General features: G+C 49.4%; 3 protein-coding genes across 9 annotated transcripts; 1 reads left to right on the plus strand and 2 right to left on the minus strand.

Moving 5' to 3' along the window:
• The first annotated feature begins 10,121 nt into the window (after nucleotides 1-10,121).
• On the plus strand, nucleotides 10,122-40,253 carry NCOA5 (nuclear receptor coactivator 5). 5 transcript variants are annotated; one of them, XM_042930793.1, is made up of 8 exons: nucleotides 10,122-10,217; nucleotides 23,065-23,131; nucleotides 31,825-32,151; nucleotides 33,522-33,658; nucleotides 34,642-34,768; nucleotides 36,599-36,798; nucleotides 38,147-38,467; nucleotides 38,929-40,253. In XM_042930793.1, the coding sequence occupies exons 2-8, from the start codon at nucleotides 23,094-23,096 to the stop codon at nucleotides 39,516-39,518; spliced, it is 1,740 nt and encodes a 579-aa protein (XP_042786727.1). In that variant the 5' UTR covers nucleotides 10,122-10,217; nucleotides 23,065-23,093; the 3' UTR covers nucleotides 39,519-40,253. The 5 variants fall into 5 exon arrangements, with proteins under 5 accessions (XP_042786727.1, XP_042786730.1, XP_042786728.1 ...); XM_042930796.1 differs by having other exon boundaries at nucleotides 38,147-38,490; nucleotides 38,929-39,074; XM_042930794.1 differs by lacking the exon at nucleotides 31,825-32,151.
• Nucleotides 40,254-44,142: 3,889 nt separating this feature from the next.
• Nucleotides 44,143-78,219, minus strand: SLC12A5 (solute carrier family 12 member 5). 3 transcript variants are annotated; one of them, XM_042930109.1, is made up of 26 exons: nucleotides 78,099-78,219; nucleotides 64,929-65,023; nucleotides 64,492-64,623; nucleotides 64,034-64,180; nucleotides 62,555-62,609; nucleotides 61,928-62,058; nucleotides 60,579-60,820; nucleotides 59,630-59,841; nucleotides 57,837-58,007; nucleotides 57,444-57,542; nucleotides 57,245-57,302; nucleotides 55,209-55,383; nucleotides 54,478-54,596; nucleotides 54,069-54,167; nucleotides 53,011-53,130; nucleotides 52,644-52,748; nucleotides 51,332-51,500; nucleotides 49,317-49,512; nucleotides 48,303-48,472; nucleotides 47,743-47,874; nucleotides 46,704-46,811; nucleotides 45,474-45,596; nucleotides 45,176-45,375; nucleotides 44,820-44,834; nucleotides 44,445-44,578; nucleotides 44,143-44,234 (listed from the first exon to the last, which is right to left on the minus strand). In XM_042930109.1, the coding sequence occupies exons 1-26, from the start codon at nucleotides 78,217-78,219 to the stop codon at nucleotides 44,143-44,145; spliced, it is 3,420 nt and encodes a 1,139-aa protein (XP_042786043.1). The 3 variants fall into 3 exon arrangements, with proteins under 3 accessions (XP_042786043.1, XP_042786044.1, XP_042786045.1); XM_042930110.1 differs by lacking the exon at nucleotides 78,099-78,219 and adding an exon at nucleotides 70,656-70,722; XM_042930111.1 differs by lacking the exons at nucleotides 44,820-44,834; nucleotides 45,474-45,596; nucleotides 78,099-78,219 and having other exon boundaries at nucleotides 64,929-65,018.
• Nucleotides 78,220-83,051: 4,832 nt separating this feature from the next.
• MMP9 (matrix metallopeptidase 9) lies at nucleotides 83,052-91,099 on the minus strand. The gene is made up of 13 exons (XM_042930800.1): nucleotides 90,176-91,099; nucleotides 89,459-89,691; nucleotides 88,954-89,102; nucleotides 88,541-88,669; nucleotides 88,279-88,452; nucleotides 87,843-88,016; nucleotides 87,015-87,191; nucleotides 86,758-86,913; nucleotides 85,662-85,935; nucleotides 85,399-85,538; nucleotides 84,931-85,081; nucleotides 84,735-84,838; nucleotides 83,052-83,328 (listed from the first exon to the last, which is right to left on the minus strand). Exons 1-13 carry the CDS (start codon nucleotides 90,311-90,313, stop codon nucleotides 83,210-83,212), a joined length of 2,118 nt encoding a protein of 705 aa, XP_042786734.1. The 5' UTR covers nucleotides 90,314-91,099; the 3' UTR covers nucleotides 83,052-83,209.
• Between the last annotated feature and the right edge of the window lie 24,877 nt (nucleotides 91,100-115,976).

Consider the following 115,976-nt stretch of genomic DNA (forward strand, 5'->3'; position numbering starts at 1 on the left):
ACATTCAGGCTGCATCCAGGTTTTTACCGCTGCAAAGCATGCTGTAACCACATGTACTTGTACCCATACGCTTAGGCATTTGTGCTTCTATTTCTATAGATTTCCAGAAGTGGAATTTGCAGATATGTATATTGTAAATGGGAACAGTATTTACAAAACACTTGGGAAATGTACAAGTGTGAAGGGACCTTTGCTTTGTATGCTCTCTATCACTAGATGTTGTCATTCATTTTAATATTTGACAGTTAATGGGTGAAGAGAGAGGTCTCATTGCTTTGATTTACATTTTCTCAGTTATAATTGAAATTGAGCATCCTATCAAATGCTTATTAACCATTTGGGTTTCCTCTTTCATGAACTAACTGAATATATCCTTTGCCCATTGTTTTACTGAATGTCTTTTTCTTAACAATTTCATTCATTCACGTGTTCATTCAACAAATATTCATTGAGCATTTGCTATATGTCACTTTTGAGGTTATAGCATTGAATTAGATAAGTCCCAGCCCTAATGAAGAGCTGTTTGTATGATTTCAATGTTAACCCTTTACTATGTCACCCATATTTTTAATTTTTTTAATGCTCATTTATTTTTGAGAGAGACAGAGCGTGAGCAGGGGAGGGGCAGAGAGAGAGGGAGACACAGAATCCGAAGCAGTCTCCAGGCTCTGAGCTGTCAGCACAGAGCCCAGTGTGGGCCTTGAACTCACAAACCGTGAGATCATGACCTGAGCCGAAGTCTGATGCTTAACCGACTGAGCTACCCAGGCACCCCATACTGTGTCACCCATCTTGAAAATCAGCTCAGATGTCTGATTGTACCTCGAAGTTCTCCCCATAGCCATGCTCTGGAAGACTGCTAATCTTTATAGTTTCAGATTTTATGATGTAAAATACCTAATATCAAGCACCACTAGCCGCTAGTTTGTTAGAGCGGAAAGACCACTTATACAATCCCCTAGGTAGCACCTTGCTGCTACCCCACTTTTATGTCCTCCATAGTCACTCTTCCTGTCCCTCCTTCAAGCACCTGTGACCTTCTCCTGAAGGGCCTTTTAAGGCTGCCTGAGCATATTTAGCCCTTGAAGGGGGCAGGACAGAAGTGCCTGGGGGAATGCCCCTGGGAGCGGCCTTCTACCAATGACAGACAAAGAGTCAGCGAGTGAGTATCCCAGTTCCCTCGTCCCTCGTCCCTCGAGTGGGATAACTCAGTGGTGTGTGTTCTACACTACCGCCCCGTGAAGATTAACCCCCAGTTGTCCACGGCACAATCAGCACATGAACCCAGCCCGTAATGGCTTCCTTCCCTCCCTGTTTCACTTCCCCACACCCCCACTGATGCTTCGTGGGGTCACCTTCCAAATTACTTGCACTCAAATCCTTATCTCAGTTTCTGTTTCTGCGAGACTTCCAACTACGTAAGACCTCTTGGTTTGCAGATGAGAAACTAGCAGGAGGAGACTGTGTAGACTGATGAACAGAAATGCGGCCTCTGAAGTCAGAGGCCTGGGTGCAAAGCCTTCTTCTGCTCCTGACTGTGGCCTTGAGTACACTCTTTCCTTTTTCTTTTTTATTTATTTATTTTTGAGAGAGAGAGAGAGACCACGAGCGGAGGGGCAGAGAGAGAGGGGGGAGAGACAATCCCGAGCAGGCTCCACACTGTCAGCACAGAGCCTGACGCAGGGTTCAATCTCGTGAACCCGGGAGATCGTGACCCGAACCGAAATCAAGACTCAGATGCTTAACCAACTGAGCCACCCAGGCGCCCCCTTGAGTACATCTTTATTTTTTTATTATGAAATTTATTGTCAAACTGGTTTCCATACAACACCCAGTGCTCATCCCAACAGGTGCCCTCCTCAATACCCATCACCCACCCACCCCTCCCTCCGAGTACATCTTTAATCTCTGGTTTCTCCTTTGTAAAATGGACCTAATAGCTCACACGGTTGTTATGAGGATTAATTAATTATGTAATTTTCTTGTAATATCCAGTAAAAAATGTTATTAATCATTAATATTAGAAATAGGACAAAACTGCATCCTAGAGAGTACAGGTAGCTCAGCTAAGGTTATACGGAATGTGGGACGCGTGTGCCATTTCAGAAGACTCTAATCCTCTACCTTCCCGTTGGCCAGGGATGTTACAGCCATCGGGTTCCACTCATCCTGGACTTTGAATACTCCTAGACTCATGGGAGGAATTGGGTATTTATCAACACTGTCCAACAGAACCTTCTGTGCTGATGCCAACACTCCAGATCTGTATCGAATGTGAGAGCGGCTAGCTAAGCTCTATGCGCCTATTAACTTGGAATATACTTAACGCAGCTAAGGCCGTGGGCATTTAACTCCATTTACTCTTAATAAATGTAAATCGTCACACATCGCTAGTTAGACAGCTCAGGTCTAGAGAATGGGGGTTGGGCAATGACAGGAAGAGTCCTCTAAGTTCTTTTCTTCTCCCCTCCTCTTCTCTCTGCTCTTCTGCTTCTCCCGCAGCACCAGCCATTCAGCAACCCCCTCAAGGCACCCTCTGCCTTTCCCTCCTTGGTACAGGCTGGGCTCTATGAGAGGAAGCAGAAGGGACTGTGACAAGCCTTGTGCTTTCATACACCCAGCAAGGTGAGACAAGCCCCTTTGTGGTCCCCGTATTGAAAGACCAGATGAATACCTGCTATAAATAAAGCTGAATAAAGATCCTTTTCTAGATGGCTTCCATTGTTCCCTGTTCCCTTATGGTATTCACGCCGAGATAATTTCCAGCTTCTCAGACCCTCAATAGTTATAAAACATACCATTACCTCATTTTCATTTCATTAGATTTACAGGTCACAAGACCACTCTGATCCTCACCAACTTCATCTTTAATGGTTTCAAAATCATGGTTCTTTCTGTTTCAGTGTGAGGCCGACACAGAACTCCCTACTTGTGTATTCTTACATCTCCGGCTTCCCACTTTTAACTCTCTGTCTAGACAATAGTGGCTAATGGAGTTTCCCAAATGCCAGTGTGTATTTCACATCCATGAAGACGCGCCCCGCGTTGCTCTGTAACCCCACAGCATGAGCAGTAAAGGCAGTCATTTCTTTCCAAACCGTCTAATCCTGATGGATGGCAGAGAAAGGTCTACCTGAGTCATATATCTGATAAACTGTCAGCTCTCCCAGGCTACATTTGCACGGCACCTTGAATTCGCTCTGCAGAGCACAGTGGAGCACGTGCGCTTTGGAGCCTGACAGATGTGGGTTTGAATCCTGTGTTGCTTAACTGCGAGGAAAAATAACTTATTCTCTTTGAGACTCAGTTTCCCCATCTGCAAAATGGAAGAATGGGAGAATTGCTTTGCAGGATAGTGGGAGGACTAGATTTATATGGAAAGCAGGATGTTGGAGGCATTAAAAGCATGAACTCAACCACTGGTGCACTGCTCTGTGACCGTAGGTAATTTACCCAATTACCCAAGCTTCAATTTTCTTCCCTACATCCCAGGGATAGTAATAATGCCTACCTCTTAAAATGCTGGGAGGATTAAATAAGGATATATATATATATATATATATATATATATATATATATATAGAGAGAGAGAGAGAGAGAGAGAGAGAGAGAGTCCTCAGAGAGTGCTGACTCAAAGAAAGTGCTCACCTCTTAGAATGCCCTAAGGAGAGCTTCTCATCCCAGGTATTAACTACTTTCTTTAGAGCAGGATTCTCGTGTGTGTGTGTGTGTGTGTGTGTGTGTGTGTGTGTGTTGTGAAGTCCTCTGACCATACGGAGAAGCCTTTGGACCCTTTTTAGAAAAACATTTCTAAATGCATAAAATATAATAAATAGAGGTACAAAGAAAACCAATTATGTATATTGAAATACAGTCATCAAAATAGTAAAAAGACAAATCTGTGATGTAGCACTGAGCATCTTCATTAATGCATTACATAATAAGATCTAGTGGCAAGTCTAAAATTTCCATAATTTCAAAGCAGTGATGAGTGCAAACAATAATTCAAGACATCTGCAATAATTGTAATGTGATATGAAATATCTGTGATTTCTACTGGAGACAGTGTAGCAGGCTCTGACAGTATCACGGTTTGTTGCTTGCATTCATAAGTGAAAGAAACGCTTTGGGGCACCTGGGTGGCTCAGCTGGTTGAGCATCCGATTCTTGATTTTGGCTTAGGTCATGATCCCAGGGTTGTGGGATTGAGCTCCCATTGGGCCCCGTGCTGAGCATGGAAACTGCTTAAGATTCCTTCTCTCTCTCCCTCTCTCTCCTTCTTCCCCTCTCCCCTGTTTATGCTCTTGAAAGAAAAAAGAAATAAGAAAGAAAGAAAGAAAGAAAGAAAGAAAGAAAGAAAGAAAGGAAGATAGAAAGGCTTCATTTTAGTCAGAGGTAAATGAAAGTAAAGAAGCAGGTTTTTCCCATCCAAGTTCATGAACCCCGGGTTAAAGCCTCTGCTTTATAAAATATCTAGCACCCCTTTATCCTCAGCTGTGGGTCCAAAGTCACAGATTAGGAGGTACTCCCCAAATTCTCCTCACATCCCATTAAATGGCCTCTGGTTGGAAGAGTAATTTCAAGACAGAAGTGCACAGTTCTACACGAGTGGGCAACAGGCTGACAAACCACGACCAGCTTAATGCTTATTGTGCAGTCCATGACAAGCACTAAGTGTGCTAAGTGTTTTTCGTGGGTTTTTTTTTTTTTTTAAATAGGCTTCACGCCCAACATGGAGCCCAATGCAGGACTGGAACTCAGGACTCTGAGATCAAGACTTGAGCTGAGATCAAGAGTTGGACGCTTAACTGACTGACCCACCCGGGCAGGTTCCCCCTAAGTGTTCTAAGTGTTTTGCAGATGTTGACTTACATATGTGGGTTTGAACATTCACAATAATCCTTTTAGATAGATAGATCCTACTACTATCTCTGTTTTACAAAGGAGAAAACTGAGGCACAGAGAGGTTAGGCAACATGCCCTAAGTCACACAGTGAGTAGATGGTAGAGCCAGAATTCGTACTCAAGTGGTCTGAATCCATGGTCCGTGATCCTAGCTACCAGGCTATACTGTCTCTCTATTCTAGTGGAGAGGGGGAGGACGATTTAAAGAAAATTTTATTAACCTTAAAAATAAAATAGCCAGTTATTTTACCAAAAAAAAAAAAATGAGTTTATTTGGGAATTGCAGAGGAATTTATTTGGGACACGCTAGCTATGGTAAACCGAGGGCGAGTCCGGAGAACAAACTGGGGGAACATTACTCCGTGCAGCGAAAGGAGGAAGTTGGAGGGGGCTGCTCTGAACAAAATTCCCTTGGAGCAAAGCAGGAGTTCAGGGTAGTAACGGTTTCTCATTGGCTGAGTGGTGGCAGTTTCTCATTGGCTGGGCTGTTGCTGGGCAAGGAGGAAATCTTTCTTCTTCCTGTTGGGGTAGTCCAGTGAATTTCTTCCTGCCCAGGAAAGCAAAAGGATCTGCGCTGGAAAGTTTGTGAGTGAGAGCTTCCCCTTGAGAGCTTCCCAACTCCACTCTAAGTGAGGTTTCCCTTTAATTACTTTCACAACCTTAAGGATGAATAGAATTAATTAAAGAGGTGGCAGAGAAGGGAGGAGGGAGGATGGTGATGCAGGAAAAGGGTTGGGAGAGTATTTAAGCGGAGGCAACAGGAGGTACAAAGGCCCTGAGGTGGAAAGAATGTGGTGAATGTAGAGCCTGAAATGATACCAATGGGGTTGCAGGCTGGAAAACAAGGGAGACAGTGGCAGAATGTGAGTCTGAATGGCAAAGTTCCAGATCATCGGGACCAGCTTTATCACTATCCCAAGGACAGTGGGGAGTGACAATAGATTTGTTGTATAAAAATATTCTAGCTATAGAAGAGAAAGAACTGGAGAGAAGAAAAGGTGAAAGCAAGGAGCCTAGTTTGGAGATAAGCAAAGAGGTGCAAGCTAGGAGTGCTGACAGCTTGAACTAGGTGGTGGTCAGGGCGGACCCATTCGAGAAACGTTAGGGGGAAGGATCTGGTGCACTGGATATGGGGACGAGGGATAACTCTGTGGCCGACTGTATTCCCTAAAGGTGGCCATAACTTCATCTTCCACCCACAGGCTCTGCTCCCAGCGAGTCCTTGCTATTCCTCCCATTGAGTGGAGGGCCTTGAATATGACAAGCATTATGAGGCTATATGACTTCTGAGGCTCTGTCACAGAAGGCAATACAGCTCCTGCCTGGTTCTTTCAGCCACTCTCCCAGGGCCCCGAGCACCATGTAAGCAGCATAACTGCTCTGAGATCACCATGCTATGAGGAAGCCCAAAGTAGCCCATGCAGAGACTACATGGAAAGAGCCAGAGACTATGTGGGGAGAGAAAGACGTCCAGCCAGCCTCCAGCTCCTCCAGCCCCCCCTGCTCTTCCAGCTGCAACTACTGTCTAACTCAGAGCCACAACCACTCAACCAAGCCCTTCCCGAATTCCTGGGCCCCAGAAACTATGAACAAGAATAAAATGCTTTTGCTTTACATCATTAAGTTTTGAATCTGGAACATTCATCCTTCAGATTCTGCCTCTACTGACTCAGCCAGTTATCCAGTTCCAACTCTCATTCTCAGTGTGAGTAATTTGTGAGAGACCCTGAAACATGGTAAATGCCTTTAAGGTATGTTATCTCTGTAATCACCAAGCCCCATGGTGTGTACACCTGGGAGGAGAGTTTTGTTGTTGTTGCTGTTGTTATTGTTAACTATTCTACCCTAGACTCACTGAACCAGAATCTCCAGGAAACAATGAGCCAGGACTTGACCGAACTGTCCTACTCTCTGACATCATCCTTAACCATTTTTATAATTATTATACTTATATTGTATTTCTATACCCCAACATATGAAGGCAAATTTAGAGATGGATCCTTTGGGAATTTCATGTGAAGGGAGGGATTAATCAGATTGCCCTGGCAATCTGAGTAGCATAAAAGATTTATTTACCTGCTCTTTAAACATTTTCTCTCTTTAAACATTACCTGCTCTTTAAACACTTTCGTAAGTATATTTCACTTGCTCTGGAAACAAAACAACTAAATATGTGCTATCTAGAGTAATAATAATTGAAACTCTGAATTGTCTCCAAAAGAAAGAGATATTACAGAATCAATGAGGAGCCCTGAATTTAATCCTCCTATAAAAAGTGCTATATGATAGAGAAGAGATACAAAAATGGTTTGGAGCTGTTATTTGGTGTTGAAATAGCTTGGGGAAAGAAGGAATCTAATTTGGAATCAAAAATAACACATAATGTATGATGTGACAGCATACATCAAAATCAATGTTAATCAGATTAGATTATTAAAAGGGGAAAGATAAACCATGGTAACATTAGAAAAGGAAAATATATATTTATTACGTTTTCTGAAGGGAGGAAAGTCAAAAGTTAAAAATGAGTCAGCAAGGCTGTGTTCCTTCTAGAGTTTCTAGGGATAAATCTGTTTTCTTGCCTTTTCCAGCTTCTAGAGGCCTCCTGCATTCCTTGTCTCAAGGCCCCATCCTCCACCTTCAAAGCCAGTAGTGTAGTAACATCTTCCTCTCTCTCTCTCTCTCTCTCTCTCCCTCCCTCTCTCTTTCCCCCTCACTACCCCCTACTTCCATTATCACATCTCTGACTCTGACCGCCTACTCCCCTCTTATAAGGACCCTGGTGATGATATTGGGCCCACCTGGGTAATTCAGAATCATCTTCCAATCTCAAGATCCTTAACCTAATGACATCTGCAAAACACCTGTTGTCACGTAAGGGGCTACATTCACAGGCTCCAGAGATTAGGACATGGACACCCTTCAGAGGTCATTACTCTTGACTTCCACAGCTGTACAAAACGGTACTGACATTGATGGCTGTGTCATAGACACTGGTCTCCCTGATGGCTGAGAGGAGTCTTAGAGCGGCTATTCCATAGTTCCCTGAGCCACTCCTTTCAACATACAACAGAACTTGTTGAGTGGGGACAGTCCCATTCTGATCCACTTTGTTGACAGAATCTTGCTCTGAGGAGCTATTAGCTCTTGTTGGGGTTCACCAGGAACTTAATATCACAACAAAGTCCCCTCCACTCCCACCCCAGTGTCCTGGGGAACAAGGACTCGTTGATCAACTCCCAGTGACATTTATTCTATTTATTCCACCTGTGAACAGAGTAGCCGATGAAAACCCAAGGGCCACTGTTTTGTAGGGATGTCTCACAAACTGTGAACACAAACAAATCTATAGAAAGACACAAACCGTGGGATCATAAGAAATCTATGAGCTGATGAGCCTGCACGATGAGCTAAGCATGAATCTAAGAGCTTTGTGTATGATACTTACTACCTAATTTAACTTCACACTGACTTTATGAGGCACGTGCTATTCTTTTTTAATTTTTTTGTTTATTTATTTATTTATTTATTTATTTTTTAAATTTTTTTTTTCAACGTTTTTTTATTTATTTTTGGGACAGAGAGAGACAGAGCATGAACGGGGGAGGGGCAGAGAGAGAGGGAGACACAGAATCGGAAACAGGCTCCAGGCTCCGAGCTGTCAGCACAGAGCCTGACGCGGGGCTCGAACTCACGGACCGCGAGATCGTGACCTGGCTGAAGTCGGACGCTTAACCGACTGCGCCACCCAGGCGCCCCTGTTTATTTATTTTTGAGAGAGACAGAGTGTGAGTGGAGGAGGAGCAGAGACACCAGGAGACGCAGATTCCTTAGCAGGCTCCAGGCTCTGAGCTGTCAGCACAGAGCTCGATACGGGGCTCGAACTCACCGACCGCAAGATCACCACCCTGGGTGAAGTTGGACGCTTAACCGAGTAAGCCATCCAGGCGCCCCAGAGGCACGTGCTATTCTTATCCTTATTTTACAGATGAAGAAAATGAGCCATGATGAATTTTGAATTATTAAAGATCTAAAGACCAAGTGTATTTGTCCATAGGCATCAGGCACACCCTGCATTTGTCACAGGTGAGAAAAACTAGACAATACAATGCATCCCTGTTTCTTTCCTTCAAGCATTTACCTGTAATTACACACTCAAGTGTGATAATTCACCTATTTTCTCTTTCCACTAGGCAATAATCTCCAAGATAGCAGACATGGGTCTGCATTTGCTCATGATAGTGCTTTGAAAGTAGGTGTCTAATAAAGCATAGGGCCACCTAGTAAGTGTATAGTAAACATTCAATGAGCAAATGAGTGAAGGGATGAGCAAATGAGTGGTTGTCAGAGAAATCTGACTTCCCATAGCGTTCAAATTCCACAGCCACCGTGTTTGCTTGGCATGCACTGTTCACAAGGAGAAAAACTAGACCCCCACAGGGTGTGAAGCATTTCCTAACTAATAAAAAAGCCTACCTGATTCATATAGCAATAGCTGTGATTATAATATTTACAATCATGTGAGCAAACTCCATTCCCTCCGACAAATTATTCTGGGAGTTAAATGAACGATACATTTTACATGCTTCACAGTCAGCACCTACATTCCGTGAAATTTTTTTTGACGTTGAATAAATATTCCAGGAAGAAAGAACTCAAAAAGAACCTGTGACTCTATCACCAGAAGCTGCCTCTTGCCAGCGAAACTAATAGGGTACACTGCCTATTTAAATGTGAATTTAAATAAAACATTTTCTCTACCTCTCTGCTGTCTTTGTTCCTTGAGATCCGGAGGTTGCAGGAGTCTGTACGCTACTCTCCAATACACATATCTAAAGGTGTTTCGGGTTTTGTTTCGTTTCATGAAAAACTAAATAAAGTATTTCAGGATTTAAGTGAGCCGTTTCCACAGTTAGAATGGAAGGAAGACGCTCCGAAGACTAGAAGAAAGGCGCAGCCTCTTGGGATCAGGGAACCAGGCCTGGGACCCATCCTTAGCGGGGGACGCCGTTACTAGGCAACCCCTAGCGTTCTCAACCGCCGCCGCATAGCTACTTCCTCTCTCTCATTGCTAAGGAGATCGACGCCCAACTCAGCCCTGCCGTAAACCCGCGCGCTCTTGCGACATTGCCGCGCCTGCCGCTGCGTGCGCGCCCTCTGCCCCCACTCTCCGCCCCGGCCGCCATTGCCTCGTGCCCGCGCCGGTCGGTTGGTGGCGCCTTTGTCCTACGGCGGGCAGGTGGGCTGAGGTGGAGGCGGCAGGGGCGGGCCTGAGGCGAAGGAGCGGCCGAGAGCCCGCCGCGCTGGTAGCGGTGAGTGCCGGGAAGCGGTGGCCGTCTGCCGAGGCGTGGGGCTTGCGGCCGACGGTTGAGGGGCCCGGGGCCGGATGGGGAGGCTGAGGCGGGAGGGCCCGCTCGACGCGCGGCCGCGGCCGCGGCCTCGGCTTCTCTCCGGGTGCGCGCGGAGCTGCGCATGCCCGGTGCGGGGCGCGGCCTCTGGCTCCCGTCAAGCCCAGGCCCGGCCGGCCCGGGCGGCCCGTGGGGGGGCTCCGGTCCGGGCGGCGCCGCACCGCGGCCGCCTCTCTGTGCGCGAACCGCCGACCGTAGTCCTCCGAGCTTCTCTGTAGGGTAGGGCTGCACACCCCGCGCCCCTTTCTCGAAACGGTGAAATCGCTCGCCTGCGGGTCCTCAGCGAGTCGGTGGCGCAGGCGGGATTCGAACTCGGAGCGAGGCGGCCCGCCTCTCCGGGCGTTCTACGGGGCGTGCAGCGCCGTGCGGCGAACCGAGCGCTGGTCCCTGTCGCCGCCTCCTCGCCGCCCCTTGACAGCATCCTCGAGGCTCCTCCGTGTCGTGTGACGCCCCCACCCGTTTTGTAACGCGGACCCCGGCCCCAAAGGACGGGGAAAGAATCTGTGCCCGAGGTTCTCGCGGAAATTAGCGACAGAGCCAGCGCCCCAAGTGTGACCCAGGGCACTCCGCTCCCGACTACCCGCCAGGGGCTTTTTTTTTTTTTTTTTTTTTTTTTTTTTTTTTTAAGACGGCGCTTCCCAGATTTCAGTCTCTCGCGTTGCACCTCTACGTCCGTGTACCATCTGTACTGCTGTTTATTTCCCAAATGTTAATTTTTTCCTTTGCACTGCCTCTATTTTCCTCCTCCTTAAATACATTTGTTTAAGGTGGAAACGTAAATCCCAAACCGTATGATGGAAAGCCAGTTATTTTTCCAATGCTCATAAAAAAAAATAATAATAAATACCTGTCTATTAAAATAAACAGCGCGTCCTTGTTCCTGCTGAAATTATTGTGCGTTCCACGCTTTGGGAAACGCTGCCCTACGAGTGTGGGGTTCATTGCGGTCCTGGCTTTCGCTCTGTGCACGGGATTTCTCTCTGAAGCATAGCGGATTCCGTGAAACGCCCCCCAGGATCTTCGGGGGTGGTAACATGAGAAGCTTTCTCGTTGCGAACTGTTGTCGGTGTTGACCTACGAGTGGCAGTCCCACGGAACCGCACGAAGCGTCGGCTCGAGCGCGCGGGGTGTGCCGCCTCCGTTTTCTCGTTGCGTTGTGGTGTCGTAGCCTCCTGACCCTTTCTGCACCCGACGACGGAGCCGTTTGGGCGTTTGACGACTGTAGACGTAATGTTTTCTGTGTGAGTCGGTCTGGGTGTGAAAACTAACTTTCGTGTTGCCTTTTTCCAACCCGTAAAACCCAGGCTTTTGCACTGTGGGTATTGGAGATCCCGTGGCTATTTAACATGTTTCTTCCTGTATTCTGGTTTCTTTGTGTTTCTTTCAGCTCCTCTTGTCACCTTCCAGATGCTCTTTGAAACCTCTGGCACGATCTTTTAACCTGAAACGTAGAAACAGTAATTTTCCTTGTAGAACGTGCCGGAGAAACCGTATTTCAAGGCCCCGTGGAAAAATGTTTCCTAGGTGCAGGTTGTGCAATGTTACAGGGCAGGTAAACACCATACGTTTAAGGAAGGCATTAGGCTGGGGCGCCTGGGTGGCCCAGTGGGTGAGCGTCCGACTTCGGCTCAGGTCACGACCTCGCAGTCTGTGAGTTCAAGCCCCGCATCGGGCTCTCCCTCCGCCCCTCCCCCACTCACGCGCTCTCTCAAAAATGAATACACTTTAGGGGCGCCTGGGTGGCTCAGTCGGTTGAGCGTCCGGCTTCGGCTCAGGTCATGATCTCACGGTCCGTGGGTTCGAGCCCGGGGCTCTGTGCTGACCACTCAGAGCCTGGAACCTGCTTCGGATTCTGGGTCCCCCTCTCTCTCTGCCCCTAACCCACTCGCATTCTGTCTCTGTATCTCTCAAAAATAAATAAAACATTAAAAAAAAAAAAAAAAAAAGGAAGGCATTAGGAGCTCCTTTTGATTTGCTAGGTCATATTGGTGAATTGCTGAATAAAGCTAATTACGTTCTCCAAAGAAAGGGAGGCATTGACCGGTTAACTTATGTAAACAGCCTGTTCTGTTTGTAGTCTGTTCATAAACTTAATGTGTGAGAGAGCAGATTTACTCTAATTCATTGAAAGGAAACTCAAAAAAGTCTGTTCGGATCATTAAAGTGTTTCCTCAAGGGCTGTGTAAAAAAAAAAAAAAAAAATCCATACTCCTTGGGGTTACTTTGGTATGAGCACAACGTAGTACTTACAGAAGGCCAGAGTGATTTTCTTCAACATTTCTCAGCGTTGGTCCTGTGTAGAGAAGACATGAGAACTTCTTACTCAAGTCAGTTTGAGAACTCAGTCTCCCTGTGCTCAAAAGCTAAGTCCGTTGCAGAGGCTACAGGCGTGTGCTGAACAGGAGTGCCTGGTGGCTTGAAACTTCATTCTTAAGAACCGTTGCAAGCATTCCATCCCTCTGGCCTGCAGATGGCAGTGCTTTTGTATGGCTTGTTACTGCTGTGAGCATTACTGGAATTCAGTTGTGCTTTTAAGAATGAGAAAGCTTTGGAGGAAATGTATGTAATATTCCCTTCAACTACCGTGGCTTCTTTGTTTTTGACTCCCCACGTAGAGAATGAGAGGTCTGTTCCTAAACTCACTATTACTCTTAATGGTAATGATGGCATACAACCAGCAGCACGTGTGATTTACAAAGCAGGTTTACAATACCAACTCGTTTGTTCCCACCAATCTTGTGAGATGGGTAGGCTGATGTTGTATCTTCTTTGCGTATGAGGAAATAATGACTCAGGTTAGACTTCTTGCCCGAATCCCATACTTAGTAGAACATATTGAAGGTATTGTTGAAGATAAAAGATTTTGTGGTCAAGCAAAATTGGGAAATTTTGAGATAAAGAGGTGTCCTTACTCTAGAACTTCTCAGAGGCTTTAATATGCTAAACATGTGCACTATAGATGTCCAAGAGAGGAGAATATCATTGGTGCCTTTCTCTTGCTATCCTCCTACAAACATCTCGGGTCCTAGTGCTCTCCCAAACCTGACTACTCTTTCTGCCACACTGTTTCTTCTCTATACCTTGTGGTTTACTAATGATTACCGTGTGTCTTTGAGACAAGTGCTTCTAAAGCTCAGTCAGCTTTTTTTGTGCCAAAAGATTTGTCCTGTCAACAGCGTAGGCATTTGTGTAGACTATTTGGCTTAAGCAGAGTTAAACTCTCAAGAAGTTAAAAGGGCAGTGACCAACAGAAAATTACCCTCTATTCCACTTTCATTAATGAGAAGTGTTAATGAAAGGATCAGGGTAAGGCCACTGTCTGAAGCAGCAGCACATTAGGGAAATATGAAGTATACTGACAGCTAAATATATAATACCAGCATGCCTGCTGCTTTTTAAATGGTGGTTTTATTACCACCAGATATGAATATTTATAGGGATGGTCATTTTCATTCTTTATGCTATCACTAAAAAAATAAGAGATAATAGGTCAGCTGGACGAATTACTTTTTTGTTAAGAAAATAATTCTCTTCAAAGAATCAGCACTTTTGCACACCATAAGACTCTTTTCCCTTTATTTCAATTCAAAACAACATTACTGACCTGCCTAAAGACCAACAACTTTAGGGAAAGATCAGGAAAACTTAGGTTGCATTGGAGAACATTTATAAAGCAGTCTTATACCTTTATCTCTATAAAATATCTTGAGTGGTTCCCTGGTTTGGATCTAGAATGATTGAATTACTGAAGATTAGGTTGATCCTACAGTTAGTGGGCAAGCTTTGGAGAACTTTGAATTATGAGTAATTTGGCCTTAAGTGGATATACTTAATTATGCAGTTGGAGATTGAGATAATAATAACATGTATTTAGTTAGCATCAGAGATGATACAAGAAATTTATTTTTAAATCTCTTTGGAAATTATTCTTGATATCAAAAAGAAAAACTAAGAAAAACATGATTCCGTTCAGTACAAAAACTTAAGATTATGAACTGAACCTTTTTTTGGAAAAGTTATAGTAGGACAGCATCAGAGTCACTAGAACAGCTAGTTGGAAATGCATATCCGTGGATGCAGCTCACCACCCCCTCCCCCGCTAACTGAACAGTCTCTGGAGGGGCTCTGGGGGCTACAGAATCTGCCTTTCAGAACCCACCCCTGCGGTTGTTACGTACATTAAAGGTTTGAGGACCTCTGATTTAGGCTTTAGAAAATGAGTTTTCCCTGGAAATAGAAGTTGGAAGTAGATTCTAGTACTAATCTGTTCGTATCTCAGATTACTAATAGGAGTTAACAACTCTGGTTTATGGTTGGTTATACATTTTAAGCAAAACTGTAATTTAAAATGTTTTTTGGCTTGATAGTCTGGACTAGAGGTAATAGCAATAGTTAGAATATCTGTGCAGTTTTCAATATTATAATTCCTTCCATTCACATCAGTAGGATGATTTCACTTTCATGTGAACAAAGACAGCACACTTACCAAGATTCCATGGTCTGCTTATTAAATTTAGGTTTGCTCCACTTTGCTTTTAGCGGTGTGGATATGAAATTCTGTGTGTGACCATTTTTCTCTTCTTGCAGAGAGATGCATTTAGATATGAAAACCAATTGCCTCAGAAGAAGCAGGAGTTTCAGCCCCTGCCAGCAAACCAATACCAACAAGTCTAGTTGGCAGAATTTAGAGAAAACTTTAGTTGCTAGTTTGCCATTTATTAGCCAAAGAAGTGGATAATATGCTATCAAAAAGTGGCAAGCTCAGTGGTTAATATTTTTCTTGCTATTTCATAACTAGGTAATAGGGAAAAGACGCGTAAGTTTTCAGGGTACTTTTTAAAATGGTCAGATGAAATCGAAGAGAAGGTGTTGGTGCACACTCCTCCTTGGGGAGCAGGGGCACAGACCTTATAATTGGATACTATCTTTAGTACTATGGAAACTTGGGTTGATGATTCCATTTCCTTTGGGGATAGCTATGTGATTATGTTTACTGTTTTCAGCGGTTGTACTTTGACAGATTTTAACCATTGTCATGACATTTTCTTTGTAACAGATTATGTTCATGGGTTATTACCCCTTGAATACAGGAGTTTGAAGAGGTTTCTAAATGGAGGGTCTAAGTATATGTTGTACATAAGCTAAAGGGATAAACAGAATATAGTTCTCAAATACCTGCCAAGAATCACCTGAGAAGCTTGTTCAAATACAGATTCCTAGGCTTCATCCTCAGATTCTAAAAGTTTGCGATGGGCCTGAAAATGTGTTTAACTATCTTCTCAGGTGGTGCTGATACATCTTCAGTAAAGGAGTGCAGGGTGAAGAGTGAAAAAATGTGTATGTATATAAATGCGCAGAGGGGAGATGGGGAATTGTTTACTGGATATAAGGAGTTGCAGTTTTATGAGATGAAAAAGTTCTGGAGATCTGTTGTACAACAGTGTGAATAAACTTAATATGCTCACTTAAAAATAGTTAATATGAGGGGGGCCTAGCTGGCTCAGTCAGTAGAACCTGCTACTTTTGATCCTTAGTTCAACCTTCATGTTGGGTGTAGAGCTTGCTTTTTAAGAAAATAATAGTTAATATGATAAATTGTATATTGTGTGTTTTTTACCACATTAAATTTTTTAAAAGATATTAGAAGAAAACTAAGGAAGGGTGCTTGGTTGTCCGTTTCTTCCTGAACGGTGGGTTTAACTCATTTTTGTTGGCTATTAACTACTGACTCTGGCCCTCAGTTTATTTTATATCCCTTTACTGAAGATAACCTTTTAAATATTTGTCTCGTACCTGAATAGGCAATATTTTTAAGGTCTGAGGTTTAAATACTCTTGACCGCCCGCCCCCCCCCCCCCCTTTTAGATAACATACATACAGTAAGCCTTCATTAGTTTGGCTTCATTGAGACTCTTTTATGGTAGCTCAATTTATATAGGCCCTCTTGCCACCAATCTCTTGCTTTTCAGTAACAAAGTTTTTTGTGACCTTTTTCCGATTCTGGCTTGCATCTGTAATTCCTCTTTTCTTCCTCTTATCCCCCTATTCCCTACACTAAACTTCCTATAGTATTTCTAATTATGTTCTTCACTCCATTCCTTCACTTTTGCATGTGCCAAATGACTTCTCTCTTTCTGGTAAACTCCTATTCATCTTCCAGGACTCAGTTTAAATGTTACTTTTAGGCCATCCCTGCCCCTTACTCTTTCCAGTCTCCTCTCTGTCCTGTTCCTCTCCCCTGCGACACCCATGTACACAGAGTTAGGCCTTTATTATCTCTGCTATAAACCCATTTTAGATAATATTATGATTATCTGTATGTGTCCTGCTCTCCTTTATTAAGCAGCGAACTCCTTTAAAGCAGAGACTTTACCCTTTTTATTTCCATATGTCTAAGGCATGGTACATAGTACATAGTAGGCCTAGATGCATTTGGTGTGCTGGTGATGAACTATCCAGTTTATTAATTTAGTTCTATAAGGATCTCTACTTGTACAGTTTAGTTGAAATTCTACCTGTGTTAAATAAACCTATACTTGAAATTTTTTGTAGCTCAGACTATTTTACTAGTTTAGATTAGCTCAATCTTTGTGAATCCAAATTAGTGAGTTTTTTTCTCTTAGCTGATGTTCTCCTTGAAGCAACATAACCAACACAGGTGGAATATCCACTTCATCAGATTCAGAGAAATCAAATGACTTGACTAACCACATCCCACACACACGCCAAGTAGAACTAGAACTCTGATATGCTGATCCCAGGCAAGTGTTCTTTCCTGAAAAGAAGTAAAAAGGGTAGGAGATTAAATGTTGATAGAGAATGTTTGTCTGAAGTGTTGAAGTGAATAGAATATCAGTAGCAAAGCCAGAAACATTGTACAGTTGACCCTTGAACAACATGGGTTTGAACTGTGTGGCTTCTTATGTGCAAAATTTTTTTGGGTACTGTAAATGATTTCTTTCGTAACATCTTCTCTTCTCTAGCATACTTTATGGTAAGAATACATTATATAATACATATAACATACAAAAATATGTGTTCATCAACTGTTCATATTATCGGTAAGGCTTCTGGTTACCAATAGGCTATTGTTAAGTTTTTGGGGTCCTTGGGGCTCAGTGCCCCTAACCCCTGCATTGTTCAAGGACCAACACTGGTTTGAGGTGATAGGTGGGTGTCTGGGGTACTTAAACATTGGAGCGACTGGCATAGACTGGGCCTTTTCCAGGTTCTATCAGTTTGATCCGGGAGTCTTAGCAAGTGTTCATAATGGAAACCCTGTCTTTCCACTCCCTGTTGGGGCAGCATAGCATAATGTTTAAGCACTTTGGTGTCCGACAGACCTACATTTGATGAATCCTAGCTCTGTCTCCTGATGATCATGTGACCTAAGATAAGTCATTTAATTTCTCTAAACTTCAAATTTTCTCATTCACAAAATAGAGATCATAATAGTAGTTAACTCCAAGAGTTGTAGAAAGGATTGAATGAGGTAATGCACATAATGTTCTTAGTTCAGACTCTGGGACAGAGTCAGGGTTCTGTAAATATAAGTTATCATTGTTTCCCCCGTTCCTATACTGAGGAATAATAATCTAATACAGTTAAAGGTAGAATAATTATTTTAATTAGAGAATGAAGGAGATAATCAAATAAGAGGGAATGCATAGTTTTTAAAGTGAGCTTAAGGGGTTGATTTAGAAACCACAAGCAGAGCATTCTCTTATCCTTAACTCATTATAGTATAACTGGTTATAATATTCCTGATGTTACACCGTCAACGTCATCTTCACAAGTATAGTTTAAAGAAGAAGCGCTGTCCTTTCCTCTCCCGATTCGGGGCGTTTAATGTGTGGTAACCACTTTATTGTCAGTGTGATTTTCCAAGTGGCATTATCTTTATAATCACATATTTTCAATTTAGTAGTAACTGATTTTTAGGTGGTTTCAGCTAAGGCTTTGGAGGATTTTATTTCGTTTGTAATCACTTGACAAAATTGTATAGGCTTCTGGATTCTTTCAACAGCCAAGGGTGGTAGTGTCACTAAGTGCAGCGATTCATACTGCACTTATTCAGCATAGTCTTTGTGGTTTTTCCATTGTGATAGCTTGTGATAAAAATTGATTGTAAGGGGCACCTGGGTGATTCAGTCAGTTAAGCGTCCGACTTTGGCTCAGGTCATGATCTCACAGTTCATGGGTTCAAGCCCCACGTTGGGCTCTGTGCGGACAGCTCAGAGCCTGGAGCCTGTCTTTGGATTCTGTGTCTCCCTCTCTCTGTCCCTCCCCTGCTCTCTCTGTCTGTCTGTCTGTCTGTCTCTCTCTCTCTCTCTGTCTCAGAAATTAAAAAAAAAAAAATTAATTGGTTTTAAATTGAAAGGAATTGATTTTATGATAGTACAATTAAAGGGGCACGTGGGTGGCTCAGTCGGTTGAGCGTCTGACTTCGGCTCAGGTCATGATCTTGCGCTTCATAGGTTTGAGCCCTGCGTTGGTCTCTGTGCTGACAACTCAGAGCCTACAGCCCGCCTTGGATTCTGTGTCTCCCTCTTTCTCTGCCCCTCCTTACATTCCTTCTCTCTCTCTCTCTCTCTCTCTCTCTCAAAAAAAAAAAAATTAAAAAAATTTTTAATAAAAAGAGCAGAGCAGCTCTTGGTGCTGTGAATGAAACATGCATTTTTATTTATAGCATTATACAAAAACCATTGTGTGAACCTTGTCTAGCATATTAGTCTAAAATAAAATTGTACATTAGGCATTGTGTTGTTCTTTGAAAGTTCTTTAACCCAGTCTTTTGTGACTTAAAACAGCTCTGCCACTTCCTCTGTGACATCATGTTTTCTAGATTATTTTCTAATTTTTTCCTTTTATGTAGATCCCTTCAGTTGGTGTTATTTTTCTTATCTAAAAATCCTTACCTGAAAAGTGCTTTTAACCATTTTCAGAAAACCACTTAAAAAATATTCAGGCCGTGGCGCCTGGGTGGCTCGGTCGGTTAAGCGTCCGACTTCGGCTCAGGTCACGATCTCGCGGTCTGTGAGTTCGAGCCCCGCGTCGGGCTCTGTGCTGACAGCTCAGAGCCTGGAGCCTGTTTCAATTCTGTGTCTCCCTCTCTCTCTGACCCTCCCCTGTTCATGCTCTGTCTCTCTCTGTCTCAAAAATAAATAAACGTTAAAAAAAAAAATTAAAAAAAAAATATTCAGGCCAAGGTACCTCAGAAAATATTCAGGCCAACGTACCTCGTAGTGATGGTGATTTCCAGTGGTGCTCACATTGCTAGTCTAGTTAACAAAGTATAGAGGTACCAACCAGGCCAAGGTGAAAGAGGCGCTAAGAGACTGACTTTTGATCTTACAGGCATTTGGCCAGAATGAGATAGAGCAGGAGGAGAAAGAAGCCTTAAAGTTTCCACTACCCTCTTGTTGGTTACATTTTCTCCCATTATTGTTCCCTACCTAATGTCCAGAAAGGTGCCCAAATTGTCTTTCCTTCTTTTTTTTCTTTTCCTTTACATTAATGTCATTTCTATTTCCTTGGCATAGGACTATATGTCTCTGAAAGGATGTAGGAAGAAAATAATCTGATTCAACTAATTAATACAAAAGCCCTCTTTCCCAGTCCCAGTATTTGCATTTTCAAAGAGAAACTTGTTCAAATGAACCTCCAGCCTCCCAGTTGATGGGTTATTAAGTTGTATAACAAAAAATTGTAAAAAAAAAAAAAAATGGGGCAAGGGTTTTTTTCCCTTGACTTTTTAAATCTTTGCTATACTGTCTGATCAGCTCCCTGAAGTTATTTGTACTTTTGTAGCTTCTCTATTCTTCCTGTATTTCTGAACTCATAGGTTTTCCAAAAGTTCTGGGTGACCATGTGTTAGGATGTTTTGTGTATTGGGATTGGTGGTGACGATAGTTTTGTTTTCATAACTCTCACTGAAACCTGCCCCCCAGCTCTCCTGTAACCTGAGCAGCCCTCTTGGGTGGCACTGAAACTATCAGAAATTTCCAGGTCTCATTTTCTCTATAACTCATCCAAGATGGAAGTATAAAGAACTCTTAAATAGCTGTGAATAAACAAACACTTGGCGTAAGGGAAAAAAGAAAATGGTCTGAGAGTTCTCTTTTTTGCAGAAGAAACATAAGTCACACCATCAAAGTATAATTGCTTTAGACTATTCGATGAGGAGGCAAATTGCAGTCAAAATCATTTAAAGATACAATAATCTTGGGATGCCTGGGTGGCTCAGTAGGTTGAGCGTCTGTCCAACTCTTGATGTCAGCTCAGGTCATGATCCTGGGGTTGTGGGATTGAGCCCTGCGTCAGGCTCCACACTGAGCATGGAGCCTACTTAAGATTCTCTCTCTCCCCATGCGCTTCTCCCCCGCTTGTGCATGTGCTCTCTCTAAAAAATAAAAATAAGTAAAAAACAAAAAGATAAATTAATCTTGAATTTTAAATAATATTTCAAATAATTACAAAAACTTTTCACTAACTTCAAAGTAAAATATTTACCTCCTTCAGTCTAACTGGAACCAGTTTTGCCCCAGAGGTATGTCATACATGACTGCTTTGGTCTCCGCAGTCCTATATGTAGGTGCTCACAGAACAGGATATAATTACACAATGTAATAGTCCTTTTCATATCATATGGGCAAATTATATGGCATTGATAGAAACTTCCCTACTAAAATAGTACCCTGTGTTCTGTACTCTAACATAATCAGTGTTCAAGTCAATCAATGTTTAGGTGAGCTTTCTTTATTCACAACCAATTAATAATATATAGAATCCTACTGGGAGTTACAGTGTTTATTTAGAAGAAATCTTTACAACACCACCACCACCCTCAGTGTATTCCAGAGATACTCTGAAAACTACCTCAACAATCGAAGAGATTACATTTCTCTCTGAATCATAGTCACTCCATATTAAAGAGCAGACTAGGTCAGTAGGCCCTTCTAAACCTGAACTGATATTCTTCACAATTACATAGAAGAGAGTTAGGTGTTCCCTGTAAGGCCTATCATTATATAATGTGTAATTCAGATGTTCGTTAACTTTGAGGGTTGTAAATTGTGAAAGTGCCACTTGCCATACCAAAGCCATGATCAGAGATTATAGACCAAGTCCTATATAGATATTATTTTCTGATTTTTTTATTAGTAGTTCATTTATTTCTGTTGTTGAGTAGTATTCCATTTTATAGATATAACACATTTTGATTATCCATTCACCAGTTGACCGACATTTGAAATGTTTCCAGTTTTGAATATGTTATTATGTATAATGCTACTATGAAAGTTTGCATATAAGTCTTTGTGTGGACACATGTTTTCATTTCTCTTGGATATATAGCTGGATGATAGCTTGGGTCTGCTTAATTGAAAATGTGAGAGGCAGTTTAGGGTGGACTGTGCTTCTCTTACTGTTTAAATTTATGTTACCTTCAATTTATCAAAAGTCATTCTTCTAGACATAATAGAAACTCTGACTTAAAATGGAAGTGAAGATCGTTCTCACTTGAACAGGAACTCAGAAGTTGACAACATAGCGGGGTAAAGTCTGTGCCAGACCTCTTAAACTTTTGGTTATTACTATAGTCTCTCACACCATAGGACTCTGGTTGGAATTTTTTAAATACATAATTACAATTTTAAAGCACTCTAATTATGTGAGTGCTTAATACCACTTAATGTCATTAGATACACTACTAATCACTTAACATGGAACAAGGGGAACAAAACTACACCATAGCAGGACACAGTTTTATTTCTTCATTCAACTAAAGAATGAAATTATGAATGAATTTATTCATTTTTAAGTCATATAAAAATTGGTCTGTGTTATCTTTGGACATAGATGGGTACATTTCTTTAGATACTTCATCAATTCTTTCTTATACATGGTGTTTGTATTATTCACTTCATTTTTGCAAAGCAGATTTGTATTTAGCAAGCAGGCTTTAACTGCACAAATTGGCTTTTCTAAGTAAGTTTGTACGATTCTACTGTTCTCCCTTACCTAGTTGTAAATGCCAGTCTTCTCTAATGAAAACTTCTTATGTGAAGTGTTTTGTTATCTAACCCTATTATACCAAATGCCAATTCTTATTCTTAGCTACTTATCTGTGAGGGCTATAGATGTTAACATATAATATACTTTGTTTAGGAAGAAAATTAATTTCCTACATGTCATTCTGGAATTCTATCTAATGGAATGCAACACAAGGCACATTAAAAGTAGGCCTGCTTCATGGGATATTGGAAGTTTTAAGACAGCAGGGTCCAGTTGTTACTTCTTTGTCACATAAAGTGGAATTATTTGCCTTTGTTCTTTTTTTTTTTTTTTTTTTTTTTTTTTTTTAACTCTCGCCTTCTCTTTCTCCCACTCTCCTTCCCTCAAAAAAGAATCTTAGAGCTGGCTCTCCAAGAGTTTAGAAGACAACCGTTTCCCCTTTTGGAAGGGGCAGTTGTTAAGTTTGTGACTTGGCAGAGTGTTAAAGCATTGACATAACCCGTTTTATGCAAACTGTGTTAGCTAGAAAACTGAGGGACGTTCCTTACGAAACCGTGACAATGTACTGCCGTGACTTAATAAAAATTGCCCAAGTGACAGTGTGTCTGCTGAATGGATTTTCTTACACCATCTGGTTGTCATTGTAGTTTTTTTGTTGTTGCTTTCATTTGAAATGTGCTGATGATTTTGTTTTTATTCCGTAGCATTGAACAGATGGGTTGATTATTCTTTTCAGATATTAATAAGGCAGCGGAAAGAAGAAATATGAATACGGCTCCATCAAGACCCAGCCCCACACGAAGGTAAAGTACCCTGAAGCAGTGAGTTACCTTGGGAGAGTTGGGCTCTGGGGAGTTAAGCCCAACTTCGTACATCAAGGGTCTTTTCTTCCCCCCAACAAATCAGAAACGCTCAAGCAAACAATAAGAACATGAACCTTGTGTGAAAGGCCTTGCTGCTTTTTTTAAACATACATCAGGAGATGCAGAGAAGCTTTGTGTTTTCGGTGACAAACCCAGCAAGTTCAGCCTGCAACATGAGTTGCAGGCAATTGGAAGAGGATAAACCTCTCTGTCCCCAGCTCACGTGTCAATGGGAGCCTCCACAGCAGGAGGAGTGCCCCGGGGTCGTTGGTGTGTGCTTTGCTGCGCTGCAGCGGGCATCAGAGATTCGACTCTTCATTCCACATGGCTGCCGGTCCAGATGTTAACCCAGGTTTACGGAAAGTGCTGCTTGAGAGATTGCTGCTGTGCCTGTGCTGCAGATCCCCTGTTTGCTCGCATGCTTGGGTTACTGTTCGAGGGGAAATAAAAAAGGGCAAAAAACACTCCAGCTCTCAAAAGTCTCCCTTTTTCTTAGCTTTTCTGGAAATAAAAGGCATTTCCCTAATATATTCTTTCTGCTAATATATACAAAAGAGGTTGTCCTGATGTATACCCTTGAGATATGCATTAAATTGGCCCCTTCTCTCAAAGAAGGGTTTTATTAATGTTGCCATTTACATCAAAGATACAGTCTCCAAACTAGCAGATGCAGCGTGTGCACTTTTGTGTGGATTGCAGGCAGATACGCTGTATTTCATATCTGGCGTCTCTTCATGGCCCAAATGCATACTCAGTATGGATTTTGCTTTTTCCTCTAAGTAAAAGTACCGATTTCCCACAATAAACTATACACCTAAACTATATACCATGATAGACTACGTTTCCTATAATGAACTGAACACTGCTGAGTACAATGAATCCTAGTCTGCAATGTACTAGGAGCTCCACAGGTCACCCGGGACATACCCAACTCACTTACACATAACATACAGCTGTCCTTTGAGACACCTATATTTTGTTGCCCACTTATAGGAAAGAATGGCTGCTGTATGTTTGGTGTATATCGTCCCACTTAGATGTGAAGGATGGGTATTTTCTAAACTAGCAGGAATAGATTATACACGACTGCTCGGCAGAGTTCAAGCAGATTGTAGCAGCAAGGTGGTGATTTCAGTTGGATTCTTTGAGCACTCTGCCGGTGCAGAGGAGTTGAATCTGACACCACAACTATAGCTACACTATAGCTGCCACGTGGGTGCCCTGGCCCTCCATTAGTCTCACCGCACAAGTGAGCATATACGTTGGCATTATGTCTGTTGTCTTTAACACCATAAGGGATGCCTGCAGCTTGCAGGTAAATACTGTGTTGGTTGATTTTGTGGGTATGTGTGAGCATCCTGAAGAACTTAAATGAACCCTGTAGAACTGCAGCAGTTCCGTATGATGTCTGCTTCCATTATGCTGCATCAGACCATACTGGAGATGTTGGGCAGTCCCATCTGTGCTCCTCATTGCCCCAGTAAACATGGACTACAGAGGGCTGAGAGTTTGCATCTAACTAACAGTCAGAAATATGGGGCTTCCGTTGGAAGCTGTGGTTGCCAAGTGGCTTAAAAGGAGATAACAGTGTGTATCCACTTTCCGAGGAGCTCTGATGTGTGTGTTTCTGGACTAGGTAGCTTACCAGAAGGAGTATGAAATTGGTAACTATGTAGACCCTGACTCCACTAGTAAAATCCTCTCCACTCTTTCTTTTCCCCACAATACTTACAATCTCTAGATAATATCTGTGTGTTTTTTCAGGCAAAAAAAGAAAACAAAAAACAGACCAAAATAACAACAAAAAACCAAGGCACATTGCAAAATACAGAGTAGTAGATTTATGTCATCCTGTTAATGACACTTAACCAACTGCTTTTGATATTTCCAATTGATTATAGGTATTCAACAAACATTGGTAGTGTTGGGGAAATAACCATCTCCTCTGCTTGGAATCCAGTATAGCTATTGCCAGGACATTAAGTTAAAAAGATTAATTTCATCCCAACTTAAAATGCCACTCTGTAATTTCATCTGTAATGGAAAAAACAGCTGTATGCTTTTCTTCTTTTTTTAATAACATACAAACAACGTTAGAGGGGGCCTTTTAAAACGTTCTCCCTACTAGATACATACATATGATCCTTTTAAAATCCCCCCTTCCTCAGTAACAGTTTCTAAAATGAGATTATTTGGGATACAGATAGGACAATAGCTTCCTGCTTTTTTTTTACAATCATTAGGAGGCACAGCTAGACTAATTCAATTTCCATCAAAAGTCAGTCTTCCCCCTTGGTGCTGTGTCCCTGACTGGGTTCCTCAGCATGTTATTTAACGTGATGAAGTATCATACTGTCATGCTTATTAATAAAGTTCAAGGAAGAAAGATGTTCGCATTTAATAAAATCTATTCTGAGCCCCATCTCAAACCTGAGCAGAGAGTCCCAGTTTTTTACCTTTAAGAATAAAAATGTAAAAACTCTAAAGCCAGGGGTGCCCGGGCGGCTCAGTCCGTTAAGCGTCTGACCTTGGCTCAGGTCATGATCTCGCAGTTGGTGATTTCGAGCCCTGTGTCGGACTCTGTGCTAACAGCTCAGAGCCTGGAGCCTGCTTCAGATTCTGTGTCTGCCCCTCTCTCTGCCCCTCCCATGCTCATGCTGTCTCTCTCAATAATAAATACACATTAAAAAACATTTTTTTAATAAAAAAAGAAACTCTAAAGCCAGAAAAATTGAATATTCAAAACAGAATACTAACATTTTGATCATCGTACTGATCATGTATTGTCTCTTAAGGTGTACCAAGAGGGCAGAAATAAAATGGAATAAGTAGGCAAGATGGATGACTAGTGAACCTGGAAGAATCTAATCATTTCTTCAAGGGTGAACACTAGATACCACTCTTTGGGTGCATACTTCCAGTCAAAGCCTTGAAGTAATTCCAGTCTCTTGACAACAGCCAAACTACCTTCATTTGGCAACCCTAATCATTTGTGTGTCCCCTGCCGTAGGGAATGCAATGTTTCCGGGGGGGGGGGGGGGGGGGGGGGGCGTGTATTTGTGGCAAATATTTCCCTTAAGTTGTACTTTTATGTCTTCGGTGTTGCTACTTTTGATAAAATAGTTTCTAAGCATGCTGGCAAGACCTTCGTAACACCTTGTTTTGCTGGACGTTAACCTTGAGTGTCAAAACACCTCCGTATCTTTGGGAGTTTTCACAGGATTGTCACCTCTTCAAACGTCTCCGTGAGCCACAGTTCTGCTGGCATTGCTCTCTGTTCAGTAATGTGCCTCCCTAATGACTCCAGCTGTCAGTGTGTAGTTCTAACAGTATTGGTCCGGCCAAGCACAGAATGGCTGCATCAGGGATCCCTGCTCCGGATCCAATTTCGGCCTGAATTCGCATCATTTAGCCCTTGGACCGCCTCATTGGACTCTTGAGCGCATTGCTTAGTTACCACGTAAGTTGTCTAGCTTTGGTACTAGGCGCTGGCCTTTACCTTCTTTAAAGACTGGACCGTGATTCTGACTGTACCTCAGATGTTCTCCGTTTCCATCTTCAGCTCAACTCCCTGGCAATCCAGGTCTTGGGAGCATACCCCGACACAGATGTGACCTCCAAATGAGATGCCGTATTTCCTAAATCTTCCTGCCTGGCATAAAAAAGAGCAAATAGAACTAATTTGTGTACATCAAAAGCTCTGCAGAGAATTTTTCCCACGTATTTGTTGAGGATGTTAGGCCTGGTGCCTCTTTGGTGAAGGTGGTCCAAGATCGGTTCCTCAGAAATACCCTAGCCGTAGACAGTTTTCTTACGTGGCCCAAGGTGATTTCTGCATATCCACGGCGCTGATTCCTCTGATGACCACTTGCTCTTGGGTATGAGACAGCGCTAGCTCTAGGTGAGCCTCACAAGTTAAGATACCGGGCACTAACACTTAACGAACAGCCGTCGATTCTCAGAGCAAGTGCCACCTCTACCGGCAGAAAAGTCATATTTGTGCTTGAGAAAATCACCAGTGTGCTTCCTAGGGAGAAGCGTGGACACTTAACAAAATTCAGATCTGTGAGGTGTGATACCTCATTGCACCCCATATCCTGCTGTCACCTAATGGCAAAATTCCACACAAGTCTGTTGTCTCCGTTTCTCAGTAGCACGGAGCCATCATGGTGGGGGATCAACATCACACAGCAGCCAGCCATTTAGATCATGATATTTGTGGACAGTATCTGTGACAGAACAGAAGTACCAAGAGCTATTGGAGAATTTTTTTTCAGGAGTAAACAAAAAACTGGCCCTCCCAAGGAAAATATTCCATTGAACAGAAAGGCGGAACGGAGATGCCAACAAAAAAGGACAGAGGTCTTTCTCCGGAATGTTCTGTGGAGCCAAGGACAAAGAACACCATCCTGGGCTTGAGGTTTCATTCTCTGGAGGAAGAAAAGCTCACAGTCCGTCGTGCTCTTCCAAGGTGGTCATTTGTCGTTCTTACTCTGTAGGCTCTCAAACGCCTAGTGCTCTGCGCACCTCTTTAGTCCCCAGGAAGAGAAGCACTTCTTCCGGAAGCACATCACTTGCCACCTGAGCCATGGCTTTTCCCTTCACCCATCCTTCCCTTCCCCGTCACGTGTTTCCAAATGATATGACGATATTTCTCTCAAGGCAAAGAGCACTTGGCTTTTTTTCCCAGCTGAATAGATGAGAAATTTATAACAGTTTTAGTAGTGTTTGTCATCTGCCTTCAGTTTGTGGACTCCAGTGCTGAAATTTCTCTAACTGGTTCAGTTTAAAGGTTCGGTTTCATTTTAGCCTCTAGTGACCTGGTACCTAAGGGTACACTGCATTTGGTCTAAGTAAAACACCTCTGGTGCCATGGGATGAGATTGAGCCTTATTGGGCTCCAGAAACTTGCTTTTAACCCACTTGTTATCTAAGGTCACGCATCTTGTTCAGGGGCTTCGTCCTTGCGGCACTCTGAATCCTGCACACTGTACCTCCCTTTTGTTAGCTGGTTCTTGTTTTGAGAAAGATGTTGGGGCCAGCAGCAGAAGCCCTTTTGTTCTGGGGAATTCTTGATTTGGGTCCTACAGTGACCCTAAAAGGTTTTTTGTTTTTGTCTCCAGAAGAACAGCTTCTGCCATACTGCTCATCTTTTGGAGAAAGGAGAAAAGCTTTGCCTTTTCATTTTAGAGAATTGTTGTCTTCTGTGTTCCTACTTCCACCATTCTTTTGGTTCTTTCCACCTTGTGAATATCGTCTTTTCTACATTTTACCCAGAAGGCAATTGAGGGGGAATTAGTAGTTTTGTTGCACATGGACTTTAGATTCATTGAGGGGAAGGGAGTGCTTGCCTTCTCACACTGGAAGCGTGAGCCGAGACTTTGGGAATCTCGGGTTATGGTCAGCCTCCAGGGATGGACTCTGACAGGTAAGTAAGGCACTTCAGTGGATTCAAAAGAATGAGAGTGATACGGCCTTTATACTTATCCTAAGGCTGTGATCATGTGCTGTGACTCGGTGTTCTTATCCATATCCCCACCCCTCATTTCCAACACCCAAAGGCTGTGTGTGTGGTCTGTGGTCTGTCAGGTTCATGATCTCTCTCATCCCTGATTGCCAACAACACTTGAAATCTGATTCTACCTCTAATGGCTGCTTCCAACTGCTCCCCAAGGCAGGTTTATCTACCGATCATTAATCCAAAAATACTTAATGGTTGTCCCTTCCCATAGAATCTTGAGTGTTTGCCCACATTATATACTCTAGCAGATGTTATACATGTGAGGAAGATTATATGACCTAATAAGAAAAACCAGAGTAAGAATCTTGGTCAGTCTGCACTTGAATAGGAAAACTGGTTAGTACCTCATTTAAATTCCCTGGTCTCCCACAAATCAGGAGTACTTGTGAGCCTTAAAATATATGACAAGGACTTTTCATAGATGCAAAATGGGCATTTAAATTGGTTTCGCTGTGCCCTTGTGGATGAAGTGGAACTGAGGCTCTCTACCAAGCTGATGGCAAGGCATCATGATGGCTGCCTAGTAATGTGTAATCATGATAGATGACGGAAGTATAAACGAAACAGGATGCCTGCTCATGAGAGGCTTATAGTTCAGTTGGAAAATTCAGTTCATTAAACACTGAGCTCCGTGCTGTCGTCCTAGGGATCCAAAGACTTCAAAAGAGCTTAGTCTTTAATAGAAAAGCCATGTAAACATAATTACAGAACAGTGTGATAAGTGCAGCGACAGAAACACGTACAGGAGCAAGGTTCATTGCGCATAGTCATGGAGCGTTCGCTGCATATGCCAGACATTATAAACCTACATAGTGGGTTTATGGTGGAGAGTCACACTGACAGTCCTTGTCCTCATGGACTCACAGTCTGACAGCAGACATTAAACAAGTAAATAGATGTGTCAAATTGTGATAAGTGACAAAAACAGTGCTATGAGAAAACGTGGCCAGGATTTAAGGGCAGAAAGTAAACTTTTAGACTGTTAGAATCAGGGGTAAGAAACATTCATTGTGCTGAGACATAGAGAATGAGTGTGGATCTGTTTTTGCCGCTCAAGTAGAGGCATCAGGAAAAGCCTTGGCTAGTTCTAGCTGAAAGGCCAGTGTGGCAAGATAATGGTGAACTTGGGAGGGGAGGGGACAAGATTGGAGAAAACAGCCAAGACCATGCAGCACCTGCCCAGCCTTAGTAGAGATTTTGGATTGAATTCTGAACACTGTGGGAAACCAGTAAAAGGTTTTATGTATTTGAAAGATCACCCTAGAATAATCTGGAAAAAAGATTAGAAAAAGAGGCAAGAGCAGAAATGGGGAAATCTTTCCCCACTTTAGAAGTCTCTTGCTGTGTTAGGGAAAGATCATTATGAGTTGGCCTTTAGTGGTATTAATGAAGGTAAAGAAATGGGCAGAATTGATAATCAATTTCAGAAAAAGAATGGACAGAATTTGAAAATATGATTGGAAGAGCAGTTGGGACTTTGGAAGAGATGACATTCAGTTTCCTAGCTTGAGCAACAGTGTAGGTAGATGTGGCATTTATCGAGATGGAAAGGACTGGAGGAGGAACATATTTGTTGGGGAAGTTCAAGAGTTTAGGGCAGATTTTATGGAGGAGGTAATCCTTAAAGTAGGTCAAACAAGAAGACATTGTTGTAAAAACGTAACTATATCAAGATGAGTAATAGGAATAGTAAGTGTTCTAAGCATTGAGCAGCCAGAAAGATCAGCAGTTACTAGGGAGATTAGAGAAGATTTCTTGGACGATTTGAGACATGAATTTGCCTGTGAGGATTGGATGATACTTGCATTAAGTGCAAGAAAAATATTCCAAGTTGAAAAATCATATGAACAGAAATCCTGAAGCAGATAAGAGTCATATGAGTTAAGTCATATAAGAACAGACCTGAGGGGGTTGAATCAGGAAATGGGGGAGGGATAATAGTTGGAAAGTCCAGATTTGTTATGGAGGGGTACACAGAAATGTGATCGTCAAGCTGTGATTGGCAACAGGTGGAAATTTGGATGGTTAATCTGATATTTATGTGTAGAATGAATTGAAATCTGGAAGATTGGTTTTTGGTTTGTGTTTTGGAAACTTGTTGGTACCGAGCATAAAAATAAGGGTTTGGATTGATGAATCCAGGGGGAATGAAAAGGAAAAATGAACAAGATTCAGGTGACTTAATGGGGATAGGAAAGAAAGAATCAACGTTAATTTTCAAAAACTTAAACCTTGGTAACTAGGAAGAATGAATCTCGGCAGAAGTGAAAAAGTCGGGAATGGGACTGAGTAAGAAATGGGTTGAATAAGAAGTTTAATTTTAGATAGGTTGAGTTTCCAGTGGAGTGGAATGTCTCATGAAGAATATTGAATGAGATCAGCACAAATACGTCTGTGACTTCAAACACTGTTTTAAAAGAGGGGAGGGAACTGGGTTCTGCATTAAACTCAGATTAAGAGAGACCACTCACTACTCAATGACTATGTTGAAAAGACAAAGAAGCTGAGTGTTCTTCTACTTTACTGTGTGTGTATCATATTGTACTTTTTCTTTTTTCCCTTAATTTGATTATCATACTATATATTTTAAGTGAAGTTTTCTGTACTTCAGGGACAACTACTTTGATCACTGTTCCTTTGTATGAGATTGTGCATTTGCTCCTTTTTTCTTCATGAGTCTTGCCCCTTACTGTGTCCCTCCAACTTTTCCCCCCTTTTAAAATCTCTTTCAAACGAGTCTGGTTGGAAAAAACAGGTTCTAGGGGAAAGATGCTTTCACTCTGAAAACCTGTGGAAGTGATAACATGGTGTAAGGAATACCGAATTACTCCCTGAAACCTGACAAATACTATGACCGCAGTCAAGACATTTGGCTTTGGGTCATACATTCTTCCTCTGATGTCCTAATCTTTTGAGATCCTGGAACCTACTAGTCTTTATTTGCTGATGAGATGGGTGACTGTCTTTAAAGTTGTAGTCATGTTCTCACTGTTTGGCTGCTGTGTTTTAGAGAAAAATGCTTGGAAAGGGTGGGGGCTTCCTCCATTAAAGAGCTGAAGGGTTGGCTACCTTCAATTTCTTTGTCTTAGCTTCTTCTTGCTACCTCCCACAGAGATCCATATGGCTTTGGAGATGGTCGAGATACAAGACGTGATCGATCCCCAATTCGAGGAAGTCCAAGGAGAGAGCCCAGGGATGGCAGAAATGGCCGGGATGCCCGGGATAGCAGAGCCATTCGAGACCCCCGAGACTTGCGGGACCACAGAGATAGCAGAGACATTCGGGATCACAGAGACAGCAGAAGTATGCGTGATGCTCGGGACATGAGGGACCTTAGAGACTTTCGTGATCTAAGAGACTCTAGGGATTTTCGGGATCACCGGGACCCCATGTATGACAGATACAGAGATATGAGAGACTCCCGAGAGCCCATGTACAGGTACATATTCAGCCATCCGCGTAGATCTTTGTTGGGGTTTTTTTGTAACAGTCTTTTTTTATGGGTGTTCTGCTGAACTAATTGGAAACTCTGTAAGGACAGTGACTTTATCAGCCTTAGGTTTCCAGTGCCTAGCGAGTGGCGATGTGCTCCTCAATAAATATTTGCTGAATGTGTGGATGTTCAATGAATTATACTTAGTGAATGAATCTGGATCTCTCCCTGTAGCCTATGAAAGGTAGTATTGTGCCAATGGACAAAAAAGATGGAGTGCAAATTGTTTTGGCAGTGCGAAAACACAGGGAAGATACACACGTAGCCAGTAAGTCTGTGAAAAGACTCCGCATCATTAGTCAACAGGGAAATGCAAATTAAAGCCACGATGAGATACCACCTCAAACCCACTAGGACGGCTGTGATAATTTACTAAGGAAAACAACAAAAGAAAAGAACAAGCACTGGCGAGGTGTAGAGACTGGAAGCCTCAAACATTGTTGGTCAGAATGTAAAGTAGTATGGCCGCTGTAGAGAGCAGTTGGCAGGCGGTTCCTTAAAAAATTAAATGCAGTAGAATTGCTCTGACCCATCAATTTCACTCCACGTGTGTACCCAGAAGACTTGAAAAGAGGGACTCAAACAGATAACTTGCATGTAAATGTGCAGAGCAGCACTCTCCACAGTGGCTGGGAGATGGACAAAACCCGAAAGTCTGTCAGAAGGTGAATGAATTAAAAAATGTGATCTGTCCATACAGTGGAATATCATTCAGCCATAAAATGGAAGGTAATTCTGACACCTGCTGCAACAGGGATGGACCTTGAAAACATGCTAAACGAAGTAATCCAGACAAACACAAAAGAACAAATAATGTGTGATTCCACTTACATGAAATATCTAGAGAAGACAAATTCACAGAGACAGAAAATAGATTAGAGGTTATAGGGATGGGAAGTGAAGAGTTACTGCTTAATGAGTGTTCTGCTCAGGGTGATGAGAAATTTATGTATAGATTTATATGAAATATTTGTATTTCTGTATGTATTTTAAACAACAATTTTTTAAAAAGCACAGGCAGGGGGGATGGGAGTCCTCAAAATTAATATCAGTCATTACTATTAGTTATTTTGCATTTACTTTAAGCCAGAAACTATTCTGAGAGCTTTCTGTACATCCTCCAGTCATTTTGCAAGGCAGGTTAAGAGTCACAGCCACCGAACTGATACGCGGTGAATTTCGTTTGTCTAATCCCAGAGTCCACTGCCTTACTGTGCTGCTTCCTCACAGGGGACTGGGCCTTGAAGAATTCTCTATATCTGAGTTTTGCAGGATAGGTGAGTTTTAACTTTGTGCAAATTTCTCCCACTTTTCAGGAGAGAAAGCTCTTATGACCGATACCTGCGAATGGATGACTATTGCAGGAGGAAGGACGACCCTTACTTTGACCGTTACAGAGAAAGCTTTGATGGACGAGGCCCTCCAGGCCCAGAAAGTCAGTCTCGTGCAAAAGGTAAAGTAGCAGTTTATTTGTTACTGATAGAACACTTTACAAATAACCAACTGGAAAGGGACTAGCAACTTGGCTAAGCAATCCACAAAAAGAAGAAATACAGATAGTCTATTAGTATGTAGGGAACATTTAGCTTGAAAATAATTTGTAAAATGCAAGATTACTATCATCTGCTTTAGTCCTGTAACAAGAAGTAAACACAAAATTGTAGCAATAAGAAATGAACAAAAGATTACAGCTGGAGAGGATTAATAAGTGCTTGCTTTTTGCCTGTTAACCAAATAACTACAACTGTCTGCACTCTCTGTGCGGCATGTGATGTGGGTTTTTTTTGTTTTATATGTAATTTTTACCTAATAGTGTCTCTTTTTTAGATAAAGACAAAATGTTTTTTCAAAGCCTGATTATTCTCAATACATCCTTAAAGATTTCTTAATTGTTTTGTAGTTGAAATAAGAGCCTCATTTTTAATTTGTAATAAAACTTTACCACATGATTTTTTTTTTTTTTTTCCGGAACAAATTAACAAATATCTGTCAATGAGAGTCTTAAATAATTGTCCCCAAAATGCAAATTAGAATAGTAATGGAATACTATCTTTTACCTGTCAAGTTAGCAGGAATGTTTAAAAATGACAACACCCAATGTTGACCAAGATGCAGAGAACTAGCACTAGGTAATCTACCCCTGTGAAGGGATAAGTTAGTAACAGCCTTTAGAGGGCAGTTTGGCAGTATGCAGCAGATGATGCATTTAAGTGACCATGCCCTCTAATCCAGCCATTCCATTTCAATGAATTTATAGTAATAAAAAATAATAATACTGGCTATTTTTAGGAGGTAGTCCAGAAGAGTAACTCAGACAGAGTATATGTATATTACGACCTTGGCCTACATACTTGTAGGATTTAAAGTAAGGTCTGTGGCTTATTTTTATAGAAAGGCACAGTCCATATTTCAGTTTTCCTTGTCGGTGTCTTACAGAACGTTTGAAACGTGAGGAACGGCGTAGAGAAGAGCTTTATCGTCAGTATTTTGAGGAAATCCAGAGACGCTTTGATGCTGAGAGGCCTGTTGATTGTTCTGTGATTGTGGTCAACAAGCAGACTAAGTAAGAATCCTTCGGTTATTTCTCCTGAGTAAGGAGAAGGGTCAGAAGAGAAATGAAGACTTCCTTTGGCGGCCGTACCCACTGAACTTGGGCTGTGGGTTCTAGCATTGCTCTCCTACATTGAGCCAGAGTTCTGTCAGTTGTGGCTTGACAGAAAACCCATTGCAAACTGGCTTACGCCCCAAAGGGAAATTTTTAGTTTGCTTGACTGGGAATATCAGGTATGGCCACATCCAGTGTCAAACCACGTCATCAAGACTTGGTCTCTGTATTACCCTCATTCTCACGCAAGCTTTCTACTGGAAAAGGCAGAATGGCACTAACCCTATACATCTGTCTCAGCAAAAGCCTCTGTTTCCCAGTGCTTCCATTTAAAGGCCTGGAATTGTTTCTCATTGGACTGACCTGGCTCACTGTCCCATCCTTGAACCAGCGGTGCTAAGATTCCCGATTAGCCAGGGCTGGGTCATGTGCCCCATTCCTAGAGCCACAGGTGGGATTAGGCCTGTGGAATCATGTGGACTGAGTAGGAGAAGGGTGCTTTCCCAAAGGAAAACTGAAGAGGGAATATATGTTGGTCATGCAAAGCAATAGATGCCCCCTTCATGGAGCCACCCCGAACCCCCACCACTTCGGGAGGCACGTGTCTCTGCATTTGCCTGCCAGGCCTTCTTTATGAAGTGCCGTGATCTTGCAGAACTGTCAGGAAACCGTTCTAGCCAATCCAGAGTTCACAGTACCTCTTCGCTTGCCGCTTTTTCACATTGTTTCCTGAAGAGACCGAGCAGAGAGGCACAAGGGAGCATAGCAGCTTGCAGGCTTGGCACTGGCTATGTTCCCTTTCCCCAGGTGGTTAGTAAATAACTTCATGTGTTTTCTAGCAGTTTGAGGTTAAAGAGCTAATTTCAAGGCAGAGACTAGGGAAATAGGTGTCGAGACACCAAGCAGCAGGCAGAGTTCCCAGGCTCTGGGCTGCCTTGTTTAGAGATGGATGCCAGTTTTAACCGTGGATAGCTTTTTTTTTTTTTTTTCTTGACACCGGATAATAGCTGTTATTTTCTAAGCACCTACTCTGCTATCCCTTGCTAGGCGATTTACTTAAATTATTTTTAATCTTCGCAGTCATCACGTTACATGTGTGTTCATTCAGCTCATCTCTTACATGTATGGCGAAGCTAGGTACTGGGATGCAAGTATATAGGGCCCCTTCCTGTGGTGGAGCTTACACCCTAGTTGGGCAGATGACAACAAAAATGGGGGTATTGGTGATGAGCCCTTTGAGAAGAAATATATCAAGGATCTAATTTAGATTGGAGAGAAGGTCAGGGGAATGACATGAGTGGAGCCATATTCCTGTTTTGTTGGTAAAGAAACAAGTTTGTAAGAGGTTGAAGGATGTGCTTAAATCCTCACAATTTTGTAAGTAAATGATAAGGTTGGGATCCAGACTCCTCCTAGCGTTAAAGCCCATGCTTTTTCCACTCTATTGTGCAGCACCCCAGAGACAGGTACATGCCTCAAGTCTTGGGCAGCAGGATGGTTTTTAAGGATCTTGCTCTGCAGGATCAAGAAAAAGACCTGGGTACTAAGGACTGTGCTGTTGGTAGCTTAATATGTGACCATTCTGAGCTAGGCATAACCATTCTGAACTCTGGTGTAAGGGATGGAATTGGTCTAGATTCTTGGAGCCTGAAGAGGGCACTAGGGAGACACGGGATGCGCTAAGATTTGAACTCTCCATAGAAGCACACACTGCTGGCTGAGGTGCAACAGTATACAGATTGGGAGCTGGTCAGGGAGTGCTCACTTGGATCCTGTTTGTTCCTGCAGAGATTATGCTGAATCTGTGGGGCGGAAGGTACGAGACCTAGGCATGGTAGTGGACTTGATCTTCCTCAACACAGAGGTGTCACTGTCACAAGCCTTGGAGGATGTTAGCAGGGGAGGGTCTCCTTTTGCTATCGTCATCACCCAGCAACACCAGATTCACCGCTCGTGCACAGTCAACATCATGTTCGGAACCCCACAAGGTACGGAGGCCCAAGTGGGTTAGAATTCCAGAGATAGTCACTAGTCCATTAATTCTTTGATGCCCTACTGAGAAGAAGCAGGTTTGGGGCAAATGACTCGTATGTCAGCTCAAAGATGGTGGGGCCCTTTTATAAGCACACTGGAGGAGACTTGCATAGTCACTTACTCGTCTGATATTCTTTCAGTGGATGCAGTTCTGGGTCTGCTATATGGAAAACATTATATTTAGCTCTCAGGTATACATAGCGGGATGCTGGTAAACGTGTAACCACTAGTTCTGGGAAGGGGGCAGGAGGCATTGTGGTTCACAGCATTTGCTGATGGTGTAAATGCTCCCCCTGTGTGTCTTGTTTCAAGCCACCAACATGCAGTCACTTCAGGGACGGTTGGGAAGAGACGTGCACTATCAGCTCTCACCATTGAGAGCAGGTGCCGGCACACCTCTGGCAGACGTGCACCGCATGGAGTGTGCTAGAACCCTTGCTTTCATTAGACTTTGTAATAAGGGACTGAGGACACGACAGGCGATGGGATAGTCTGCAAGTGTGCTAGAGAAGTAGAGGGGGCAGGAGAGCAGGGAGGAGGCCCAGGAAGTCCTTGAAGCCCTTCCCTGAAGATGCTTTTAGTACATCACACTCAGGATGTTAGGACTCAGCCAACCGATGGCCCTGGCCATTGCTCTTCCAGCCCGGACTGGACTTTGCCCTTTTTCCACCACGTCGGAATCTCTTTGCCTGACTTGTTACCCATAACCATAAAATACATAGGGCTCTCACTAGGTCATTTGTGTCTCTGAGCAGTAGTCCTCAAGATGTGTGAGGGCATTTCTGTGACGTTCTGAGGCTTCTCACCACCCTGTAGGTCACGTTGCCCATGGGTAAGGAGAGGAGGTTATTTAGGGTCACATTTGATCTTAATGCATGACCTTTGAACTGATGAATTCAGAAACAGTAGGCCAGCTCTATCCTGAGTGTCACAGTAGAGAGCCAGACTTTACAGAAGAGCTTTTTGGCCCCCTGCAGCCTGCCTCCCATGGTTATTCCCCATGTGGTCTTTTTGAATCTGTGGGAGACTGTCATGTTTCTTTGGTTTTTACTACAAGTCTGTGATCTAGGAATTCCCCCGAAGAACCAGCTCTGTGAAAGGTGTGTGTGTTCCCCACCAAAGAAATCTATTCACCTGTCTTTCCAGCCTTCGTCTCCCCCGCTCTGCTCCGCATCGTAAGGCTTTTTGTCACCAGAATGGTTTTCTTGCCGGTTTGAGGTTAGAAAAGGCTTGGTAGAGTCCAGAAGTTGGGCGCTCACAACTGTCATGGGAGAAAATAACTCCTGTCATTCTCTCCTACAGAGCATCGCAACATGCCCCAGGCAGACGCCATGGTGCTGGTAGCCAGAAATTATGAGCGCTATAAGAATGAGTGCCGGGAGAAGGAGCGAGAGGAGATTGCCAGACAGGCAGCCAAGATGGCAGATGAAGCCATCCTGCAGGAAAGGGAGCGCGGAGGCCCCGAGGAAGGAGTGCGCGGGGGGCACCCTCCAGCCATCCAAAGCCTCATCAACCTACTGGCAGACAACAGGTACCTCACTGCCGAGGAGACTGACAAGATCATCAACTATCTGCGAGAGCGGAAGGAGCGCCTTATGAGGAGCAGCACCGACTCTCTGCCTGGTGAGCTACGTGGCAGGGCCGAGGTGAAGTTCTGACTCTGCATTTCTCTAACCCCCAGGCTCTGTTGGGAGGGTGGCAGGCCCAAGCTCTTTGGGGTGGGTAAGGGCAATGAGCCCGTCCCCTGGGTTCTCCCACGGGCCATCCTTGCTGATGTAATGATAACGTAACATTTGGGTACTGAATTCCAGTCCCTGTAGTTAATGTGGCGATGGGTGGGCTAAGATTGCCAGCTACCTGGTAACCGAGATGGATGCCTTTGTTCCTTTAAGTAGTCCTCTGGGGCACCTAGGCTGTTTTCTGGAGACAGCATATACCATGAAGTAGCTCCTTTGGGAAATTGATGTTATAGTCTGTGTACTATGTGATTGATGTGATCAGTGATTGTTGTTCTTCCCTGGCTGTTAAGCCTCCTGCCCGCGGAGGGTACTTTCAACTAGATACCTCCTCCTTCTGTCTTTTAGGCCCGATTTCCCGCCAACCACTCGGGGCGACCTCGGGTGCCTCGCTGAAGACACAGCCAAGCTCCCAACCGCTCCAGAGCGGCCAAGTGCTCCCCTCTGCTACACCCACTCCAGCTGCACCCCCCACCTCCCAGCAAGAGCTTCAGGCCAAAATCCTCAGCCTCTTCAATAGTGGCACGGTTGTGGCCAATAGCAGCTCTGCATCCCCTTCAGTCGCTGCCGGAAACACCCAGAACCAGAATTTTTCCACGGCAGCGAACAGCCAGCCTCAGCAAAGATCACAGGCCTCTGGCAATCAGCCTCCAAACATTTTGGGACAGGCGGGATCTGCTCGGAACATGGGCCCCAGGCCTGGGGCTCCTTCCCAAGGGCTCTTTGGCCAGCCTTCCAGTCGCCTGGCACCTGCTAGCAACATGGCTAGCCAGAGGCCCGTGTCTTCCACAGGTATCAACTTTGACAATCCAAGTGTACAGAAGGCTCTGGACACCCTGATCCAGAGTGGCCCTGCTCTCTCCCACCTGGTTAGCCAAACTACAGCACAGGTGGGGCGGCCCCCGGCCCCGTTGGGATCCTACCAGAGGCATTACTGAGGCTAAGTCTCTCAACTGTCCCCAGTCCCCTCATCCCCTGGCCTCCTCCCACCTACTGCGTTCAAATAGAGTTACTTGGAGGATGTTCTCTGCGCCTCTCCAGGTCTACATCGAATGTTTCTACCACCTGCTCTCTTCTGCCCAAGGCTTTGTTGCTTATTCCTTCCAGAGTCAGAGTTTATACTGCATTTGGGGGTGTATCTTTTTTTGTCGTTTTTGGGTTTTGTTTTGTAGAAAATAAATATCTCTGGGGTCACTTGGGCAGTATAGGTGTCCGGGCTCAGTTTATATTTCATGGGTTTCTCTGGTCTCTGTCAGCTGGATTTGGGGGTTGAGGAGAAGGAAGAAGCCACGCCCCGATCGACTGAGTTTGGAACAGCATTTTCATGTCCGTCGCCACCGCCTTTGTTCATTTTGAACCTATCGAGGTTTTTTTCAGCTTCACACAGGCCGACCAGAGCTCAAGCTCCTGTCTGCAGCTGCTTCCTAGGGTTGCAGAAAGCCAGCCTGGGCTGGGCAGGCACGGTGTCCTCGTGCCCCGCTCCATGTGTATGGGGTCTGCCGGAGGGTTCATAAAGCAGCTGCTCTGGAGTTTGTCTAGGAGAGTGCGTGGCGGCCACGGAAGCAGGCGCTTTTCTGCCTAATCCAGGGTTGTTAGTTTGGGGTTTTCTTTCTTTCTTCTTTTCTTTCTTTTTTCTTCCTTTCTCTTTCTTTCTTTTCCTTCCTCCCCTTTCCTTTTTTTTCTTCTTTCTTTCCCTTTCTTTCTTTCTTCCTTTCTTTTTTTCTCTTTCTTTTCATTTCATTGGAGGATCTCCAATGGATTGAACAGCTCCAGTCACCAGCAGTTCAACAAGAACTGTAATCTGGGCCCTGACCACTCTCACCCCCTTAACGTTTTTGTCAGCTTCTCCCTCTCCAGTGCTGGTTTCATGGAGGTTCTGAGAAAGCAACTCTAGACTCTGGCAGGGAATACCCTTTTTTTTTTCAGTGATTGTTTTGAGCTTTTGGCTCAGAAATCAGGCTCTTATTTTCATTTGGACTCTTCTGTTTCTGAGCAGCAGGAGGTAGGGACCATTTTGATGTCAGACTTTTGGTAGCTGGGCATGTCCTTGATACAGGTGGTTGTTCATAACTTTTGAGCCAGAGTGAAATTATTAGAGAGAGGACTTCTGGCTGCTGCTCTCTATGGAGCCAAAGGAAGCTGCCCTCTCCCTAGGGATGGTGCTCATCAGAGCCCTGTGGGTCACAGTCTCAAGGGTCCCCTGCAGGGATGAGGGAGGGCAGGGACCTCAGCTGAGTCCTTGCCAGTGGCTGAGCGAACAATGCTTTCAAAAACTCAAGGTCCCCGATGGCAGCGTTTTATGTTCTGACCTGTTTGTGTTCTATAGTGTTTTTTTCCTCTTTGGAATTCTGTGTTGTTAATAAGATGAGATGATTACTTTTTATTAAAATGAAAAAGTAAAAGCTGTGTTGTCTTTTTGGGGTGTGAATAACTGCAGGGGCATTCCCTCCCCAGTCAGAAGGTGAGGGCCCCTGACGGAACATTGACTGGTTTCCGTCTGCCATGACGCCTGCCCCCTCTTGTCCTCATCTGTGGTTGCGGTCAGCCCCGAAAACCTCCTCTAACCCTAGTCCTCTTCTGCCACACCTCCCCCGGTCAGAAGCTTTAACATCAGGTCAGAGCAAAAGCCTGCTGGCTAATTATGATGCTGTGTTAAACGTGCTTGTTTGTGGTGGACTCTCAGTGTGGCGGCAGGCTTGTCCGCTCACTCTGGGAAAGGGACGTTTCTGAGGAGGCCGTTTCTGGCCGCTGGCCAGTGGAGCAGGGTGCTCTCCTGCTTCGATTTGGCCTCAGCTGCCACCCTGTGTTCTACCCACTATGTGGGCAGTTGGCAGAACCGTAGAGTCATAGAAAGTGGGAGCCTGGAAGAGCATTTAAGGGCCAGGAGCCTGGGGAAGGGGGCGAGGTCGACCAGCACGGGCCTGACCTGGTTGTCCCCGGCAACCAGACCCTGAGGCGCAGCCCAGCCAGGGACCGTGGGTCGGGGTGTGATGAGGCAGGGCCCCTTCCGAAGAGCCACCTTGAGTTCCGCTCCTTCCCCCTCAAGGGTCCATACAGCACACCTCAGGCTGTGAAGGGTATAATAAAATTATTTTTATTGCATTTTGTGCAGACGGGAGTCTAAAAAATACAGTAAAAGCTGTAAAGCATTAAATGGGAGCGGAGGAGCATTCAACAAGAAAGGAAAGAACCAACGCGCTCCTTTCCGTGTTGGCACAAAGAACACAAGATCAGTACTGAGGCGGAATGCGGAATACTGAAACACACTGAAAATTAAAGGCAGGCCTAATAATAGTAATAAATAATCTTGATTTGGTTTGCAACCTCTCCTATTTACAAGGGTTTTCAACTTCATTGCATTGCCCTGCACATAGATCGGCTAAAACAAAAGCAACACTATCACTACGAGGCTATTGAAATATTGCACTCAGAATAAAAGTCACTTGAATGGACATGAAACATCTAGCTACAATGATTATAAAGATAATTTGATGAATGACCTGTGATAACATTCATAACAAATATTGCACATGTAGCACAGAAAACTTGGGTTTTGTTATGGGATGTTTGTCTTCTTCAACAGAAACTTTGCTCTTGCCAACCAGACATTCTGGGCCCAGATAGTGCAACTTTGGTTCCCTAATTGGTGGTGTTGATACAGCCCCTTCCCCTTCTGCCCAGGCTGCCACTTAGCCTGGGGATGCTCAGGCCCCCAGAAGGCTAGACCCAGCTGTGGTTCTCGGAGGTCTTTTGAAAGATGCAGGGGGGTCAGGTGGGGGGGGCCTGGTGTCTTAATATTTCCAACCTTCCGGAGAGTCCATCTTGCCCCCTTATCAAATCTCAGAGGGCCTTGGCCTACAGGCAGATACTGAGACCTACCTCCAGCCACACCTGACCCAGTCTATGGACGGCAACAGCTCCAGCTCTCCGCCTTGGGCTCAAAGGGAAGGAGGTGGTGAGGTCAGGAGTACTCAGTAGCCCCAGCTCCGGGAGGTGGGCAGGATGTCTAACTAGGTGCAAATGTCAGGGACCTGGAGCTGGAGGTACTGAACCCGGTCCCAGAGGGCGCTGGAACGAGCATGCAGTGCCTGTCCCCCTTAGTGACGTGCCCTGGGGGAAGGGAGCCCGCCCAATGCGCCTTCTCTAGGGATAGACGGCGCCTCTGACCGGGCTGCGTGGAGCAGAAGCGCCAAGGACTGGAGTTGGAGAAGCCAAAGAAAGGCTTTGGGTCCTGGTTGGAGGAGGGCAGAGAGGCGCTTAGAACAAAGCACATGGCGACTCCAGCCCTCCCCCAGGCCCGGGTGCCTGGGAGACGCAGCTAGAGGCCGCTGCTGGGCAGCAAGTCCCGGCCCCGGCACGCGGGAGAAGGCGGCTGGGTCCCCGAGGCCGGAGCTGCCAGCTGCCGGGTGGGGACAGGGGAGGGAACATCAGGAGCAGAGCTGGGGCCTCCCCGGTGGGTCTGGCCCCTAAACCCAAATCGCTTCCCCTCCTCCCTCGCCTGTCCCAGGGACGCAACTCCGGGGAGGGGACGCCCTCCAGCTCCCCGGTTTCAGTCTTTGGCGAGGAGCCATGGGATAGGGGGAGCAGGCCACCGGCCGACGAGGAGAGACGCCCGCTCCCCGATGAAGGCACGGGGGCGGGGCTTCCTCGGTCTCTCCGCCCCCCATCCCCTCACCACCCCCGCCCCCAGCAGCCCCTCCCCGGTCCTGGCTCCGGCTCGCGGGGAGCCGAGAGGCGGCTGCGCGCGTCTCCGCAGCCGCTGGGAGGCGGATCCAGGAAAAGCCGGGCGCTGGTCTCACCCCATCTCCAAAACGAACTTGCGGGAAGGGTCGGAAGCCGGGGGCGCGCGGGAAGGGCGAGGAGGCGAGAGCGGAGCGGGGGTGTCGAGGGGCCAGGACCACGACTCCCGCCTGGGCCGAAAGCACTTTTGCTCCCAAACTCGCGGACGTCCAGGAAAACCCAGCCTCCCGAGGCCGCCGCCTCCCGCGCGTGCCCCCAGCGGGAGAGCTCGAAGGCGGCGAGCAGAGAAGTCCGTTGCGCTTCTAGTCACAGAAATATGGGGACGTTAAAAATACACGCGATGTCTCCTGTACACTATGTATAGGCGCGGCCCCGCGCGGAGGGGCGGCGGGTCCGGCCGGGCGCGGCCTCCCCACCGCGCGCCCTCGGGCCGCCCGGGTGCCGGGCCCGCGCCGGGGCGCCGAGGAGGACCGGGCGGGGCTGGGGAGGGGACGCGGCCGCGCGGCCCGCGGGCGCTCCTCACGGCCCCGCGCCTCCGCCCTCCGCGCCTCCCCGGCCTTATTGCAGCGTCTCCTCCGGCGGGGCGAGGCCGGGCCCGCAGAGCGACGAGCCAACGGGGCGCTCGGGCTCCGGCCTCCGCGCGGGGCGGTCCCCTCCGAGTCAGCCCCGAGCGGCGTGGCCTCCGGGCTTCAGGCAGCGGGGAAAGGGGCCAGGGCGCGGGCACAGGGTCTGTATGTAAACGGTGACAGCGGCGGGGGGCGCGGCGAGGGCTCCGGGGCCGCCGGCCGGGCGCGCTCGGGCCCGGGTGGCAGGTCCTGGCTCTCAGGAGTAGATGGTGATGACCTCGCGGCCGCCGCCGCGGACCAGCATCACCCGGTCCAGGTGCTCGGTGAGGACCTCGAGGAACTCCATGTCTGAGCGCCAGTCAAGGAGAAAAGCCGCGTCCCCTTCGCCAAGACGGAGTGGAGGGAGGGTCGCGATCGGGCGCCGGGGACCCCTGGGCCCGCCTCCCGGTCTGAGGTTCCTGACGCGGGAACGCCTCGGCTCTTCCCTCCCAGGACGAGGACCCCGTTGCCCCTGACGTCCGCCTCCCTCCCGCACGCCCCACTTTAGGTCCTGGATACAATTTTCGTCACCGTTGCGGTTGCGGGGAGGTCCAGGCATGTTGAGCAACACCAGCTTGGCATCCCGGGATTTCTTCACGATGACCTCGTTCAGCCGCACGGCAGTGTGCATGCGCCGCACGTTGGACTGGTTCCTGGGGGAGGCAGGAGGGGAGGCGGGCGCGTGAGCCCGAAGCCGGAGGGCAGGACCCAGTGCCCTTCCAGCCCCAGGCGCACTGGGCCGCTGGCACCGGTCAACCCCAGACCTCTCCAAGTTGGGCTATTCAAGAGACCCCAAACGGCCAGGGGCCCGCGCTGAGGGTTCGTGATAGACTGAGGAGAGCGGGGACCCTGGCCAACCCAGAAGAGAGAATTAAAAAATCCTGAAGCACTTACAAATTCTCCCACTCCCTTCAGGAAACACAAGAGAAGCAAAGAGAGGAAGAACGAGAGAGGGGTCAGAAGAAGGAGGGGCTGAGCACTTGGGCCACCATCCTCCCCCTCCCCCACCCAGCGCTCGCGGGTCCCGCTCTCCCGGCCACACCCCCTTCGCTTCTTCACGGCGCACGTGGGAGCGCCGACCCTCGGCCATCGGCCCGACCCCAGGTCCTCGGATGGGGACGCCCAGACAAGGTCTGGGCGGGGTCTTCCCACCAGGACCTCCTCTGCTCATCTGCTCTGCCACGGGGAGCAAAGACCCTGCAGGCTCACCCCAGCCCCCAGCCCCCAGCCCGCAGCCCCCAGGCCCCTACGGCTTCATGCTGAAGAAGTCCTTGATGCCCTCCGAGGAGACGGGACTGGGGCCCTTATTCTTCTCTGCCACCGACTTGTCCTTGGTCCAGGTGAGATGCACCTTCTCAGGATCGGCCTCGCCCTCCCCCTCAGGCTCCTCCCCCGGGGACGGAGAGCTGCTGGGGCAGCTGGGAGCGCTCTGGTCGTGGATGAGCTGCACCTGGGAGATGAAGGAAGGGGCGGGCAGCACGTGACTCCCTTGGCCGAGGCCAGAGGCGCGGCTCCCACCGGCTGGGGCCAAACCACCCAGGCGCACACCTCCTCTTCTGGCTTCTCCTCACTGTCACCAGCGGTCTCTTCTGGGACGTTGAGGCGGAGCCGAGTGTTGGCTGGATTCTTTCTCCGGATTGAGCCGCGAGACTCATCTGTGATACTCTGGATCTACGGAGTGACACAGGTTAGCGCCAGCTCGGCTAGGAGTCACCACCCGTGCCCTGCAAACAGCTACCTCCAGAGCTGATGTTCAGCCACGAGGCACACTTCTGGGAGCCGTACCAGCTGTTAAAACATTGCAAGGCTTCCATACCAAATAGCTTTTGCCCCGCTGGCCTGGCCGCTCCAACTCATCCGCAGAACCCCTGACCTCCCCACCGTGCAGCAAGCAAAGGGTTAACACTTGGCCCAGCAGGGCTCTATCTTAGCACCTCGGTCCAGTGTCGGTTCCAACTGGTCAGTGCACATGCCTTTTTTTTTTTTTTTATAGTGTTCACTATCACCCTGGACAACATCCTTGAAGTGCTCACCTTTCCCAGCTCAAAAAGGTACCCACCACTCATTCCCCTGAAGATCCATTAACCAAATCTGAGAAATATATTATCCACACCTGGGAGACCCCCTCAACCATGGTCTGTCGCTCTCACCTACAGGATCGATTCCACAGGCAACCTGTCACCTGCCCCCCAGAGCTCTTCAGTCCCCGGCCACAGTTACCATCACTCATTTCACCAAGGGGTGGGCTTTCATCCCAACTCGGGGCGCTAGTGGTCCACATTACTCACACCTGGGAGATCTTACACCCATACCCCGTGGGGGGCTCATCATCATTACCCCCTGAGAACTCATCAACCGTACCCTAGGAGGTATGCCCCCAACTCCCACCATCAGCTATATCCCTAAATAACCATCTGTTACCCACTCTCGCAGGGTCTATCACATGATCCCCCACACTCGGAGCCCACGCCCATGAGGAATCATCATCCATACATATTTAGCTTCCACGATTCTCCCTTGGGCCCCAGAAGTCACATACAGAGGAAAATCTGTCACCCGTGCCAAAGCCCTCTGCATCCTGGCTGGCAGGCTTGGTAGGTGCAATGTACCCCTGCTGCTAGGGAGGTGGGGTTGAAGGGAATAAGGGTGATGAGTAATACGCTAGGGTGAAGGCCGTGCCAATGGCCAGGAGTGTGAGCCCCGGGCCATCCCTAACCTGTGCAGACCCAGAACTGGCAGCAGCTTGAGGCTCTCAGAGGCCAGCCAGGGCAACCTCACCTCGCGCTCTCGCTCATTCTTGGTTAAATGCATCTGTTTGAGGATCTGAGAACGCTGCTCCATCACCAATGTCTTCTCGTAGGTGTACGCCGAGATATCGCTTTCATGCTGTGGGCGGACAGGGACGGGGGAGGGGGGGCGGGGGGGCAGGGTAGAGTGACAGGGGCAAGGGAGGAAAGCATGAGCTCAGGTGCAAGGCCAAGGGAAGGGAGGCGGACCCCCTTCCTTCTGCCAGCCTAGGGCTTCTCTCTCTAATGACCTAGTTTAACCAATAGCTGTGGGAGGCAAGGACGAAGCAGAGGACAATGCTCTTTGAAGACAATGCCGCTCATTCCCTCCTCAGCCCAGCACAGGACCAGGGTGTGAATGGGTGAATTAATGAATGAGCAGATTAATTAATTACCCGGGTGAATGGAGAAGGGGAAGAAATTTTAAAGGAACAAAGTGATGAATGAATACATATATGGATGAATGGGTAGTTGAGTGAATGACTACATTAATGAATACACAGAGGGATGGGTGGATGCGTAAATAAACCGAGGGGGACGGATGGATGAGAGGCCATGCGGTGTAATCGCCAGGGGCCTGGACTCTGAAGTCAGCCTGCCAGGGTTTGCATCGTGGCTCTGCCATTTGGTTGTCCTGTTGAGCAAATTACTTAACCTTTCCGTGCTTCAACTTCCTAATCTGTAAAATGAAAATGCTGATAATTGTATCTGTTTCACTGGTTGTTGTAAGAATATATATATATATATATATATATATATATATATATACACATATATATAAAATGTGGCGTAAGACAGTACCTTACATATAATGACTTGGCTATTCTTGTAAAGAAGAGAGGGACGGATGGATGGATACATGGGCAGACTCTTGGGTTACTCGAAGAGAGGCTAAGAGGTAGGTAAGATGGGGAAGGGATCCAGCATCATAAGCTGATCGATTTGGGGGTCGCCCTATTTGGTGCTAGGGCCAAGAGGAAAGAGGGCCGGCTAGGACTCCAGAACTTCAGGGGTGGCTGGTAGGGACTCACCATCTCCACGACCTCGACCTCCGCGGTGATACGTAAATGGTACAGAAAGGTGGTCAGGTCCTTCTTCATCTGGATGCTGTTGTCGTCCATCTGGGCCACGGTGAAGATGCGCATCTTGCACTTCCGCCAGACCTGGAGGGGTGAAGGGGACCCAGAAAAGCCCAGCCCAGACGCAGTGAGAAAATTCAAGGTCAGAACCTAGAGAGGACCCTGTCCCTCACCCTTCCCACCCACCTTCCCCCGCCCCCGCCACACACACACACACACACACACACACACACACGCAGACCCAAAATCCTCTACCTTGGAGGCCACTCCCTACAAACCACCCCCCTCCCCGGCTTAGGTAAGAGTCCCCATTAAAGTATCGCTTGCAAGGGTGAAGCAGCGCTCTCCTTTACAAGGCAAGGACACCCGCCAGAGGAGACACACTCAGGTCCTAACATCTCAGGGGAAGGGAGGCGATCAGCCCCCCTCTTCCAGGAGCTCCCGAGGAGGGGCTCACGTGGAGGCTGGCCCTGGCCAGAGCCCACGAGCCACGCAGAGCCACGCTCGCTCACCTTGTGGTGTCGCAGCAGGAAAGGCAGCAACATGAGCATGCCGCCGTCGTGCACAATCCACCAGACGTCGATGCTGCCCTCGGAGAAGCGCTCGGGGTTCCCAGGGAACATGGAAACGTTCTTGGTGACCAGTAGGGCCAGGTGACCAGCTGTGGTTTCCCGGACCAGCTCTGGGGAAGGCCAAGGAGAGGGCCAGAGGGGAGAAGAGCGACCCCGGTCCCTTCCTGCACCAAGGCTCCTGGCACCCAGCACCCCCCCCCACCCCACCCGGCCCCGGCCTTGGCCTGAGTAGTCAGAAAACCAGCATCTACGTAGGTCTCATCACTGAATTGTTGTTTGGATTGGGGAAAGCCTCTCGACCTCGCTGGGCCTCAGTTTCCCCACCTGTCGAGTGGCAACGAGACCACCTGCCCTTCCTATCAGGAGCTCTTCTGTGCACCGCCTGGTTTATCCTCTCAACTGCCTTTATGATCCACCCGGAAAGGAGCCAGAATAGCCTGGAGTCAACAGGGCGATCTGGAGCAAACTCCTCCATCTCCCCGGGCCTGGGCCTGCGTTTCACACCAGCAAAGGGGAGCTGACACTGCCTCGCCAGCCCACACGGGACCGCTGAGAGGATAAGAGGCTTAGAGAGAGGCTCAACTTGTCTGGCACACAGAACACAGTCTATACATGTCCGATATTATATTACTACCAAGGCGTCTAGTGCTCAGAGAGGGTGAGTCACTTGTGAACGATCACACAGCTAGGAAGGGCCAGAGGTGAGACTGAGACCCAGGCCTCTCTGACTTGGCAGCTGTAGCTCTTTCCGCTGCCTTCCACTGACTCTGTCTCTCGGGGCTGAGTCAGCTCTGCAGGGCCCAAGACTATCTCCCTCACACCTGAGTCCTCAGCGCCTGGCACAGGGCCAGCTCTGAGCACCGACCCCCGCATGTGCAACACCCGGGAAAGAGCCCCCGGGCCCAAGAGGGGGAGCCCACCGCCCACCGCCATCCCCGGCCCACCCAGTGTTACCAATGAAGTTCCTCCATGTCTGATGATCTTCCTTCTGCCGCCAGTTGCGGGGCCAGCCAACCAGCACGGTGTTGTGCTGCAGCCCCCCGAGGCCCCCGGACTGGATCAGATGCGACACGCCGTCACGCAGGTTGGAGGAAATCACTACCTGGCAGAAGCCTTTCACTTTCTCTGCCTCCATCAGGCGCCGGATGGACTGGGAGATGGGGGGAGGGGCGTGTCAGACAAGGACGAGCCTCAGGCCTCCATTCCGGCTGTCTCTCCCCTTCACTGTCCCCATCTTCTCGAAGCTCAGCTCCGATCACGTCAGTCTCTGGCACCAGAATCGCGCATGGCTCCCCATCACCTATTAGCCCCATTCCTTGTGGATCCGGCGAAGCCGTCTGTGACCTTAGCCCACACTTCCCGCACCCTGCCTTCGCTGGCAAGCCCTCCACCCCCACCGGGACCCTCCCCCCATTGCAGGTCGCTGGCCCAACTCAAATGTCACCTTCTCAGAAACCACCCCCCCCCCAGACCAGAACGGAACTGGGCTGCTGTGCGTGCCCCGACGATTTGTTTTTAACAACTTTTAAAAGTTAGCATAATGATGAGCATTTTCAATGCACACTCAACCTGCACCATGAAGGTAGGATTCTTATTAGTCTTATGTTATAGATGAGGCAATTGAGGTTCAGAGAAATTAAGCCTTCCTTAAGGCCACCCAGCTAATGGGTATGTTATTGTAGGGGTTCAACTCCAGGGCTCTGACACCATCCCCCACGCTCTAAACCCCTACCCTGATGTCAAGCAGAGAGGGCTTCAACGCCTACCTCGGGCACCTCCTGGCTGTGTGACCTCAGGCAAATCGCTTAACCTCTGTGAGCCTCAGTTTGCCCATCCGTCAAATGGGGATGGCAGCTACCTCATTGAAGAACAGGCAGAATTACAGGACATGATGTGGGTAAGGCAGCATGCTGCTTGACAGATTGGAAGCACGCAACACATTCTATTATTCTGATGATATGAACCCTAGTGAAGCATCTACCAACAGCAGGAAGGCTTGAGAGCCTTCTGGGTACGTTCTATCTTCCCACTAGCCTGTGAGCACCTTGAGGCCTGGGATCTGGTCTTATCCACCCCCCATCTCCCCAGGCCCAGCCCTCTGTCTGGTTCGCAGCACCTTCTCACCCACTCCATATTGAAGGAAGTTGACCAGTGGAGGCCTCCAGCCCTGGGCCCTGACAGATTGGTGTGAACGGCCCAGTGAGGCAGAAACAGCAACTGTCACAAGCCATTAGGGGTACTCCTCCCCATCTCTCCTCTCCCCCCTCCGGCCCCCTTTCCTTTCTCCACAACTAGTCACAGCCCCAAGGGGAGAGAAGCCTGGATCGAAGACAGAACCCACCTGCTCAGCTACCCACCAGGTTCCAGACACGTGTTAGTGCCCCATAACACAGAAGCCAGCCGCCCCTGCCCACGCTGGCCCTGTACACTAAGAGTACAGACCGGTGCTCTTAGAAGCAGGTGACCCAGAGCCAGGGACGCAGGCTCAAATTCTGACTATGCTCCCAGCCAGCTCTGTGACTTTCAGCAAGCTGTCTTCCCTCTCTGGGCCTGTTTCCCCTTGTACTAAATGTGGATACTCACACTGCCAACTTCACGCGGCGTGAGGGTCGAAAGAATCATAGATGTGAAAACACTTTGAAAGATTTATACGTTGGCAGGGAGAAGCCTGGAGTAGGAGTCAAGCAGTCCTAAGTTGAGTCTGTTTTCTGTCCTTAGACAAATGACCTGACTTCTCTAAGCCTCAGTCTCCCTATCCATAAAATGGGGCCCTTTTGGCTCTGATGGTCTTTGGTTCTGACAATTGGATTCTAAGGAACTCACTCGCTGAGTCCTTAGATTCCTCTTCTAAGAAAGAAGAAAGAAAAGCATGAGCCACCTTTGACCCCAAAGGAGGTAAGAAGGCAAAGTGTAAAGGGTCAAGTCAAGGGACTTGTCCTTGCCCCCTTCCCACCAGGGACTCCTCTCACCTCCTCTGCCCGCTGGGCCTGGGGATGGTTGTCCAGAAAGGTGCCCTCAAGGACAGAGCCCACAATGGTCAGGCCCTTCCCTGCCTTGAGCTGGGAGGTCAGTGAGAGCAGCTGTGGATGTACCACATTCTGGTCTTGGTCCACGCGCACCAGCACCAGCAGCTGTGGCCTGAAAAGGATTCAAGGTCCATTCAACACCCACCCAACTTCTACCCACCATACGCCACGCCCCCACACACCAAAACACTGGTGAGCTTACTAGCCATCCATCCTCTATACCCCCACCCACTTACCCATCTCGCTGTCCACCTCACTCATCCATCCACCCAGTCACCCACCCATCCATTTTATCCTTCCGCCACCCACTCACATCCATATTAACTTACCTACATATGCATTATTCACCTAGTTATCTAACATCCACCTGCCACCAACCATTCACACGTTCATCTATTCACCAATCACCCTCCCATACATATGTACACTTAGCCATCTACTCATCTGTTTATCCATTCACTTCCTTTTTCATTTGGCCATCCCATCCATCCAACCAACCATCAGTTTAAGAGCATTCTCTGAGCACTCTGGGCTAGACCCTGTGCCAAGCATTTAAGAATTCACAAACAATGCAAAGCCCGGGTCTCTGGAAGACCCAGTTTAGTAGACATCAGCAAGTGCAAGCCAACAGTGTCCTAGTCAGAGCTCAGAGTTCAGGCCTTCCTCTCGGCAAAGTGACCTGAGGGAGATGAGCGAGGGCTGGGCTTGCAGAGCAATCAGCTAGAAAGCAGGCAGGGCTGAGAGGTGGAGGTAAAGATTCTGCTTCCGGTTCTGCCTTCCGTGGCCTCTGAGACCTTCTCTGGTCCCCGATGTTCACACGAATAAAGTGGAGGGATCGTTCTTAATCTAGAAATTTCTAGAAGCCCCCTATAACTCTCACAGTGAATGGGTCCACCTTTCCCAGAGCAAATGTTACACGATATTACATTTATCTGTCTCCGTGTGTGCCTGCTCCGTGGAACTATTCACTCACTAGGTCCCCAGAGACTGGAAAGGGGCCCGGCACAGATCATGCATTCACACATGTTTTTAAACACATGATAGGTAATTGGGGGATCAATGGATGGTACCTCAGCCTGACCCCAGGTACCGCAGGTGGGAAAGGTTCAGACTAGGCTGAGCAGAGGAGGAGACATTAAGGACACACCATCGTGGCGGGAACACCACCCAGCAAACAAAACAGGTGAGGGAGAGTCAGGCCCTGCTCCCTTCCTGTCCTTCCTCTGGGCCCTCCCACGTGCACCTGGCCACTTACCTCCAGTTCTTGGTATGTGGGGGCCCTTCCTCCAGGCGTAAGAGGGCGTAGCGTGCAGCGCTGAGGGACAGGCCTCGGATCCCATCACCCCACTCTTTCTCTGCCCTGGGGACCCAAGGGGATCAACCAGAGTAGAAAGCCAGGGGTGTCAGGAAGAACCACGCACACAGAAGTGGCTGCCCCAGCAGACAATGTGCAGCCATTCTGCCACCTCCTTTTCTCGAAGCTTCAGCCCCTCCCTCAACTCCTGTCCTCTATCTCCCAATCCCACCCCCATCACCCTTCCCCCTCCCCTCCATCCCCAGCCTCTCCCCACTCTTACCCCATCCCTACCCCCTTCCGGCCCTCCCCACTTCCCCACACTTACCCGCGGTACTCGATATATTTGTAGATGAGCCCAGCAATGAGCATGGCCACCAGGGCGTAATACCAGGAGCAGATAAACATGAGGGCCAGGCAGAGGCTCATGCCCAGGAAGGAGAGTGTCCTGAACAATGGGAGGAAGACCCAGCCTCTGAGTCCCAGCAGGACTGTCACTGGTTCCCGGGGCTCAGACAACAAGGCAAGAACTGGGAGGTCTAGGGCAGCTCAGGTCTGGGGGAACTCACACCATCATCTCCAAGAGCACCATGGGAATCTGGGAGCTTCTGGGTGAATGAGCAGCCACAGACAGCACCACTCCATGACACCCCCCCCCCCACTCCTGAGAACACACTGCCTTGTCCCAGTGCCTTAGACCCTGCCGCACCACCCTGCCAGATGGTTTCTGAGGCACAGGTGTCTGGAGAGAGTTGTAGGCAAGATCTCCTGGGAAGAGTGTGTCCCCAGGAGGAGGTAACTGGCAAAGCAGGAGCACTGAGATGGGAGTCAGGCAGCTGGGTTCAAGTCCAGGTCTGTCGGAGACTTTCTGAGTAACCTTGGGCTACTCCCTTCCCCTGTTTGAGCCTGTTCCCTCTCCGTAGACCAAGCATGGTCATTCCTGCCCTGTCTGCCCCACAGGCCTATTGTGAGGATGAAGGACCATAAAGTAAAATGATCAGAAGAGCCCCAGGCTCCACATAATAAGAATCTTCCATGCACTAAACCCTGTAACACTCACGAGGGCCCCTGAGGTCAGTGCAGTTGTCATCCCCATCTCACAGCTGAGGACACTGAGGTTTCCTCTTCTAGACTGAAAGACGTTGGGCATTGTGGGGAGGGAGGGACTATAGCCGAGACTGTTCACGACTGTGTTATATTATTATTTGTGGTTATAAGGTTCTCCAGAACCTTTTTCATGCTACTTGGGCTACAAAAGCTGGAGAAATGGACTCCTTTTTTTAAATTTTGGGACCCCTAGACCTAGGGGATGGGCTAGGGTGAAGTGGGGTGGGGGTGGAGATAGGAGAGTGTTCTGTTAGGCAGGGAAGGGCACAGGGCACCCACCAGTGGTAATATCGAAAGCGTGGCCTCCAGTTGGGGGTCCTCAGCAGTGTCTGTACGGCACAGGCCAGGTTCACAAACATGTAGCACATCAGGAAGAACCTAGAACACAGAAAGGCCCCAGGAGAGGCAGAGATGCAAAGGGAGGCAGAAACAGAAAGAGAAACATAGGGAAAGAAAGGGGGGGAAAGAGGATAAGAAACTGAGGAGGTGGCCAGATCACATTCTGGAATGGGATTCAAGGGCCAGATCCCCTTTCGGCACACCCTGATGTGTGTGGGAGTGAATCTTCATATAACAAAAGACAGGTTGTTACACTATCGGGTGGGCTATCCAGGGTCACAACTGAGGATCCAGGTAGAGAGACCCCCCCCCCCAGAGCTGATGGGGAGGGCAAGAGGCCAGCACGCACATAGAGAGGATGGGGGCAACTTCGTCGAGGGATGCAATGAGGATGCCAATCTCACAGATGCAGGCCGTCAGGAGCAAGGCCCATGTTGGCTCTCCGTTGGCTTTGCCGTGGCCAAAGACCTGGGGACAGAGCAACCATCATAAAGGTCTGAGATCTTAGGCACTTCTTGTCTCTCTTGTCCAGTCTTGGGGACCGGTGCAATGGAGGCAGGAATCCCCTAACCAGTGAGGAAGTAGGGAGAGGATGCTGTATTCCTCACCCTTACCCAAGGGGATGCCAGTCTTTGGCTGTGTCTCTCCCACTCTGACATTGGTACTTCAGTTAATGAAGTTCAAATGACCCCTTAAGGGGAAGAGAAGGACCTGTAGGACAGATGGAGAGGAGCTACAGGGACCAGCAAGTGGCCATGACTGTGTGCTCCATAAATCTTTTTTTTTTTTTTTTTAAGCACCATGGAGAGAGCCACACTTACCCTTTGGCTACCTCCCTGCCTGATCACTCAGCCAAAGGAGGGCTAAAGGTTTCTCCCCTAAGAGCAGACAACTCTGCCCAAAGAGATAGCACTGACCATGGGCCAAATCCCAAATAAGGCACACCCATTCTTCTTATTGGTAGTGCAGAGCAGCAGGGCCCTAGGGGGCCTTGGCTCACCCGGTGGCCTCTCCGGGCAGTGGCTTGGCTGACCGGTATAATGGATGGGCTTTTCTTCCCACACTCCACCCCTCACTGACCTGCAGGAAGGGCACTATGCCGTCCCGGGAGATGGCCTGCAGCAGGCGTGGGGCCCCCGTGAGGCTCTGCAGCCCAGCCCCACAGGTGGAGAAGAAGGATCCGATGACAATGACCCAAGGGGATGGCCAGGCCAGTGTTCCCACCACCAGGTTGCCATTCACGGCTTCGCCAAACCTGGAATGAAGCAGCAAGGGGACAGGAGATGCTGGGTGAGCAATGCCACCTGGATCTCCAGGGCGTGTCTCCCACACCAACCCCAGGACCAGTTGTACACCAATCACAGGACTAGGCTCTCTAGGAGCAAGGGGGGAGACAAAGCTCCTAATGTCCTGGGCATTTCTGTCTGTGTGACCTTGGGTAAGTTGCCTCAGCTATAAAATGAGAATCACTATAAACCTATCTCGTATGATTGGTGACAAGATAAAAGGAACCAACACAGGTAAAATGCTTTGCACTATGCCTGGAACAAGACACTAATAGTGATTCTAGTAAATGGTCAATATTGTAATATGTTAAGCTGGAAAAAAATCTCTTGGCTTATTAGAACCTGTGTCTCCATCTGAAAAATGGGGTTCTGGCCTCATTTATGGTAATGATATCTAATGTGAGAAGCATAGGAAAGCATTTTCTAACAGTGACACTATCTTAAATTGAATGATGTTGCCTCAGTAGGTAGAGAGAGCCCTGTGGCTGGAGTGTGCAAGCAGAGGTGTGCTCAAATGGGCTGTTGCTGAAGGACTCCAAAATCAGATGAAGGGTTTTACCGGATGGCCTGCTGAATCCCTTGCAGTTCTGTGGGAGGCCTCTGATTAATTTTTTTAATGTTGATTTATTTTTTGAGGAGGGGAGGGGCAAAGGGAGAGACAGGGAGACACAGAATCCGAAGCAGGCTCCAGGCTCTGAGCTGTCAGCACAGAGCCCAACGTGGGGCTCGAACCCACAAACTGTGAGAACATGACCTGAGCCAAAGTCAGATGCTCAACCAACTAAACCACACAGGCGCCCCAAGGGGGGGGGGGGTGTCTCTGATTAAATGAAATAAGTGGAGATTAAGTTCCCCTAAAAGCTAATAAGTGTAATATATGCAAATTGTCCGCTTGGCCAGGTCACTCCCCTGCTTAAAACCCTTCAGGGTTTCCTCTATTTTTTTTTTTAAATAAAATAAAGCTCTAATTTCCTGGTACCAAAAACTAGGCTTCCAGGACTGGCTCCAGACGCATGTCCCCATTCCCCACCTTACAGAAGCCAGGATGGAGCCATGGAAACTGACTTCCATGACAAGACCTCCTACTTTACCCTCCTAGTGGTGCGTGCCCATACCCTTCAAATGTGTAGGCTCCAGAAGCTTGAATTTCTTACAGCTATAGGCACCTATGTGTGTGTGTGCGCACACACACACACACACACACGCACACACTACTGTTTCTCTCCTCCACCTTTGTTCATGCTGTTCCCACCACTTAGAATGCCCTTCCCACTCCTAGTTACCTAACTGATCTCTACTCAACATTTAAAGTGAGAAAGATAAGTGGGAAAATGTGTGTAAGGCACTTCCAGCATCACCTCCTCTTCCCCAACCCTCTGAAGACTGGATTTCGGCCTCCTGTGCATTACCAGGGCCCACTCCTACTGCTCTACATTTCAAGTCTGTTGTTGAGCGTGGTTATCAGCCCCCAAAGAGCTCCTTCAGGACAAAAAGCATGTGTTATTTATTTTTATTCTCTCCTAGAACACTGGACAGCGACCAACATATAGATATCTAAGAAATGTTAAATGGGTTAATAGATTTTAAAGCAAAAAAAAAAAGGGAAGTAGCATTATTCTAAAAACAATGAGACACCATCCAAGTTTCTTGAGCTGGAGTGACAGGAGAAAGATAAAATATAAGAAGGTGAGCTTGCAAGCAATCGCCTGTGATCTCCCTCCCACAAGTCCCCTTGCACAGACTCAACACTCGCTGCGGGGTCTGTTTCCCAAAACCTGGCCCCATACACCCACTACCCAGAACAGGATCAGCCCCAATTCCCTTACTTACTTGTCCCGCAGGACGACCCCCTCAATGCAGGCCCCAAACAGAACAACAGAACTGATGTCTGTAGCAGAGGATGAAGGAGAATCCCCAGGATGACATTCCCCTTTCTGCTCCCAGGCCAGCTGGGTGAGGCAGCAGCTTCAGCTGCCCTCCTCCCAGCCCTCCCTATCCACGGTGGTCCCAGCCCAGCAATGCAGGATACAGACAGCAGAGGTGGTGGCAATGGCCAGGATGGTGCCAGTGGGAATTGACTTCTGGGCATCCCGTAGGTCTCCAGAACGGTTAGAACCAGCCATGATCCCTGTGAATAGAGGAGCAGCTAGTACAGGGGCCACAGGAGACAAGACAGAACAAGAAGAAAGGACACCAGCCTCGGAGCCAGGAAGTCTGGGATCTAGTCCTGGCATACCGACTGGTGTGAGAACTTGGGCATGGCTTCTCCTGGCCTTAATTCCCTCATCTGTGCAATGGGAACTGGATTTTGGCTCCTGCCTATGTGATGAGATTGCTGGACTAAGAAATTCCCCACATCATCATTGACTCTCTCCACCCATCACTCTCAGGCAGAGTCCTCCCTCTCTGAGCTCCCCTTCACCTGTGACTGAGGGGAAGTAGATGCCAACCAGCAGGGTGAAGTAGGAGGTCATATCGCTGAAGACATAAGGATGGTCCATGTCGACAGGGGTGCCATCTGCCAGGCCCACCGAGGGCATCCCACGTCTCTCCACAATCACCCCCTTGGTCAGGTAGGAGCTCCAGAGGTTCTCTGTGGGGAGGAGATATGATGCTTAGGAGGAAAACCAGAAGTCAGGGTACCAGAGCTCCAGGGCCAGGAGGTGGGGTGGGCAGAAAAAGAAGGGTCAAGGTCAACCACTTCTCACTCCCTCAAGGCCTTGGCTCTATTTTATTTCCACTGACATTCCCTAAGCTCCTGCTTTGGGCCAGGCCATGTGCAGAGGCTTTGCACATGAATCACATCTAGTCCTTGCCCTCAAATAGTCCAGTCTAGTAGGGTAAAAAAGACACAGAAAGACCTATCTCAGACTGATTCAATATGTCCCAAACTGGTCTCACTGGCCAGCCACCTCACAACCAGCTCCTTTTTCATATCTCTTATCTAAGTAAATGGCACCGTCATTAATTCAGACAGCTTTACATTGCCCTCAACTGTTCCCCTTCCCCATATCTGTTTCAAAACCATCTCCAATTTCTGTCTATTATCCCTTCTAAATATTTCTCAAATATGCCCCTCCTCTCCTTTTCAGGATTTCCTCACTTCAGCCTTATTGACATTTGGGGCCAGATAATTCTTTGTTGTGGAGGGCTGTCCTATAGCACTGTAGAATGTTTAGCAAAATACTGGTTTCTATGCATTAGATGTCAGTAACAACCATCTAGTTGCGATGGCCAAAAATGTCTCCAGACATTGCTATATGCCTCCTGGGGGGCAAAACAGCCCTGGGGGAGAACCACTGCTCCACTCCACTCCCATGGACATCACTTGATTACTCTTGATCAGAAAACTATCATCTGTCACCTGAACTCAGCATCAGCCTCCTCCTGGACTCCCTGTTCTCTCTCCCTTTACCTTATCCATATTAACAGCCAAAAAGAACCTTTAGAAATAACACTGACCATGTCCATCCCTTATTTGAAACCCTTTCATGGCCCCCATTGCCCTCAGGACATGGTTCAAACATTCCAATATGGCTTCCAAGGCCTGCCACAATCTGGCTTATGCCACCCTCTCCAACATCATTTCTTGCCCCTCCTTCCTTTGTACTTTATGCCCCAGTCATACCAAATTATCTGTGGTTGGAAGGACACAATATGCTCTTCTCTGTCTGCATGCTTTCAGGCAAGCTGTTCTTCTGCCTTAATTCCTTTATCCCCCTAGTATAACTCAAAATCTCTTATTTTTCCTTCAAAACCCTCCTCAGATGAGTCTAGGAAGCCTTGTCTTGCCCCTTTATACACATGACCACTCCCTCCCCCGAGAGGTCTCTGTTCATTGAAGGCACATCAACTCATATTGTAATTTATTTGCTTATACATCTGTGTCCACCATTGGACTCCTTGGAGCCAAGGACTGTGACTTATTTATATCATGTTCCTGGTGCTTAGCACAGTGCTAGACACCACGGAGATAATTAGTGGTGAATACTTGTTTAAACTGATGACTTTCTTTCCTACTAGGTAGTAAGATATTGAAGGCTCCCTTTCATCTCTATTCCTCCAAGACGCCAAGGAAAGATGGCCCAGAGTAGGTGCTCAATTAAAACTGATTGAGTTTAAGTGAATCCCAAGTAGAGTTCCTTAATCCTGACTGTTTAACCCACAATCCCTGTAGTGTTCCCTGGACACCAGCCTTCTTCCCTCCCCCCAGACCTTTGATGAGGCCACTGGCAGCGCCAGGGATGCCCTGGATCTCCGTGACATTGTTTCGGGTGAAGTACTCATCACAGGTGGCGTTGAGGAAACGGGAGGAACAGAAAAGGCCCCAGAGCCGTGTGGTCACCGTCTCATTTCCTTCCCAAGCCAGCTTGGCACAGACATCAAAGCCATGGCGAGATAGTGTGCGGTTCCCCAGGAGGCAGATCCTAGGGAGAGCAACAAGGGAGGAAGATGGGGGAGGGACATAACCTTGCCTTGGCTTCACAATAGAACCACCAGGGGAGCTCTAAAAAACACAGATCTCAGGGCCCCGTATCCAGAGATCCTGATTTAATTGGGATGGAGCCCAGAATCGGTGTTTTTTTTTTTCAAAGCTCCCCCAAGTGATTTTAATATGCAGCCACAGCAAAGAACCACGACTTTAGTACAATGCTATGTTTCAGAACCATGGACAGCAGTCTCTGTGTGCAGTCCTGGGCGGTGGGATTTAAGGGAATCTGTCCTCAAGAAAGAGGCAGGACCCACAAAGATTTGAGACTCTAGACCCTCTCTTCTGTGACCTTTCCCCCAACAGAGAAGGTATCCAACACTAATAAGGTGCCCTATTCCAGGAAGTTGTCTCCTGCCAGGAAATGCTTCTCTAACACAGAATCATCCCTTCAGAAATAATCCCACTCGGTTCTTCCCAAGTCTGCTCCACCAGCAAGCAATTGACCCTCACAAGGGAAACTCTGCCCACCTCCAGAAACATTATCGCACCCTGTAGAGATTTCCCCCAAACAAGGAGAGATTTTACTTCCCAAGGGAGGTTGCTCTAAATCCACAAGGACTCAGATTCTGAGAGATGAGGAGAGGGAGGTTGGCAGAGACTGGCGTCGCAGACCCTGAAACCTAACCAGGGAGGAGGAGGGCGATGCCTTAGACTCAGAGCAACAGCACTTACGGGAAGTTGGGTGGGTCGAAGGCAGATTTGATGACCCCAGCATAGATGGCCAGGATGGAGAGGATGACACAACCCAGGAAGACAAGGGCAAACTTGTTGACATACTTGACGCCCACAAATACCACAGTGGCCATGCAAGTGAGCACACAGGTGCCATACACACGCATATTGTTCAACATGGCTGCTGCCTCCCCACTGGCATCTTCTGCCTTAAAAATGGCCATAGCTGGGAAGAGGTAAGCCTGTGGAAAGGGGGCAAGGAGGTCAGGTGAGTGACACAGCAAGAACCAACTAAGAATCACCCCCAAGGATATAACCTGACGTGCAGGAAGAGCTTTGGAAAATACTTGCTCATCACGGTATATTTACAGTAGTATGAGACTGGAAATGACATCCAATGATAGGATAGGAGTAAATGTGATCATTTTTATTCCTACGGCATATTTGTATTTTCTAAAATTTTTAGACTGAATGTTAATATGTTTATATTCTTAAAAAAGTTATTTTCGCTTATAAATGATATTACAAAGGGAGTTTCTAGTTACTTAGGGAAATCTATGGAGTCTATTTTACAAGGACAGAATACAATTTCACATGGTAAAAAAAAAAAAAAAAGAAGGAAATACACCAAAATGTTAATGGTGATTTTCTTCAGGCAGTTGTTATTTCCTTTTTTACATCCTTTGATATTTTTCCAATTTTGTGCATTGAGCAGAATTGCTTTGAGCCGAGACCCACATCACTAGCCTCTCCTTCAAACACTGCCCAGCACCCTGATTTCTTCTCATCAGTCACTACTCCTAACATGTCTCTTACTCGGCTCCCTCACATCCTTCTTCTCTTTTGCAACCCATTGGTCATCAGTCCTGCACAATTAACATTCACAGAGAAATCAGCACAGTCCCAGGCACATGGTAGGCAATCACCAGATACAGCTATTGTGTGACATTACTTTAATTATTTCTACCACTATTAACTCTTATCGACCCACCTCTGCCACTTGGTAGCTGAGTGACCTTGAGCAAGTCATGTCACCTCTCTGAGCTTCTCATTTGTAAAATGGGCATAATAATACTTAATCCTTGTGAGGATTCAAGATAATGACTGTAAAGCAATTGGAACTCTGCTGAGAGCACAGTGGGTGCCTGATGAACGACAGCTGTTCACGTTACGTAATTACTGTATCTTGTCTCCCCAACTAGACTGTGAATTTTTTAAAGACAGAACCACATCTGATTTCCTTTTGGCCTCACTGAGTGGCTTGGACCTCTCCCCAGGAGGTGTCCAGGGAGCATTGGTTAACTGATTGACAGCCTGGGGCCCCACACCTCCTCCTCAGCCCCTCTCACCAGCAGGATTTCGATGGTGCCCAGGATGTACATGGCCCCAGCAAATGTAGTGCCCAGGTAGAAGCAGAGGCCAACGGCGCCCCCAAACTCTGGGCCCAGAGACCTGGAAATCATGTAGTAGGAGCCGCCAGCTGCAGAAAGAACCTAGTGTCAGTGAGAAGTTCAAGGGGCACTGGGCTGCCACTGGGGATGAGGGGGCTCCAGGACAGAGGTGGGAAAGGGGTTGTTCTGTGCCTCACGTCTTACAGGCTACAGCCCTACGACTGGTGGGAGACTCAGCCAGCCACTCTGAGTGGATTTTGCAGCACTAATTACCATGTTGCTAATTACCCCTCTAAGGAGGTCATGGCTCAGAAAAATAGGATGATGGAGAGGAGGGTCTCAGGCAAAGGGAGATCTTGCATTGCCCTGTTCAACTCCATCAACTGCCTCCCTCCCTCCCTCCCCCTTAATACCACTGTCCCCACCTACCCCACAAACATCATAGCCCAGCCCCCAGGTCTTCAATATTGCCTCTCTTGGTCCTGATGACCCCCAAAGCCTATGGCCCTGTCCTTCCTTCCAACTATCTGGGCCCCCTCCTGACCAACCAGACCCCTTTCCCCTCCAAGAATCCCCATCACATACCAGGTACAACACCATTGGTTGCGATTGCACTCATGGAGATGGCCGTGAGCATTGTCTGCAAGGAGAGAGATCATCAGAGTGGCAGCTAGGGCAGGGGCCGCAGTGCCCTGGGTCAGTGCCAAACCTTATACCCCATAAACACCTGCCAAACCCACAAGTCCTTGCTGAGCTTCTCTCTGGTCCTGTTCCAACTTCTACCCCTGCCAAGTCCTTCTGGTCAAGAAAATCTCTTATTCACCATGCACATGGAGGAAGCACAAGCTATAGCATCAGAGAGCTCTGGAAATCCCAGCTTGGCCACTGACCAGCTGTCTGATCTGGGACAAGTCACTTCACTTGTCTAAGCCTCAGTTTCTTCATCTATGAAATAGGTGTACTGTATTCCTGCCTAAATGCTTAAGCTGAATCCGGTCATGAGGAGATATCTGACCAACCCAGATCAAGGGACATCATACAAACTAACTGCTCCATACTCTTCAAAAGGGTCAATGTCATGCAAGACAAAGAAAGAGCAGCTGTTACAGATTAATGGAGGCTAAAATCATGATATCAAAAATGAGGATAAACGTGATCTTGAATTCTCTTCAGTTAGTGAGGACATGATTGGCAAAATCTGAATAAGGCCTGCAGATAAAACATTATTAATGTGTTACTATTAAGACATTATTAACGTATCAGTGTTAGTTTCCTGCCTCTGATCATTGTACTGTGGTTACATAAGGGAATGTCCTCATTTTTAGTAAACACACACTGAAGGATTTAGGATAAAGAGGCATCATGTCTGCAACTTGCTCTCAAATTCAGGGGAAAAAAGGTACTTACAGAGAGGATGGAATAAATACAATAACGTTAACATTTGGGAGTCTGGTGGAAGGGATATTTGTTCTATTCCTGCAAATTTTCTGTATGTCTGAAATTTTGTGAAAACAAAAACTTAAAAAGAAATAAAATAGGCATTCTACCATCAGTAGTGGCCACCTTACATGCAGAGGTGGCTCAAGGGTCATGTGTGAAGAAATGTAAACATGATGAGAAGTAGGTGTTCCGTGAATATTTGATTTTCTAGGGAGGATGGAAAGGATTCTATTACAAAGCTGTTTGTGACACATAATCCCATTTTTTGTGAGTCTGGGACTACAAAAATGTTAACCACTGGGGTTTTCTAGGTGAATTTTATTTCCTTCCGTACACCTATCTTTTTCGTCAATGAATCTGCATTACTTGTGTAATTATACACGCACTCATTCACACACACACACACACACACACACACACACACACGATCCAGGCGAAACCTGGTTAGTGGCTATCAGGGACCAGCTTGTGAGATGCAGGAAGGACCAATCAGACCTGATTTACTCTCAAAGATCATACGCAGTGATTCCTACAAAACACTCAGGTCTCTGCTTCCCCTCCCCCTCCCCCACCCCAGGTCCCTGGTCTGCCACAACGGTCAGGAGAGGGGGAGGTGTCACTCACACAGGAGCAGCAGATGAAGACCATGCAGAAGGCCTCCATGATGCCTGCGATGCCCACCACCCAAGTGAGCCTCAGGAAGAGGATGACACCAAAGATGTTCTGCAGGCACGGTAGGTACACACCCATGAAGGTGCCCATGCGCGGGGCCTGCCGGGGAAGCCAGTGTCAGTTTCTGCAGCCCGTAGTCACTATGAACACCCAGACCCCTCCTCCCCCCTATTTTCAATCCCCCACTCCCCTCCCTTCTCCGTCCCCATCCCTTCATCCCTCTTTCCTCTGTTTTTTACCCTCCCTCCCCTCTCCTCCCTCCACCTCTATCCCTTCCTCACCCTCAGCCCCAACTCCTATCCCTCTGCCTCCATCATCCACCCCTTCAACTGACTCTCTTTTGTCCCCCCACCCTTTGTCCCCTCCATCCCTTCTTCCTCCCCCATCCCTTTTCCCCCCAAGGCCCTCACCTGCACTGGCTTCTTTTTTCCACCCTCATTGTTTTCTGCCTCTTCATGCTCCCTACTTCCCTGGGGCAGGTTGGTGTAGTTGGCCAGGCCACTGAGCAGGGAGGACACCATGGGGCTGGTGTCCATCTCCTCCTGTGGAGGTGGGGGTGGTAGAGTTAGGACACAAGGACCCAGGAAAGGAGAGGCGAGCTACATAGTAGGAGGCAGAGAGAGATGGGGGTGAGGAAAGCAAACCATTGGGGGTGGGATGAGATGGGGAAGGAGGAGGAAAAAGCACAGAGAACCGGGAAAATGGATGTGGGATAAGGAGAGGGAGTAGCAGGGGTAAAGGGAAGGAGAAGGAAATGGAGAGGAGGACACTGTTCCTGAGGGAGGGAGAGAGGGAGAGAGGGAGGGAGTGGTGGATGAATGGGGTGTCACACAAACTAGCAACCCACCTCAAACAGGGCCATATTCTTGCCATCATACTCCCTTCCCTTCTCTGTGTCAGTGCTGTTGATGAAGGGGCTGCTCTCCTTGGGGTTGCCATCACCTGAGAAGGCAGAGGAGTCAGGGGTCTGGCACCAGTGGGTTGCCATCCTTCTGCCTGGGCATCCAGCTATGTGGCCACTTTGACTCTCTGAACCTCAGTTTGCACATTGGAAAAACGGAGCTAACAGTAATGCCCCCCCCCTTGTAGAATTTTAGTTGACAGGATGTGTAAAGAGCCTAGTGCATTCCCTGACACGTAGTAGGTTTTTAATGAAGATGTGAGTGCTTCCTTGCCCTTGGGGGGTCCTTCTTCATTCACTAGGTCACTCTAGACTCTCCAGGTGCCCCTCCTCGACCATAACTGGGACCACGCTGGTGTTCTGGGGTGAAAGCATGCTCTTTCCCAGAGACAAAGGCAGAGAATACTGAAGCCTGAGGACCAAAGGATACTTTACCTCTTGGAGAAGTGACCCATGTGGCATCCCCTATGCCCCTCATACATCTTCAGGCAACACATATTTACTGGATCTCTACCATGTGCCAATATCAGCATGGGAGGGAGAGGGAGTAAAACACACACCAAGACACCATCTCTGCCCTCAGGGAAACCACAGGCAGAAGAGATAAAACAGTATTCATGAATTTCCAACCCAGAGTGGTAAATTCTGTGATAGGAGATGAATAAGGGACTGTGGGAATACAGGAGAGGCATTCAGCCCAGCCTGGGAGGTCAGGGAAGGCTTCCCAGAGGAAGTGACAAGTAGGCTGAGAACTGAAGGATGAGTAAGAGCTACGCTGGGAGGGAGGCGGGAGGGTGTTCCAGGCAGAGAGAACTGCAGAACAGCATGTTCGATGGCCCAGAGGGAAGAGTGAAGAGAGTGGGTCAGAGATGCTGAAAGAAGCCTGATCTGGCTGGAGTCTGAAGAAGGGACATGGAGGGAGGGGCTGAAAGGTGGAGAGTGACCTATGAAAAGATGAGCCTCAGAAGGTGTAGACTCAGTCCTTAAATGATTAGCAGGCCATGTTAAAGATTTTGGACTTCATCCAGAGGACAATGGGAAGTCATTGAAGAGTTTCAGCCAAAGAGGTGCCATGAACAGCCTTGTGTTTTAGAGCAATCACTCTGGCCTTTAGATGGAGAATTTCATCTAAAGAAAGTTTGAGACTTTCAGTAATCCAGGCAAGGGCTGAGGATGACCCAGGCCAGAGCAATGCAGGACAATGGACAGACCCAAGAATTATTGGCACATATTTTTATGCCAGATGTTTGGGGACATGAGAAGGAGAAACCTAGGATAATGTCTGGGGTTTCTAGCATAGGTCAATGAGTGGGTGATGGTGCTATTTAATAGATGTGGGAAGGGCAGAGACTGGGGGTGGGTAAGAAGCTGAATTTGACTGAGGGAAAGGCAGTATAGGACACTCAAGTGAATACGTCCAGAAGGCTCTTGGATATACAGAGCCTGGGCCCCAGAAGAAAGGCTGGGCAGGAGAAGGAGATGAGGGTAACCCATTGACAATGTGTGGAGGAAATGTGTGAAACCATGAATCTGGATGAGATCACCCAAGGAGGAAGTCTTTTGGGCCCCTAGCACAGGTCCTTTCAAAGAGACATAGGAGACCCCCATAGGCACTTTCCCTTGGCTTCAGCCGTCACCCTTTCTCAGCTCAAGGGCTGAATCCCAGTAGCAGACATCTGGAGAAAGTCCCCAATAAACAAATCCCAAATGAACCTGAGGCCCTACATATTCTGAATTTCCTGTCCCCTGGTCTCCTGTCATGTCTTTCTCCACCTCCATCTTCCCAATCCTCCCCCGTTTTTCTCCTCCCTACCTCCTGGAAATCTTCCTTAGTCACCCAGCCAGGGTCCACCCCTAGAGCATGACCTGTTACAAATCCAGTCTCATCCTGACTCAAAGTTGTGGAAGGGGGAAGCGATGCCTCACCAGCTCAAGGGACACCCACCACCTTCTCCTGCCACCACCTCCACCTCATCGATCAAGCCAGGAGCTCCTGGTCCCTAAACAGGGAGCCACCATCAGCTCGTTCTTCTCCTCACATATCTGAGTGCCTGGAAATAGCAGATCTGTCCTCCCAGTGAGAACCTGGCACATAATAGATGCTAAGGAGGGGGGGGGGGGTGGAAAAAGTCTTTCTCAGGAGGAAAAAGTATTTGGAGATAAATTCCCCCCGGCTTCCTTCCTGACCCCCAGGATCTCAGAAGAGCTGCCTGGGGCCAGAGAACAGGAGAAATAAAAGAGAAGTGGGTTCCTCCTCCTTTTAAAAATGCCGACAAGATGCTTCATCAACACACTGGGTTGTGGGAACAAGAAGGGTTCAGGGGGATAACAAATTTCTTGGAAAAGGGCTGGGGGGGGGGGGGTGTCAAGATTTAGCCTCCAGTCCCAGCTTCACTGGCCGTGCCGACATGTTCGGCAAGTCACTTAAACTCTCTAAGCCTCAGTTTCCTCCTTTGCAAAGGGAAAATAATTGTGCTTAACTCACAGGGCTGTTCTGAGGCTGAAGGGAATAACGCCTATTGGGTGTGCCTAGCACATAAGCTTAACTATTGCTGCTATTTCAAGTACGATTATTATTCATGTTCGTGGTGCCCCACCCAGCCCGGCCTCCGCATCCCACACCTCTCCCCAAGCCGCAAGATTTAGGGGCCCTGCCTCCTGTGGGACTGGGTACCTCTCCCCGCCGCGTCAGCTCCGCGCCGGGACTACAGGCCACGAGAGCCCCTCCCCTCTACTTTTCCCGCCCCCTCCCAAGCCCCTCCTCCTTCCTGGGGTCCCAGGGAACGCGCCGGGCCGCGAGGGGGTCGTCCTGGCCCGAGACCCGGCTCTAGGGAGTCCCGCGCCGGTCTCCATGGCGACCGCGCGGGCAGAGAGCGCAGCGCCGAGCCCAGGCGGCCACGCGCCCGCAGCCGCTTATGTAACGCGACGCGCTGCGCGGAGCCAGACTCGGGGCCGTTTCCCAGCTAGGAGATGAGGGCCGGGGAGAGGGCGGCTCGATAGGCTGGTCCTGGGTCCCGCCCTTCCACCTGCCATCCGGACGGGATGCCAGGCCGCCGGCCTCCTCTGCCGGGGGGCTGATTTCGTCCCCTCCCTGGAACGGCAGGCAGGCACTGGTCGAGGGGAGAGGGGTGAGCTTCAGGAGTTCTCAGAGGAGCAGGGGGAACTGCGAAGGGGGAACTCGCCCCGAATTCCCAGAGCCAGGACGCAGGCTGCCGGGTAGCGGCGAGTGGCGCGCGCGCGAGAGGCAGGGCCAGACTGAGGCTGAGCCCTCTCCGCCTGGCCCCCGCCCCCGCCCCCGCCCCCTGGGAGCTCTCAGCCCGAATCGGCTTTCAATTAAGCTGCGGCGGCCAGAGCTCCCGGGGAGGAAACAGGCGAGCGGCGAGGGCTAAGGAGCCTCCCCCGGGGGCCTGGGGCCAGGCCTGGGGGAATCCCCAAGCCAGATTGGGGTGGGGGAGGGCGTCAGACCCCAAGGGGATAGGAGGCGTGGGGGCCAGACACAGTATCCTTGGGTTCTTCCTTAGTCCGGATGAACCCTCTTGCTCAGGCTATTCCCACTTCCCTGAGGTCAGCACCTCACATTCCCAGGTCCTCCCCTACATCCCCAAGAACCTAAAATCAGAGATGGCAGAGGCTGTCAATCTGATAGTCCCTCTTCCCTCAAGTCCAGCAGGTCCTTAGAGCCCCCTACCATCACCTTCAGGCATCGCCGGGAGGCCTTATCTTTCTGGGACCCCAAACTCCTGACCAGGTCCTGGACCCTACACATAGAGAGAAAGTCTCCAGATGGCCCTGCTACACTCAGAGTCTAGTAACTAATGGGGAGGGGGTAGAACGGAAGGGAGCTTTTAGCTGGACTCCTGTTCCACACACATAGATAGATGCCTCTTTTCTAGGCCTCCGGAGACCCCATGGAAACCCCAAGGCCCAGTAAGGCAGGAATCTCAGGATAGAGAAATCAGGGCTGGGGGATAGGACCATACCCCATATCTGGGGGGAGCAGAGATTCTCTCTCAGGCTGAGTCCCTGTCTTCAGAATGGAGGTATCTGAAGGGGATCCCAGATGGAAATGACACCCCCCCCCCCCCCCCACACACACACACACACTCGTTCCCGGGGCACCGCGTCGGGATGCCTGGATCTGTCGCAGACTCGACTTTGCCAAACCCTCTTCCCCCGGAGCCTAAGCCTGCTGGGGAGGGGGTCGGCTACGGGATGAGGTAACCCCAGGGTCACCCGGGAGATGGATGAACTAGCTGGCTAGCTGGTGGTTCTGACCTCTGTATACCACTCAACGTCAAGAAGGAAAAGAGGGTCTCAGACAAAGAATTGGGGACCCTGGTGCCCACAGCCTTCCCAAGCGGCCACTTGGCTCTGACTTGGATCCAGGATCCGGAAGACTTCAAGTCTAGGCTGCCAGTCCCTGGAAGACCTCGCTCTTTCAGTCCTTGGGGCTCTTTGGTCATCCCCCGGGGAGGTCTGCAAGAATCTCAGCCCAGAGGGTCAAGCAATGCCCAGGGGACCGTTTGAAAGCGCCGAGCGCAGACAGCCGGAGCGGGAGGCGCGCTAGTGCGCAAGGGACGCAGCGCCGCTGGAGGGTGGGGGGTGGGGGCGGCTGACAGCCGTGATGGATGGCTGAGACCGCTGGGGGGCGGCGGGGGGCCTGGGAGCCCGAGGGGGTGGCTGGCCCGAAGACCTCAGAGCGGGGAAACTGTGGAGGAGGGCGGCAGAAAGCAGGAGCGGCGAAAGGACCTGCTTCAAGCCCCCGAGCTCCTAGCGAGTCTCCGCACCCACCGCAGCGCGTCCGCAGTGTCCGCGCCGCGGCGGCGCCGGGGATTCAGCTGCTGGGACCCCATTCCTGAGGCCTCGCTGGGGAAGCTAGCAGAGCAGACTAGAAAACCTCCCCCTTGCCCCGCCCTGGAAACCTCACTGCCATCCCAGTGTACCGAGAGAGGAAGGGGAAAGAGGGAAGAAAGGAGGGTGATCTTGCTTCCCGTCCTGAATAGGAACCCATGGGTATGCGAGAGGGAGAGGGAGATTCCGCAAAGTAGAGCTGAAAATCTCCGGAGGAGGTACGCTTCAGTCTGAGGTCGGACCTCCGGCAGCTTTGGGGGAGGGGGGCCCCCGATTGCACCAAGTGTCCCCTTAAGGGGACACCACAGCCCGGACGGGGGCTGTCATATGGTTCCAACCCCCCATGGGTACCTTCCCCCCACCTTTCAGTTGGAAGTCTCAGAGCGAGGGACTGCAGCAGACTGCACCCCCCCCACCCCCTCCCCGCGTCGCCGGTCAACGCTCTGCGCCAGGACGCCGGGGTCCCTTCTTGAGGAAAGGAACCCTTCCTCCCGCCCGTCGAGGTCCACGTCAGCCCATTCTAGCTCTTCCATCCCCTTCCCACCGCCTCCCCCGCTTAGCTAACCCACGTCTGCCCCCGGACCGTGGGCACTGGCAACCCCCTCGGCCCCCAGCCCTGCCACGGGCGCGGCGCATTCCAGCACCTTGGACAGCGCCTGGCGCATTCCAATGGAGTAGGGCTCCAGGCCGCCGTGGGCGCCCACCGCCCAGGTCAGTCCCAGCCTCTCCTCTGAAGGAGGCGGCCCCCGCTCTGCCTCTAACCCTACAGCTGCCTCCTCTCCTCGTCGCCCCCTCCCTCGCCGCCCCCGGGCCGCTGCTTACCGGGGTTGGCTCCCCCATCGCCGTCCTCGCAGTCCGTCAGGTTGTTTAGCATGGTGGCGGCGCGGCGCCGGGCCCGGGGATGGCTGCTCCGCCTCGCCCGCGCCCCTCTGCCCGCCTTCGCCGCTCGCTCGCTCGCTCGCTCTAGCTCTCTCTCGCTCTCCGCTCCACGGAGGAAGAAGCTGCAGTGCCCGCCCGCCCGGCGCACACACACTCGCACACGGACACACGCTCACACCCGCGCGCGCCCCCTCTCAGCGGCGGCGCTGCTCACCTCATCCCGTATGCAGGAGGCGTGAGCCACTGGCGGGGTTTTGGGGGGGAGCGCGAGAGGGAGGAAGAAGAGGAGACGAGGGGAGGGCAGAGCGCGGCTGGAGGCCCCCTCGCACGAAAACTGGGGGCTTGCACGGGTGGGATGGAGGGGGTGCTGCGGGGGACGGGGGCCTCGCCTCCCACGAGCAGACGCAGCTCCGCCCGCCCCCCACTCCCCGGCGCAGGCGGGGCCGGCACGTGGGCAGGTGCCATCCCGCGCCCTAAAAATAACGGCAGGGAACTAGGTCGCGGCCGCGGGGAGGCGGCCCCGCAGCGGCTGCCTGGCTAGGGGTCTGGGGTGACCCCTAGGGGGAAGGCGAAGAGTACTGATGCGGCGGGGGTGGGGCGCCATGGAATACGGGTCTCTGGGGATCCTGCCTGCAAAGCTGGGGAGGCCAACCCTGAAGAAGAGTGGAGAACCAGACCCTTTCCCAAATCGCTGGTCAAGAGGTTGGAACTTGGGGTGTGTTGAGGCCAGAGGCCTTAGTTGAAGCCCTGTGCTGCCCCCAGGGGTTCAGGGTCACTGGGCTGAGCTGTCTGGCTCATTCTGTCTTAAAATGGGAGGAGTGGAACCTGAGGAATTGCAGTGAACCCTGTCATTGTGCTTAGACTGCATCCCAGCATCTCACCCCCAAGACAAATCCCAGGAGTCCAAGGCAGGGACCCTCTGACTATAGAACGGCCCTGGGAACGAGATGCGATGAGGAGGAGAGAAGGCAGCGGTAAGGTTCTAGGGATCTGGGACTCCCCACTAGGATGTTAGGAGGCAGGCCAGGGACAGAGTGGGGGAGGGAGGAATGAGGCCGTCAGGCGGTTTGGGACCAGATTTTCTCCTGGGGCAGGAGTGTCTAATCCCCTAATCCAGGATTGCTTTCTGAGGATTCCAGAGCCAGCATGCTCTCTGTGTTCCTCCCCCTCCCCTGACACCAGTCCTCCAGAAGCTTGATTGGGACCTCTCACAACCCCTAGAATCCAGACCTGAGCCAGTGGTGGAGACATCTCAGGAAGAAGCATCCCAGGTTTGGACCGTTTGTGTCTCCAGAAGATCGAAACACCCAAAGGGGAGAGCAGGTTAAGGGGAAATTATTTTCAGACTCACCCTAACCCCCAGCACTAGCCCTCTAAATTCCAGGAGAGTCCCAGGGCTGGAGAGGATCACATCAATCATCTTATCTAATAGACAGCTTTCACCTTATGGACTGAAAAAAAAAAAAAAAAAAAAAGCTAAGGCCCAAAGAGGAGAAATTACTGCCTATGGACACTACGCCAGTGAATGGCAGGATTCGGTCTAAAATCCAGTTTGCTTTATTCCAATGTAGGAGTCTTCTTCAACATAATTTCTTTTAAAATTGGTCCTGCCTCCAATAGAAGGGACAAAGATACATTCAAACCAAACTGCTCAGCCGTCTCCGATCCTTGGCTACTAAAAAGGGAACAGGGATCAGTCTGAAATGAGCTCTCTCCTTTCTCTTGTGGTCAGGCTTCAGAGGTGCAGGACTGAAGTACCCCTTGCAACTGGAGGTAGGCCCAGAAGATCTTCAAGGGTCCTAAAAAGCCATCCACATGACTGGAGACCCCATTCAAGGGCACGGCTTTTCAGAGTCACGGACAGGGCCTGCTGTTCAGAGTCCTTGTACGCATCTGTCAGTGGCTTCAGATCAGGTTGATCACAGTTTTTGGCAGCTGACGGAAAGGGGCTTCTGAGGGATCCACCAATAAGGTATCACTGCCACTGGGTTTTGTGGACGCTGGAAGGACTTGTTAGGATGGAGAGCTAGCTATTCAGACAAGGTCTAAGAATTGGTTTTCTTGGCTTTCCCAGGGAGAAAACCACAAAAAAGGTGAGATGGGTTTGGCGTGGTGGCAGGGGTTAAAAGGACAGCAGGTGGATAACAGTGTTCAAGAATTCGTAAACACTCCACTACATACACACCCCACCATCACCACCACGAGCAGCAGCAGCGTGGTTTTCCACTACTCTGTAGGGACAGGTAACATAGCAAAATGTGTAGCATGTTTGTCCGAGAAGTACTGTGAAATAAATTAAAGGCTGAGATTTTTTCCCCCAGCAATCTCAGATCTGGGACGTTCCCCTGGATCTGTTTCCATTCGTTTGTGGTCCAGAGCCCTGGCCACTCAGGGACTAAGCCCACCCACAGGAGGAACCTAGATCCCAGGGGAGTATAGGTGAAGGCAGAAGTGATAGCTCTTCCCCTGGATACCCCCTCCGCCCACCCTCACCAGAGCTTCTATCTCACAGGACATCTGGGATTCAAGAGATAGTGATGTTCTCCTGCCGTCTGCCCCCCAAGTTCTGTGTATCCCTGGGGAAAATTAAGTTGCTCTTTCTGGGCTTTAGTATCTCCATCTGCAAAATGAAAGGGTGAGGCCACATAAATCCAAGGGACTTCTTCCCACTCTGAAAGCTCTTAGTGCCCACTCCATTTATCTCAGACTAAAGCCATGGAGCCCTTCCTAAGGAGCCCAGACCAAGTAAGGAGACAGACCCCAGGGGAGACCCTGCCCCTTCAGTTCACACCCCCTGCCTCTGAAGGAGACTGATAACTATTGTGGCCTCAGGCCAACCCTCTGCCACGAGACTTTGAGAAAACACATTGCAGGCATCTTCTGCACTGCCAGCCTGGCCTTGGCCGGTAAGGTCACCAGTAAGGTGACCCTCAGCCCTGAGCCCCAGGAACATGGCTGTCAGCTTAGCATCTCATCTCCACCCAGAGCCCTAGGAAGATTCCCCTAGGGCTAGGGGGATGCTCTCATTAAACCAACACAAGATGCTAGAGCTAGGAAGGGTCCTGTTTCTGAATTTGAAAGCTCTAAAGTTCACGGCCCCCCGCCCCACCTTACGCTTCTCACAGAGAAACAAATTTCACAGAAGCTGCCTGAGTGTCGGGATGTGGGAACTGGATGAGACTTTATAAGTTATTTTTGCCCACCCCTCATTTACGGGGAAATTAAAGCCTCGAAGCGGAAAGGTACAAATTTTCTTCATGGGGTGAACGTGTGGCAGACTGGGGACTAGAATCCAGCTCCCTGACCTCCAGGCCAGGGCTCCATCCGGGGAACCAGAATAGGAGGCCATTTGGAGGAAGCTGGAGCCACCTGACTGGATTTTCTCGCCACACGAGGCAGGCATAGCGTTGCTCTTTATGGCTTAATCCCTGTGCATCCTTATCTACATATCATTACCCCCATGACCTAAGCCACCCACCCCAGCTTTGGCCTCCCGGAGCCAAGGCTCCGAACTCCCTCTTTCACTCTTCTCTCCCCAAACTACATGCCGGTCGTCCAGACCCAAAACCCTCTCAGTGAATTGATGAGTCCAGTGCATAGCATACCCCACACACACAGGGCTCGCCGCAGAGCACGTCAACCACCATCGTCTCCGTGGCAACCAGGGGCTTAATTAACAGGCTGCAGCCCTGTCACCATGGCAATGGCACCCCAACAGCCCCCTATTCCCCTACAGATTCAACCCGTCTTCCCTCTTTCTCAATCTGGACCCCCTTCTCACTGCACCCACCACCCCCACCCCCACCCCACCTGGAGAGCTGGTGCCCGCAGATCGCTCTGGTTCATTGAGAAGAGGGGAGGGGAGATGAGGGGGATGAGAGAGAGAGAGAGAGAGAGAGAGAGAGAGAGAGCAGCCCGTCACCATGGCAACTGCAGCCCCGTTCATAACCAGTTTGTTGCCATGGAGATTCCCAGGGCTCACCTTGGGCTGAGGTACTGGGCTGTAAGGTTCTGAGTCCTGGCTTGAGGAAGGGGTGACTGCCCAACAACCTGAACAGGCTGGAGATCTCCGGATCATATATTTATACCAATAACTCAGTGTCATTCCTCCCAATTTACAGATAGAGAGACTGAAATATGAGGTTTGGGTATGGGAGAGGCAGAGAACCTCACCCTTCTAGATCATCAAAGTATCCTAGCATTTTTAGGGCTAGAATGACCCTCAGATAGCTTCCTGTTCAAATCTTTTTTTACTACAGATGAGGAAGTTGAGGCCCAGACAGGGAAGCAACGTGCCCAAGGCCACAGCACAGAGGCTGAGCTAGCGCGTGGATGGGCTGTACCGTGGTCTACCCCCTAGCATAAGGTGGCTCCTTGTCACTCATGGGAACACATCTCAACTCCCGTTAGCCTTAACCCGGGCCCAGGGTTCTTTCCAGTGCCCTGTCTCCCTCCACCAGAAACTGAGGCACAGTGGGAAGTGGTGTAAAGGGGTGGGGAAATAGTTCAGAGTTGTAACAACTGGCCCTGGGTCCACTTCTAGCCAGCCAAGTCACCGTCCATCTCCCCATGGTACCAATGAGGCAAATGAGGTATGGGGGCTGCAGCTGAGGGTTAGTGGTGGATTCAAGGATCAGCCTCTGATGTGCTGCTGTCACCCCTCTAAGCTATGTTCCCACTATAGCTGATCCTCCGGCAGCAGGAGGCACTTCTGCCAGGGACAAACTCCACTCGCTTGGTCCAGAGTTAAAGACAATGCTCGTACACAAGTGACCTGCCAAACGTCTCCCATCCACATGCTGCCATCTGTCCCCGTGGGCCTGGGTGAGGACAAGAGGTGGGGAAAACATCTCCTTGGGGCCAGAGGTGGACACGAGAACAGCTGTGGGAAAGATATCACCAGATTTTGGGTTCCCCTGGGGAGCCCTTTTCTACTTCCCCATGCAGTAACCTAGCAAGGAGGAGGTGCTGGACGCTGTCTCGGGGCCAAAGAGGTTAAAAGTCACCCAAAGCATTCCCAAGATGAAACTTCTAGTAAACTCATACACACAGGTACCCACTCCACAGACAAACACGGAAATACATCAACATGCCCATCAACACCCCGGAATACAGTGACACATATAAGCTCTGACTCACTGACCGCCCCACAGGTCATCAGAGCTCGCGTGGGATGCTCCTCCCTCAAGACGCACAAAGACACACACACACACCACCTCTGCCACGAACATACAGCATTCCAGATTCACATCCAGTTTGCACACATACCTGCACACCCAAAACTGAGAGCCATATTTTGCTTCAACATTCAGGAGCTTGGAAATGGGAATGGGAAGACCGATCAATCACCTTGGAATGAGAGAGAGGGCCATCTTATTCTCAGGCCAGGGGATGGGAAATGGGAGGAGAGGAGAGCAAGAGGAGGAGAAACGGAAGCTTTCAGACACTCCCCTCTCGTCTGATAAACATTAAGCACCTACTAAGTGCCAGGCTGTGGGCTTGGAACTCAGAACACAAAGATAAAAGGATATGGTCCCTGCTTTTGAGTTGTAGGAGACATACAAGCAAATAACTTGCATCCACTGGGACATGTGCTCTAATGGTACAGTGGGTGGGCAGGAGAGGAATGACTGCCTTTGCCTGGAAGCAAGGGAAAGTGAAAAGGGTTTTCAGGAGAGGTTAAATGAGCCATAACCCATAGAGTGAGTAGGAGTTTCCCAGCTAATGGAGGTGGGAAGATGAACACGGACAGGTATGCCCGGGAGCAAATGAGGAAAAGAGTTCAAATACGGACTATGGGTTTGGCCTTTATCCTAAAAGCGATGGGGAGCTTGTGTGGAGGATGATTAGGACAGGATTGGAGGCAGGAAGACCAGTGAGGAGGCTGTGGCCGTGGCTGAGGCCTTGGGAGAAATGATGGAGGTTTGTACAGGGTGATGGTGACAGGAAGAGAGATGGGGACAGATTCAGGATCAGTTGGGGGGGAGGGGTAGGCAAGATGTGAGGACCAATTAGATCTGGTGGGAAAAGAAAAGGAGGCATTGAGAATAGCTCCTGGAGTTCTGACTTTTAAAATTATAAGGATGGAAAGGACATTCATGAAAATAAGAAAGGCTACAGACAGTTGACAGAAAATACGAAGAATGGAGGGACCCCAAGAAATCCAAATGGCCGTGTCCAGGAGGCGGTTGGTTCAGGGGCTGGAGCCCTGAGGAAATCCAGGCCTCCGTTTGGTCATCTACACAACGAGGGGGTTCGCTAAAGAAGCTCCTAAAGGGCCCCCTCCAGGGTCGTTGGTGCTTAGTTTTACTGCAGTCCGGGTGAGCTCACCTGCGGCTCAGCAGCGACCCCTGGCGGTCCGGGGAGGCTCTTCCTCCTCCCCGTGCTGGGGCCACTCCAAGCCGATTCGCTGCGTTTCTTCCAGACCTGAGGGGCTCAGAGCCAGGAAGGGGACCCCTGACAAGTGCCCCCTGGGGAGGAGGCTGTGAGAGCATCCAGGGTGCTAATTCTTCATTGAGAGCTAGAAGGATCCTTCCCCTCTCCTCTTCTGTACCCTGGGTGTAACTTCCATTACGAGACAACAGCAATAGGTCCTCGAAGAAGACGCCCCCAATCTAGCCTGAGCTTGTTCCAGCCAACCCTCTTCTGGGGCTGGAGCAGAGGGACTTAAATGGGTCCCCAAGGGTCGGGACTGGAGACCCCACAGAATTCTCCCAAGATCTAGCGGCCCGAAAGTAACTTCTCTTTCTTCCATCTCCTTCCCGGGATCCCCAGGCGCTGTCCCCTCCAGGGAAGCCGAGGATTGGAAGGTCCTCCAGGCACCAATCACCTGCCTAGCCGGCACCAGCCTCAGCGACCCAGACTCATTTTACCTCCCGCCCTCGACCCCACCCCGATCCTCCTGGCACAACCCGTTCCCTCTGGCCCCGCCCTTTTCTGCCCCCAAACAGAAATATCCTGCTTCCTCCCATTGCCTCTGGACCTACCCCTTAATCATACCGCCCTCCTCTTTCCCTGGTTTCACCTTCTCCTCTCCGGTCCCGCCCCTTACCCGAAATGACCCCGCCCCTTTGGTGCCCTCCAGTTCAGCCCCCTTTGGACTCTAGTCCCTCCAACGCAAGATCCGCCCCTTCGCCTATAGCCCCACCCTCTTCCCTGTGACCCCGCCCACCTCGAATCTGGCCCCTCTCCTCACCATTTCCCATCCAGCCTCCTTCCCACCCCTCTAGGTCCCCGCTCCTCTCCCATCTATGAACCTAGGCTGAGACCACCCCACTGTCAAACCCCTGGCCCTGCCCCTTCCAACAGAAGACCCGCCCACCTGTGCCCCGCCCCTTCTCTCGCCCCGCCCCCACGCCGCCAGGCCCCGCCCCCTGCGGCCTCTACCTTTGGCGTCTTCTCCTGAGAGGTGGCGGAGATCGGCTGCCGAATGCAGTTGGGACTCTAAGTCAGGGGTCCCGGCGGGCGCCGCGGAGGGCAGTGAGGTGACCGTGAACCTGCGGCTCATGGTGCGGAAAGGAGCCGGGCGGCGGCGGTACGGGCCCAGATCGCACAAGTGGCTGCAGCCCGGCTCCAGCAGACAGAAAGAGCGGATTCCCCCCCGTCCACCGCCCCCCACCGGGCGCGGCGCCGCGCAGGGTCCTAGTGCCCGCTGTGCTGAGCCTCTGAATGTAGCCATTTCGCTTCAAGTCCATGGGCTCTCAGTTCCGGGAAGCGCCTGAGGATCCCACCCGCAGCTGAGAGCTGTCCCTACACCGGGGGCCCCAGTGTGTGGCTCCAGGAGCCCGGGCCCACCTCTGCTGGGGTCTCCTAAACACCTGGGTTTTATTCACTCATTCATTCACTCAACACATCTTGAGAGCTTTCCTGTGTTTCAGGCAACGGTACTAGGCACTGGGGATACAGACTGAGATTCACTGGCTTTCTGCCCTCTTGTGGCTTAATTCTTTTTTTTTTTTTAAGTTTATTTATTTTGAGAGAGAGAGAGAGAGAGCACGTAGGGGAGAGTCAGAGAGGGAGAGAGAGAACCCCAAGCAGTCTCTGGGCTGCCAGCGCAGAGCCCAACTAGGGCCCAAACCCACGAAACCGCGAGATAATCACCTGAGCAGAAAACAAGAATCTGAGGCTTACCCCACTGAGCCACCCAGGCGCCCATCATGTGGCTTAATTCTAATGAGGAGTGAGGGAAGAAAGATTGTAAGTGAGCAAAAGCATAGACAAGATAATTTGAGATTATGGTACATGTTAAGGAGAAAAAAATAGTGCCCAGGGTTAATGACTAGGGGGAAGGACTACTTTAGAAGGTGATCTAAGAAGATCCCTTAGAAGATGTGATATTTGAGCTGAAACCTCACTGATGAGAAGGAACCAGCTATGCAAAGATCTGGGGGAAGAGCGCTCCAGCAGAGAAGATAGAAAGTGGAAAGACCCTGGGCCGAAAATAAGCCTGGACCATTCAGGGAGCAGCAAGAAAGCCAGTGTGTCTGGAACAGAGAGAACGGAGGCTGGAGTGATAGGAGATGAAGGAGGGGAGGAGGGCAGATCCTGTGTTCTCTTGAAAGTTTAAGGGAGGAGCCCAGATTCCTTTTTAATTTACAAGAGAAGCCATTGGAAGTTTTTGAGCAAAGGAATGATGTGATCTGACTTCTACGTTGACAGGATCACTCTGGCTGTTGCCCGAAGACTCAACTAAAGAAGGGCAGGAGTGGGAACTGGGAGTCCAGTTCGGAGGCTCCTGCAGACCCCCACGTGAGAGGCGATGAAAGCCTGGCTAGAGTGGTGGCAGGTATCCTATTCAAGATACGTTTTGGAAATAAAACCTACAGACCCCGTTGCTGAATTGGACGTTGCCTGGGACGTTGCATGGATGGAAACTGTCATGCATCGCTGGTGAGAGTACAGATGAGCAGAACCACTTTGGGAAATTGTTTGGTCATACATCCTAAAGCGGAACACGCACATACCTATCTTCCCAGCAATTCTACCCCCAAGTATGTGCCCTGCCAAAGCACTTGTATGAATAAGTAAGATTTAACACATTTGAATACACAATATCCTACTTCTCGTTATGCAATTTCTCGACACATTTCTAATTGCATCATTAATCGCTGTACTAGGTAAACCAGGTAATGCCCCAAAGAAATGGCTGCCCCTGGTCACCAAAAGACATTTACAAGAACGTTTCTAGTGGCATTATTCCTAAGAGCCTCAAATTGGGCTATTAACGAAATGCCCATTAACCATAAAACGGATAAATAAAATGGGCAAATAAAAAAATAAATGGATAAAAAACATAGCACAACATCTTTACAGTAGAAAACTATACAGCAGCGTGAATGAACAACCTATAATTCACAAACAATATAGACGAATGATCGCAAATGTAACCTTGAGCATAAGAAGCCAGACACAAGAGTACATACCACAAAACACTATTTAAATAAAGTAAGAACTAGTCAAAATCTATGTCAGCTCTTAGAACAAGGGTGGTAACTCTTGGTGTGGAGCAGTAGCGATGGCAAGGGGGAATGACAGGGGCTCTCGCGGCGCCGCTGACGTTTTGTTTCTTGATCTGGATGTCTGTTACACAGTTGTGTTCAGTATGTGAAAGTGTATGTTGAAATGTACCCTTATGACATGTGGACTTGTCCGTATGTCTACTGTATTAGAGCCATGGTTCTCAACGTGGTAGTGTTGCCCATTAAGGAACGCCTGCAATGTTCAGAGACATGTTTGATCGTCACAACTGGAGAGGGGTGTTACTGAACATCAAGTGGGTAGATGCCACTTGTGCCATCCAGGCTTGCCCTAAGTCGGCCACACGTTCCCCATCTCCTCCCTGCACATCACATCTCCACACCCCCACACTGGGACATGAGGCGGGGAGATGTGGACTGACCCTGAGTGGGCCTGCCATCTGTCCACGATCCCGCTACCTCCTGGAGGAAGACACCAAACAGCCTATAGCGTCCCCCACAATCAAAAAAAAAAAAAAAATCTGACCCCAAATGTCAAGAGTGCCCAGGTTGAGAAACTTACTAGAATGAGGAGTTTAACAGATACCTAGATTTTAGGACCGACCGCGTTCTAAGACTGACTGAAAGCAGGTGATGTCTTTATCAAGGTAGTGATGACTAACACAGAGGCATGTTCAGAAGGTGGAGCCAAAGAGTTCAGTTGGACCCGTTAGGTTGAGAAGACTGTCAGGCACCTAAGGAGCATGCGGAGTCAGCCCTTGAACATAGGAATCTGGAGTTCAGGGTAGAGGTTAAAGCTAGGGATATAAACTTGAGAGTCTTTAGTAGAGAGATACAAAGCTGTAGGGCTGGGCGAGATCACAGGGAATGAGTGTACGCAGAGAAATCCAAGGATTGAGTCCAAGGGCGTGCTGTCATCTAGAGGTCGCAAAGAGGAAAATCCGCCAGTGAGGTTGGGAGGAGACCCAGGAAGGGGTGACCCAGAAATTGAGTGAAGAAAAATTTCAGGAACAAGGGCATTACCAACTGTGTCGAACGAGCTGAGAGATGCGTAGGATGAGCACAGAGTGCCCATGGCACCTGGCTACAGGAAACGCATAGGTGGCTTTGAAAGGAAAGATTTCAGAGGTGTGCAAGTCAGGCTGGAAAGGGTTGCAGAGAGAATGGAAATTGAGGAAGTGGAGACCGTGAGTGGAGACTGTACTTTGGGAAGTTTTACTATGGGTGGGGGCGAGAGGTAGAGAAATGGAACTGTATTGAGAGAGAGAGAGGTTCAGAGGGGCTTTAAACAAGCCTTCTGAGGGAATGTCTGTATGCCCATGGGAATGGGTCATTTCTCAGTAAGAAATGGATGAGGTGGGGGGCGCCTGGCTGGCCCAGTCGATAGAAGATACAACGCTTGATCTCGGTGTTGTAAGTTCAAGCCCCACGTTGGGTATAGAGATTATTCAAAAATAAAATCTTTAAAAAAATGGATGAGGTGGGTGTGAGTCCACCCAAAGGAATCTCAGGAGGACGCTCCCACTTGGGCCCAAGTTCGGAAGGCAATCCAATCTGAACAAGCCCATCGCCTCCACTCACCTGCCCCAACCCTTCAGTCCAGTCCCTCTCTGTCCTGTGGCATCCTCAGCCTGGCACTCCGACCTTCTCTCATCTAGTCCAGACCAACGTTCCTACCTCAACCGTTCCAGAATCCTCTCTGCTCCCCTCTCATCTACCCCCTAAAACCACACACAAGAGTTCTGAGCCATTTGTACTTCCCCCAAACACCCCCCCCCCACTTTTTCTCCTCTCCCAGCATTTGCCCCAAGAGCCTACAGTCAAATCCCACTGTGGCCGCTCACTGGCTATGGGACTTCAGGTGGGTTGTGTAATTCTGTGTGCCTCAGTTTCTTCATTTGTACAACGGGGGGAGGGGGGAGGGCAATAATACCTATAAGGTAAGAGTAGTACCTGTCTGCTAGGGTTGTTGTAAGGATTAGCTGTGTCAACACACATAAAGCACATGGAACCGTGTCTGGCAGAGTCAGTGTGCCCGGGGTAGCTACCACCATCATGTCTGTGATCCATATTTCACTTATCCCCCGCCTGACCTCGGCACACTGAGGTTTTGCCAGGTTCTCACTACTGGGACCATGCTGCAATCAATGTCCTTCTAGCTGCCGTTTTGTGCACACGTTGTGTGAGAGTTAGAGTAGGCCCATTTTTAGGTGTAATGGTTTGCGTTAGATTACCCTGTAAGAAGACAGTTCCACCTGCATGGGAAGAATCTCTTGCTCATGTTTCCAGATTCAATTCAAGTTCAGACGTCATCTTGGCTGAGGAACGTTCCCCGCCTTCAACCACAACATACAGAATCACAGAGATGCACCATTATTCTGGAATAAAGGACCACACGTGGCACACTCTCCAAGGGTGATCCCACCCCCACCCCGCAAAGAATCATCCTGGTAACTGAGTGGGACTCTCTCGGGACAGAGCCTGGAATCTGCATTTTAAGCAAGTCCTGAGGGCACTCATGGCCCTGCAGCTGGAGGACCCTGAGAGGTCCTTGAGGAGAGAAACATAGTCCAACTCATCTCTCCTTCCCCAGGGCCCGGCACACAGCCTGGCTCCATGCAGGGGCTCAATAAATGTTTGATGAATGAATAATAGGTTGGCCATTTCCCCAGCTGTAAAATAGGAGTAATCACATTATATCTTCTTAATAGGAAGGATGAATGTTAATATTTATGAAGTGCTTAGAACACTACCTGGCACACAGGAGGCGCCCTATCCGTTACATACACACATGTACGCATACATACGTAAAGAAATCTGCTCCTCAAGGTTAAAGAATTCAAGTTTATTAAAAATATTCCCACAAAAGAGGAGGGTGGGAAGAGAGGGGCCCAGCCCACCTCACCTCCTCCTTGTCCTCCAGAACAGACCCACCAGTTTGTATCCGGCAAACTGGCTCCTTCCCCATTGGGATGGTCCCCAGAGGACCCACTCTGCAGTGCTGAAGCAGGATGGGGAGCCCTAATCCTCGGGGCACTGCAGGAGGTCAAAGGTCACGTAGCCCACTTGGTCCACCTGGTTCACCTCGTTCCAAGAACTCACACGCCAATAGAAGCGGTCCTGGCAGAAGTAAGCTTTCTCTGCAGGGGAAAGACAAGCCCAAGAGGGGTGATTCCAACCCTCCCACAAACACACACAGAGACAGGAGCAAGATCTCTACAATCGCCCCTCTTGCCCTTTCTAGATCTTTCATACGACGCCTCCATCTCCCCCACAGAGATGCCGGAGGGCAGAACACCTCCACGTCCAAAGCACCTTGGACACAGAGCCTGGCACACAGCACGTGCTCAGAACAATTCACTCAACGTTCATTCATTCACTCGTTCATTCATTTCATCAAATATTTATAGCGCTAAGCACTGTTATACAGCAGAGAGAAAAACTGCAGGCCTGATCTCAGTTCTGCTGCTGTTTACACTCTAGTGGGGTAAGAGAGATGATTAACAAGCAAACACTTAATAAATGAGACTGTGGCAACGTAGAAAGCTATGAAGGAAATAAAAGCAAGTCAGTGAATACAGAACAAGGGTCAGAGACGGCCTCTTTGAAAAGGTAGCCTAAGTACTGAGACCCGAAGGGCAAAAGGGAGGCAGCCCAGTGACACTCTGAGGGAAAACCTCCAGGCAGAGGGACCAGCTGGCACAAAGGCCCTAAGCTTGGTGTGACCTTGACTTTGCTGTGTTTAGAGCAGCCAGAGGCCGGTGTGGGTGGTGTGGAGCAGAGGAAATGACAGGAGAGTGTTGGGAGGGTCTGAGGAGCAGATCAGATCCCCATAGTTTTCTTTTGTTTGTTTGTTTTTACCTTGGAATGGGTCTGGAGTCTCCCCCCAAGACCATGGCCCTCTACTCCTAACCACTCCCTACTCCTAGAGAATATCGTAATGGTATTGAGCAACCAGTATGGCTTGAACCAGGGTGTTTGCAAGGGAGATGGTGAGAAGTGAACATTTTGGTAGTGGAGTCAACAGAACTTGTCAGCTGATTGTATGTGAGTGGTGTGAAAGACAAGGAAAACCCCAGCTAGCGTCCCCATTTTACAGATGAGGAAACAGGTTCTGTGAGCAGCAGTGACTTGCCCAAAGACGCAGAGAAATGAAGTGCCTTTTTTATCACTGTATCTCCAGTGTCAACGGAATGCCTGGCATATTATAACACTTGATAAATATTGTCTAATAGAGGAATGAGCCTCCATGCAAACCACTGTTCTGTACTGGGGGGGGGGGGGGGGGAGGCGGTAAACCTCCAGCTGGGAGGTGGCGTGGGTAGGAAATCTGGGGGGTGGGTGGGTAGGAAATCTGGGTTCTAATTCTGTGTCCCTTTATGATCTGGGAAAGGTCCCTGCCTCTATGGGGAATGTACCTGTGCTGGAGCATTTGCCTCAGTCTCCAGGGGATTTTTTTTCTCCCTCAGAATTTGACTAATCACTGAGGCAGGCAAGTGTGGGAAGTGTCCCGAGGAGGGACCTGACCCCCATCAGCAGCCCTCACCTTGGTACTGAAAGATGTCGTGCGTGTTCAAGGGCACGCCGGGGAACATCTGATCCACCTGGCCGGCGCTCTTGGGATCCACGGTCTGCGTCTTCACGTCCAACCTGCAGGAAGGCGGTGAAGAGACAGGTGCTGAGCCGGAGGGCGGGCGGACGGCGCCCGGGGTCCCCCTGCCGGCGGTCGCCGAGCCTCTCACCTCCAGAAGCGCTGCCTGCTGAAGAGCAGCACCTTACCCCCGCCGCGCGGGAGGGCCCCAGTGATTTGGGCCACCTCCGGGCCCAGGCCCAGCTTGTCCAGACTCCTCGGGCCGAGCACCGACGCGCCTGTGTACACCCACACCTGGCGCCCTGCGGGGGAGGAGAGCCACATCGGTCTGGGGGCAGGGAGTGGTCACACATTGTCCTTGAATGTCAAGAGGAAGAACCCAGCGAGGCCTTTCCGCGCCCGACCTGCCGGCAATCTGGGTGCCCAAGGAGCAGAACCCACCGCTCGGTCGGACGGCGCACGAGGACGGTGAAGAGCTGCTCAATTGCACCCGCCAGAAGGGGGCGCCTGTTCCTAATCCGCATAAAATGTTTCACGGATTTTACTCGATCTGCCGGTCTTCTTAGATCCGCAAGGATGAGGAGGGCGGGGGCGGGGGAGGAGAAAGGAGGAAACTAACCAGAGAAGAAGAAAGTCTTCTTGGTCAGCGGGTCCTCAAAGGCGGAGTCCAGCTTGCGGGGCAACGCAGGCCACTTGCTGGTGATAAGGAAGGGGCCCCGCACCCGGCGTCCTGGGTTCTCAGAGAACTGCCAGTACTTCCTGGGAATGAGAGAAGGGACCAGGGGGCCACTGAACTTTGAACCGAAGGCCAGTGGGTGGAGAGGAGCAGGCAGGGCCCTCCTCTGAGTCCCCTCCCCCAGCCACATATCCCTGCCCCCTCACCCATCCTTGAAGAGATGCAGAAGATTCCCGATCTCCGCAACAGCGTCGAAAATGTTCACGTTGCATACATCTTCTGCTGGATCCAAAGACACTGTAGGGGCCTCAGAAGGGCCAGCAGTGGGCGGACCCGTGGGGCCAGCTGAAGGGGGGCCTGTGGGGCCAGCAGTGGGGCGCTCTGGGGGGCGGGTGGTGGGAGGCCCCGTAGCGCAGACCGTGGGCTGGGATTCAGGTGTGGTGGTGGTTGGAGGCCGTGGTTCAGGTTCAGGGCGAGGACCTAAAGAGAGACACTGGATGAGACCTATTGCTACATACACCTGTGCTGGTGGAACGAATGTTCCCCAAAACGCATCAGTGAGGCCCCTGGCACTCACTGTCTTCACTTTAGATGTTGGAGCCTACCTTCCCCCAATCACAGGCTGGCTTTTTTTTCATACATTCACCTTCCATTCCGATCATGCTTATCTAATCCCTGGGCTATGTCAGGTCCCCGCCAGGCCCTATGAACACAAGACATGCAGGAGCTCTCCCCCTCTCCAGGCTAGTGGGAAAGAACTGGGTTTTGAGCACTCAAACTGAGTGGCAAACTTAGTGCTAAGAGCTTTATAAAATTACATTAGCTCATTTGACTTAAAAAAAAAATCAAATGGATTCTTTAATATTCCCATTTTTAAAATGAGGGAATAATACTAATGATCATAGTGATGATAACAATACAAATATTAAACACTTACACGGTGCTTACTATATGTCAGACAATATTGGAACTCACTTAAACCTCCTCACAACCCGATGAGGCAGGTAACATTATTAGCCCCATTTCACAGGTGAGAAAATTGAGGGGTGAAGTCACGTACCACAGGTCACCTAGCCTGGAAGTGGCTGCACTGGCTTTTGAGCCCACATCTGTCTCACTCTAGAATCTGGGCTCTTTATCATCTTCTCCAAGCACTGACCCGACAGCAATTGGACCCACTGACCCCAGGCTCTTCCGCAGATAAATGTTGAGGGGTCCCCACTTCGCTGATCCCCATTTCCCCATTCTCGGTACAAGAGCAAAGGCACCGCCCTTCCTTCCATCCCTGCCCAATAACCTCACCGTACAGATGCTGGATGCCTTTCACGTCGTCCTCATGCAGGGGGGGGCCCTCCGTGAAGCTGTACATGGGGTACATGAGTGCCTCTGGCACTGATGAGTGATCTAAACCCAGAGCATGGCCGAATTCATGGGCTGCCACAAGGAACAAGCTGTATCCTGGAGGGAAAAGGGACCTTGAGATGTGAGCCCAGCCGAGCTCCCAGCCCTGGCCATCCCTCCCCCAACACCGCTGCCCCCAACCTTCGAACCCTGACCACCTTGGTCCGGGCAGAAGCCCCACTTCTTGTCTCTGTCGAAGTTCGAGGTGGTGGCGCACCAGAGGTGCCCATCTCCGCGGCCCTCCCTGGTGCATGTTGAGTACTCCTTGCCCAGGAAGATGAAGGGAAAGACACACAGCTCCCCAGCGGAGTTGCCACCGGTCACTGTAGAGTCAGCTGGAGAGACAAAGGGTGCTGGGTGAACCAGGTGAGTGGGCCCAATAAGGGGCCAGAGGCTGGTGGAAGAGGAGCTAGATAATGCTGGTGTCCTATTTTATTTACTTACTTACTAATTTATTTATGAGAGAGAGAGAGAGAGAGAACGCGCGCGCGCACGAGTGGGGGAGGGGCAGAGGGGGCGGGAGAGGGAGTGTGAGAGAGAGAGTGAATCTTAAGCAAGCTCCATGCCCAGCTGGGGGTTGGAGGCCACGGGGTTCCATCCCATGACCCTGGGATCATGACCTGAGACAAAATGAAGTCGGCTGCTCAGCCGACTGAGTAACCCGGGCGCGCCCCCTGGTGTCCTTTTTATAAAAGCCTAGGGTGCTGGGGGCACAGCTGAGACCCGGCTAGGCTGGTGGGCAGGGCCTGGGGACCTGAGACTAAGGGAGAGGAAGCTGTCTGGGCTGAAAGGCCAAGGCACAGGGATGCGGCGGGGCGGGGGCAAGTGGAAGTCAGGGGGAGGGGCTGTGATCGCGGGCGGAGACACGGTGATCCTGAGGACCAACGAAGAGTGGAGAGACACGCTGATGGGTGGGGGAGCCACGTTTCGGGGACCAGTGCGGAACGCGGGGGCGAGGCTGAGTCTGGTAGGCGGGGCAGAGGTACCTCGGGTTGGGCAGAACCCATAGAGCTTGTCCTGGTCGTAGTTGGCCGTAGTGGCGCACCAGCGGTAGCCGTCTGAGCGACCCTCGGTGGTGCAGGCGGAGTAGGAGCGGCCCTCGAAGGTGAACGGAAACACGCAGGGCTTGCCTTCTCCATTGCCGTCCCAGGTGTAGAGTCCTGAGGAAGCCCATACAATTACGGGGAGGGGAGGACGGGGGGGGGGGGTGGGGGCGGGGGGAGGACGTCGCGAGTTTATTGACCCACAGACCATCGGTTGTACTCCATTCCTCCTCTCCCCGTTTCACAGGTGAGAAACTGGGCCCAGAAAACAGGAGGGTCACTTGCAGGCCACACAGCGCTAGTGGCCGAGCCGGGATTAAAACCTAGGACCCTCGAGGGTGGTGGGAGCCCCTCACCCCCGTCGCGACCCCGCACTCACTCTCGCTGGGGCAGAAGCCGAACCGGCGGTCGGTGTCGTAGTCGGCGGTGGTGCTGCACCAGAGCATGTCGTCGGAGCGGCCGTCCGTGGTGCAGGCCGAGTAGGAGCGACCCTCGAAGGTGAAAGGGAAGTGGCAGGCGGCGCCACCTGCGTTTCCGAAGTAGGTGGGAACCACTGCAGGAGAAGGGGCACCGGGTCAGGGCGGCTGGCGATGGGCGTGAGAAGAGAAGGGAATGCGAGCCGGGGCGGCTCGGGATCTCACCTACGCCCTTGCCCAGAGACCACAATTCCTCATCGTCGAAGTGGGCGTCTCCCTGAATGCCTGGGCCGGGAGGAAAGGCGTGTGCCAGGAGCCCGTGTTTCCCATCGAAGGGGTACCCATCTCCGTGCTCTAGAGAAGCAGGTGCAGGAGGAGGGGGTTGGCCGAGAGCAGTCGTGCAGACCGTGCGCTGCCCTGAGCGTGGGCTGAGGTCCCGCCTACAGCAGCTGTCCGAGCCCTGCGTCCCCGCGCTGCGCCGTGTCGGGCAGGAGGGGGCGCATAAAGCCAGGGGCGGCCAGGGCTGCAGGGACAGGCGAGACCAAGCGGGGTCCAGTGCCCGCTCTCCTCTCTCCGCGGCCCTCCCTCCGCTGTCCCCGTCCGAGACCCTCCCGGCCTCCCTCTTCTCGCTTTCTCACCCCTGACACCAAACTGGATGACGATGTCTGCCTCGAAGCCGTACACGCGCGTGAAGGTGAGCGGCGTCACTGCGCTCCAGGCCGCGAAGGCGCGGGCAAAGGCGTCGTCGATCACGTCGCGCGGCAAGTCTTCCGAGTAGTTTTGGATCCTACAGGTGAAAGGCGAGAGGGTAGAGGTCCGAAGTGAGTCCGGAGCCGGGGCGGTAGCGACACCCGGTGTCTCAGCGACTTCAGGAAGCACGATGTTCCCTGCGTTCCACATTTTCACCTACAAGGTACTTTCAGACGCATTTTTCTCTTGGGACACTCACAGGGGCCCTAGCAGGAAGACTCAGATTGCGAGGCCCACTTCCCTGAAGGGGAAACAGAGGGCTCAGAGGCGGAGCCACCTGCCCCAGGCTGCACATCGAAACCTAGGGGTCTGAGGGACGAATTCGCCGCCGCCGGCCGGGGGTCTGGCCCTCCCGTCCCCCTCCCCCGCCTTCTCGAGGGCCCTGCCGCGCACCAGTACGTGATGTTGTGGTGATGCCACTTGAGGTCGCCCTCAAAGGTCTGGAATTGGCCCAGGTCTGGGACGCCGCAGCGCGGGGTTCGTATGGCCTCCAGGGTGGTTCTGTCCAGTTCGCCAGTCTCAGGCAGAGCCAGGCGCCTCTGGAGAAGCCGCAGTCCCCGACTCAAGGACTGCTGGTCGTTGCTCATCTCTGCCACATGAGTATAGCCATAGCGAAACAGATATTCCTGTGGATGGAAGGGCAGAGATACTCCAGAGCCCTCTTACCCGGCCCTAACGGGCCAGGATTCCATCCTCCAGGCACTCGGGGACTATCAGCTCTCCAGGACTTGGTACCCTGTGCTTATGCCCACCCACTAACTCCCTCCCCTGTAGACATCCTCATCTCCTTCCCACCCCTGCATGCCCCTGGCCCAGCCTACCTCAGGGCCTCCTAGCCTTTACCCCTGTTCACCCCACTCCAGAACCCTCCAAAGCATCATCACCCCCATCATGTCCCATTACCCACCTAGGAAACCCTTATTAGCCATTCCTGGCCATCACCCATCCAGAGCCTCCACAGGACCCCTGAGGGCCTGATCCCAGATACCTCTGTCCTCCAGGCATGACCATCACCCTCAACTTGCCCGATAGAATCTCCTCTGAAGCCTCACGCCCTCCCTGAGACTCCTGGCCAGCCCTCCCTAACTACATGCAGGGGTATTAGCCTACCTCTGCCAGCTGCCTGTCAGTGAGATTAGTTCGCACGTCTCCTGGGAAGACCACAACGGTGGGCTTGCCTGGTCTGGGAGCGGCGGTGCAGCAGCCCAGCACCAGGAGCGCCAGGACCAGGGGCTGCCTGGGGCTCATGGTGAGGGTGGCGGTGTCTAGGTGCAGCTGTCCTTGTGGGGGCTTTAAGCAGGCGCTATTAACTGAATCAGTAACCCCGCCCCTCCCTGCCAGGCGGGGGCTGACTCAGGGGATGAGGTGTGTTTGGGGGGGGGCAGCCCCAGCATGAGCAGGCAAAGGGCTTACACCACCTCCTCCTGTCCCCACTGCCCACAGTCCCATTGCCAAGTCAGGCAGGACCCCAGACCCACAGGAAACCACAGGCCCGCAGGGGAAGGGTTGGGTTTTGCAAAATGCAGAGCTTAGGAGAACTGAATGAAAGCAAGGAAGGGAGGCTGGAGGGCTCCCTGAGCTCTGTGCCTGAAGGCCCCAAGCGGTCAGCCTAAGGGAAGGGGATGAAAGATTCCCCAGGCCTCTTCCTGAACCCAGAGATTTCCCCCTTCCCAGTCACACCCCATCTATGGGCCCCTCCCCACACTGCTAGGCTCTGTCCTCTCCTCCCTTGAAGCCTTTCTCAAGGGGGACGGTGGGGGGCTTCCTCTCCCTGCCTCACCTAGGGATGGAAGGAGCAGCAGGAATTGGGGAATTGCGGGATTTCCCCAGGGCACCCCCTCCCCCCCCCCCCTCCGCCGTCTTCCAAGGCTGAGTCTTTCAGGACAGTAAAGGGGGAAGTTTAGGGCATCTGGAAGCCAGCACACAGGCCTCACTCTCTTCCTTCAGGGCCTAGGGCAAATGTCCTACCACTCTGAATTTGTTTCCTCAGCTATAAAAAAGGACCCTTTGGGGGCCCCTGGGTGGCTCAGTCAGTTAAGCATCCGACTTCAGCTCAGGTCACCATCTCACGGTCCGTGAGTTCGAGCCCCGCGTCAGGCTCTGGGCTGATGGCTCAGAGCCTGGAGCCTGCTTCCGATTCTGTGTCTCCCTCTCTCTCTGCCCCTCCCCCGTTCATGCTCTGTCTCTCTCTGTCCCAAAAATAAATAAACGTTAAAAAAAAAATAAAAAATAAAAATAAAAAAAAATAAAATAAAATAAATAAATAGATAAATAAAATTAAAAAAAATAAAAAAAAATTAAATTGATGGAGGATAAAATGAGATCAAATACCTACAGTGCTTACTCCAGTGTATGGTGCAATTTCTCAAGAATGGCCATGGTTGCTTTTAATGACCTGGGCGAAGATGGTGATTCCAACTTGGAATCAGGAGACTCCAAGGGTCTTGGGTTCTAATCTGAGCTACAACAAATGTCTTCTTCTCTCTGGGTTTTGGATTCTTCAACTACAAAATGGTGGAGAGGGGACGATCTTGGGGAAACTTCAGTTCTCCAGCCCTTCTCCAGGAGCCCAAGCTGTAGCCCCGGTTATCACCCCTGTGCCTCCCTCCCTCTCTTCTTCCCAGCCAGCCCTGGTGGGGAAGGATCTGTGTTTGCCTTCTGGGAGGAATCCCTTGGGAAGGGCAACGCTAGCCATCCAATAAGCTGGATTTAAAGGGCTCACTACGTGCCACGCACTTTCTGTGCTTATCGAATAAATGAATCTTCGAGATGAGGACATTTCGCTTCCCTTCTAGAAAAGCTGAAGCTCTAGAGTTCACTAATTAATGGGCATCCACTTTAGATCTGGTGTTCAGTCCCCGCTCTGCCATTTCCCAGTTGTGTCACCTTGGGCAAGTCACTTCACCTCCAAGCCATAATAATAATAATATATTTCTTGAGATTCACTGCGTAGACTACTGTGAGAAGTTGCTTATAAGCATCTCATTCCACCACCTGCGAGGTAGATTTAATGAGTACCCTCTCCTATTTTTAGAGGAGGGCAATGAGGCTCAGAGCAGTTAAGGAACTCACCTATGACCACACAGAGAGTTAATTCGAAGAACCAGGATTCAAGCCTAAGGCTGCCTGGTTCTGAAGTCTTTCATATTTACCACCATTTACAGGGAACCAACATGGCCAGGGGAGGCAGGGAGGAAGAAGAGACCTCAAACCCGGCACCTTCTCCCCTAATTCCCTGCACCCACAGAAGAACAGGGAGCAGGCTCACGCCTTTGGGGAACCAGAGGCTAGGACAGGGGACCCAGGGGAACTATATTACAGATTTGAGAGTTCAAGGTCATTGAGCAATATCATTTTAGAGATGGAAACAAAGAGACCCTCCAATCCAGGGGTCTTCACCTGGTGGCAGACACAAGCTTTAGGCGAATCCACGAACCACCCCCAACTTACCATCAATTGTACAAAATATGTCATATCTATGTATGTATGTTACGTTTCTCAAATTTATTTATTTATTGACATTTGGGGCCCAATAATTCTTTGTTTTGAGGGTCTGTCCCGTGCATCGTGGGATGTTTCGTAGCCTCCTCAGCCTCTACCCACTAGATGCCAGTAGCACCTCCCCCTGCCAGTTGTGACAACCAGAAATGTTGCCAAACATTGCCAAATGTCCCCTGGGTGGGTGGGAGGGACAAAACCACTGCCAGTTGGTTCATCAGAACCACTGATGTACGTTGATTTTTTTTTTATATAAAGAGTTCAAAACATTTATCATATACTCAAACCGTTGATGATGATCCTCAAGGCTGTAAAGACCATTTACTCAAGTATTTGTTGAGTTTTTATGGGCCAAACATTGTGCTAAGAATTTGGGAATGCGGTAGTGACCAAGATAGCTTTGTCACTGTGGTAGTGGAACAGAGTCCAGTACGGGAGAAATTGAATGAATAAGTAATTACCAGAGAGACAACCGTCACAAGAGGGAAGTGTACCAATCTACTCCGACTACCTCCATTATGCAGATGAGGAAACCGCGGGCCCAGAGTAGAGAACTGACCTCTCTTAGGTACCAGAGCAAGCCGGGGACGGCATGGGTGGGACAGTAAGGAGTGGCAGCTATGAGCCTGCCCTCTGGAGCCAGGCTACTTAAGTTCCAATCTCAGCTCTGGCACCAGCTTGCTGTGTGATCTGGGTCATTGACATAACCTGTCAGTGCCTCAGTTTCCCCATCTGTAAAACGGGTGATCATAGTGCTTGCCTCATGGAGTTGTAGGGATCAAATGAGTTAACAGATACAAAGTCTCTGGCACATGGAATAAGTGCCTGCTGCTGCTTTAATTCTGATGGCCTCTAGGCAGCTGGCTGTTTTGACCAAATTGTGGGTGGGGGAGGGGGGGGGACAGGAAGAGGGCACCTAGCCAGGAGCCTCTGGCTTGATTCCTGGAGTTAATCCAAACAAGACCCCTCCTTTTCTCACCCCCCTCCCAGCTTCCTCCTTTATCCCCTGGCTCCCCAGCCCCCATCAAGAGGAACTTGGAAGACCTTGGCTTTCAACACGGCAATGGCAGGAAGTGGTTCTGGTTACCACATCCCCTTCCCCACTTCCCTCAGCCCCTCCTTCCAATACCACAAGTTTAGCCAAGGCCCTGGGAGAGGAGGAGGCAGAGAGCAGGATATTCTTCCAGGTGGGCACCCCTTGACCCTGACCAGGGTCATAGCTTGGACTCTAAGCCCCTCCTTCAGGTGGAGACCCCGTAAGATGGGGAGGGGGCCGACCCCGGAGCCCTGAGTCACCAGCTGGATGACACAGCCCTGCGGGCTGCCCTTAGTAACACCAGGCCCCCAGACTGGGGTCAGCCTCACGAGGGGAGGAACCTCTCCCCTGATTTAGGATGGGGAATTCCAACCCTGTTCCTCCTGAACCTGCCAGAGAAGGGAGGGGCGGCCAGGCCTGAGATGCCCTGGCAGGAAATGAGAAAGACATTTCTGTCTGGGATGAAGCAGAAAGGTGTGGGTATACTGTAAGACACTGCCCCAGGGATAGAGCACCACCCAAGCACCCGCCCCCACCCACACTAGCCCCGGGTAGTGGCAATCACCAGGTCGATTCTCAGAGGCCTTAATAATAATCTCATGCCTCCCCCTTATCTCTATTTAGCTCCTCCAAAAGGAAGCCATATAGTGTAGACCTCAGAATCAGACCTCCCGGGTTCAAATTCCAGCTCCTACTACATCTGGCTGTGTGACCTTAGGCAAGTCACTTTGCCTGTCTGTGCCTCCATGGCCTCATCTGTAAAATGAGGGAGGACAGTCCTCACCCAAAAGGTTGTGGTGGGGATCAAGTGATAGTATACATTGCGAGTTTTCAGCACACAGTAGGTACACACACCGAAAATAACGTTAGCCATCATGATTCTGCTATTTTAATGCTCTCTCTGCTAAGAATTAGGATTCACAAACCTCTTTCACTGGTGAGGAACCCGTGAGGCACAGGGAGTTGCCGGGTCCCCACAACCAGCCAGGAGCAGGCCTGGGATTCGACCCAGACCTGGCACCAGCACCCTGTTCTTTCCACCACATTCGGCATGTGCTGCTAACCACCTCGGTGGGCAACCATTTCCACAGTCCATGCACAATCCACTTAACTCTTTCTCCAGCGCTGTCCCGTACCTTATTACCTCTGATTTGTATCCAACGGCGGAACTTCTTACCATTTTATTTGAGTCTGAGCTTTCACAGGAGGCAGAGACTGTGGCCCATTTTCAAGGTGGCAGACGCGAGGCCCAGAGACGTGCTTCAGGTTGCTCATGGTCACACAGCCGGTGAGTGACAGAGCTCCCGCCCAGCCCTTCTGACTCCAGATCCCGTGCTAAGATCAGGTCACTGGATCTGACAAGAAGGAAGTCAGTGGGGGAAGCAGCCTGGGGGCGGGGTGGGGTCCCCAGAAGCCAAGCTGGAGGGATCAACAGAGAGAATGGGTGTGGGATATTTGGCTGGGTTCTGTAGGGAGAAAAATGGGGGGGATAAAAAGGAAAATAAAATATTAAGCGGGGCTGGACAGGGCAGAGAACAGGCTAAGGGAGGTTCCGTTACAGTGAGAGGTTTGTGTCTATAAGAGGGGATGTGCCAGTTGACTGGGAAAGAGACTGGGCCTGGGACCAGTTCCCTTGACATTGTGTCACCCACTGCTATGCATGGGTTCCCAGCAAAGCAGGTGCAGCCCCAAAATACACATTTAAAAGATTCTTTGTTTGTTGGGTTGGTATTTTAAATTAAGACTCTGTTTTTTAAGGGGCACCTGGGCGGCTCAGTCGGTTGAGCGTCCGACTTCATTCGGTTCAGGTCATGATCTCACGGTTTGTGAGTCTGAGCCCCGCATCGGGCTCTCTGCTGTCAGCGCAGAGCCTGCTTCAGATCCTCTGTCCCCCTCTCTTTACCCCTCCCCGCCTTGCGCTGTCCCAATAAATAAATATTTTTTTATTTTTTTATTTTTTTAACGTTTATTTATTTTTGGGACAGAGAGAGACAGAGCATGAACTGGGGAGGGGCAGAGAGAGAGGGAGACACAGAATCGGAAGCAGGTTCCAGGCTCTGAGCCATCAGCCCAGAGCCCGATGCGGGGCTCGAACTCACGGACTGCGAGATCATGACCTGAGCCGAAGTCGGACGCCCAACCGACTGAGCCACCCAGGCGCCCCAAATAAATATTTTTTTTAAAAAGACTCTATTTTTTAGAGCAGCTTTACTAGCTATACAGCAAAATTGAGAAGAAAGCCCAGAGTGTTCCCGCCTGCCCCGTGTCCCCACACAGGCAGAGCTGCCCCATCATCAACCTCCCCCACCAGAGTGGGACATTTGGTGTGACCCGTCAACCTGCATTGACATAGCGCAAGCCCTGGAGTCCACAGTTCACACCAGGGCTCCCTGTGTATGTTCCGTGGGTTTGGGCAAATGCAGCATGACATGCCCCCATCACCGTGCTATCATACTGAGTAGTTTCGCTGCCCTAAAAATCGTCTGTGCTTCGCTTATTCATCGCTCCCTGTCACAAAGACTGTTTTCGATATTTGGGGAAAAAATCCTTACAGTAGCCAGCATGGGAAAAGTCGGATCTTCAGGGGATTTCCTTATATAGTCATTTCAGGGTTTGGCGTTGTTTTGTTTTGAATGACATATGGGGAAGGGCACCATATTCTCAGGGGTAGCAGCCCCTAAAAAGGTCTAAATCTGGTCCTGTTCACAATGGGTAGGGGGTTGAGGAAAGCCTTACTCCTCGGAAATCCCAGGTTAAACATTCAGTGGTCGAACATTCATCCCGGGAGCTGAGGGGGGCGGGGGGGACACCTAGATGGCTCAGTCAGTTAAGCATCGGATTCTTGGTTTCAGCTCAGGTCATGAGGTCACAGTTTCCTGGGTTCGAGCCCCCTGTCGGGCTCTGCACTGACAGTGCAGAGCCTGCTTGGGATTCTCTCCCTCTCTCTCTGCCCCTCCCCTGCTTGCAGGCGCGCTCTCTCTCTCTCTCTCTCTCAAAATGCATAAATAAAACTTAAAAAACAAAAAAATGAACCCTAGGGTAAACATCCAGTCGGTCCTGGCCGGATGAATCGAGAGCCTTGGGACCAGAGTAGGAGGGAGAAGTCCACACTGCGCACAGGACAACTGGTGACTTCACTGCCCCTTTCCCAAACCTGCGCTGAGCCCGTCCTCTTGGCCAGGCTTACTTTCTCATGCATCTTCTAGTTCCACGGTTCTCCAAGTGTAGTCCCCGGACCAGCAACATCAGCACCACCGGGAATTTGGTAGAAATGCAGATGGTCTGCTGCTTCCACCTCAGAACTACTGAATCAGCACCTCTGGGTGGGACCCAGCAATGTTTGCTCTAACAAGCCTGCCATGTGGTTCTGATGCAGGCTCAAGTGTGAAACCTCTGCTTTCCAGCTGCATCCCCCTGCTGACAGGAGGGGCTTTACAGCCATTTCCAGATGAGGAAACTGAAGCTCAGAGAGAAAAAGCCACTCGCCCCGAGGTCACACAGTTAGTACTAAAATTAGCCTTTCTGACTGTGAAGTTGATGCTTCCCGCAGCACTATAAGGACTAATGACTTCAAATATTTAACAACCAGGACCCCAACGGATCAGACTGATTCCATCCGAGGAACTTCAAGAGGCCCCTCATTGGAGGGGGGCAGGGGAAAGGGGGTGACTATTATTAACCCTTTTGTTCCTGGATCTGCAGTTCTAGGAGTCTGGGAGAAGGGGCTGCTCGCTAGGGCTCTGGGGCATTTAGAAGGCTCAGAGTAGGACCTGTTACCAATGCGTAGGCAAGGAAATGTTTCAATATTTTAACAACTTGTGCTTACCAGCTGAACACCAGCCCTAAGGGTAGTTTGCTTCCCAGGAGAGGTTCCTGAAACTTGCATATCGGGTAGAGGGCCTGGAGCTACACAGCCCAAAAGAGAACATAGGTTCTCATAACAAACGTCTTATGAGAGTACCTGTTCAACTGTGCTTCTCAAATTTGGCTGTTCATTGTGGAGTCTCCGGATATTTTCTTTTGAATAATGATGCCTAGGTTTCATCCCCTAGAGATTCTGACTTAATTGGTCTGGGTTGTGGCCTGGGCATCGTTGTGGGTTTATTTGTTTTTGTATTTTTTTAAAGGACCCGTGACTCAGGATTGAAAACAATCCTATACGGGTTCCCTGAAGCCTGTAAGAGACTCCAGACTAAGAACCCCTGGTTTGTACCAGTATTTCCCAAGGCTGTGGACTTTAAAAAAAAAAAAATACAGATTCTGAAGAGATTCGGATTCAGTAATCAGTGGGGCCCAGAACTGGGTGTTAGCAAAGCTCCCCTGGTTTAGAAATCAGTGACAGGGGCAGCCTCTGCAGGCCGTGGTAACTGAGAGAGGCTCAGAGATTCTACCCCCCCACCCCCAGCCCACCCGCAACGTAGTTGAAGCAACCAAGAACATTTTGCCAGGAAGTATCCAGAACCAATTTCCGCAGCTCTTCCTTCCCCTGTGCTGCAGAGACATTGCTTCAAAGAACACGCTCTGAAACAGCCTAAGACACCCTCCCCGGGGAGCCCTTTCCTGGCTGCACCTCAGCAGAGCCCCAGGCCTGCTCTGATTGCCTTTCTTTCCCATTAATCCTGGGACACCCTCATTTAGATGTGATCTGCATACATTTGCATATTGAGCTCCAGGGGCCCCCTTCCTCCTCCAACGCCCAACCCTGTGGCTTGTTGGGGGCGGGGGGAAGGGAGGAGAGAAATAAAACTAATGAATTCGCGAAGCCTGCCGAGATGTGTTTGAACCTCTTGCCGCGCTGGGACTTTGATACACCTGAAGCCGGGTTGCCAGGTTGAAGGGCCGATAGCACGGGCTCAGCGTGGATGCAGCAGGAAGGCAGACGCAGGAGGCCTCCCGAGGTCTAGCACCAGCGGTTGGGGCCCAGCTCCTAATGAGAGGCAATGCGGGATTTCTCCAACGGGAAAAGACGAGAGCAGCAGTAGAGGCTTTCGGAGAGGGGGAGGGGGGGGAGGGGTAGGTGAGATTCCTTCCCAGCTTCAGAAGAACCCAGGTTGAGGGCTCAGTCGGTTAAGCGTCAGACATCCACTCAGGTCATGATTTCAGGGTTCATGAGTTCAAGCCCTGCATCGGGCTCTGTGCTGACAGCTCGGAGCCTGGGGCCTGCTTCGGATTCTGTGTCTCCCTCCCTCTCTCTCTCCCTGCCCCCTGCCCACTCACACAGTGTCCTCATCTTTATAATGGGAGCAATAATCTGATTACGCAGTGATGAGAGCCACCCGGGACCGAATATCTTTTCCAGACCCCTTTGGAGGCTGGGAAGGAACCTGCTAACGGGTGCAAGCGGAGGGGGTGCCAGGAACCCTCAAGTCCTCACGGGCTGTCCCTGCAGCATGGTTCCGCCCTGCTCACAGCTGGCCAGCTTCCTTTGCCTCTGGCTCACTTTCCTAGTCTGGTCTTGAGCCTTCACATCACTGCTGGGAGCCTCCAGAATCCTTTTCAGTCCCGTCCCTTCCCTTCCCTTCCCTTCCCTTCCCTTCCCTTCCCTTCCCTTCCCTCCCCTCCCCTCCCCTCCCCTCCCCTCCCCTCTCCTCCCTTCCATTCCCTTTCATTTTTTTAAGGTAGACCCAACCAGTTTTGCCTGCTTGCAGCCAAGGCCCCCAGTTGACACAAGGACCATTCTGTTCCTTCTCCTCCACCCTCCTGAGTGTCTGGTTCTGATGCGCTTCTCTCCAGCCCCACGCCTCCCCCCAGGCTCCCTTGCCTGCTTCTATGCCATTCATAGCACTCTTTCCTCCCTGGTCTTCCCAATTTCCCAACCATCTGTATATAATCCTATAGTGTGCCCCCCCACCCCATCTCCCGTGTCATCCAAACAGGTGACAAACTGTATAATTCTCTTAAATCCATCCATCTGTATTCATCTACTCGGGGGCCATAACAAAGTACCACAGACTGGGGGGGAGGCGGCTTACACAACAGACCCTTTTGGGTTTTTTAAGTTTATTTATTTTGAGAGACAGAGCCTAGGAGGAGCAGAGAGAGAAGGAGAGAGAGAATCCCAGGCAGGCTCCGCGCTGTCAGCACAGAGCCCAATGCGGCGCTCGAACTCATGAACCATGAGATCATGACCTGAGCTGACACCAAGAGTTGGATACTTAACCAGCTGAGCCCCCCAGGGACATCCTGGTCAAGACCAGCGTGTCGACGGGGTTGGTTTCTGCTATGGCCTCTCTCCTTGGCTTGTAGACAGCAGTCTTCGTGTCTTCACATGGCCCCCTCTCTGAACAACTGTGTGTCCTAATTTCTTCCTCTTATAAGACACCAGTCATATTGGATTGGCATCCACCCTAATGACCTTGTTTTAACTTAGTTACCTCTTTAAAGACCCTGTCTCCAAATACAGGCACATTCTGAGGTCCTAGGAGTTGGGACTTCAACATATGAATGGGGGGGACCACAATTCAGCCCAGAGCACCCTCCACCCTCTGCGTGGAGGTACCACTTCCTACCTGGTAGTGCTATAGCTCAGCCCCCCTAGCCCCCAGCACCCACACCCCAGATTCAGCTTCTTGCTCAGCCCTCAGAAAGCTTCCATGCCCCCCAGTGTCTCCAGAATAAAGACTAAACTCCTTAGCCTGGCAGCCAAGGCCTCCTTGTACCCTCAGCACCGTGACCAGGAAAAATGACATCGTCTAGCGCCTTGCTTTTCAAAGTGTAATTCTTGGACCTACAGCTTCAGCATCACACGGGGGGCTTGTTAGAAATGCAGAATGTGGGGCGTCCAGGTGGCTCAGCTGGTTAAGAGTTCTGCTCTTAATTTCGGCTCAGGTCACGATCTCTTGGTTTGTGAGCTGAATCCCCGCATCAGGCTCAGTGCTGACAGTGCTGAGCCTGCTTAGGATTCTCTGTCTCCCCTCTCTCTATGCCCCTACCCTGCTTGCACATGTGTGCTCTCTCTCTCAACGTAAATAAATAAACTTTAGAAAATTAAAAAAAAAAAAAAAAAAGACTTATGCTCTTGATTTCGGCTCAGATCATGATCTCGCAGTTCGTGGGTTCCAGCCCCACGCTGGGCTCTGTGCTGACATCGCAGAGCCTGCTTGGGATTCTCTCTCTCTCCCTCTCTCTCTGCTCCTTCCCTGCTTGAGCGCTCTCTCTCTCTCAAAATAAAAAAAGAAGAAGAAAAGAAAAGAAATGCAGAAACTTAGGCCAGGTCCCAGACCTGCTGAATCAGAATCTGCATCACCTGAACAGACCCCAGGTGATCTGTATGCACACAGAAGCTGGAAAGGTGACAGGCACCAATGGTATCCAGAGAGGGACTCACAGGAGTGGGACCTGTCATCACCTGGTTGGGTCAGAAACTTGACTTTGTCCTGACAGAACCATCCAATTCACAGGAGTTGGGGCTGCACAGCAGATGACAATTCTGAACAAACAAATGAACTTGACTTCCCAGGGCTATTAAGAATGCCTCACTCACAAGGATGAACAAATGGAAAGGTTGCTGGGGATGGCCCCCCGATGGGAAAGGCAAGGTTCTCATCTCTCATTCCCATTCAGTAAACATTTATTGGGCCCTGCTGAGTGCTGGGCTGGGTGCTGGGCATCAGGCAGGCATATGGAATGAAAGGAAATGTGAGTTCTGTCCTGTAGGCGCTCACAAACCAGGAAGGCAGATCACAAAGACATGCATTTAATAACCAGCATACACACAGGGGGGCACCCACCCACCTCCTCCACTCCTCCTACTTCATTCTTAGAAGGCATCACGCTCTGGCCCCTGGACCTTTGCACTTTCCACCGCCCCATTCTGCCTCAACCCTTCCACACCTCCCCTTTCTGCCCTCCTCTTGTGTCCGGCTAAATCTTATTCATCTTTTATTTCAGCTGAGAGATCATTTCTTCCAAGAAAATACTGCTGATTACTCCAACCTGGGAAGTGGGGTTCTTCTGTGCTCTCATGACTCCCCTCACTCCACCACTTCCCTTGCTGTGGCATTTTTCATAATTCAGAGTGAATTTCCTGTTTATTCATCTATCTCTCCCCACAGGCTGAGATGGTTATGAGGACAGGACCCTTATCCACTGTGTTCACTATATTCACAAGTGTTTCTTAAGCACAGAAAAATAATAGTCTTGCTAATCAGCTTTTTTTTAATTCATACTATCCTAAGGCACTGTCCTAAGTATTTATATGTATTAACTCATTTAATCCTCACAGCTACTCAGTGAGCGGGTGCTATTATTTTTCCCGTCTCACAGATGAAGAAATAGAGACAACAGAGAAGTTAAGTAGCTCACCTAAGGAAACACAGCTATTAAGCGGCAAAGTAGGGGTTCAAACCCAAGCAGTCTGGCTCCAGAGTCTGCATATTGGAAGAGGGGGTACTTAACTCTTTTTTTTTTTTTTAATTTTTTTTTTCAACGTTTATTTATTTTTGGGACAGAGAGAGACAGAGCATGAACAGGGGAGGGACAGAGAGAGAGGGAGACACAGAATCGGAAACAGGCTCCAGGCTCTGAGCCATCAGCCCAGAGCCTGACGCGGGGCTTGAACTCACGGACCGTGAGATCGTGACCTGGCTGAAGTCGGACGCTTAACCGACTGCGCCACCCAGGCGCCCCCTTAACTCTTTTTTAAAATGTTTATTTATTTATTTTGAGAGACAGAAAGGGAGCACATATGAGCAGGGGAGGGCAGAGAGGGAGAGAGAGAGAGAGAGAGAGAGAGAGAGAGAGAGAAAGAGAGAGAGAGAGAGAGAGAGAGAGAGAGAGAGAGAGAGAGAGAGAGAGAGAGAATCTCAGGCAGGCTCCACACTCAGCGCAGAGCCCAACTCAGGCTTGAGCGCACGAACCTCAGCCAAAATCAAAAGGCAGATGCTTAACTGACTGAGCCTGCCAGGCGCCCAAGGGGTAATTGATTCTATGGAGAAGTCAGAAGTCAGGGAATGCTTCAGAAACAACACCTGAGCCAGATTTTGAAGACTGCATAGGAGTTTGCCATGTGGAAAAGGAGCGGGGGATTTCAGACTTGATAACCTCCAATTTGTCAAGGCAACAGCATTTTCCCCAAGGGCAAAGGGAAGGAAATTGAACAGTGCTGCAGATACTGGCCTATGAGGCTTAGACAGAGTGACTGCCTTAGCGTCCAGTTTCAGCCTGAGTCATGCATGAGTGAGGCGAGGCAGGTTACACACACCCTGGGGCTCTGGTCCTTCGGTCCCTGCGTGGGTGAGACGTACACTCCCCTCCCCTCTTACCCCGAGAGACTCAAGGCTCCCTCCTGAATTGTGCCCCCGTTCCTCACAGGGATTGGCTCACCACGTCGGAAGGAAGGTCCCAGCAAGCGCATCTCTGGGCAGATGCAGGCCCAGCACAGATCTGGAGTCTGTAAGAAGAACCGAGGAGTTTCCCCAAAAACCCCACGCAGGCTGTCCTCAGCCTGACCTAACAAACTCTGGAATCCTCTTCTGGCTCAGGAGTCTCCCAACTTTTAAAGGCCCAGAACACTTTTAGGCAACTGGATCTCAAGAAATCCCCAGTATATAAGACAGATGAAGTGTTCTTCTGCTTCCCACCTCTGTTGACAATGTCCCTCGCAAGGACCCCGAGGCCTGATCTAGCCCAGCCACTTCTTTTTACTGTTAGGAAAACTGAGGCTGGAGGAGGGAAGAAGTTTTCCAAGAACCAGAACGCAGGACAAGTCAGGGCCAGCACCCAGACGGGAACTTGGGTCTCCTGAATCGGACCAGCACTCTTCTCGGCAAACAGCACCTTCTCTCCTGGCCTCTCGAATACAACTGGAAGACTTTACCCCTACCTTCATTCCTCCTACCCAATCAGTCAGTCAGTCAGCAGGCATTTACCAGGCTTCTTCTAAGCTTCAGGCACTGAGCAGGCCCCCTCACCTCAATGGGTGACAGAGTGATGTGTGTAAGACAAACACATTCGCAGACATTTCCAATCCCCTCTGATAGAGCCACAGTGGAGACCACGCATCCTTTATTCTCAGGGCCTGGTACAAAGTAGGTGCTCAATAAATATGTGTAGAGGGGCGCCTGGGTGGCTTAGTCGGTTAAGCGTCCGACTTCGGCTCAGGTCATGATCTCACGGTTCATGGGTTCGAGCCCCGCGTCGGGTTCTGTGCTGACAGCTCCGAGCCTGGAGCCTGCTTCGGGTTCTGTCTCCTCTCTCTGTCTGCCCCTCCCCCGCTCAACTCTGTCTCTCTCTCAAAAATAAATAAACATTTAAAAAAATTTAAATCAATGTGTGTGGAGCACAGAGGAAGAAGTGACGTGGGGACCAGTGGGCTGACAGGAAGGAGGGCCAAGTGACACTTCAGAGCCCCTCCCTCTCCCTCTCTGACCCCCCACAACTCAGCACCTCGGATGTCTCTAACTGTCTGTAACGTGACAGTGATGACCGGCTAAAGACAGGAATACTCAGACCCAGACCTTGCCCGAGCTCCCAGCTTTGTGTACCGGCTGGTCTAGACCCAGGCTGTCCGACCCCTATGGTCACGAGGCCCATGTGCCTGTTTCAATTTAAATTAATTAAAATTACATAAAAGGTGAAATTCAGTTCCCCAGTCTGACTAGCCACATTTCCAGTGCTCAAAGGCAGCGACCCCACCAAACGGTGCAGGTTAAAGGTCACTGGCATCATCACAGAAAGTTCCCCTGAAATGTGCTGCTAGTCTCTAGCAGCAACTGGCAGATTTTGAATGTCAAGGACCAGTACATGTTCAAAAATATTTGGGAAAGGACACAAGATTGGCAACTCTTTGGGGCACCTGGCTGGCTCAGTCCGTAGAGCATGGAACTTTTGATATCGCGGTCATGACTTTGAACCCCATATTGAGTGTAGACATTACTTACAAAAAATTGCCAGAAAAATTTTCATTTTGCCAGAAAAATTTAAATGCAGTAATAATGATTTAAATTTTTTTAATCTTTATTTTTGAGAGAGAGAGAGACAGAGTGTGAGTGGGGGAGGAACAGAGACAGGGAGACACAGAGTCTGAAGCAGGCTGCAGGCTCCGAGCTGTCAGCACAGAGCCCGACGCGGGGCTCGAACCCATGAACCGTGAGATCATGACCTGAGCTGAAGCTGGACGCTTAACCGACTGAGCCACCCAGGTGCCCCAGTAATGATTTAAAAAAGAAGAAGAAGAGGGGCACCTGAGTGGCTCAGTCAGTTAAGTGATGGGCCTTGGCTCAGGTCATGATCTCATGGTTCGTGAGTTTGAGCCCCTTGGGATTCTCTCTCTCCCTCTCTCTTTGCCCACCCCCCCCCCCCCCGCTCATGCACACACACTCTCTCAAAATAATATTAAATATATATATGTATATGTGGTGGCTCAGTTGGTTAAGCGGCTGACTTCTGGCTCAGGTCATGATCTGGTGATTCGTAAGTTCGAACCCTGCATCAGTCTCTGCAGTATGGAGCCTCCTTAGGATTCCCTCGCTCTCCCTCTCTCTCTGCCCCTGCCCAGCCCACATGCACATTCTCTCTCTCAAAATAAATAAACATTAACAAATTTAAAAATATATAAATATAAACATAAATGAACATAAATCTAAACATAGAAGGAGCAAATGTGTCAATATATTAACAACTGGTGAATCTAACAAAAACAAAAAATAAATAAAACAAAAAACAAACAAAAACCTGGTGAATCGAGATGAAGATTACAGGAGTGCTCACTGTACTATTCCTGAAACTTTTCTGAAAGTTTAAGAATCTTTTGAAATAGGGGCGCCTGGGTGGCTCAGTCGGTTAAGCATCCGACTTCAGCTCAGGTCACGATCTCGCGGTCCGTGAGTTCGAGCCCCGCGTCGGGCTCTGGGCTGATGGCTCAGAGCCTGGAGCCTGCTTCCAGTTCTGTGTCTCCCTCTCTCTCTGCTCCTCCCCCGTTCATGCTCTGTCTCTCTCTGTCCCAAAAATAAATAAACGTTAAAAAAAAAAAAAAAATTAAAAGAGAAAAGTTTAAAAAAAAAAAAAAAAAAGAATCTTTTGAAATAAAAAGTTGGGGGAGGGGAATCAGAAGTCAAGACAGTGGTTCCTCTGCTGCCGGGGAAAGAGACAAGGAGCCTTGAAGGCCTGGCTGATGCCCTAGTTCTTGATATGGGATATTGGTTACATGTTGGTAGTGGGTTACATTGTATCCCTCCCCCCCAAAAAAAGCTATATCCATCTGAATCTGTGAATGTGAGCTTATGTGGAAAAAGGGTTTTTGCAGATGTAACTGAGTTAAGGATTTTGAGAGGAGGTCATTATGGATGAGGGTGCACCCAAATCCAATGACTGGTGTCCTTATGAGAGAAAGGCAGAGGGAGATCTGCCCAGAGACACAGAGAAGAAGGCCACGTGAAGACGGAGGCAGAGGTTGGAGGGATGCGGCCACAAGCCAAAGAACTCCTGGAACCACCAGAGGCTAAAAGAGTCAAGGAAGGATTCTCCCCCAGAGCCTCCAGAGGGAGCACGGCCCAGCTGATGCCTAGATTTCAGACTTCCGGCCTCCAAAACCAAGAAATAAATTTCTGTTGTTTTACCACCAGGTTTGTGGTCATCTGTCAGAGCAGCTCTAGGACACTAACAAGGGCATATTCACTCCATGAAAATTCATCAAGCTGTATACACCTAAGATTGTGCACATTTCCCTATGTGCGTTATACTCCTTTAAAATTTTACTTAGGGGCGCCTGGGTGGCTCAGTCAGTTGAGCGTTGGACTCTTGATTTCGGCTCAGGTCATGATCCCAGGGTCATGGGATCAAGCCTAATGTCAGGCTCTGTGGTGAGTGTGGAGCCTGCTTAAGATCCTCTCTCTCTCTCTTTCCCTCTGCCCCTCTCCCCACCTCATGCACTCTCTCTTTAAAATAAAAAAATTAAAAAAAATTTTTTTTACTTAAAAATAAGAATGACTACTATCAGCATTCATTTATCTAAAAATTTAAAAAAAAAAGTTTCGTCAGGACATAATCTCAAAAGAGAAGATGGACCCTTAAAATGAAATTTAACTTTATGACACTATTTTTCTTCATTTTGCTAAGAATCCGCAAACATATCTCATCACAGATAAGCACCAGCTCCAGATGGACTGCATCAGAATCACCGGGGGGGCTTTAAACAATCCAGAATCCCAGACAGAGGTCACCGAGAAAAGGATAGGGAGTCCAGAAATAGACTTGAATACATGTGGGAATTTAGTATATGCTAAAGGTGGCATTTCAAATTAGTGGGGGAAGACAGATTACTCAATATGGTGTTGGTTCAACTGGCTAGCCACTTGGAAAAAAATAAAGCTGTATCTCTACCTCATTCCAATCTACCAAAATAAATTCCAGATGGATGAAAATGTTAATTAAGAAAAAAAAAAACAAAACCCATCCTAAAAGGACTACAAGAGAATGTGAGGCGTTTTCCTTTTATAATCTGGAGGTAGGAATTGCCTTTAACAAACATTTACTGAATTCTTATTCTCTAACTTTGTGCTTGGTGCTAAGAGATGGGTGGGAACAAGGGTGCTTGGCCTCCAGGAGCTCATCATACTACTGAGGGTGATCTAAATCCCTGGTGCCCAGGTTTTAAGATTTCACTAAGCATTAATAAACTTTAAATTCTTTGCTTTGTAATAATCTTAGAGTGAGGAAAGCATTTCTACGCACAATACAAAAATCACAAATTTGTTACAAAAAAAAAAGGTTAATAAATTGTACTACAGAAAAACAAAGGGCCAAAAAAACAAAAACAGAAACAAAACAAAACAAAATAAAAACAAATGGCCCTGAGGGCAGGGGAATGAAGACAGATTGCTTAATGGGTATGAGGTTTTCTTTTGGGGGGATAAAAATATTTTGGAACTTGATAGAGGTGGTGGTTGCACAACATCAGATTTCAGACTTCCGGCCTCCAAAACCAACATTATGAATGTACTAAATAGTACTGAATTGCAAACTTTAAAATGATTGATATCATGTTATGTGAATTTCACTTCAACTAAAACGATAAATAGAAATGCAGTTTTTAAAGTCAACTTAAAAACTCCAAATGCCTCACTGGGAAAAAATTTTTGCAATACAAAGGGGATACAAAAAATTCATTTCCCTAATATACAAAGAGTTCTTACAAATCAATAAGACAAAGATAAACAATCCAGTGTTGCTGAGGGCATGGAATAACAGACAACCTCATATATATCATTGGTAAGAATGTAAATTGGTGTGAACTTCTGGGAATGTAATTTTGAAATACTGTAATTTATTTATTTATTTATTTATTTATTTATTTATTTATGTTTATTTATTTTTGAGACAGAGAGAGACAGAGTGCGAGTGGGGGAGGGGCAGAGAGAGAGTGGGAGACACAGAATCCGAAACAGGCTCCAGGCTCTGAGCTGTCAGCACAGAGCCCGATGCAGGGCTCGAACCCACGAACCGTGAGATCATGACCTGAGCCGAAGCCGGATGCTTAACCGACTGAGCCGCCCAGGTGCCCCTGAAATACTGTAATTTAAGTGGACATAACTTTTGGCCCAGCAATTTCACTGCTGAGATTTTTTTTTTTTTTTTTTTTTACAAATATCCTTACACAAGAGTTCATTGTATTATCCTTGCAACTCAAGAGGCCATCCAGGTTCAAAGGTGTTTTTTGCTTCACTGTTTATAAGAACAAACAAATGAATATAAGTGGCCATTGGTAGGGAACTGGTTAAATATGGCATATCCACTGGGTAGTGAATCTCCTTTCGTCATTGAAAAGAAAAAGATGGGAGCGCCTGGGTGGCGCAGTAGGTTAGGTGTCCTACTCTTACTTTCTGCTCGGGTCATGATCTTGCGTTTCATGGGTGGGAGCCCCACATCTGGCTCTTTGTGGCTGGGTGTAGAGCCTGTTTGAGATACTCTGTCTCCCTCTATCTCTGCCCCTCCCCCACTGGCACTGTCTCTGTCTCTCTCAAAATAAATCAATAAACTTAGAAAAAAAAAAGAAGTTGTATCTATATGTTCTTGTGGAAAATTATCCAACACAAGAACTTTACTTTTTTTTTTAACATTTATTTATTTTTGAGACAGAGAGAGAGCATGAACAGGGGAGGGTCAGAGAAAGAGGGAGACACAGAATCTGAAACAGGCTCCAGGCTCTGAGCTGTCAGCACAGAGCCCGACGTGGGGCTCGAACCCACGGACTGTGAGATCATGACCTGAGCCGAAGTCGGACGCTTGACCGACTGAGCCACCCAGGCGCCCCTCCAACACAAGAACTTTAAAGGGTGTGTTGGGGTGCACAGGAAGCAAGGTCCACAGCAATTAGTATTAATATCCAGTGTGTGCAGGTTCTTAAAATGTTTCTGGATAGCACACAAAGACTTGGTGACAGTAGTTACCTCTACGAAGTCACAGTAACATTGAGGGACAGGGAGAGAGACTCTTACCTTAACGTATCTTTTTTTTTTGTACTTCTTGAATTTTTAAACCATGAACATACATTGCTTTTTTTATATATTACTTTTTAAAAATGTGTTTAATGTTTATTTTGAGAGAGAGAGACAGAGACAGAGTACGAGTGGGGGAGGGGCAGAGAACGAGGGAGACACAGAATCCCAAGCAGGCTCCAGGCTCTAGGCTCTGAGCTGTCAGCACAGAGCCCAATGTGGGGCTCGAACTCACGAATGGTGAGATCATGACCTGAGCTGAAGTGGGACACTTAACCAACTGAGCCACCCAGGGCCTCTATATATTATTTTTGAAGTTTAATTTTTTTAAATTATGAAATAGCTTAGGCATAGGAAAAGTATGGATAAAAATGAAACAAACTCAGGTTTCCCCCACCTGATTAAGTAATTTAACATGACGGACACAATTTGAAGATCCCTGTGCATTTCTCTATGACCCACTCCCTTCTCTTTCCCTAAAAGTAGCACCATTCTGAATTTGGTTTTATCAGACATGTGTGTTTTTATTCCTATGTCTTGAAATTCTTTTTAAAACTTCCATACCTATCAGTAAAAAACATACTGTTTTGTATATCTTTGTATATACTTTTTTGGTATATTTTGTATATAAATAACGTTAAGTTTTGCAGTATTGCTCTTAGACCCGGGCAAGTCAGGTCTTGGGTCCAGAGCTTTATGGGGGTGTCCCTCTGGCTCTTCTGTGTCTGTGCCCCTCTCCATGGGACAGGGGGGCCAAGGGAATGCACACATGTCACGCCTCTGAGCCTCTGTGACAGGACACTCAAGGTACACAGGACCCCAGGACTCCCAGTGAGATTGCCTCCAGGACTTTTTCTAGGATCCCTCCTCCTGAAGGTGGGCCATCTACTTGAATGTGCACCCTTAGACCAGAGGGGTGGCCAAGGGCCAAATGTTTGGGAAGGGGTGGGATGGGGGGGCAAAAGGAGTGGAGCTTGGGCTGGAGTGCGCAACACACGGCGGGGGGGGGGGGGGGGGGGGGGGGGGGGAGGGGGCGGTGAGGTGGGATGCAGATGGGGCGTGGGCCTGTGTTTATATTCTTGCCTTGGGCTCCCCACCCACCCTCCACAACCCCCCATATACACACACGTTAAAGTCAGTACGTTTGACAACTTGCTTCTCCGCTCAACATTACATTTTTTAGCGTGATTGATTTCCATGCCTATACAGTATTTCTTTAAAGTCTTAAAAGTTTCGGATCCCTGGCCCATCACCCAGGGGATTCTGACATGGGGGAGGGACCAGATGGGGCTGAAAGCTCCTGCATCCTCTGGAAGCTCTGTGTGATGCCGCTGGGCAGCCCGGTTTGGGAACCGTGGGAGATAAGCCCCTCTGGCCATGCCTCTGGCTTTGTACAGGCTAACATTGTCACTTTCTGCTGCCTCTCCATGGGGTCCCCAAGGTGTGCCTGGACGGGCCACTCACGGCTCACGCCACCAGGCCAGAGGCCTGGTTCCCGTATCTGGGACCAGACGGAGGGAGCGGGCTCCCCCTGCTGGGGACAAACGCGAGTTGAGCGGATGCGGCCCTCCAAGCCTCCGCTCCGCTACTCTCACCCAGGCTTTCTCCATCCTTTAATGTGCATTTGGGCCTACTCCACGTGGACACAAGTAATTGCCATCTTCTTTGCCTCCTGCGTTTCTACGAAGATGGCAGTATCTGTGCACGGAACACAGATATTCTAATAGCTTCCTTTTATGGAGCCTTTATTAGGAATGAAGGAGTGCTGTGGCACAGGATCTGCGGGCTCAGGTCCTGGTCCAGTCCTCTGCTCACTGTGTGACCTACAGCAAGTCATTGAACCCCCCCGAATAGCTCAGGTCCCCATGAGCAAAATGGGGCAGGAATGTCACCGATCTCACAAGACTCCTTTGAGGATTGGAGTTTAAAGTGATGCCTGGCATGTGGCAAGGACCAGTCACTGTTAGATGCCAGACCCAGGCATCTATTGATTACTCAAAGTGACAGAGAGCTTACTGGTGCCAGCTGCTGTTCTATGTTCTTTCTGTTGATTATATCATTTAATCATTACAACTCCATGAAATGAGCATGCTTATATTCCTCTCCCGTTTCCAGAGGAGGAAACTGAGGCACAGAGGACGGAGCAACTTGATTAAAGACTCACAGCCTGTCAGGGTGAACCATGATTTGAATCCAGGCAATTGTACTCTAGACCCCATGCTTTTGTTTTTTAATGTTTTTAGATGTTTATTTATTTTTGAGACGGAGAGAGACAGAGCGCGAGCGGGGTAGGGACAGAGAGAGAGGGAGGCACAGAATCTGAAACAGGTTCCAGGCTCTGGGCTGTCAGCACAGAGCCCAATGTGGTGCTCGAACCCACAAACCACGAGATCGTGACCTGAGCCGAAGTCAGATGCTTAACTGACTGTGCCACCCAGGTGCCCCAAGAGCCCATACTTTTTATTTATTTATTTTTGAGAGAGAGACAGAGAGAATGAGCGGGAGAGGGGCAGAGAGAGAGAGAATCCCAAGCAGGCTCCACACTGTCAGCATGGAACTCAATGTGGGGCTTGAAATCACAAACCACAAGATCATGACCTGAGCCAAAACCAAGAGCTGGATGCTTAACCCACTGAGCCACCCAGGCACCCCCAGAGCCCATACTTCTTTTTTTTAATTTTCTTTTAACATTTATTCATTTTTGAGAGACAGAGAGAGACAGAGTATGAGTGGGGGAGGGGCAGAGAGAGCGGGAGACACAGAATGCAAAGCAGGATCCAGGCTCCGAGCTGTCAGCACAGAGCCCGACCTGGGGCTCGAACCCATGGACCATGAGATCATGATCTGAGCTGAAGTTGGACGCTTAACCGACTGAGCCACCCAGGTACCCCGAGTCTCTTATGCCTTTAGCCCATACTTTTAATCACTAGGTCCTCACGGTAATCTGGTGAGGCACATACGATGACCATTATACCGCTGGGGCCACTGAGGCTCAGAGAGGTGAAGTGATCAAACAACAAAATTAGTGCCCGGGCCGGGACTCGTCCCAGTTCTGTCTCTCTGAGTTGTCTCATGTAAGTCCACGACAAGCCAGAAGGCATGGTGGACCAGTGTGACAAGCGAGGATGCTGGACTGAGATGGTTGAGTGCCTTGCTCAAGGTCACAGAGCCAGTCAGTGGGGAGCTTTGTCTGTTGGTGGCGGGGCCCAAGGATATTCTGTCTGGGGCCCAGCACCTCCCCGGCGCCCTGCTGCCGCCCCTGGCCATCTCTTGTCTGTATGATCCCAGCTCCAGTTCCCAGGCACCCGAGTTTAGCACCGCTTGCTTCTGGGCCAGCCTCAGCACAGCTGTCAAAATTGCGCACTCCAGCTGTCGCTCAGCCTGAGCCTGGCCTCCGCATTGGGTGCTGGGGCTTCCTGTCTGGCTTAAGGCTCAGAATCCACTCTCCTGCCCTCCGGGAGGCAGCTGGGACCGTGGAAGGAGCAGGAGTTTAGAACCAAACAGTCCCCAGTCCAGGGTTTAAATCTAGCCGTGCCCCTTCATTTCTGCACAACCTCGGGCGAGTTTTCTCATCTCCCTGGACTGCCATTTCGTCACCTCTAAAATGGGGGGCGGTGGGGGGGAGGAAGATTGACACTTTGCAGGCTCCTGTGAGGCTGAAACACAACAAGGCATATACAGCATCTGGTACACACTGCTCAATAAATGTTCGATCCCTCTGCTAGCCCTTTGCTCCGGACCCCTGTCTCCTGTTGTTCATGGCCCCTCTTGATAGGCCCAGTAGTCCCCACCTTCCCTTCCACGATGGTCACTTGACCTGTAGATGTCTGCAGGCCTGGGCTGAGCTGGCGTAGAACAGGCATCCTCTGTGGTGCCGGGGACTGAGGGGGAAGGCACACAAGCCCTGGCTCAGAAGCAGAATATCATCACGACATAGGCTCCGTCATTGGTCAATGGCCTAACAAAGACTGGTTGAGCACCTACTATGTGCCGGAAACTGTTCTTGGTAATGGGGCTCCAGGGGGAAACAAGAAAATCAAGATCCCTGTTTGCCATACAGCACTAAGAACTTACCTGTTCAGTGTTCAGCTGCTGGGTGGGGCCCCATGCATGATGCTAGGAGCCCATATTCACTGCGAGCCTGCACTGTTTTCCACACATTGTTACACTGTTTCATTTAATGCTCATAGATACCATGTGAAGTATTAAAACCATCCCCAATTTATAGGTGAGGCAGTGGAGATGTGGAGTTAAGTAACTTGAAAAGGTGGGGGCTGACTGTAGACAGTGTGATTCCAGGACCTGAGCTTAACTGGGTTGCCACACAGTCTCCCTTTCACTCTTCAAAGTCTGTATTGTTATTCCCATTTTACAGATGAGGAAACTACGACTCAGAGGGAATGAGGGCCGGCCAAGGTCACACAACATATAAATGTAGGTTCTGGAATACTTGCACCGTAGGTGCAGCCCGACTCCAGACCCCATGTTACCCCTGGCTCATTCAACAACCATTTTCTTCCCAGTAGAGAAAGAAAAAATCAGACCTGGGTCTGGCCTTGGGAGGCCAAATCTGTTGAGGATGCTGGGAGATAACTGGCAGCATTACACTGTGGTATATGTTATGACAGAGGCATGTGGAACGTGCTAGAGGAAGATACACTAGGGAGAGAGCAACTCTGCTGGGAAGGAGTCCTGGAAGGCTCCCTGGAGGAGGTAATGCTTAAGGTGAAGGTGGGAAGATGAAGAGCCTTAGAAGGATCAGATGGACTTGGGGGGAGGAGGACTGCCCGACGGCATACACACAATGTGGCTTCTTTGTAGGTGTGGGACTATTTGGGCCACTTAATTTTTCTGTTTATCTCAAATCCATTCACTGCCCTTCTCCTGCTCCTCTTCTTATGGCAGAGGCTGGTCCCTGCAAACCATGCCTCCTGGGCTCCTTTGCCAACTGGCTTCTGGCTGGGTTCAACCACCGGGAAGCCCTGGTGAGAGATGAGAGTAAAATGAAAGGAGAAGTCAGGGCATTTCTCCCCATCCCGGTCAGCCTTGGGAGGGCAGGGGATGGCTGCAGCAGCCAGGATGTCTCCTCCAGAGTTGCGGCTTCTGCTAGAAAGGCTAGAAAGGCTCCTCTTTGTGGCCCCAGTCACTGGTAATGCCATCTCTTCCCTGCAGGGCTCCAGCCCTAGGGGAGGTCATGGCTTCCTGAGTGGTTGATAATCTCAAATTTGCCTCGGCTTCCCGGGGCGGGGGTCGATCTTTCTGCTCACCCAGCAAACTTTGTAACTAACTCTCCATATTAGATTCCTCTTTAGAATCATCTGGCACAGATCTTATTTTCCTTGGGTAGACCTTTGATACTTTGTGTCTCTGCTTCGCAACCTATAAAAGGAGGGCTCATTGATTCATTCAACAAATAGGAATGTAGTGGCTTCCTCATGATGCAAAACTGTGCTAAGTGTTGGGAATATCACAGGCAACAAGACACCTTAAAAGACATGAAAATCCAGGGGCTGCCTATCCTTCATGTCTCTGTGATGATCAGATGAGATGTCTGCATAAATGTCACCTGCCGCCTGGTTTTCAGGAACTGCCGTCACAGGCAAACACTGTTTGCCTGCAGCCTGTTTTCTGAATCCAAGTGTTCTGGTCCCAAGGCCATACCCCACCTTTCCACCAATCCTAAAAGAGAAAAATTTAGGACAAATAAAAAGAAACCTTAATTTACACCATGGGAAGTCAACTTAAGGGACTCATTATCTCACGTGGTGGTACAGTTTCAAGCTATAAATAGGTTTTTAAGAACAGGTTTAGCTAACTCCATAGATGGCGTGGCACCGAGACAGAAGGTAGAGAAGGACCCTGGAGCACCCACCTGCTGAGTGCCTACTCTCAGCTCTGCTGCCCTCCTGGGGCATCTAGTACAGTGGAAGGAGCACTGGACCGGGAGTCAGGGAACCAGGGTTTGAATCCCAGCTCTGCTAACCATCAAGTACATGACCTTGAACTAGTCACTTCACTGCTCCTGCCCCACAGTTTCCTCATCTGTCACATGGGAATACTGAGAGTACCTAGGATCTCTGGTTGTTGGGATGATTACAGTTTAAAAATGACTATGAAGGGGCACCGGGGGGCTCAGTCAGTTAAGCACCTGACTCTTGATTTCAGCATAGGTCTCGAGGGCCATGAGTTCAAGTCTCACGTCAGGCTCTGCGCTGACAGGAGCCTGTTTGGGATTCTCTCTCTCCCTCTGTCTCTCTGCCCCTCCCCCACTCTCTCTCAAAATAAATAAATAAAATTTTTAAAAATGTTAGGGCTGCTGGGTGACTCAGTCGGTTAAGCATCTGACTCTTGGTTTTGACTCAGGTCATGATCCCATGGTTCATGAGTTCAAGCCCTGCATCAAGCTCTGTGTGGATAGCATGGAGCCTGCCTGGGATTCTCTCTCTCTCTCTGCCCCTCCTCCACTCTCTCTGTCTCTCAAAATAAATAAACTTAAAAAAAATTTTTTTTTTTTAACATTTATTTATTTTTGAGAGACAGAGAGAGACAGAGCATGAACGGGGGAGGGGCAGAGAGAGAGGGAGACACAGAATTGGAAGCAGGCTCCAGGGTCTGAGCCATCAGCCCAGAGCCCGACGCGGGGCTCGAACTCACGGACCGTGAGATCGTGACCTGAGCCGAAGTCGGACGCTCAACCGACTGAGGCTGGTTGAGCGTCCGACTTCGGCTCAGGTCATTATCTCTTGGTTTGAGTTTGAGCCCCATATCCAACTCTGTGCTGACAGCTCAGAGCCTGGAGCCTGCTTCGGATTCTGTGTGTGTGTCTATCTCTCTGCTCCTCCCCTGTTCGTACTCTGTCTCTCTCTCTCTCTCAAAAATAAACATTAAAAAAAATTTTTTTAGGGGCGCCAGGTTGGCTCAGTCAGTTGGGTGTCTGACTTCG

This window comes from Panthera leo, chromosome A3 (assembly GCF_018350215.1).
Source record: "Panthera leo isolate Ple1 chromosome A3, P.leo_Ple1_pat1.1, whole genome shotgun sequence".
In the NCBI taxonomy this organism is placed as follows: Eukaryota; Metazoa; Chordata; class Mammalia; order Carnivora; family Felidae; genus Panthera; species Panthera leo.

Bases quoted from the DNA above. Each gene is read 5' to 3' on its own strand.
- MMP9 (XM_042930800.1), bottom strand. From the start codon at position 90,313: ATGAGCCCCAGGCAGCCCCTGGTCCTGGCGCTCCTGGTGCTGGGCTGC. The intron at 88,670-88,953 runs GTGAGAAAGCGA...CTGCTTCTCTAG, and splicing joins CATCCAGTTTGGTGTCAGGG to AGCACGGAGATGGGTACCCC. The intron at 88,017-88,278 runs GTGAGTGCGGGG...GGGCTTCCTCAG, and splicing joins CGGCTTCTGCCCCAGCGAGA to GACTCTACACCTGGGACGGC.
- NCOA5 (XM_042930792.1), top strand. From the start codon at position 27,532: ATGCCAACAAAAAAGGACAGAGGTCTTTCTCCGGAATGTTCTGTGGAG. The intron at 36,799-38,146 runs GTACGGAGGCCC...TCTCTCCTACAG, and splicing joins CATGTTCGGAACCCCACAAG to AGCATCGCAACATGCCCCAG. The intron at 38,468-38,928 runs GTGAGCTACGTG...TCTGTCTTTTAG, and splicing joins CAGCACCGACTCTCTGCCTG to GCCCGATTTCCCGCCAACCA.
- SLC12A5 (XM_042930109.1), bottom strand. From the start codon at position 78,219: ATGAGCCGCAGGTTCACGGTCACCTCACTGCCCTCCGCGGCGCCCGCC. The intron at 62,059-62,554 runs GTATGTGATGGG...TTCTTTCTGCAG, and splicing joins AACCAATGGTGTTGTACCTG to CTGGCGGCTCCTACTACATG. The intron at 57,303-57,443 runs GTATCCTGCATT...CCTCTGCTACAG, and splicing joins TGCCACCACCTCTGCTGTCT to ACATCAGTTCTGTTGTTCTG.